This window comes from Camelina sativa, chromosome 18 (assembly GCF_030686135.1).
Source record: "Camelina sativa cultivar CO46 ecotype springtype chromosome 18, ASM3068613v1".
NCBI classification, from domain to species: Eukaryota; Viridiplantae; Streptophyta; class Magnoliopsida; order Brassicales; family Brassicaceae; genus Camelina; species Camelina sativa.
Window position 1 is genome coordinate 13,819,030 of NC_141897.1, and position 142,490 is coordinate 13,961,519.

The 142,490-nt window shown below is 36.7% G+C and overlaps 9 protein-coding genes, 3 long non-coding RNA genes and 6 pseudogenes across 19 annotated transcripts; 7 read left to right on the forward strand and 11 right to left on the reverse strand.

Moving 5' to 3' along the window:
* Positions 1 to 16,513: 16,513 nt before the first annotated feature.
* LOC104761018 (adenine/guanine permease AZG2 pseudogene) lies at positions 16,514 to 18,536 on the reverse strand (annotated as a pseudogene). The gene has a single exon (XR_015588118.1). The product of XR_015588118.1 is annotated as an adenine/guanine permease AZG2 pseudogene (transcript).
* A 37,653-nt stretch (positions 18,537 to 56,189) lies between these two features.
* LOC104761019 (uncharacterized) lies at positions 56,190 to 58,175 on the reverse strand. Its single transcript, XM_087497466.1, has one exon. It carries the CDS (start codon positions 58,108 to 58,110, stop codon positions 56,533 to 56,535), a length of 1,578 nt encoding a protein of 525 aa, XP_087353592.1. The 5' UTR covers positions 58,111 to 58,175; the 3' UTR covers positions 56,190 to 56,532.
* Positions 58,176 to 59,338: 1,163 nt separating this feature from the next.
* On the reverse strand, positions 59,339 to 62,395 carry LOC104761020 (uncharacterized). The gene is made up of 2 exons (XR_763072.3): positions 61,676 to 62,395; positions 59,339 to 61,355 (listed from the first exon to the last, which is right to left on the reverse strand). It is a non-coding gene; the product is annotated as an uncharacterized LOC104761020 (long non-coding RNA).
* A 3,563-nt stretch (positions 62,396 to 65,958) lies between these two features.
* LOC147922892 (UPF0725 protein At3g19520 pseudogene) lies at positions 65,959 to 66,690 on the forward strand (annotated as a pseudogene).
* Positions 66,691 to 67,751: 1,061 nt separating this feature from the next.
* LOC104761021 (uncharacterized) lies at positions 67,752 to 72,719 on the forward strand. Its single transcript, XM_010484038.3, has 20 exons — positions 67,752 to 68,002; positions 68,206 to 68,292; positions 68,403 to 68,471; positions 68,592 to 68,724; positions 68,807 to 68,853; positions 68,934 to 69,020; positions 69,466 to 69,527; positions 69,729 to 69,771; positions 69,876 to 69,956; positions 70,042 to 70,155; positions 70,318 to 70,423; positions 70,505 to 70,568; positions 70,765 to 70,807; positions 70,940 to 71,188; positions 71,279 to 71,440; positions 71,535 to 71,663; positions 71,777 to 71,926; positions 72,022 to 72,108; positions 72,221 to 72,289; positions 72,407 to 72,719. The coding sequence occupies exons 1-20, from the start codon at positions 67,871 to 67,873 to the stop codon at positions 72,503 to 72,505; spliced, it is 2,013 nt and encodes a 670-aa protein (XP_010482340.2). The 5' UTR covers positions 67,752 to 67,870; the 3' UTR covers positions 72,506 to 72,719.
* Positions 72,720 to 76,343: 3,624 nt separating this feature from the next.
* On the forward strand, positions 76,344 to 77,192 carry LOC109130593 (uncharacterized). The gene is made up of 3 exons (XR_002036499.2): positions 76,344 to 76,404; positions 76,856 to 76,917; positions 77,120 to 77,192. It is a non-coding gene; the product is annotated as an uncharacterized LOC109130593 (long non-coding RNA).
* An 18-nt stretch (positions 77,193 to 77,210) lies between these two features.
* LOC104774322 (uncharacterized) lies at positions 77,211 to 79,023 on the forward strand (annotated as a pseudogene). The gene is made up of 5 exons (XR_015588273.1): positions 77,211 to 77,215; positions 77,301 to 77,418; positions 77,713 to 77,796; positions 77,896 to 78,629; positions 78,747 to 79,023. The product of XR_015588273.1 is annotated as an uncharacterized LOC104774322 (transcript).
* A 331-nt stretch (positions 79,024 to 79,354) lies between these two features.
* Positions 79,355 to 79,809, reverse strand: LOC104763333 (elongator complex protein 3-like). Its single transcript, XM_010486718.3, has 2 exons — positions 79,649 to 79,809; positions 79,355 to 79,560 (listed from the first exon to the last, which is right to left on the reverse strand). Exons 1-2 carry the CDS (start codon positions 79,805 to 79,807, stop codon positions 79,402 to 79,404), a joined length of 318 nt encoding a protein of 105 aa, XP_010485020.1. The 5' UTR covers positions 79,808 to 79,809; the 3' UTR covers positions 79,355 to 79,401.
* Positions 79,810 to 80,337: 528 nt separating this feature from the next.
* Positions 80,338 to 81,021, reverse strand: LOC104763334 (uncharacterized; annotated as a pseudogene).
* Positions 81,022 to 81,520: 499 nt separating this feature from the next.
* Positions 81,521 to 83,830, forward strand: LOC104763335 (G-type lectin S-receptor-like serine/threonine-protein kinase SD3-1 pseudogene; annotated as a pseudogene).
* On the reverse strand, positions 83,720 to 87,761 carry ELO3 (radical SAM domain-containing protein / GCN5-related N-acetyltransferase (GNAT) family protein). The gene is made up of 9 exons (XM_010484039.3): positions 87,083 to 87,761; positions 86,547 to 86,616; positions 86,290 to 86,462; positions 85,785 to 85,959; positions 85,439 to 85,605; positions 85,145 to 85,364; positions 84,953 to 85,057; positions 84,257 to 84,409; positions 83,720 to 84,168 (listed from the first exon to the last, which is right to left on the reverse strand). The coding sequence occupies exons 1-9, from the start codon at positions 87,556 to 87,558 to the stop codon at positions 84,010 to 84,012; spliced, it is 1,698 nt and encodes a 565-aa protein (XP_010482341.1). The 5' UTR covers positions 87,559 to 87,761; the 3' UTR covers positions 83,720 to 84,009.
* A 739-nt stretch (positions 87,762 to 88,500) lies between these two features.
* Positions 88,501 to 92,319, reverse strand: LOC104761023 (uncharacterized). 5 transcript variants are annotated; one of them, XR_015589493.1, is made up of 12 exons: positions 91,842 to 92,319; positions 91,619 to 91,747; positions 91,311 to 91,505; positions 90,945 to 90,992; positions 90,743 to 90,871; positions 90,528 to 90,652; positions 90,271 to 90,356; positions 89,983 to 90,091; positions 89,744 to 89,862; positions 89,106 to 89,259; positions 88,847 to 88,994; positions 88,501 to 88,748 (listed from the first exon to the last, which is right to left on the reverse strand). XR_015589493.1 is itself a non-coding variant. In XM_087500243.1 (12 exons), the coding sequence occupies exons 1-12, from the start codon at positions 91,953 to 91,955 to the stop codon at positions 88,690 to 88,692; spliced, it is 1,440 nt and encodes a 479-aa protein (XP_087356369.1). In that variant the 5' UTR covers positions 91,956 to 92,319; the 3' UTR covers positions 88,501 to 88,689. The 5 variants fall into 5 exon arrangements, 1 of the variants encoding a protein (XP_087356369.1); XR_015589492.1 differs by having other exon boundaries at positions 89,991 to 90,091; positions 90,246 to 90,356; XR_015589495.1 differs by having other exon boundaries at positions 90,221 to 90,356.
* Positions 92,320 to 101,837: 9,518 nt separating this feature from the next.
* On the forward strand, positions 101,838 to 105,475 carry LOC104761024 (putative LRR receptor-like serine/threonine-protein kinase At3g47570). Its single transcript, XM_010484042.2, has 2 exons — positions 101,838 to 104,688; positions 104,766 to 105,475. The coding sequence occupies exons 1-2, from the start codon at positions 101,997 to 101,999 to the stop codon at positions 105,137 to 105,139; spliced, it is 3,066 nt and encodes a 1,021-aa protein (XP_010482344.2). The 5' UTR covers positions 101,838 to 101,996; the 3' UTR covers positions 105,140 to 105,475.
* A 2,613-nt stretch (positions 105,476 to 108,088) lies between these two features.
* LOC104763338 (uncharacterized) lies at positions 108,089 to 110,145 on the reverse strand. Its single transcript, XM_087500110.1, has one exon. The coding sequence runs from the start codon at positions 110,098 to 110,100 to the stop codon at positions 108,148 to 108,150; it is 1,953 nt and encodes a 650-aa protein (XP_087356236.1). The 5' UTR covers positions 110,101 to 110,145; the 3' UTR covers positions 108,089 to 108,147.
* A 3,551-nt stretch (positions 110,146 to 113,696) lies between these two features.
* LOC104761025 (uncharacterized) lies at positions 113,697 to 114,890 on the forward strand. Its single transcript, XR_763073.3, has 3 exons — positions 113,697 to 113,859; positions 113,950 to 114,321; positions 114,478 to 114,890. It is a non-coding gene; the product is annotated as an uncharacterized LOC104761025 (long non-coding RNA).
* Positions 114,891 to 117,479: 2,589 nt separating this feature from the next.
* On the reverse strand, positions 117,480 to 119,681 carry LOC104763339 (uncharacterized). Its single transcript, XM_010486723.3, has one exon. It carries the CDS (start codon positions 119,631 to 119,633, stop codon positions 117,651 to 117,653), a length of 1,983 nt encoding a protein of 660 aa, XP_010485025.1. The 5' UTR covers positions 119,634 to 119,681; the 3' UTR covers positions 117,480 to 117,650.
* A 1,712-nt stretch (positions 119,682 to 121,393) lies between these two features.
* LOC109130560 (uncharacterized) lies at positions 121,394 to 121,980 on the reverse strand. The gene has a single exon (XM_019240246.2). The coding sequence runs from the start codon at positions 121,905 to 121,907 to the stop codon at positions 121,677 to 121,679; it is 231 nt and encodes a 76-aa protein (XP_019095791.1). The 5' UTR covers positions 121,908 to 121,980; the 3' UTR covers positions 121,394 to 121,676.
* Positions 121,981 to 123,702: 1,722 nt separating this feature from the next.
* Positions 123,703 to 128,597, reverse strand: LOC104761026 (uncharacterized; annotated as a pseudogene). The gene is made up of 15 exons (XR_015589335.1): positions 127,684 to 128,597; positions 127,473 to 127,528; positions 127,340 to 127,398; positions 127,114 to 127,185; positions 126,659 to 126,742; positions 126,275 to 126,382; positions 125,966 to 126,028; positions 125,795 to 125,875; positions 125,521 to 125,586; positions 125,160 to 125,315; positions 124,802 to 124,879; positions 124,629 to 124,667; positions 124,367 to 124,448; positions 124,196 to 124,268; positions 123,703 to 124,113 (listed from the first exon to the last, which is right to left on the reverse strand). The product of XR_015589335.1 is annotated as an uncharacterized LOC104761026 (transcript).
* Positions 128,598 to 142,490: the final 13,893 nt, after the last annotated feature.

The window sequence follows — 142,490 nt, forward strand, 5'->3', positions numbered from 1 at the left end:
ACGCCAAACCAGTCCCTTCACTCCATGGCAAACTCGAGCTCAAATGGCTGTACTCGACAGTGGAGTGACACATCACATAACCTCTGATCTCAACAACCTCTCCCTTCACCAACCGTACAATGGTGATGATGATCTTGTTATTGCTGATGGCTCCACCATGCCTATATCTCACATCGGTTCAATCTTACTCCCCTCTCAAACTCGCACTTTACTCTTAGACAAAGTTCTATGTGTTCCAAATATTCACAATAGTATTATATCTGTTTACCGCCTTTGTAATGCTAACCAAGTCTCCGTGGAATTCTTTCCTGCATTCTTTCAGGTGAAGAATCTCAGTACGGGGGTCCCGTTACTCCAAGGTCGGACAACTACTGAGCTGTATGTGTGGCCAGTGAAGAATCCCACCGCTGTTGCACTGCTTTCCTCCGCTGGTCCAAAACCGATCCTCTTCTCATGGCACTCTCGCTTAGGCCATCCCTCTCCTCCTATTCTTAATCATATCATTTCCAAACTTTCTCTTCCTATTGCTTCATCTACTCAAACACCTATGTCTTGTTCTGATTGTCTCAGTAATAAAACTCATAAACTTCCTTTTACTCATACTACAATCACATATACTCGCCCACTTGAATACATATATTCCGATGTTTGGACCTCTCCCATACTTTCTCATGAAAATTACAAATATTATCTTGTTCTTGTAGACCACTTCACTAGATACACTTGGTTATATCCTCTTAAACGAAAATCTGATGTCCACAATGTCTTTACCGCCTACAAATCCCTTGTTGAAAACCGCTTCCTAACCCGCATTGGCACCCTCTTTACAGATAATGGGGGCGAGTTTGTGGCCTTACGAAGCTTTCTCTCGTCTCACGGTATCTCCCACCTTACCTCTCCTCCACACACTCCTGAACATAATGGCATCTCTGAGAGGAAGCATCGTCATATTGTGGAAATGGGACTAACGCTTCTCTCCACCGCCTCGGTTCCTAAGGAATATTGGCCATACGCGTTTGCCACTGCTGTGTTCTTAATCAACAGACTTCCAACTCCTGTTCTTGACATGCAATCACCCTTTCAGAAGCTATTCACTGTGGCACCACACTATGATAAGCTCTGTGTATTTGGCTGCCTATGTTTTCCTTGGCTGAGGCCGTATGCTCAACACAAGCTTGCAGACCGCTCTCAACGGTGTGTTTTTCTTGGCTATTCTACTACTCAAAGTGCTTATTATTGCCTTCATACACTGACTAGACATTTGTACACCTCCCGCCATGTTCAATTTTATGAACACACTTTCCCGTTCTGTGACTTGTCCCACACGCCACAAGTTGTAACATTTACTCCTACTCTGCTGTCACCACAACCGTCGTCGGTCTTACCTTCCACGTTGCCGGCTTCTACACCTCCATCTGCTACACCTCCTACTGCTCCCCCTAATCCTGAACGTGATATCCGGTTTACGTATCAACGACATCCTAAACCTACAGCCCCAAATCCACCAGGCCTCTCAATGCAACATGAAGCCCCACACACTGGTCCCATATAGCTGACACCAACGTTGTCTCCGTCTTCGAGTTTGGGACCCCACGACTCTGACCTTCACCCTCGCTCATCGTCGCCGGCTCAATTATCGTCCTCTAACTCTTTCTCTTCTTCTTCTCCTTCTTCTTTGTCGAACTCGGAGCCTACTGCTCCACGGGAAAATGAGACGAGACCTACATCTCAGCCTAACCCTCTCTCCAATGAGCCCACTGCTCAACATCAAAATGAGTTGCAACCTACAACTCAGCCTCAACTACTACAATGACCCCCACCACGCCAAGCCAATCCACCACAACCACAGCACCAAAATCAAAATGTCGAACCACCACAAAATACCCACAAAATGACAACCCGAGCCAATAATAATATCACAAAACCGAATACCAAACTTTCTCTACACGTCACTGCCTCTCCTACAACGCCGAAAGAACCAACGACCATTTCTCAAGCTTTAAAAGATCCGAATTGGAGTCCTGCCTACTCACGCGAATATGATGCCTTAACTATCAATCATACATGGGACTTGGTTCCTCACAATGCTCAACAAAACATTGTAGGCTGCAAATGGGTCTTCACTAAAAAAATTCATGCCAATGGAGACCTTGACCGCTACAAGGCTCGTTTGGTGGCAAAGGGCTTCCATCAACAATATGGCAAGGACTATGCCGAGACGTTTAGTCCTGTGATCAAGTCGACTACTATCCATCTTGTTCTTGATGTTGATGTTAAGAAATCTTGGAAAATCAAACAACTTGACGTCAACAATGCCTTCCTCCAGGGTCATCTAACCAAAGAAGTTAACATGTCACAGCCACCAGGATTCGTCGACGAGGATAAGCCCACTCACGTCTGTCGTCTTAGAAAAACGATTTATGGGTTGAAGCAAGCTCCACATGCTTGGTACATGGCACTCAAACAACATCTCCTTGACATTGGCATCACCAATTCTCTTGCCGATACGTCTCTCTTCATCCGTAGTTCCGGTTCTAATATCACGTATGTTCTAGTTTACGTTGACGACATCATTGTCACCGATAATAAATCCGCTGTTGTTACGTATGTACTCGCCTCATTCTCTCAACGTTTCTCTATCAAAGATCACACTGATCTCCATTATTTCCTGGGCATTGAAGTCTCACGGACATCACACGCCCTGAAACCAATGCAACATAAATACATCATGGATCTTCTCCACAAGAACAATATGCTCCTGGCGAAACCAGTTCCCACACCCTTACCACCTTCACCAAAGCTCACAAAGGATTCTAGTACGCCTATCCAAGATGCCTCTCAATACAGGTCTGTTGTTGGTAGTCTTCAGTACCTCTCCTTTACACGACCTTACATCTCCTATGCCGTCAATCGCCTCTCTCAATTTATGCATCGTCCATCAACAGATCATTGGCAAGCCGCCAAATGCGTCCTCCATTATCTAGTTGGTATGCCTCCTACTCATGGTATCTTCCTCCAGGCGAATTCGCCTATTCTGCTTCATGGTTATTCAGATGCTGATTGGGCAGGAGATACTGATGATTATGTCTTAACAAACGGTTATCTAATATACAATGGTCCTAATCCTATATCATGGTCTTCTAAGAAGCAGAGAGGAGTCGCACGTTCTTCGACCGAAGCTGAGTACCGGGCGGTTGCAAACACTGTTGCAGAGGTTTGCTGGCTCTGTTCGTTACTCACTAAACTACAAATTCATCTTCCGTCAGCTCCGGTAATATAATGTGATAACATTGGAGCAACCTAACTATGTGTCAATCATGTCTTCCACTCGCGTATGAAACATATTGGCCTTGACTATCACTTTGTTCGGGATAAGATACAAGCACAACGCCTCCGCATCTCTCACGTTTCTACCCATGAACAGCTAGCTGACACTCTAACCAAACCATTACCACGATCGAAGTTCCAACAGGCGTGTCTCAAGATTGGCGTCACCAAGCTTCCTTCATCTTGTGGGGGCGTATTAGAGTAGATATGTATATGTTTATAAGTTTAGAGATCTTTTTGTAAATACATGAACCCTAGTCTCCCTCTGTTAGTATATTTATGTCTGTAACTTCTCTCACATTTGACATATTGAATATACTCATTCCTTATAGTTACCATTCTTTTGGATGTTAAACTGACTTGGGAATATATATACATATTATTATATTGAATTACAGGAAGTGTATAAGGGACCATGTGGAACAGAGACAAACCACGCAATGACAGTGGTCGGGTATGGGATTGAGGACGGTACCAAGTTTTGGATAGTGAAGAATTCGTATGGAAAAGATTGGGGAGACGAAGGCTACATAAGGATCGAGAAAGATATAGACAATCCACAAGGGCGTTGTGGTATCGCAATGAACCCCTGGTATCCAATCATGAACTCACCTCTTCATCCCTCTGCCCCAGAAGATAAAGGTAGCAAAAACGATGAGCTTTAAATTCATTGTATAAATTGTATACTCTAATAATAAACTCATGTTTGTTTGTCTAAAAGATTTCAGCTTGGTAATTTGTTGTGATTTTGGTGAATTTGATGTACAGTATTTGTGAAGCTTAAAAAAAAAGAGCAAAGTTTGAGGGATTCGCCTTTTTAAATGTTTTGCTATACCAAATTTGTGAATAAGTGTATAATTTTTTTTTTTTGAATAAAATGTAAAATTTATTCGAGAAAACGTTTTACATATAAATTTTACATTTTATTTAAAAAAAAAAAAAGGATTATGCCCTTATTCACAAATTTGGTATAACAAAACATTTTAAATGGCGATTCCCTCAAACTTTGCTCTTTTTCCTTTTTCCTTTTGGTGCAAAAGTGTGTATAATCCTTTTTTTTTTTTGACAAACGCGTATAATCCTATGTTTAAAATTTGATAAGCCCAAATCCAATACAAATGACAAAACTATATATTTATATAAGTAAATAAAAATAACCCCGTAATGCATTTTGAATGCTACTAGAGCAATATCAAATTAAAATCTATAAATTATGAAATTACGTGTGTTTCTTAAACATTTCAAAGTGTGATTTGACTTGTTGAGTTTCGAAAATGTTTGTTTTCTAGTTTTTTTCTTAAATATAATGTGCTAAGAATCATCTTTTTCTCAATGACATATATTTTTTTATATATCCTATCAGCTGGTTCGGTCAACTCTGATAAAAAAGCATTGAAATGTTATAAGATGTAGTTCTTTCCGAAAAACGTATCATACTGTTTGATTCGAGTCGGCCCGAGAGCTAAAGCTGGTGCTTTAGGCATCAAATGTATATGTAGTTTTGAGGGGAGTTGCTTTTAATGAAATCGTCTATGGTTTAGGTGTTGACATACCAATTCTGTATTCTTTGAGGTGCAGGGTTCGAATGTTTATATAGCAGTAATGTGTGTTTTAAATATAATTATTGTTTTTCTTAGTGAATTTTTTTTTAGTTTTGCTGTAGGCAACCAAATCCAGGCTGGCCCTGCACTCGAATTTGGAATATTTTCCTGTTTCTGACTATTGACAGGGCATAGCCACAAAGTTTAAACGCAGACTTTCCACATTAATATGATTTTTGTTCGAACCCGAAACAACTAGACTATATATATTTCACATTAATATATTTCACATAGATTTCAAAATGTTAACGCATTGACGAAACTAAAACTATAAACAACTAGACTACATGTGTTGTGTTTTCTTTCTTGGGCGTAATTGATCATTTGATCACCTCAAACATGTTCAGAAATAAACCCAGTGATTTTTAACTTACAAGTTACAACACAAACATGTCTTGCATAAAAAAAAATCACCTAATAAGACTTACCAACGAGAACAACTTTGTACAAACCACTATGATATGATATATTGTACACTTCCTCCATGTACAAAGTTAAATTGGTTAAAAACCAGATTAAAAACCAGATTAAATTGGTTAAAGATGGATAAAGTTAAACCAGATAAAATAATTACGTGTTTATGGTTGGTTTGATTGAATATGTAGTAACTTAGATAAAAAATAAAGTTTGTGTAGTTTTTTTTAACTTTATTTTGATGTGTCAAGGACCACACAAGGCAACACCAATAACTACTAGAGATCATATCTCTATACATGGAACTATCAATATATCGTATCTCTGTATATGGAACCTTTTGTAATTATCTCTGTATATGGAACCTTTTGTAATTATCTCTGTATATGGAACTTTTTGTAATTACTTAATCTAGTAGCTTCTCTGTCTCTTGTATAAATATGTATGTACGCTTTTAGTACTATTCAAGTCAATAAACTCACATCTTTACATGGTATCAGAGCCTTCTATGATACCCTAAATTTTTTTTTTACACACAGCCGCCTTCTCCTCTGTTCTCTTCATCCTCTTCTCTTTCTTTCCTCTCGTCATCTCTCTCTCATTTTCGATGGCTGACCAAACCGAAGCTATTCCACTCAACACCCAAACCATCCTTCATGTGAACATGTCAAGTGTCACAAAACTCACCTCTGACAACTATTTGATGTGGAGCATTCAGGTCCATGCACTCCTTGATGGCTATGATCTTGCTGGCCATATTGATGGATCTCGACCACAACCCACCCCAACGGTCACAAACAATGGTGTTACGACGGCCAATCCCGACCATGCATCGTGGAGACGTCAGGACAAGCTGCTCTACAGCGGTCTTCTCGGTACTGTATCACTCACTCTGCAACCTCTTCTCTCCAAAGCTCAAACCGCAGCCGAAATTTGGCGCACACTAGCATACACCTTTGCTAAGCCAAGCCGTAGTCATGTTCAACAAATAAAGACACATATCAAGTACTGGTCCAAAGGTACTAAGAGCATTGATGAGTACTTTCAAGGACTCACAACCAGGTTCGATCAGTTAGCCTTGCTTGGCAAACCTCTTGACCATGATGACCAGATCGAACATGTTCTTGGTGGCTTGCCTGAAGAGTACAAGAACGTCATTGATCAAGTTGAAGGTCGTGACGTCTCCCCAACACTCACGGCGCTCCATGAAAAGCTCCAGAGCAAAGAAGCAAAACTCCTTGCTATTTCTTCATCACCAGCAGAACTTCCCGCTTCTGCCAACTTTGCCAACAATCGCTCACGCTTCTCTCCTGATAAACAGCATCAACGTCAAGGTCAGAATTGGTCCAACAACCAGAATCCGCAGTACCAACGTGGCAACCGCAACGACAATCGCTTCACCAAAGGCTACCAAGGTCGATGTCAGATCTGTGAGATTCATGGCCACAGTGCCAAACGTTGTCCTCAGCTTGCTAACTCTCAGCCAGCACTGCTTCCCAACCTGATGCCACAACAATACCGCCCATGGCAACCTCAGGCCAACCTTGCACTTGGCTATCCACACCCTGCTGACCCATGGGTGCTCGAGAGTGGTGCTACGCATCACATGACCAGCGATCTTCAGAACTTAGCTCTCCATCAACCCTACAATGGCGACAACTCTATTGTTATTGGTGATGGCTCTGCACTTAAGATCACTCACACTGGTTCAATACCTTTATCTTATCCCTCTGGTCAACTGCGATTAAACAATGTTTTTTTTGTTCCACATCTACATAAGAACCTTATATCTGTTTATCGGCTATGTAATTCTAACAAGGTGACGGTTGAATTTTCTCCTACCTCATTTCAGGTGAAGGATCTGAAAACGTGGACCCCGTTACTCCAAGGTAGGACTAAAGGCGAGCTTTATGAGTGGCCAGTCGCTTCCACACCCTATGCCTCCTTCTTCACAACCACCTCCACAAAACCATCCTTAACCGACTGACACTATCGCTTAGGCCACCCTTCTTCGTCCATCCTTAATAAAGTTGTTTCTCGTTTTTCTTTACCATCCTCATAATCTACTACATCACAAACCTTGTGTACTGATTGTGCGATCAATAAAACTCATAAAATTCCATTTTTTCAATCCACCATTGTTTCCACTCACCCACTTGAATACATTTTCACTGATGTTTGGACATCACCTATCCTCTCCAATGAAAGCTACAAATACTATCTAGTACTCATCGATCATTTTATCTGATATACCTGGTTGTATCCCCTCAAAACAAAATCCCAAGTTCATGATGTATTCATTACCTTCAAGATACTCGTTGAAAACAAGTTCAAGAACCGCATTGGGACTCTCTACTCTGACAATGGGGGAGAGTTTGTTGCTCTCAAGTCATTTTTAGCCTCTGCTGGAATCTCTCACTACACTGCTCCACCTCACACTCCTGAACACAACGGCATCTCCGAATGCAAACATCGCCATGTTGTAGAAACAGGACTCACACTGCTAACACATGCTGGAATGCCAAAATCACATTGGCCATATGCAGCTACCGCCACATATCTCATCAATTGGATGTCAACACCACTCCTCGCCATGCAGTCACCGTTTGAGAAACTCTTTAGAACCACACCCCATAAAGACAAGCTTCACATCTTTGGCTGTCTCTTCTTTCCATGGCTTCGTCCCTACAGCACCAACAAACTGGAGAATCGATCAACATCCTGCATCTTTATCGGCTACTCCCTCACCCAGAGTGCCTACTACTGCTTGCAACCAACCACCGGTCGTGTCTATTTGTCCAGACATGTCAGATTTGATGAAAAGGTATTCCCGTATCAACATCTTACTCAATCTCGACCCTCATCCTCCTCACCAAATTCTGATGAACCAATTTTCCTATCTCACCAAATTCTGGTTCGGCTTCCACTCGTAACACCGCCACCTGCCGGAGAACCAAGACCCTTGTCTTCAGCGCCCCACCTGACCCCTCCGTCGTCACCGCCAGGTATGTCTCTGATATCCTCTGTTCAATCTCGTGATGATCATCGCACAGATACAGATCGGATGGGCTCTCCCCGTACTCACTCGAATTCATACTCTAATGGGCCTTCCTCCTCCCGTTCGGCCCAACCTGATGATTCTGGCCCTTTATCAACCTCAAGTCTAGTCTCTCACTCAACACCTACGACAACTTGCTCGTCGTCCTCCTCCTCCCAACAAAAACAAGCCGCCCGGTTCAACCACAACAAGCCGCCCGGTTCAACCGACCAACACTCATCAAATGGTCACTCGACGGAAAAATCACATTCGCAAACCGAATCCAAAATACAATCTCAATGTCATCGCCAACTCCTCTGTTCCGCAAGAACCGATGACTGTCACACAAGCATTAAAAGATAAGAGGTGGCGAGGAGTTCTTTCAACGGAGATTGATGCTTTTGCACAGCATCGCACATTTGACCTTGTTCCTCGACCTCCAAAGAAAAACGTTGTTGGCTGCAAATGGATTTTCAAGAAAAAATTCAACTCCAACGGTTCACATCAACGTTGTAAGGCCCACCTAGTTGCCAAGGGATACAATCAACAATTAGCCCAAGACTACACCGCGACTTTCAGTCCAGTAATCAAAACCACAACCATCCGTCTCGTCCTTGATGATTCCGTCTCCAAGGGGTGGCCAATTCAGCAACTAGATGTGAACAATGCTTTTCTTTAAGGAACATTGACTGAAGAGGTGTACATGGAGCATCCACCGGGTTTTGTCGACAGAGATAAAACTGATCACGTCTGTTGCTTACAAAAGGCAGCCTACGGGCTCAAGCAGGCTCCCAGAGCCTGGTACACAGAACTCAAGGCGTATCTTCTGTCACTAGGCTTTCACAACTCTTTAGCCGACACCTCGCTTTTCACACTATGTTGTGGCTCTGACTTTGTTTACCTCCTCATCTACGTTGATGATATCCTCATAATCGGTAGTAACAATGGCCTCATTACTCACATCCTTGCTCTACTTGCCGAGAGGTTCTCAGTTAAAGATGCCGAGGCTTTAAACTATTTTCTAGGAATCAAGGCACATCGCACATCGAGAGGGTTACACTTATCTCCGAAAAAATATATTCTTGATCTTCTTCACAGCCACAACATGCTTGCTTGCAAACCGGTCTGCTCATCAATGGCATCTTCTCCCAAGCTCACCCTTCACTCTGGTATCCCTCTCTCTGATCCTCGTGAATTTAGGAAACTCGTTGGCAGTCTACAATACCTTGCTTTCACAAGACAAGATATTGTGTATGCGGTGAACCATTTGTCGCAATTTATTCACCGCCCGACCAACGATCACTTGCAAGCAGCCAAACGCGTCCTCCATTATCTCGCCGGCACAACCACACATAGAATCTTCTTCTCTGCCTCCAACTGCCTATCACCTTCATGCATACTCGGATGCAGACTGGACTGGGGACATGGATGATTACGTTTCCACCAATGCATATATCGTTTACCTTGGCAAACACCCTATTTCTTGGTCTGCTAAGAAACAAACCCAAGTCACAAGGTCTTCTACAGAAGCTAAATATATAGCTGTGGCAAACACCGTTGTGGAGCTGTAATGGATATGTACGCTCTTAACCGAACTTGGTGTCACTTTACCAATGAAGCCGGTTGTCTACTGTGATAATGTTGGGGCAACATTCCTCTGCGCAAACCCTGTCTTTCATTCACGAATGAAGCACATAGCCATTGACTACCACTTCATCCGAGGTCACATCCAACAAGAACTTCTTCATGTTGCTCACATCAACACCAAAGATCAGTTAGCCGATGCACTCACCTAACCGTTACCACGTACACAGTTCACTTATCTTCGCAACAAGATTGGAGTGGTTCCTACCCCTCCATCTTGAGGGGGCGTGTCAAGGACCAAACAAGGCAAAACCAATAACTACTAGAGATATCATATCTCTATACATGAAACTATCAATATATCATATTTCTGTATATGGAACCTTCTGTAATTACTTAACCTAGTAGCTTCTCTGTCTCTTGTATAAATATGTATGTATGCTTTTAGTACCATTCAAGTCAATAAACTCACATCTTTACAGTATGAAGAGCCAAAAAGTTGGTGTAGTAAAGTTGAGAATGCAATTAGTTTAGGGAGGAATAATGCGTCAACCCTATAGACTTTACTATGTTTTTATATTAGAAGACTTTATTTTAATAACCAAAGGGTGATCTAAACTTTTATCACACGATTAATCCTCTCAAAATGGATTTAGTCGTGGGGTATCCCACTTAATTATCAGATTTTTAATGGATCAAAATTCCACTCACCATATTTTCTAATGAATCTAATGCATGACATCGTTTTCGACTGACTTAATGAGCGTGGTAGATAACTATGCATTTGATATGGCTAATGGCTTGATCCATGACCTACATCGAACATGGCAACTTTTACTTGATCCATGACCTACATCGAACATGGCAACTTTTACTCAAGTAAAAACGGGCAATTCCTCCTTAAATGAAAACCATTAAACTACTACCATTTGGTTAAGATTTCTTCCATCTATTTTATATATGCATAATTGCTTGCCTTCTAATGGTTTATAGCACTGGAACAGTTGCATTGTTAAATGATTATGATGTTGTTTATCTCTTAAAACTTTTTTCCAAATCTACAAAATGTACTAGGCCAAATTTAGCTGAACCAAACCAAACTAAACTATTTTGTTTTGAGCTAGCTACAGGAACACAGAGACAATCTGTTGAATTGTGTAAATACTATTGATGAATGAGTTGTTACATATATACAAAAGAGTATTTCCTAATGTAAGAGATTACAAAGTAAATACAGAATCATATGATCAATGTAATTGATATCGTATCCTTGACTGTGATATGGGAGATACCCAATACCCCCCTCAAGCTGGAGCATGCAGCTTTTGTATGCCTAGCTTGGACCTGAACGAATAAAACTCATTTGTTCCAAGAGCCTTAGTGAAAATATCTACCAACTGAGCGGTCGTGTCGACATGAGACAGGGAAATCGCACCATTTGTTATTTCATCACGAACATAATGACAATCTATCTCTATATGCTTTGTTCGGCCGTGAAAAACTGGATTTGTGACAATATGAATTGCGGATTTACTATCACAATGAACATGCATAGGTTGAGGGTGAGTGGCTCCCAAACTTAACAATATGCGCTTTAACCAAGTAAGTTCCTGAACGACACAACACATTGCTCTGTACTCGGCTTCGGTAGAAGAAAGACTGACTGTACGTTGCTTTGTTGTTTTCCACGAGATAGGAGAAGTGCCAAGTTGAATAAAATACCCCGTGACAGACCTCCTTGTTCGAGGACAACTTGCATAGTCCGATTCACACCAACTATGCAACTTGTAAGTCTGAATCGCTTCGTAACAAGATACCTTGCCCAACATTGTCACTCAAATATTTGACAGTACGAAGAGCAGTGAGCCAATGATCTTCACGGGGAGATTGCATAAACTGAGTAACATAGTGAACAGAGTATGACAAGTCTGGCCTCGTGACTGCAAGGTAGATGAGACGACCAATCATTCGACGATATACACCGGGTTGTGTCAAGAGAGGAGATTCGAAAGTGCCAGTTTGTTGTTCTGTTCAAGAGGAAACTCCGCAGGTTTACAACCCAACTGCCCAACTTCTTTGATGATATCCAAAGTATACTTGTGTTGACAAAGATACATTCCCTCTGAACTCCTGGCCACCTCTATTCCAAGAAAATATTTCAGTGGCCTAAGATCTTTCATACGAAAGCAAGAAAACAAGTACCTTTCAAAACTGTTCGTCACTGCCTTGGTACTACCAGAGATGATCACATCATCCACATAGATGAGAACGTTTAAGACTGTGGAGCCTTTCTTGTAGGTAAAAAGAGAATAATCAGACAAGCACTGTTTAAAACCATAGCCGACCAACGCTGCCTGAAATTTCTCAAACCAGCAACGTGGAGCCTGTTTAAGACCGTAAAGAGATTTTCTTAGACGACAAACCTTATTTGCTGGAGCTTTAAACCCAGGTGGCAGCTTCATGTAGACTTCCTCATCAAGATCACCATTAAGGAATGCATTATAGATGTACATCTGATGAACATCCCACCCTTTACTTACCGCAACCTGCAAGAATAAGCGAACAGTGCCCATTTTTGCAACAGGCGCAAATGTTTCTCCATAGTCGACCCCTTCAGACTGTTTATTCCCAAGTACAACCAACCGAACCTTGTACCGCTCGACATAACCATCAAAGTTGTGTTTTATTTTGAAATCCCACTGGGAACCAATAGTAGTCTTCCCTGGAGGCAATTCCTCCAATTTCCAAGTATCATTATCTTCAAGAGCATTGTACTCGGATCCCATAGCTTATCGCCAACGATGATCATGAATTGCTTCACGATAGATTTTTGGTTCAATCGCAGATGTAACAGCAGCAATGAACGCCTCATGTTGAGGCAAAAATCTAGCGCCACGTTCATATTCATAAATCGGATACAAAGCAGAATGAATTAACAAATTAGCGGATGCCTTTTTGACGGGATTTTCAAAGGTATCAAAGTTCTGCAATTTGACAGACGGTATCTTCTTGCGGTGGCCCGACCGAGAACCTCCTCTGGTGGTGTTGTTGTGGACTCAATGGCAGGCGTCGATGTGGGAGTCAGGGTCGGATTAGGAGCAGTTGGGAGGTCTGGTTCGCGGGGCAGATTGAGATCAGTTGGGAGGTCTGGTTCGCGTGTCGGATTGGGATCAGTTGGGAGTTTGGGTTCACGGATCGGATGTGGGTCAGTCGGGAGGTCGGGATCGAGTATCGGTGATGGATCAGAAATCGGAGGTGAAGAGGGTACCGAAGACGACGGTGAAGAAGTCGTGACAAGCGGAGAACTCCCAACTGATCCAACAATACTGAAGAAGAAACAATACTGAAGAAGGAACAAGTTGGGCTGCTGGTGTAGAGAGTGGGCCTGATAAAATTGGTGGATCCAAGTCCAACTCATTGGAAAGAGAAGCCCATAAGTCAACTTCTGAATCGTCTTCTTCATTTGTGGCTGCGGTTGACGATGGTGTGGCATACGGGAAAACTGTCTCGCAAAACACCACACCCATGGACACAAGGAACTCCTCCTTTTCCAGATCAAATAAACGCCAACCTTTCTTACCGTGAGGATAGCCTAAGAAAACACACTTTCTACTCCTAGAAGCAAAATTATCTCCTTTGTGATTATGATTATGTGCATAACATAAGCTTCCAAATACCCGTAGATGCTCATAACTTGGCTTAGCATTGTACAGCAATTCGTAAGGAGTAGCACCTTGGAGGATAGAACTAGGATTTCGATTGACCAGATATGTGGCGGTTAAAATGCAGTCACCCCAAAACTTCATTGGCAACTTGGATTCGAAACGTAATGCTCTAGCAACGTTAAGTATATGACGATGCTTTCTCTCTACTCGACCATTCTGTTGGGGAGTCCCAACACAAGAGGTTGCTTGTTCAATCCCATATTCACGAAAATAACTTGCAAGACACATAAATTCAGTGTTGTTGTCACTTCGAGTTTTCTGTACCTGAGTTCCAAACTGATGAGAAACCCAGTCGAGAAAATATTTGATTTGCGTTGCTGTTTCGGTTTTTTCGTTGAGAAGAAAAAGCCAAACCCCTCTGGAGAAGTCATCAACGATTGTTAAAAAATAACGAGCCCCTGAATACGTTGGAGTTCGATAGGGCCCCCACAAATCACAATGAACCAATTGAAAAATATGATTGGTTTTATTCATACTGCTCGGAAAAGGAGCACGAGTCTGCTTTGAGCGAAGACATACATCGCAAGCATTATTCAAATTCTCTAAAGAAACTGAAACAGAAACATTGTGAAGTTGACCAACAATTTTTGCAGAAGGATGACCCATTCTTCGATGCCACAGATCATAAGACTCCTTTGACGTGTCGTCACAGAACCAGCTACCTCCATGCTTCAGAAAAAGAACGTTCCACGCTCACGTTTCCCTGCTCCAATCACCGTCCTCGAAGTGCGGTCCTGAACAAAAAGGAAGTGATCAGCAAGTTGAACCACACACCGGTTCTCATCCATCAATTGCCCCATAGAAATCAGATCAGAACATAACCCCTCAACATAATAAACAGATCGCAAAATCAATCCTGCCCCAAGAGCAACAACGCCTTCCAAAACAGAAATATGTTCCCTACCATCAGCGAGAATAACCATAACTGGTGCCATGTCTTTCAAATCAGATAAAACTTCTAAGCGACCAGTCAAGTGATGAGAAGCACATGTATCTAGGATCCAAGAGAGAACAGATGACGTACCCGATAGACGATCAGTGGTAGCAGATGGAGCTCGTTTGTTCAATAATTTCTTGATGCCTTCCCACTCTGCATCAGACAGAGTAGTAACACCATCACGATCAGCGTCAGTGATCACGTAGTTGGCATGGTCGGCAGTCGGGGCAGAGATTTGCACAGCATTCACATAGGACACACCACGTCCACGACCCACACTAGAAGATGCAACAGAGCCTCCACGTCCTCGACCGTGTGCTGTGCGAGTTCGCGGTCTCTCTCCCCACCACTCCGGATACCCAATGACGGCGTAGCAACTATCAGAGAGATGTCCATGTCGATTGCAGTGCTTACACAAAACACCCTTATCTTTGTCATCACGGCGAAAACGAGATTGAGCAGCAAACGCAGTGACATCAAGTTTCTTAGCAGGTGTCTGAGTGGCTTGACGAACCAAGTCCTCTTCTTGACGTACAATGTTATACACTTCCTCCATAGGCCGAAGTGGAGTACGAGACACCAAGCTAGAACAAACAGTACGGAAGCTGCTATCATCAAGTCCAAAGAGAAACTGGTGCACTTTATCGTCTTCGCGATCTTGCTCTTAAACGGCCCCAAGATCACAAACGCACTCGCAATGGTCGATAAGCAGACATACTGTCCTAGATTCGGGAAAGCTTGCCAAAGTACACCTCAATAGCGAGACCACGTTGTTTGCAACAAGCAAGCTCTGCTTTGAGTTGTTGAATTTGTGGTCCGTTGGTGACAGAGAAACGCTTCTCAAGTGATCCCAGAGGTCCTTAGCAACATCCCGATGAGAGATGTTGGAACGCAACACTGGATCGATGGTCATCTTAATCAATGACACTAGAAGTGCCTGGATTGTCCACCAGTTGTCAAGATCCGGAGATCCGATGTCAGGACGTTTTATCGAACCATCCAAGAAACCGAATTTCTTGCGTCTAAAGCAGTCTTCATTCCACAAGCCCATTCGTCATAGTTCGTTCCTTTCAACAGAGGATGAGAGATCACAGCACTAGGATTGTCGGCAGCAGTCAAATCATATGGGGAGATCGTGCGGCGAACTTCCATCGTGGTCGAGGTCGGGATCGCTGGAGTCGGGTTGGTCGAGGTCGAGTTTGTCGGGATCGGGTTCGTTGGGTTCGGGTTCGTCGGGTTCAAGGAATCATCGGTAGCGGTGGTGCTCATTGTCGGAAAAGGAAAGAAGAATAAATCAAGTTTCTGGTTTTGGCTCTGATACCATATAGGAACGCAGAGACAATCTATTTAATTGTGTTAATCCTATTGTTGAATGAATCATTGTGACATATATACAATAGAGTATTTCCTAATGTAAGAGATTATAGAGTAAATACAGAGAATCAGATGATCAATGTAATTAATATCGTATCCTTTGTGATATGGGAGATATCACAATACTAGCTAATTTTTTCGTAAAAGCAAACTAAGCAAAATAAACTAAATCCGATTGGAATTCTGACCAAAACCAAAATAAAAATGAAAATGCTCATTATTAAAATTTTGTTAAAATCTTTTGTGTAGGTGAGAAGGCATCGTAAGATAATAAGTATGAAGAAGCCAATCCAAAAGAGCAAAGGAGGGTGTCCAGGCCCATGAACATGCCCATGCCTAATGACATATGCAAACAGCCAATTGTAACAATAAAGCCCCAAAAAAGTTTTTTAGCCAAGGGTTGAATCCTCTTAATTTATAGCTAAACCCAGTTTATTAAACGAAGTAGATTCAAAATTGAATCCTATTAACTTAAATTATCATAATACTAAATTCAGAAGAAACCAGAATGCGATTTAGGATCCAAACGTCTTTGATTGAAATATTTGCTACAAACAAAAAATGCCATAGTTGAAACATTAAACCCTACGAAGTACAAACAATGCATGCACAAGCAGCCATGAATTATCGAACACACGTTCATGGCAGCTGATGCATCCGATGTTACTTCACTACTCTCGCCTACGCAAACTAAACCCAAAAAAAAAAAGTAAAACAGAGAAAAAAAAACCACCGAGCAATCATGACGGGTCTTTGCATGGTCATCCAACGACCGACCATGTGAAAAGCTCCACCACTCCCGGTGTACACTCACACACCACTAAAACCGGTTTTGTGATATCGTCAATAATCAAACAATCTCAACGGTAGCAACGGATGAAACTTGATTATGCTCTCTCATAACCCGTTTCCTAACCCCATTAAGCCAATTCACAACTCCCAAAACGACATCGTACATGCTTAGAGCAAGATATATACCAATACCAGCAATAATCCCATTAGCAATGGAATAAGTCAACGGCATAAGCAAGATCGTCACAAAGGCCGTAACAGCTTCCTTAGTCTCTCCCCATCTGATATCTTTCACAACTCCCATCATCATCACACCAACCATCACCAACGACGGCCCAACCGCCCACCTCGGCACGTTAGTAACTAACGGCGTCAGAAACATCGACGCCAAGAAATAAACTCCGACGATAACGGCCGTTAGCCCTGTCCTCCCTCCTTCTTTCAACCCCGCCGATGACTCCACGAACGTCGCCGTTGTAGTGACCCCTAACGCCGATCCCACCACGGAGGACCCTGCGTCGACTAGGTAAGCCATGTACTCTCCTTCGAACTTCCCGTCTTCCACGAAGCCTCCGATCTCAGCCATCGTGTAGAGTACTCCGGTCGTGCCGAGGAGGTCAACGTAGAAGAGTGTAACGAACGCAACCCAAACCTCGCTGTTTTTAAACTCCGTGAAGCTTATAGCTCCTAACGTTGACTGGATCTTGTGAAAGTCAACGATTTTTGTGAAGTAGTTATAGTTTGAGTCTCCAAGAGGAGTGTGTGGAAAGATTGTGACCTCAGTGCCTCTAATCCAAGAAACAGCCGTAACGAACACGATTCCGTAAATCATACTACCTTTAACGTTCTTCATTAGACCATAGCTCGTTATGAGAAACCCGACAGCGGCTAACCAAAACGTAGGACTCTTCATTTTCCCTCCTAGACAAGCTCCCGTGACGGGATCCATCTTGGCACACGCGGTTAACGTTACTAACGTTGACTTATCCGGTCCAACGAGCCCAATGCCTTGGTTCATTTGCAAACCAACGAAAGCGATGAACATTCCTATACCAACCGCGCATGCTAGTCTCACCGTTTGAGGGATGAGACGAGCTAGCTTCCCGCGGAGTCCTAAAGCGGACACCGCGAGAAACGCACATCCTTCAAGAAGCACGATGGCCATAGCTGTATGGTAAGAGATTGAACCGGAGCCACGAAAGCCAACTACGTTGTACGCGATGTAAGCGTTGGCTCCCATACCGGGAGCAAGTCCGAAAGGGAGATTAGCTAAGAAACCCATTGCTAATGAACCAACCATGGCTGATAAAGAAGTAGCCACAACAAGGTCCTTTTTAACCCTGGAAATACATTCTTCGTAGCCAGGGTTAGAACCAAGTACGCATTCTGGCCCCGGTGGTGAAGAACCAGCCACGGTAGAACAGTCGTTGAAGGAGCATGTGGCACCGGAGTCGGCTAAAATATTGGCGTTGACGGTAATGATATAAGCCATGGTGAGGAATGTGGCGGTTGCAGCTCGGAGTTCAGTCGTGAAAGTTGTTTTTCTTGCTTCTAGCTTGAAGAAACGACCGGCAAAGCTCTTGGAAACGGTGTCGTTTAAGTGTTTCTTCATGTCGCTCCACGACTTGCAAAACTTCTTCTCTCCCCCCATGACTAATAATAATGAGGAATATAGGGAGCAAATGCAGGAAGAGGATGTCATACATATATATACTACTGATATAAATATGTGAACACGAACTTAAATATACAAAGTTGACAAAAAAGAAACTCAAATGTAATCAAATTGCAAAGAAAACAAGTATATATTTCTTTTCAACTAATGAGAAAATAATACAAAAAGCTAACACGACCACGTGATACTCTCTTGTATCTATGGAAGAAAATCTAAATATCTATGCCTATTTTGACCGAGATTTTGATTAGAAAATTGTTACTTTTTTGGGTTACAATAGATAAAAAAGGACTGGGAAAGTCATTGTCTAAGAAGTTATAGGCATTGGCTCCGGTCCAAGGACCAAGAATCAAATCAATTTTTCTTTTCTTTGTTGGTGAACTTGGCAAATCAGAATTAGAAGAGAATAATTAGCATTGACAGCATTTTCAAATTATTTTGCAAACTATATATTTATGAGAATAAATCTTCTTATAAGATAAAGTCAGAATAATCTATCTTTGATATGTAGATACTTTTTCTTCGCCAAAAAGACATCTAAATAATTTTATCTGTTAAATATATATCGATATAACATAACCTTGGTTTGTAAAGTATTTTAGTACATATTTTATTTTCTAAACATTTACAAAGGTGCAGGGATATAACGAACTCTATATCCACATCGTTTCTTTTGTATGTGAAATCCTCATGTAAGTTAAGAGTTGATTTCACACGGTATTTAAGCTTATATTATGTTATTTTCTTAATAACACATTTTATGTTAGCGTCTTATTATATTTCGATGGCACGTTATTTAACACGCTATTTTAATTTATTTTATACCATCCTCCCATATATATTGATCACTCTTCGAAAGGTATATGTCTATCTCTTATTATCCACTCTTCCTTTTTTTCCACAAGATATATATGATGTTACATGTCTTTATGACATTTTGATCACCTTCCGTTATCCATATTTCAAGTCAAAGCTCATTTTAACCGTTTTTTTTTTCTATGAAAAGATTATGATTTTAGCAAAAAAATCTCGGGATAACGGCAAAAATTAATTTATCTTCGTTACATATTTTCATACTCCATACAACATTGTCTGGTCTCAAAGAAAGTACGCATTGGATATTACATTTTTAATTCAAGAGTTCTTGGGGTGACACCATCCACTTTTCCGATGAAGGAGAGCCAAAAGCTAGGAAAGTGAACTAGTATTATTCTCCTTGACCTCACCTAGTTGGACATCCCATTTATCTACCTTGTGACTCGACCTAATGTTGCATATTTAGTTCACAGGTTTTTTTTTCTTTTAGTTCACATGTTTGTCTTAGTTTATGCAAGAGTCCGTTTTTGTTCCACAAGAGCTTACATGATTCTTAGCAACATTCTATATTTTAGTCCTAAAACAACTAAATGATGTTTGATCCTTCACTGAAGTGCAATATTACGTATAGCATTAGAGGATATATAGTTTTCTTCTCTACTCTTTATGTTCATGGATACCGTACATAAGCTTCATGTTTTTCTTTTCCGACTGGCACTCGATTTTATCCGTGGTGTGTTTTACATCTTATCTTTGCTACGTTAATTTAACATTTTATCAAAAATAATTCTTATCTCTGTGAATGAATTATAGATGAGTTTCGACTAGTCTTTTCATTTTATCAAGATTTGTCTTCCGTTGCGTATTTAAAAGACATGTTAAACAACATAGAGTATATATATTGTATCTAGCTAGTTCATCATAACACTGTTGTTTTCTAACTTTATAATATATAATTAGTTTATCTGACTAAGAAGTTATTTTTACCACTTACCACAGTCGAACGTTTTTATGCTATTTTCTTGTACGATAAATAATACATAGCTGGCTAAAACACTCGTAGATATATATATGACAAGTTGTGATACAAAAAGTAAAACCATAACGGAGTATATAATTAGCACTTAGTTGACTACGGGAATCGATTATTGTCTTATTGATGTAACATAATTGGTAAGACTTTTTCATAAATGTTAGTTTTTCGTGTATATATAGATACTAATGGAATAATTGAAATAATTAAGTATACCTGTCAATAGATAAACCGTAGAAATACAGAAATTTAAAAAAACTTTTTCGAATACAATATTGATTTCCTAGGAACTGAAATGTATTATATACATGCACAAAAGCTAGATTAATCATTAAGCCACTATACTTCACATGTACTTGGTTTTTGTCCCCAAAACTTTTTTCGTCCTCGCAGCTCGTGAAGATTCCATCGGTCGAATTTTAACTTCTGTAAATTATTGTTTATCAAAAGAGAAATAAACGTAGATCTTTTGTCTCCTTCTATATTAACTTACAGAAATAAACTGCTATGGCACCTATATATGTTCTTTTCGAAAAAAAGATAAAGTGGCATATAGGCCTGCTCTTATCTTATGCAGTTTAACGTAAAGAAGTTTGTGCCATAGCATTCTAGTTATAATTGTCGAATAACACTTAAATTTGAGTCGGAGATCATGACGATTTCTTTTATATACTGTAACTAAAATGGAGTTTAATATTCTAGATGATTAATTTTCAAAAATAAAATAAAAATGTTCTACTAAATAAGAATTTAACATCTGAAGTTAGCGAAACAAATATTTTTATTTTTTATACTGCAGGTTAGGTTAATTTTGCTTGGATATGACAAACACGAAAAACGAATATTCTTTGTAATGAAACAAGAATGTTCTCACACATTAAACCAAAAAGAACGTCAGACGTATATTTGTTTTGTCAAAACTCAAAAGCATCTTAATAACCATTTAAATACCTTCGTAATCTACTATGACGTATGTCGAGATCATCGATGCAATCGATATATCATATCACATTTAAGGATACGAATCAAAACGTTAGTGGATCTGGATCATCATATTTGTCTATATGTAGATTAATAAGGTGGAGAGGAATTAAATAGCAATAATACTAATATATATATATATATTTTTGGCAAGTAGCTAAACATATATATATATATATATATAACTTTTTTTTTCTTTTTTGATCAAAGCCAAGTAGCAATAATACTAATCATCCGTATAAATTTATTAGAAAACTGCATATTGTTCCAATTAATATAAACTTTACCATTTTTAGAGATAGTACGTATTATTATTCCATGAGAATAATTAATAAATGTATAGATGCTGCTATATATAATTAAAATTATTGGCATGCGTATGTGCTATGTTAAATTAATATCAGTGTATACTCTAAGCTTTTTCCAGATATTGAGAAGAGGGTTACCCTTTTAAGAATAAAGTGATTTGGAAAAAAAAATAATATATAAAATTTAACGAAAGCAATACCCTTTGTGCAGAAAGGATATCAAAGAATATTATAAATGAGATTTTTTTCTTTTTTGTGGAGAATTTTGAAAAGATATTAACTAATTAATCATAAATCATAAGTATTCAAGTTGTAATAGATAAAGATAATCATGATATAGACTAATCCACCATGGATTAATCATAGTTCGGTCCATATATCGGACTATCGACTATGCGAAATATCACGTATTTTTAAATTATTTGAATTTTATACCTAAACTTATGATTTTGTATCTAAATATACAAAAACGTGATTAATTATTAATTATGTTAATCTCTTAGTTAAGCCAATATGACGTGGATTCCACGTGTGCAGAGATAGCAAATCAATGTTGTTTTCCTTTATATGAGAGTGTGAAATTTTTTCCAAAACGACGTCATTTTTCGTTTGTCCCCAAATCTCTCTCTCTCTCTCTCTCTCTCTCTCTCTCTCTCTCTCTCTCTCTCTCTCTCTCTCTCTCTCGATTTGTGGCTCTCTCTCAATTGACGATGAAATGGGAGTCGACGAGCCAATTCCTAGAAGGTAAATTTTAGATTAACATTTCTGATTTTTTCATTGTTCATCCGTTCTTACGTTTTTATGGTAGATGTTGATAGATAGTTTGAGTATCTACTATTTTGGGCTTAATATTTGCATTGGTGATAGATGCAGCAGGCTCGAAGACCCCTTGGTTCTCGAAGGCACATGAGTCTGAACTCTATATAGATAATTGCGGAATAGATAATTGTGTTAGGAAGTAAAAAAATTCTCAATTGTATAGATTGTCAAATTCTGAAATTCACACAATTTTCTTTTGTTTTTCAGCTCTGATAATGCTACCTTCCAGATCTACCATGGTGGAAAGTTTGTCAACTCAGAAGGTAATGTGATTACATATCAAGGAGGTGAGCCTCACACTCTTGAATGCAAGTCTGAAACAGTTTTCACAAACATGATGGGGTCTATTGGGGTGTATTTGTTTGGGCATAGGATCTGGTACAAACTTCCATATGTGATATTTACAGACTTGAAGCTGTTGTATAATGGATCTGAAAAATTTCAGAGAATGTGTCTAGCTTCGATTTGGACAAAATCAGTTGAGCTCTATGTGGAAAAGAACGAGATTTCTGAAACAGGTAATGATACTAGAGCTCGTGAAGCAGATAATGAGGATAAAGGTCATGAAGCAAATAATGAGGATAAAGATCGTGATAGAGCTTGTGATGGTAAAGAAGGAAACAAAGATGAAAGATATGTAAATTTACTAAGCTATACATTAGTAATTCACTAGTTAGATTACAAGTCCTTATACTCCTCAATATATTCGGCTTCAAATTCCTCTCAATAGGTAGGATTCGAGAGAGATTACTTGAGATGAAAAAATTTAGGGAAAACAAACCATAAGATGAGTGTGAAATAGCTTACCAGATAAGGTGCTCTCGTAGCCAATTTTTCTCCTTTGTTTCCTGCTTTGTGGATGACAAATGTTTAACACGATGAAGTTTTGGTAGCGAAGAAGATGCACCATCTTATACCTCATCTTCTTTCTCAGACTTGTCCTCTTTCACTTCTTCTTCGTTCTTTCCCTCATGAGATTTGTAACATCCGCAAACCAAATTGTGGGTTTGAGGAGTGGGTGTCGATAGACACTAAGGGAGTGTCGATCGACACCATCAATTTCTGGTTTGACCAGATTGATTTAATTGTCGAATTGAAGTGATTTGGTTTAAGTGAAATCTCTAAACCAAGGTCTTTAAAGGGAAAGTCGACCTAGGGTCGTGGGTTTTAGAGTTTGTGCCGTTCTAGAGAGAAAAATAGAGAGGAAAAGAGAGAGAGGAGCGCTTGAGAGTGTGGGGCTTTTGGGGGAGATCCTTGTCTTGTTTGGGAAGATCTATTCCTGTGGAGGAGAGATCTGGTGATAGAGAAGAAGGAGAAGCTTCTTAAGGAGCTGGTTTCGTTGTTTAGGGTCTGAACTTTCTGCAAAAGAGGTGAGTGCATGACCATGGCTGATCTAAGTCTGAGAATCCTTTGTTTTGCTTGTCTTGTGGCTGTTTGTGTTATTTTCTTGTATGTTTGTGGTTGGTTGTTGGTTCCCTTGAGTTTCCAGGACCTTTGGGTGAGTTTTGGATGATTTGGAGGTTTTGGGAAACGGATCTACAACTTTCGGCTTCATGCAGAACGTGTTGCAGAGTCGGTGTCGATCGACACGAGAGGGGTGTCGGTTGACACCAAGGCGCTGGAGGAGAGGTGTCGGTCGACACCAACTTGTTCATCAGACGGCTGATGCTTGTTTTTTCCTGGTTTGTTGTGTTTTGTTTGTTGTTTGTTAAAGATTGTTTTCTCAGTTGCTTGTGTTTATAGCCCAGTAGATGGGAGGATTGCCTCACTAAGTATTTGTGATAATACTTACGTATCTCAATTATTGTTTGTGATGTGCAGGTATGTGACGTGGAATCATGGCGATGAGGAGGAGGATGATCTAGGATCTCGGTTGTTGTGTTATGGTTATGTTATTGATGTTGGAACCTTGGATAGAATTATGCTAGGTTGTTGGATAGATTGGTTAATAAAGTTATTGTAATAATGTTGTGTATTTGAGTTGATTAATGTTATAAGTTTCCGCTGGGCATGTTATTGGTTGTTGCTGGTTTAATGATGAATTGTGGTTTGGTTTGTTTAGGTAAGTAGTATGGGATGCTTAATTATATATTGTTATTATTATAAAAAATGGCTCGGGTTGTTTCAAGATTTCACTTTAGTCGCTGCTTCCCCATCACCAGGCTGAATCTAAGTATCCTGCATCATGGTCTCTACGACCACCACCACCGTCTCATCGTTCTCACTCGCCAACGACGAAGAATAAGAATCACTTTTGCAGTCTGCTTTCACTTCCCTCTAATCTCCAGTTCTGGGTGTAAATAAACCACGATAAAGATAAGTGCCCAAAGATACAGACTAAAAGAATCTTTAGATTTCACTTGAAGAAGAGAATATTTGAGAGAAAACAAACAAACCCAAAAGAAAAAAAAAATAATCTAGGGTTTAAATGGGGGGGGGGGGGGTTGGTGAAAAGTTCGCTAAAGAAAGAGTTTTTTGAACTGTAGTTTACTTCATCATACATACTAAAACAACCCTTCCCGTTTTTTATATAATAATAATAATTCTCTAGTGGTCCCATACCCATTAGCAACCTAGCAACAATCAACAACAACTGATAATCAAATAATTCTAATAATCCAGTAAAAATTCCAACAATAATAACCAAATGAACCAACAAGTCAATAACCAGATTCCAACATCCTACAATGTTCCATCAACTCAATTCTAGCAACCTAACAATAGCTAGACCACAATCAATCAAGACTCTAGAACATCCTCCTCCTCATCGCCTTGATTCCACGATCACACTTTGCCTTTACCTGCATCACAAACACATATTGAGATGCATGAGTATTGTTATAAACACTCAGTGAGACAATCCTCCCATCTACTGGGCTATACACACAAGCAATTGAAAATCCAAAATCAAACAATCATCAGACAAATACAAACAAACCAGGAAGCAAGCAATCATCAACCGACGAGGGCTGGTGTCGACCGACACCATACCAATGTCGACCGACACCATACCAATGTCGACCGACACTGACAACCTGGTGTCGACCGACACCTTCCTGGTGTCGACTGACACCTGTTTGACACCTCTCGAAAACCCTAGTTGTATCGACCAACACCTACACATGGTGTCGATCGTCACTCCACAGATTCTCGAGCCATCCTCGCACTAGTGTCGACCGACACACCAAAGGTGCGATCGACACTGATATGGAACATCGTCTTCCCCGAAGCTCCATCATAGATTTCCGCCTCCAAATGATTCCCAAGCGTCCCAAACTCTTCCACACGCCACATAAGGCCATGGAAATCCCAAATCAAACACAAGCAAGCAAGGAATCAATCAAACAACTCAAAGAACACAAAACATAGAATTCTCAAGCTTAGATAAGCCATGGTCATGCACTCACCTCTTTTGCAGGAAGATTTGATTGAGAAACGGTGTAAACAACACCTCAAGAAGCTTCTCCTTCGTTCCCAGCAACCACACTCCTTCCCACAGCAACAGATCTCACCAAGAACAAGCCAAAATCTCTCAAGAACACCAACTCTCACTTCTTCTCTCCTTTTTCACTAAACGGTGACAAAAACAACAAAACCCTCGACCTGGGTCGCTTCTCCCCTTAAATACTCGGTTTAGGCAAACCAATTAACCCAAACCATCCCAAAATCGTAAATTAAAACAATCTAGTTGAACCTGAAAACGCTGGTGTCGATCGACACACCCCATGGTGTCTATCGACATCCATCCCCAAATTTCACTATTTAGTTTACGGATGTTACACATACTTCGTTAATGTACGTTTTAGCTATCGATCATCCCTGGTTCACGCAGAAAAAGGTTATCATTAACCATCCCCAAATAAAAAGAAAAATCTGAGAATTTAAGATTTCTGGATGAAGGAGAAAACAAACTAGAATCAAAGTTAAAAGTCTGCAGCTGAATTTATTGAATAATTTAATGACTTGAATGTAATTAGTGAATTACTTTATGTATACAAAGATGAAAGATATGTAAATTTACTAAGCTATGCATTAGTAATTCACTAATTACATTACAAGTCCTTATACTCCTAAATACTATTTATACTAATTGATTTCGCAGCTTCTCTTTCAAATTTTGTTCCCTCCATAACAAAAGCAATAATATCTTATTTAATATTTCAAAATTTATAAATATGGCAAAACCTTAATTCTATATTAACATATTCCATAAACTTCTAACAGAAATTTACTCATACCATCCGAAATTGTGAGATCTCCAAATATATTACCTACTTGTTCACCAAGCTTATTTGTAAGCAATCACATAACACCCTAATCTCTCATTGACACTATAAATAGTTCTCTTTCACCGCAGCTCATAACAACACCAAAACCAAAGCGATAAACATATACACCAAAGCTTAATTATTGTCTAAGTGTTGTGTTTCTTATATAGTCTGTGCTAATTTATTTTTGTTTATAACTACAGAAAATCCAAGATCCAAAAGCATTGTCTCATGGTCATGTCACAACAATGTTAGCATCTAGACTAAAATTTTGAGCTAATCTATTATAAGGTCTCTTGATTTTAATTTACAGGCTTCTAAGCAAAAGACTATCAAGAAGACGGCATAAGACTGAAGAAGCTTGATTTAAAATACAATTTGATATGTGTTGGATGTAAACTTCTAATTTAATCTATATTTGTTGTGGGACGATATAAGATTCTTTTTAATGGCTTATTATGGTTTTTATAAAGGATGTTTTTGGTTAAGTCTCATCCTCAATAATAATGTTTATTTAAAATACAAAGGAAAGATGGCAGAAAAGTTTATTTATTAATTGTGCATATTCCATATGTTTAAGAACATAAGCAAAGTATATGGATTAAAGTAGTTTATAACCTTTGAATTGTTCATGTTAAAAGTATGATACAGTGAAGTGCATTTTTATCAAACAAAAGATTATTAGCTTTATAAAGCATACTGTTTCGATTTCGAAAGTGATTATGGACCTCATGTAATTTCCCAGGGGAAACAAATCAAACTAAGATTAAAAAGGAGGAAACTTATCATGGTCTTGAAAAACCCAAAACCACAAAGTGAAAGGAGATTCAAAGTTGCTTATCTCTTTAACGACTCCCAAGATGAATCTTCAAAATTTGGATGAAGAAATTCTTGGCTTCTATACAAACTGATGAAATTGTGCATGAGGTAAGCGATTTGGAAATAGAACAAATTCCTCTCAATAGGTAGGATTCAGGAGAGATTACTTTAGATGAAAAAATTAGGGAAAACAAACGAGAAAATGAGTGTGAAATAGCTTACCAGATAAGGTGCTCCCGTAGCCAATTTTTATGCTCCGTTTCCATCTTTGTGAATGACAAATGCTTACCACGACGAAGTTCTGATTGCGACGAAGATGCACCACCTTGTAACTAATCTTCTTTATTAGACTTGTCCTCTTTCACCTCGTCTATATTCTTTCCCTCCTGAGATTTCACCTTAGTCACAGCTTCCCCTTCACAAGGCTGAATCTAAGTATCATGTGTCTTGGTCTCTATGACCACCACCACCGTCTCATCGTTCTCACTCCTCGATGACAAAGAAAATAATCACTTTTCTGGTCTGCTTTCTCTTCCCTTTTTCTCTTCCCTCTATTCTCCATTTCACAAATTCAGTCAAAGTTTTCCATATTTGCAACACAAGTCCCTAACGTGTTTTAGGACATATAAATAGTATTTTTAGGTTTTACAAACCCTTAAGTTATTTTCTAGCAAGTTTTATTTTCCTGCAATCCTGTGAGATTTTGAGAGCTTTGGAGAGAGAGAGATCTGCTTTGTAGAAGAAGAATTCTTGAACTCCTTTTTACTCTTTTAATTTCAATTGCTTATTATTCAGAATTATGTTTTGTTATTCATTGAATATGTCTGAGTAGTTTGCTTGTTAGGTTCAGGGTTTTTCACAAGGATTTTATGATTTATTAAATTTGTTTATTTAGCATTCATTATCTTTCTAGATCTTCATCTTAGGTTTTTCTTCACATTAATTCTTGATTGATCACCTAGAATTAATACTTTAGGAAAATAAATTGATATGAGAATATAATTGATTTTCCTGATAAAACCTTTTGATGAGCAAAATTACTTTGTACAAAGAGATTTGATTTAGTAATTTTGTGAACTTATCTAAACCTGTTTTTAAAGCTGATTTTTAACCTTGAATTTTACAAAGAGATTTGGATTTTCTGGTTTTAAATTTAGATAATATTTGCAGTGAGAACTGATTTATTTTACAAAAGTGTTTAGAGTTCTAGATCTGATTTTTAATTATTTGAATCCTAAATTATTGATTGATTTAATATTTCATAATTTCCTGAGAAATTCCCTAGACCTAGCTTTTTGATCCTTGAATTTACAACAGTTTTATTTATTATTTTGCATTGTTATTTCAATTTTAAATTAATTTGTTTAGCTTAATTATAAAACTCTATAATTTATTGTGTAGACTTGAGTCCTTGTGGAATTCGATCCCTAAGTATTACAATGATCTCTTAATTTGAGAGAGTAGCTCTAGGGATTAATTTGAGCATATCAAATTTTGGCGCCGTTGCCGAGGACTCTTTGATCTACCATTAGATTTGAGTTTTTGATTTTGTCTAAATTTTTCTTTTTATTTTCAACTAACACGTTTTTATTTTTCTTCTCTTGTGTGTTTCAGGTACATGCCAAATAAGCCTAACACAAGGAGCAACAAGACATGTCCTACTATGAAACTTACAAATCAAGAGTTGGGAAAACTTGAGCGTGAAAACCGAAAAGCAGCCAAATCCTTAAAGATGGTTAAGACAGTCATTCTGATGCGTGATGAGGATGGTGCTTTGAGGGATCAAGAGGGCCACTTGCGCAATGAGCAGGGCCAAAAGCTTGATGCAGAAGGCAATGTGATTGCTGAAGCTGCTGTTGTCGATGGTGTCGATCGACACCAACAGGGTATCGATCGACACCCCCTTCCTGCAGACGGACTTGGAGCTGGAAACCAAGTTAATAATCCGGTTCGAAGACTGGAGAACAACCGAGACTTGATCAGGACCATTGCTGACTACAACCGGGCTGATCTTGTGTATGAGAACCGGTCTGTTATTGTTCCTCCTCCATTCCAGAGGAATGATTTTGAGTTGAAACCTGCTTACTTTCAACTAGTTGGGCAGAGACCTTTCTCTAACCTGCCCAATGAGAAGCCTTTGGACCACATTGAGCATTTTGAGGATCTTGTGACCAGTATCAAGGCTAATGGAGTGACTGAGGATTACATCTACTGCAAACTCTTTCCTTACTCACTTGCAGGAGAGGCATCTCAGTGGTTGAAGCAGTTACCAGCTGGATCATTGACAAATTGGCATGACATCAAGGTGGCTTTCCTCAACTACTTCTATGATGATGCAATGTCAGATGAGTTGAGAGTCAAGCTGTCCTCTTTTAAGAAGAGACCTGATGAAGCCTTCAAAGCAACTTGGGTGAGATTCAAAGCGTATCAAAGGGATTGCCCACACCATGGTTTCTCAAGGGTGCAGCTATTGAGTATCTTTTTCAGAGGAATTGACTGGGAATATCAGCTGGCTTTGGATGCTGCAAACCATGGCAACTTGAAGACAGGATATCCAGAAGATGATGAAGCTTTGATTGAGAATTTGGCCTCTAGTAATAGTACTAAGAGAGCTGATGCTGAAAGGAAGAGATTGCATGGAGGATTTGATTCAAACCAGTTAGCTTCAGTCAATGCTAAGCTAGATTCAGTGCATAATCTTCTTGTGGGTAAGAAATCAGTTCACTTTGCTGTTGAAGTTGAGACATTTGAGCCACCACCTGAGACAGGAAATGAAGAAGCAGATGTCAACTTTGTCTATGGAAATCAGGGTCAGAGATTCGGTAATCAGCAAAGCAACAAGCCTTACAGTGGGAACTCTTTGGGCTACACTCCTAAGTCTGATTTTCAGAAGCAGCAACAAGGGAACAACTTCACAAGGACTTACGGGAACTCTTCCTATCAGTCTCCACCTCCACAAACTCCTTCTGAGAGTAGAATGGAAGCCATGCTTGAGCAGCTTCTTCAGGGACAGGAGAATATGACTGTGACATTCAATGGAAAAATCGACAATGTCTACACAGAGCTTACTGGGAGGATTGATGCACTGAATATTCATGTTAAAAAGCTGGAGAGTCTAGTGGCACAAACTGTTGGGTCTGTTATAAGGCAAGAGGGTTTTCTCCCTGGAAGAACTGAGACAAACCCCAAGCATGCTTGTAATGCCATATCACTGAGAGATGAAGATGATGGTGAAATTGTTTCTGCAGAAACGGAAGAGAAATCGAGAAATCTGTCGGCTCCAGATAATGGTGTCGATCGACACCACCTGGGTGTCGGTCGACACTCATCTCAGACCGATCCCAAAACTGAAAAATCTCAGGTTCCAGCTGCTGAGAGGGTGTACAAACCGAAGATTCATTTTCCTAAGCCAAGAAAGTCCAAGCAGGAGATGGAGGAAGCTAGATGCAAGGCAATGATGGACAAGGTGATGATTGAGATGCCTTTGATTGATGCAGTAAAGCTTTCACCACCACTTAAGCGGCATGTGAAAAGAATGTTATCAAATGGTTTGAGCCCTGAGGAAGGAGCACTATTTACAAAAGATGTTAGTGCAATTCTGTTAAACCAGCCTGTTCAAAGGAGGAAAGAAAGGAAGCAACAGGTGGTTGTCTCTAAGAAAGTGAATGCAATGATTCAGTGTAGGACTGCAGAGAAATTACCAGATCCTGGGAGCTTTGTACTTGATTGCACTATCTCTGCAGAACAGTTTGCTCACTCACTCTGTGATCTCGGTTCTAGTATCAACTTGATGCCACATTCTATTGCTGTGAAACTTGGGATGACAGAATTCAAGCCAACTAGATTATCTCTTATCCTAGCTGATCGATCCCGAAGAATCCCTGAAGTTGTTTTAGAGGATATCCTAATTAAGGTTGGAAACTTCATGATTCCCACTGACTTTGTGGTGCTGAAGTATGATAAAGAGCCTAAAGACCCTCTCATCTTAGGAAGATCTTTTTCTGTTGGTGCCATCATAGATGTGCAAAAGGGACATATAACACTGAATGTGGATGGTTTAAGTGTGAACTTTGAGATGCATAAGCTGAGGAGAGCTCCTACTGGACATACATTTTCTGTTGAGAAGATTGCTGAGATAAGCTGCAAAGAAGCAAATACACGAGCACCAGGCTCAGTGTCGACCGACACCCTATCGGCATCGGTCGACACCCCTCCACATCCGAGACCAAACTTGTCCAAAACTGATGTTCCAAGTCATAAACCTGTTCCTAAACAGACAACTCAACACTCCATACTCCAAAGTCCTCAGGTAAGGCCAAGGTTTGGATATTCTTTACCCAAATCTCCTCTTATCATCAATAAGACCTTCAAAGATACAAAAACTGTTTTGCAGTTAACCAAGCCACGAGATTATCATAGAGCGCTTGTTTCTTCTGTTAATGATTTTGCAGAACATAAAAGAAGCAACCCGTCCCTAAATCCCGCCCTGGTCCTGTTCCTCACATCCTTGGCAGAACTCATGCACCTAAAGCTTATACACCACCTTAGATGATGAGACATTCCTCTCGGCAGCATTCATTGCCACTTTCCGATCCATCGGACGCCTGAGCTTCAAAATAGTCAAGCTAATGACTGAAAACAAGCGCTTAGTGGGAGGCAACCCACTTCTAGGTTTTTCTTTTCCTTTTGAGTCATTTTTCTTTTTGCATTGAGTCAGTTTTTGTTTGAATTTTGTTTGACATTATGAACTATCTATCCATCATATTGCTTTTAACTTGTGTTTGAGTGTTTCTTAACAAAATAATCATCCAAGGATTGATCCAACAACACATCAACACAACTAACTGCAACTAACAAGGAGTTAAGGCCAAAAAAACCACCATTCATGATGAGTGTCGATCGACGCTGAAAAGGTGTCGGTCGACACCGCTGGGTAACCCGAGAATCAGTTCATCTTTTCATTAAAATTTCCATACATTTTTGTTTCTTTTAGTTTTCCTTTTATTTGATAACACTGGGGACAGTGTTGTTTAAGTCTGGGGGAGGTTGTCTACTAACTACGTTTTTGTTTTTGAGTTTCAGTTGTGTGTCAGTCAAAACCATAAAGTTTGAGTCAAATTTTTCAAAAATTTTCTTTTTGTCTTAAGGAATTATGATCTTGGTTAATGATTTCTCTTAATTGGCTAACACTCTAATGATTATTTGTTTATGCTTGATCTCAGAACTGAAGCTTAGAAAGACTATGAACCTTATCAACAATCCCGAAATCCCTTATTCAATGGATATCTGATTGATCTAACGTTGTCTCAACTTTTATCAGAATTTTAACCGGACTTAATCTCTTACTTTGGGGTTGGAAATCAGTGGACTAGACTTCTTCTTCTGGCCATACAAGACTGTGCAATTTCCCTTCAGTACTTTAAAAAGAAAGATTATAAAAAAAGAAGAAAGAAAATAAAAGATGAGATGATTTTGATCAGTTTAGAGAGGTAGGTAAATTACCTGTGACCTCATTATTCTACTCTTGAGTCAAATGATCACACAAAGCTTGGAAGCGAGGGGTAGGTAAATTACCGATGACCCCGGTATTCGCTTACACCTTTGCTTAAAAAAAAAATAAATAAATAAATTTGGGAGAAATCAACTTCTTTGAAGTGAGAAAAGGGAAAGGAAAGGAGATGTATGAAAAATGTCTAGGCTTGAAGAGAGTCCATATGCCACTGATCGATACACCAAGGTAAGAACTCACCTGTACTTGCATTAATTTATGTAATGAGATGACAATGGAGATTTCAGAGATTCCAAAGGATTGTGGGATTTGAGTAAGGAATGTTGATGCTTATCATGGTTAAGTATAAGAAGTAAGTTCTTGAGTCAGGTAAATGAAGAGTGTGAATAAGAATCATCTTGCAATTGAGTGAGTTCCCAGTTTTCAAACCTCTTTCACAGGTCTAAGCTTATGTTTTGCTTGAGGGAAAGCAAAGGCTAAGTCTGGGGGGAGTTGATATATCATGGTTTTTGTGGTTTTTAACCATGATATAAGGAGTCTTTTAGAGTCTTTTGATTTGTTTTCTAGGATGTTTTTGAGTCTTTACAGGTTTTCTAGGATTTTATCATGGATGGAGCAAAGTGGAGCAATTTGGATCATTTTGGAGCATTAATCCCGAAGAAACGAACTTGGAGTCAGAACAGAGAGGGAGTGTCGATCGACACTGCCTTAGCATCGATCGACACCGTGTTTAGCCAACGAGAGAATCAAGTTTTAGAAGTTTCACAAATTCAGCCAAAGTTTTCCATATTTGCAACACATGTCCTTGACATGTTTTAGGACATATAAATAGTATTTTTAGGTTTTACAAACCCTTAAGTTATTTTCTAGCAAGTTTTATTTTCCTGCAACCCTGTGAGATTTTGAGAGCTTTGGAGAGAGAGAGATCAGCTTTGTAGAAGAAGAATTCTTGAACTCCCTTTTACTCTTTTAATTTCAATTGCTTATTATTCATAATTATGTTTTGTTCTTCATTGAATATGTTTGAGTAGTTTGCTTGTTAGGTTCAGGGTTTTTCACAGGGATTTTATGATTTATTAGATCTGTTTATTTAGGATTCATTATCTTTCTAGATCTTCATCTTAGGTTGTTCTTCACATTAATTCTTGATTGATCACGTAGAATTAATACTTTAGGAAAATAAGTTGATATGAGAATATAATTGATTTCCTGATAAAACCTTTCGATGAGCAAAATTACTTTCTGCAAAGAGATTTGATTTAGTAATTTTGTGAACTTATCTAAACCTGTTTTTAAAGCTGGTTTTTAACCTTGAATTTTACAAAGAGATTTGAATTTTCTGGTTTTAAATTTAGATAATATTTGCAGTGAGAACTGATTTATTTTACAAAAGTGTTTAGAGTTCTAGATCTTATTTGTAATTGCTTGAATCCTAAATTATTGATTGATTTAATATTTCATAATTTCTTGAAAAATTCCCTAGACCTAGCTTTTTGATCCTTGAATTTACAACAGTTTTATTTATTATATTGCATTGTTATTTCAATTTTAAATTAATTTGTTTAGCTTAATTATAAAAATCTATAATTTATTATGTAGACTTGAGTCCTTGTGGAATTTGACCCCTAAGTATTACAGTGATCTCTTAATTTGAGAGAGTAACTCTAGGGATTAATTTGAGCATATCACCTGCACCACAAACACAAACTGCAATGCATGAGTATTTTATAAACACTCAGTAAGGCAATCCTCTCATCTACTGGGTTATACACACAAGCAATAGAGACATCTCTAACCATCAACCAACAATCAACAATCAACAATAACAAACCACGGCCAAGTATCGACTGACACCAACATGCATCGACGCATGCTCGACATAGCACGAAAACCCTAAAGTTTACGCGCCGTCTTCGCACTTGCATCGACCGACGCACAAAGTGCATCCACCGATGCATTGCCGAGCATTGTTTTTCCCCGAAGCTTCTCGCCGGATCTCCGTTCCTACAACCACAAAACTCGATCCCAAGCCACAAGAAAGCTTCCCAACGTTCCAAATAACATTCTAACAAGCCTAAAAACACATAACAAGCAAATTAGAGAGATCTCCAGCTTAGATAAGCCATGGTCATGCACTTACTTTTGCCACAGGAGAAATCCGACCCAAAGACAAGAAGAAAACGCTCCTAGGAAGCTCCTACAATGACCTAAGCCTCAGATCTCATAGGAAAACGCCACAAACTTCCAAGAATCTCCCAAAAACGCTTAAGCACTGATAAGAACTCTTTTCTCTCTGGTTTTCTCTCAAAAACGGCTGAACTCGTCGAATGAGACAAAAACACGACTTAAGGGTTTTCCCTAACCCAAAACGCAGCGTTTAACTTAACTCGTCCGCATAAAACTGAACCTGTATCGACCAATGCACTATATGCATCGACCGATGCAATCCCCTAAACCGGGATTTCGGTTCGCGGATGTTACAATTCTCCCCCACCAACATAGATTCGTCCTCGAATCCCGAACATCCATCAGCCAAAGACTCCTGTGCGACCGCCTTCACGACCCGCACTCCTCCGACTGATCTACGGAAGGTCACCTCTAGGCGATAGACCCACGCTCCAGGCATTATTTGCTCTCAACTTTTGGACTTTTCTTTACTCACAGGCCTAAACCTTGAGTTTCTATTGGCTCCTCATCAGGCCTAAGCCTGCATGACATAATATTGGTTCCTCATCGGGCGTAAGCCCGCATGCCATAATATATAAGGAAGTCCAATATTCGTCTCTCGGGTTGCCACCCTACAGCGCGCCCCCGGATTGTCATCCGAAATCGATATACCAACCATACTCCCAAGCCACAAAGTCTCAGGATATGGCAGTACTAGGAGAACCAAAGTCCCCCAAGAGTCGCGAGCATACAATTCTGAATACGTCTGAGTCGTATCCCTAACCAGGTTTCCATCACGTGGCTCGCGTAAGACATCACAATGTCCTACCAACCACATATCCTCTCACTAGGATACCTCATGACCACACATGGATCATCTCACTGCCACTAGGGCCGCCACGAAGGCCAAACAAATGTCCTAAACATGACCGCCACCAAGGCCAAACAAATGTCCTAAACAGGACCGTCATAAAGACCAAACAAATGTCCTAAACAGGACCATCACAAAGACCATCTGTCCCGAAGGACCGTCAAAAAGACCATATGTCCCGAAGGACCGTCACAAAAACCATCTGTCCCGAAGGACCGTCACAAAGACCATCTGTCCCGAAGGACCGTCACAAAGACCATCTGTCCCGAAGGACCCCGTAAACAGGCACTCTGGCTAAACAGCCCGCCACAAAGGCCACACATCTGGCTAAACAGCCCGCCACAAAGGCTACAAAATATCTCAAAAGACCGCCACTAAGGCCACACAAGCCCCTCCAAGGCTCACAACCACTAAAATGTACAAATTCTAACTCCCATAAAACTTTCCATTTTAGCATTTTCCCCTTTTGGAAACTTCTAATTCAGGAAACTTTCCTCCAAAAACCCCACCTCATGGAAACTTTGTACCCCGAGCACCACCTCATCTTGTTACTTAGTCGCACAACCAACCACCCCAAGCGACCAAGTAAACAAGAGAGATGGGCTGGAATACTCCATTCCCAATCCAGCCATGAATTACAGATGGGACCAGGCTAGACAAGCTCAAGTCGCGGCTTGCTTCTCGAACCACTTCTTAAACCTTGCCTTCATCCTCGCCTCTGGCTCCCAAGTCTGCTCCTCAACACCATCACAGTCCCAAAGGACTCTCATCAAAGGAATCTTCTTCTTCCGAAATTCCTTGATCCTCCTCTCGAGAACCCTCATTGGTCTCGCCTCCAAAGTCATGTTAGCCTGAAGATCCTCAGGAATCTTAGCTAACAACTGATCATCCTCACGGAGACACTTCCGCAACATAGACACATAAAAAACCTTAATGGAAAGCACGCATAACCTCAGGTAACTTCAGTCTATAAGCCACTGGTCCAACCCGCTCTATCACTTTAAACGGACCCATATACCTCGGACTCAACTTAGTCTCAGTCAATGACATGTTCGGACTCCGCAACATGACCATCTTGAGGTACACTCTGTCTCCTACCTGAAACTCGAGATCTCTCCTCCTCCTATCGGTATAACTCCTCTGCCGATCCTGAGCTTCCTTCATGTTCAGCTTGAGAACCCGAATCTTTTCTGAGGTCTCTGAACAAAATCTGCCTCGAACATGCTCCTATCCCCCACCTGAGTCCATCATAACGGTGTACGGCATGGCCTCCCATAATACTCGCCTGATAACTGTTGTTGTAAGCAAACTCTACCAAGCTCAAGTGATCTGCCCAATGGCCTCCCCAATCCAACACACACATCCTCAGCAAATCCTTCAGCGTCTGGATCGTCCTCTTTGACTGTCCATCTGTCTGGGGATGATAAGCTATACTCATATGCACCTTAGTGCCCATCTCTGCCTGGAACGCTCTCCAGAACACCAAAGTGAACTTAGAATCCATATCAGACACAATACTCGCTCGCACCCCATGCAACATGATTATCTCCTTCACATACTTCTTAGCCAAGACCGCTGCTCCATCAGTCTTCTTAATGGCCAGAAAATGTGTCGACTTAGTCAACCGGTCCACAATGACCCAAATAGCATCAAACGTCCTGGACACTGGCAAATCTACCACGAAGTCCATTGTAATCATATCCCACTTCCACTCTGGAATGGGAAGACTCTTCAGTAACCCTCCTGGAACCTGACGCTCAGCTTTCACTAGCTGGCACACATCGCACCTCGCGACCCAAATAGCTACATCCTTCTTCATCCCGACCCAATGATAGTACCTCTTGAGATCACGGTACATCTTAGTCGCTCTTGGATGAATAGAAAACTTGCTCCCATGAGCCTCTCTCAGGATCTCCTGCCTCAACTCCTCATCCTTGGGCACACAAATCCAACCGTGCACCAAGATAGTACTATTATCTGAGACATGATACACTGAATCTACATCCTTTGAGGCATTCACCATCCCCAAATCCTTCTCCTGAGTAAACCGCACCCTGCTTAGAAGATTTGCTCTATCAACCGCCTCCAAACCTAACGGTTTCTGAGACACAACACATAACCTCAAAGCACTGATCTCTCCTACCAGAGACTCCATCTCCTGCTCCTGAGACGAAACTACTCTCTTCCGACTCAGAGCATCTGCAACCGAGTTAGCCTTACTAGGGTGATAAGCTATCTCCAAATCATAATCTGCCGCAAGCTCCATCCACCGCCTCTGCCTCAAATTCAGCTCGGGCTGAGTGAATATATACTTCAGGCTCTTATGATCTGTAAACACCTACACCTTTGCACCATAAAGATAAGATCTCCAAATCTTCAGGACAAAAACTACAACACCCATCTCAAAATCATGAGTAGGATAGTTTCTCTCATGCTTCCGCAACTGCCGCGAAGCGTGGGCAATCACCTTCCCATGCTGCATCAACACACACCACAAACCAACTCTGGATGCATCAGTATAAACCACATAGGGTTCTCCCTGCTCGGGCAAAGCCAACACCGGTGTAGTAGTCAACATCTCCTTAAGGTTTTCAAAGCTCTCCTCACACTTCTGTGACCACACGAAAGGAACGTCCTTCCCTCTCAACTTAGTCAACGGACGTGCTCTGCTCGCAAATCCCTGCACAAATCTCCTGTAGTAACCTGCCAACCCAAGAAAACTCCTGATCTCAGTGGCATTATGCGGTCTAAGCCAATCTCTGATAGCCTGGATCTTCTCTGAATCTACAGAAACTCCATGCAGACATAATATGACCCAGAAACCCATCTCACGCTACCAAAAACTGCACTTGCTCAACTTAGCAAACAACTTCTGCTCCCTCAGCTTCTCCAGAACTGCCCTCAAATGCACTGCATGTTCCTCAAAACTCTTGGAATAAACCAGGATATCGTCGATGAAAATGATGACAGACACGTCCAGAAACTCCTGAAACACGCTGTTCATCAATCTCATAAATGATGCTGGTGCGTTAGTCAACCCAAACGGCATCACCACAACCTCATAATGCCCATACCTCCTCCTGAATGCAGTCTTCCTCACATTTGCCTCATCTATCAGTATCTGATGATAATCCGACACCAGATCTACCTTGTAGAACCAAAGAGCACCTCTCAACTGATCCAACAACTCATCGATCCTAGGAAGAGGGTACTTGTTCTTCACAGTGACCCGATTCAAACCTCTGTAGTCGATACACAGCCGGAAACTCCCATCCTTCTTCTTGACAAATAACACCGGCGCTCCCCACGGTGATACACTATGATGGATGAATCCCTTACTCAACAAATCCTCTAGCTGCTTCTTCAGCTCTACCATTTCTGCTGGAGCCATTCTGTAAGGAGCCTTGGATAACGGCTTAGTCCCCGATTCCAGTTCAATTATGAAAGGATCAGACCGAGATAGTGGTAATCCCTGCAATGACTGAAACACATCCTCAAATTCCTCAACAACCGGAATACCGCTAACCGTAGACTTCCCCACTAACTCAGACATTGATATAGTAACCAAATAAGGCTCACGGTCCTTCTCGATCATCTTCCCAGCCTGAATGGCTGAGATCACCAGACTCCTCGAAGTCGGTCTGATACCCTGACAAATCAACTTCTCTCCTGGACGTTCAAACTCCACTCTACCCCGATAACAATCCAAATGCACCATATGCCGATGCAACCAATCCATCCCAAGAATAACATCATACAACTCCACTGGACTGATAAGCAAATCTGCTGGCCACGACTTTCCCGTGATCTGAATATCAATTCCTCTGGCTCATCCAATAACCCTCAGGAAATTGCCTCCCGCAACTCTGACAACTCATGTACGCTCTCCAGGATCCCCTCTAATTTCCGCGCTCTCTGCACACTCCGGAGTAATGAAGCTATGAGAAGCTCCAGAATCAAACATAACGTGGGACTTAAACCCGCCCACAAACAAGGTCCCTACACAAACCTCATGTGTTGAGAACCTAACATTTTATCACAGGCAAACATAAAATCTGAACCTACTAAGAATTCACAAAGACAGAGTATCAGAAATTATACTTGTGGTCGCCCCGACACTGGTTCCACCAGTCTCTGCAGTCGTGTAAACTCGTGGTGCCTGCTCAATCCGTGCCACCTGCTGCCCTCCCGGCTGCACATGCTGCAACGCTGCCACTGCCAACAGCTGCAACTTGGGACACAAGGGCCTGATGTGTCCTGCCTCCCTGCAATGATAGTAAACACGAACCGCTGCCGTCAGAGCACTCCTTTTGGGACAGCTAGCAATTCGGTGATTCTTGCTAACACAACTGAAGCAACTCGCACCACTCGGCCTTTGCATAGCCTCCCACCTCCTCTTGGTTCCCTGCACAGGCTTGCCGCCCTTGCTAGAACCCCCATGATGCTTGATACATCATGGTTTTTAGGTGTTTTTAGCCATGATATAAGTCTTATTTATAGAGTATTTTTGGTATTTTTAAAGTCTTTTGCGTCTTTATAGGATTTAGCATGGATGGGAGCATAATGGAGCTAAATAGGAGGATTTGGAGCACATTCAAGCATTAAGGCTAAGCTGTGAAGTTGGGAGACAAGTTCAGAGACTTGCATCGGTCGATGCAAGTGATGGTGTCGATCGATGCATCATCCAACAGAAGAATCGGAAGTTTTCTCACAAGTTTTGAGGATTTACAAAGTTGCCCCAAAGTCTTCCATATTTGCATCATTAGTCCCTGGACGTTTTTAGGAATATAAATAGGATTTTTGGGTCATTGTTTAGACCTAAGTTATTTTCTAAGCTTTATTTTTTTCCTGCAAATTTTCAGAGAAATCCCTGAGAGATTTTTAGAGAGCTTTTGGAGAGAAGAATCAAGACTCCTTCAGAGAAGATTCAGAACTCCTTTTCTTCTTCCTTTAGTCTCTTAATGCAATTTATTTTATTCATGATTTGTGTTTTTACAATTATGTCTGAGTAGATCTGCTTGTTAGGTTTAGGGTTTCTCATTAGGGATTTCATGGATTGTTAAATTGATTGATTGTTTGGATTCATTATCTTTCTTGTTCTTCACCATAGGTTGTTCTTAATGCTAGATCTTTGATTAGTCATCTGGATTTAGATTTTAGGATTATTAATTGATATAATAATATAATTGATTTTCCTGACAAAAACCTTTGGTTAGCAAAATTACTTCTTGCAAAGAGATTTTATTTAGTAATGTTGTGAACTTATCAAAACTTGATTTTATTGCTGGTTTTTAACTTGAATTTTGCAAAGAGATTTGGATTTTCGGGTTTTAAAACTTAGATAATATTTGCAGTGAGAACTGATTTATTTTACAATTATGTTTAGAGTTCAAGAACGGTGCTTAATTATTGAATCCTGCTTACTTAATTAATTGATATGATTTTCCATGATTTCCTGAGAATTTTCCAAGGCCTAGCGTTTAATCCATCTGAATTTACAACACTTTTGAATTCTGTTTTTGCATTGCTTTTAAATTAATATTTCTGTTTAGCATAATTAAAAGATTATTAAATCTATTGTGTGATCTAGAGTCCTTGTGGATACGATCCCTAAGTACTACAATTGATCATCTCTTAATTTGAGCGAGTAGCTCTAGGGTAAATTTGAGCATATCAAATTTTGGCGCCGTTGTCGGGGACTCTTTTGATTCACCATTAGATTAACGTCTTTGAATTTGTCTAGATTTTTATTTTTCTGTTTTACTCACACGCTTTTGTTTCTTTTCTCTTGTGTGTTTCAGGTATATGCCTAAGCCCAACACCAGGAAAAATCAAATAGGTCCTACCTTGAATCTTACAAACCAAGAGTTAGGAAGACTAGAGCGTGACAACAAGAAAGCAGCCAAATCAACAAAGATGGTCAACCCAATCATACTGAGACCAGATGAGGTTGGAGTTTTGAGGGATCAAGAGGGTCATGTGCACAACGAACAAGGCCAAAAACTTGATGCTGAAGGATGGGTCATTCAGGAAGAACTCGTCGTTGCGGATGAGAATGCACGTTGCGTCGATCGATGCAATGCCCGAGCCGATGCGGAGAATGTTCAGAGGCGACGGGACGACAATGGAGAGCTTGTCAAAACTCTTGCGGACTTCAATAGACCAGACTTGTTCTATGAGAACCGCTCCGCAATTGTCCCACCTCCATTCCCCAGGAATGATTTTGAGCTGAAGCATGCTTACTTCGCTCTTGTTGGACAAAGACCATTCCAAAACTTGCCGCATGAGAAGCCTCTAGACCACATTGAGCATATTGAGGATATAGTCACAAGCATCAAGGCTAATGGAGTCACAGAGAACTATCTCTATTGCAAGCTCTTCCCCTACTCTCTTGCTAGGGAAGCTTCGCATTGGCTAAGGCAACTGAAACCGGGATCTCTGACAACCTGGCATGACATCAAGGTGGCATTCTTGAACTACTTCTATGATGATGCGATGTCAGATGAGCTGAGGATTAATCTCTCCACCTTTAGACAAGGACCTGCTGAATCTTACAAAGCTGCTTGGGTAAGGTTTAAAGCATATCAGAGAGATTGTCCGCATCATGGGTTCTCAGAGGTGCAGTTGATCAGTATCTTCTTTAGCGGTATTGACTGGAGGTATCAGATGGCTTTGGATGCTGCTAGTGATGGAAACTTTAAGACGAGGTATCCGGATGAGGCTGAAAAGGTTATAGAGAGGCTAGCATCAAGCAATAGTACCAAGAATGCAGACTTAGAGCGGAGAAGAGCACATGGTTCAAATCAGTTTGCTGCGGTGAATGCTAAGCTGGATACAGTCCACAATCTTCTTGTGGGAAAGAAGTCTGTTCATTTTGCTGAAGATGTTGAGACTTTTGAGCCAAAGCCAGAGATTACAAAAGATGTCAACTATGTTTATGGAGCTGGGTATCAAAATCAAAGATTTGGTCAGAAGAATTCTTTCACTGGAAATCCAAACAGAAATTTCACAAGGAACTATGGATCTTCTTCTTACCAACCCCTCCCTCTACCCAATTCAGAGAGCAAGATGGAATCAATGATTGAGCAGATTCTTCAAGGTCAACAGAAGTTAACAGTGGACTTCAATGGAAAGATTGATTTTGTATACACTGAGCTGACTAGGAAGTTTGAAGCATTAAACACTCATGTCAAGAAGTTAGAGAATCAAGTGATTCAGACTACTGGGTCTGTTAAAAGACAAGAGGAACTTCTTTCTAGAAGAACTGAGAACCCCAACCATGCTTGTAATGCAATTTTGGTGAAGGAAGGAGACGAGGATACATCTGTTGAGCCAGCATCGATCGACACTTCACAAGAGCATCGATCGATGCCTACTCAATCAAGCATCGATCGACACAACATCAGAATCGATCGACACACCCCACGACCAGCTCCGGTTTCTCCTCAAGTTCCACCTGCTTTAGAGCAAGCTTACAAGCCTAAGGTTCCTTTTCCTAAGCCTAGGAGGTCCAAGCAGGAGATTGAAGAAGCTAGATGCAAAGCTATGATGGATAAGGTGATGATAGAAATGCCTTTGATTGATGTAGTCAAGTTTTCTCCTGGGATTAAGCGGTATGTGAAGCGGATGGTCACCAATGGTTTGAGTCCTGAGGAAGGAGCTTTACTAACCAAGGATGTCAGCTCAATTCTGTTGAAGCAGCCTCCACAGAGAAAGAAAGAAAAGAAGCAGCAAGTGGTTGTTTCTAAGGAAGTGAGTGCAGTAATTCAGTGCAGGACTGCTGAGAAGTTACCAGATCCTGGAAGCTTTGTACTGATTGTTCTATCTCTCCAGAACGGTTTGCTCACTCTCTATGCGATCTTGGTTCTAGTATTAACTTGATGCCCCATTCTGTTGTTGTGAGACTTGGAATGATAGATTTCAAGCCAACTATGATATCTCTTATCTTAGTTGATCGATCCAGAAGAACTCCTGAAGGTGTCTTAGAGGATATTCCAATCAAGATTGGAGATTGCATGATTCCCACTAACTTTGTGGTGCTGAAATATGACCAAGAGTCTAATGTTCCTCTCATCTTAGGACGTTCTTTCTTGGCTACAGCTGGTGCCATCATTGATGTTAAGAAGGGACACATAGCCTTGAATGTAGAAGATTTGGTTATGAACTTTGAGATGGATAAGCTGAGAAGGGTTCCCACTATTGATGGTCAAACATTTTCTGTGGAGGTTGTTTCTGATGACAATCTGATCATAGAGCTTCATGACGACATTACTGCTGGGTATGTCAAAGTGTTGGATCCTGTTGAGGATGTGAGTAAGCAAGCTGTTAATCTTGAAGATTGGAGTGGAGATCATCTAATCAGTACTAGAGATCATGATGAGGTTCTGATCCAAGACAAGTCGCTGGTAGAAGATGTTTTGTAATGGAAACACGGATTGCTGAGGAAAGTTGCAGAATCGTTGAAGAGACACGAGTTGCAGACTCAGCATCGATCGATGCAGCTGTTGCATCGATCGACACACCTTCACGAGAACGTCCGGACTTGTCCAAAACCGAAGATTCTCGAGTTGATTCCTTAGCTGCAAGTCCTACACCAGTTATTAAGCTGAAATCTCACCATTCCACAGTCCAAAAGCCACAGGTAAGACCAAGGTATGCATCTCCTTCTCCCAAATCTTCTCCTATCATCAATAAGAATTTCAAAGGTACAAAAACTGTTTTGCAGTTAACCAAGCCACGAGATTATCGTAGAGCGCTTGTTTCTTCTGTTGATGATTTTGCAGGACTTAAACAAAAGCCACCCATACCTAAATCTCGCCCTGGTCATGTTCCTCATATACTTGGCAGATCTCATGCACCTATTGCCTACACACCCCCTTGGATGAAGAGGACAATTTCTCCGAAGCATTCATTGCCTTGTTCCGATCCACCGGATGCATGAGATCCGACACAGTCAAGCTAATGACTGAAAACAAGCGCTTAGTGGGAGGCAACCCACTCATAGGTTTTTCTTTTCCACTTAAATTGAGTCATTTTTATTCTTGCTTTGAGTCAGTTTGAATTTGTATTGGATTATGAACTTCTATCTATCATGTTGCGTTTAATCTTGTGTTTGAGTGATTCTTAGCAGTGCTAACATCAAAGGAATGAGAGAAACACAAATTAATCGCAGCTAACTCAGGAGTAATGTTCGAACTCTCTGCATCTGCAGAGTGCATCAACCGATACACCATCAGCATCGGTCGACACAGAACATCCGGATTGGTAACACAATTTTGTTCACAATTTCAATACTTATTCGTTTTTTGTTTATTTTTCTTCGTCAATCTCTTACTTGATAACACTGGGGACAGTGTTGTTTAAGTCTGGGGGAGGCAGTTACTAACTACTTTTTTGTTTTTGAAAAAAAAAAAATTGTTTTATTGAGTCAAATTTTTTGTTGGGAACTATGATTTATCTTTTTAGTGTACTGCCTTGGTTGATTAATGCTGCAGATTAAATCCAGAATCTGACTAATGAAAAATCCAATGGCTGACCAGTAAACGAGAGACATCCAAATTTCCAACATAATCCACAAAAGCCTGAGGTAATTTCTGCGCTTTTCTTTTTACCTCATCAAAGAGATTAATGTTCATAGAGCTTGACTCCTTGTTCATACATGGCAAGTAAGATTTCAAAAGAAAAAAAATGGTACTCCTCTCCCTTATTTAAAGTTTGAAATATTTTTCCTGAGAGCTTTGTTTTAAAAAAAAAAAGAGAATAAAAGATGAAATGATTTTGATCAGTTTAGAGAGGTAGGTAAATTACCTGTGACCTCATTATTCTACTCTTGAGTCAAATGATCACACAAAGCTTGGAAGCGAGGGGTAGGTAAATTACCGATGACCCCATTATTCGCCTACAACTTTGAGAGAAAAAAAAGATAGAAAAAAAAAACAAAGCAAAGCTCTAAGGAAGATTAAATAGAATAATTCAGGGGGAGAGAAAGAGTACCACATGTGGTAAAAGATATGTCTTGCTTGTTATGGTATTGTATGGAAATGAGTCTAGAAAGTTCTTGACATTGATCAAATTGATGAGACCCACCGATGAAGGCTTAATGGAGGAAGTAGTGGAATTTGGTTTGAATTTGGGATGCTATGAATGTCAACGGAGAAGTACATGGTGGTTCGATTTGGATTTATCTGCTAAGCATATGGATTATGGTTTGGATGATCATGGCATTACTTTAAAAAGAAAATGAGTTCCTGCGTTTTCAAACTTCTTTCACACGTCTAAGTTTATGTTTTGCTTGAGGGCAAGCAAATGCTAAGTCACGGGGAGTTGATATATCATGGTTTTTAGGTGTTTTTAGCCATGATATAAGTCTTATTTATAGAGTCTTTTTGGTATTTTTAGAGTCTTTTTAGTCTTTATATGATTTAGCATGGATGGGAGCATAATGAAGCTAAATAGGAGGATTTGGAGCACATTCAAGCATTGAGGCTAAGCTGTGAAGTTGGGAGACAAGTTCAGAGACTTGCATCGGTTGATGCAAGTGATGGTGTCGATCGATGCATCATCCAGCAGAAGAATCGGAAGTTTTCTCACAAGTTTTGAAGATTTACAAAGTTGCCCCAAAGTCTTCCATATTTGCATCATTAGTCCCTGGACGTTTTTAGGAATATAAATAGGATTTTTGGGTCATTGTTTAGACCTAAGTTATTTTCTAAGCTTTATTTTTTCCCTGCAAATTTTGAGAGAAATCTCTGAGAGATTTTTAGAGAGCTTTTGGAGAGAAGAATCAAGACTCCTTCAGAGAAGATTCAGAACTCCTTTTCGTCTTCCTTTAGTCTCTTAATGCAATCTATTTTATTCATGATTTGTGTTTTTACAATTATGTCTGAGTAGATCTGCTTGTTAGGTTTAGGGTTTCTCATTAGGGATTTCATGGATTGTTAGATTGATTGATTGTTTGGATTCATTATCTTTCTTGTTCTTCACCATAGGTTGTTCTTAATGCTAGATCTTTGATTAGTCATCTGGATTTAGATTTTAGGATTATTAATTGATATGATAATATAATTGATTTTCCTGACAAAAACCTTTGGTTAGCAAAATTACTTCTTGCAAAGAGATTTTATTTAGTAATGTTGTGAACTTATCTAAACTTGATTTTATTGCTGGTTTTTAACTTGAATTTTGCAAAGAGATTTGGATTTTCGGGTTTTAAAACTTAGATAATATTTGGAGTGAAAACTGATTTATTTTACAATTATGTTTAGAGTTCAAGAACGGTGCCTAATTATTGAATCCTGCTTACTTAATAAATTGATCTGATTTTCCATGATTTCCTGAAAATTTCCCTAGGCTTAGCGTTTAATCCATCTGAATTTACAACACTTTTGAATTCTGTTTTTGTATTGCTTTTAAATTAATATTTCTGTTTAGCATAATTAAAAGATTATTAAATCTATTATGTGATCTAAAGTCCTTATGGATACAATCCCTAAGTACTACAATTGATCTCTTAATTTGAGAGAGTAGCTCTAGGGTAAATTTGAGCATATTAATGTTGAGCCTTACTAGGCTGAACTGCTGGACTAACCGCCACTGATTGTGCCCGGATATCCTCCTCGATCTCTGCCGCAGTGTCAACCAGCTCTGCATGCGTAGCATAACTCCGTCCTCTACAATGGACCCTCAAGTCATCACGAAGAGCCCTCATAAACCTCCTGATCAGGGCATCCTCAGACTCCATAGCCCGACCCCCATAACATAGAAGCCGACTAAACTCCAAATCCAGCTCTCGCACTGACCGTGTCCCCTGAGATAACTGAAGGAACTGCACCTCCATCCGGTCCAATGCCTCCCTCGGAAAATACTTGCGGGTGAACTCCCCAACGAAGTCAGCCCAAGTCATCTCCCGCTGCACTCTCCTAGCAGCCACTGATCTCCACCACACCTGAGCATCACCAATCAAATGGTGGACCCCAATGTCCACCCAAAACTCCTCAGGACATCTCAGAGTATGGAAGTTACATTCCACACTCGTCATCCACGCATCTGCAACAGTAGGATATGTACCTCCCGAAAACCGCACAGTATCGATGCCACGCATCTCCTAGAGCATAGACAAATAACGACTATGCCCGCCCACATCCGCAGCCACTGGCTGCCGCTCCTCCGCCACCACTAGTGGCACTACCTAAGCTAGAGCCGGTGCCACCGCCGGGAACCGCTCTATCAACTGTGCTAACAAGCCCGCAAGATCAACACCAGGGACTCCAACTGCTGGGATTCCCACACCCGGAACCCCAGCATCACCGGCCACTGGAGCATCAACACCGCCCCCTCCGGCCACACTCAAAGAAGCCCCCTGGACACCCTGCGACTCGCCAACACCCTCAGCTGTCACACTCTGGTCCTCAGTCTCACTAACCGCTGGGACTCTGCCTCTACCACATCCACGACCACGACCAGCAACAGCACCCTCTCTAACCATCTGCACTACCATGAACAGAAGGATAAGCACACAATTATACAAACACAAAAATATATATACTCACCGAGGACTATCACAGTAGGCTCGAAGAGGATGTTCTAGGACTCCATGCCGCACACAATTGACTAACTCACATAATCAATCAAGACATGCAATCCCAAACATCTACAGCACAAAGCCTATTGAACCCCAGCCTAGAACTGTAAGGGCTCTGATACCAAACTGAAACGACCCGACCCGTTTTTTTTTTAAAATAATAAATAATAAATAATAATAATAATAATAATAATAATAATAATAATAATAATAATAATAATAATAATAATAATAATAATAATAATAATAATAATAATAATAATAATAATAATAATAATAATAATAATAATAATAATAATAATAATAATAATAATAATAATAATAATAACAATAATAATAATAATAATAATAATAATAATAATAATGGTCCTATATCCAATAGCCACCTAACCACAACCACAATCAAACAGCGGAAATATCAATATTAATAACCAATAGTAATCCAATAATCAAATATAACCATAAACAATATCCAAATACCAAACATCAGGAAAACATAAAACCGGCAACATAGCAATGTTTCTAATTATCCAACTCTAGCAACCTAGCAATGCCAGACAACAACCAATCGAGTTCCTAGAACATCCTCCTCTTCATTGCCTTGATTCCACGATCACACTTTGCCTTTACCTGCACCACAAACACAAATTGCAATGCATGAGTATTTTATAAATACTCAGTAAGGCAATCCTCCCATCTATTGGGCTATACACACAAGCATTAGAGATATCTCTAACCATCAACCAACAATCAACAATCAACAATAACAAACCAGGGCCAAGCATCGACCGACACCAACATGCATCGACCGACACCAGTACAGGGTTTCCTCGACCGACGCATGGTATACATCGACCGATACTCCCAATGCATTGACCAACGCATGCTCGACATAGCACGAAAACCCTAAAGTTTACGTGCCGTCCTCGCACTTGCATCGACCGATGCATTGTCGAGCATCATTTTTTCCCGAAGCTTCTCGCCGGATCTCCGTTCCTACAAACACAAAACTCGATCCCAAGCCACAAGAAAGCTTCCCAACATTCCAAAATAACATTCTAACAAGCCTAACAACACATAACAAGCAAATCTGAGAGATCTCCAGCTTAGATAAGCCATGGTCATGCACTTACCTTTGCCACAGCAGAAATCCGACACAAACACAGGAAGAAAACGCTCCTAGGAAGCTCCTACAACGATCTAAGACTCAGATCTCACAGGAAAACGCCACAAACTTCCAAGAATCTCCCAAAAACGCTTAAGAACTGATAAGAACTCTTTTCTCTCTGGTTTTCTCTCAAAAACGGCTAAACTCATCGAATGAGACAAAAACACGACTTAAGGGTTTTCCCTAACCCAAAATGCAGCGTTTAACTTAACTCGTCCGCAGAAAACTGAACCTCCATCGACCGATGCAATCCCCTAAACCGGAATTTCGGTTCGCGGATGTTACACGTACATACTTCGTTACTGTACGGTTTAGCCATTAATCATCTCCGGTTCACCCTAATCATCTCCGGTTCACCCAAAAAAAAAGTTATCCTAAATCATTCCCAAATATAAATAAAAATTTGAAGCCAAGAGAATTTGAGATTTCTGGATGAAGGGGAAAACAAACCAGAATCAAGCTTAAAAATTAGAAGCCGAATTTATTTAGAAATATAAGAACTTGAATGTAATTAGTAATTACTTAATGTATACCAAGATGAAAGATATGTAAATTTATTTAGCTATACATTAGTATTTTACTAATTACATTACAAGTACTTATACTCCTCAATAGATTCAGCTTCAAATTCCTCTATATAGGTAGGATTCGAGAGAGATTACTTGAGATGAAAAATTTAGGAAAAACAAATCAGAAGATGAGTGTGAAATTGCTTACCAGATAAGGTGCTTTTGTAGCCGATTTTTCTGCTCTGTTTCCTGCTTTGTGGATGAAAAATGCTTACGACGATTAAGTTCTGGTTGCGAAGAAGATGCACCACCTTGTATTTCTCATACTTTTCCTCTTTCACCTCTTCTTCGTTCTTTCACTCCTGAGGATAACATTGTAACATAAGATGCAAACTTATTTATTTTTGTGTAATACATTCCAGAGGATAACATTGGCAATTCTTCCAATATATATTTCTCCTAAGATATTATGCAAAGATATTCAATGCCATTTTTATTCAGAGTCTCTATATGATATCCATTTCTTCAGATATCTGTGAAACTAATCAAGTTTCTCTGAGACTTAGGGCAATATAATGCATAAATTTCAAATTTTGTCCCCCTTGGCATTGGAAAATTGGTTTTTCCAGAGCCTATAATAATCTTTGCATTACCACATATATTGTTCACGCTTCTAGCGGAGTCTTTTATCTTGAAAGAGGAGAAATATTTTTTCTCTTTAAGTATTGAGTGCGTTTTAGCACTGTCTGCTAGACACATATCTCCATCCTCAATCTCAAAATTTGACATATTCTGAGACAAAATATTTATAAAATAAACATTAATAAAATAACATAAAGTCTTACAAAAAGGCTTATTATATATTACAATAAAATTACTATTCCAAAAGACATTTTATAAAACATAAAGTACATATCAAACTATGACAAAGCATATTATGGATATGGCATATCAGTCTTATTCACATGATTTTCCGTTTTCATGATCAACGAGAAAATCTGCTATATCGAGATGGGGTTCATTGTTTAGACAATGGAAAGAAAGTCCAATTTCATCATAGATGAGGTTGGTCTCAACATCCCTTTCTTTTGCCTTTTGGGATGCTTGGTACAGATCTGCCAAATATTTTGGAATACGACAGGTTTGATACCAATGTCCTTTCATGCCGCATCTGTAACAAGTACTTTCACCTTGTTTCATTAAAACACGACCAACATTATTGATTTGAAGATTTTTGTTGGTTTTTCTTGCGTTGAAGTCATTAGGAGAGAGACCCCTTCCTTTTCCTCTTCCATGACCTTCTCCCCGATCTCCTCCACGACCATGAACACGGCCTCGACCGCGTCCATGTTCTCGTCCTCGTCCTTGCCGATTATTATAGCTGGATGTAGCAACATTCACTTCTAATTTGATGATTTATCATCACGAGCTCATTATTTTGTTCAGCAACATGAAGAACTTGCATTAATTAAGAATATCGAGTATACCCTCTTTCTCGATATTGTTGCTGCAGGAGTACATTTGAAGGATGGAAAGTTTGAAATGTTTTCTCGATCATATCATAATCGGAAACTTCTTCTCCGTAGAGATCCATCCTTGAAGTAATTCAGAACAAAGCGGAATTGTACTCACTTACACTTTTGTAAGCCGAACATCATGGTTCTTGATTTTTTCTCTTCTAACCCCGTTTCTGATGGATCGGGGGTTTTGAGAAGCTCATTCCCTTTCAGATAGAATTTTACATCTAACGCCCATGTCATATAATTTTTTCCAGAGACATTAAGAGGGCGAATTCAAGGTTTGCCAAGTTTAACATGATTACTATATAAATAATAAAACAATTTGTTAAATATAAAATTTTATGAACCACTTTTGTAAAATCTTGTTTTCACAATAAATATAAACTATAAAAAAATATAAGCTATATATTATATTCATAAATTAAAACAATCAGTTTAGGAGGCATAACCTTCCATATGATTTAAAATATATAGATCTGAACATATGATCAAGGAGGCAGAGCATACCATTATGATCAAGAATGTAGATCTAAATAATCAAGGAGGTAGAGCCTACCATTATGATCAAAAAGTATATATAGTCTTTTACTCTATATATAATAGATATAGTAATATGTATATAAAATAATTAAATTTAAACAACTTTAATAAAACTTAAATGTTACCTTAAATTGATGATGGATCACAAATCGCTTATGCTCAAACTTGTATCGGATCGAGAGTCGTTCGTGATGATAACGTGTTGTGAACTATATTATAAGGTTGGAGGGAACAAGATGTTTATTGTAAGAAGGATCAAAGGAGAAAAGATATAGAGAGATGAGTGTATGAATTTGAGAGAGAAAAAACTTGAGAAAAACTTACAGAGATAATAAGACTTCTCACTACTACATTTTTTTCTTCTACATGACTCCTATTTATAGAGGGAGGAGACAAAGACAAGGATAAAGAGGTTGCTGACAAGTGGTGTACAAGTGTTACATGCAATGCATGAATGAAGACACTTGTTGTGATGGATTGCATGAAGAGGGACACTTATGCACGTGATGTATACTCACACTAATTCTATAATACCATTGAAGATTATTTTGCAAAAACGAAAATCTACATCAAAAACTAGAACTAAAAACCATAAACCATATGTAACACCCATGTACCGAATTTCCAAAATTCGGTAAGGGTGTCGATCGACACTGGAGGTTGTGTCGATAGACACCATGTGTGGTCTGGTCAAACCAGTTTGATTTTAATTTTTGGTTTGCATGGTTGGTTTAGGGAAGCCCTAAGACTCGAGATCTAAGTGAGAAACTCGACTTCCCATGTATTTTTAGCCGCTTTTAAAACTTCCAGAGAGAAAAGAAAAAGGGAGAAATTTTCAGTGAGTTTTCTTGAGGTTTTTGGAGATTCTTTGTTTATCTGGGTGAGTTTTCTTCCTCGAGAGTGTGGATTCAAGGCGAGGGACGTGTGGGGAAGGTTCATGTGGTTCTAGCTTCGTCGTTTGGGCTTAGATATCTCTGTTTTGGCAAATGTGAGTGCATGACCATGACTTATCTAAGCTAAGATCTCTGTTTTTGTAACTTTGTGTGTTGTGTGATTGTTTTCCTTCGAGTTTTATGTGATTTTTGTGGCTCCTAAGGCTGGGATTCATTTCTGGGGATGCGTGGGACGCATGAGAGGTGTTTGGAGGCGAGCTTCGGAGCTTATAATTGAAGAGAATCGATGCTCGACATTGGTGTCGCTCGACATCGGTGTCGCCCGACACCAATGCAAGGACGGCACGAGGGCTTTGGTGGGTGTTGTTCGACACCATGTGTAGGTGTCGGTCAACACTACTAGGGTTTTCGGAGATGTCTAGCAGGTGTCGGTTGACACCCTCTAGTGTCGGTCGACACCCTTCTTCAGCAGTAGTTGATGATGATGGCTTTGTGTATTTTCTGGTTTGTTTTGTTGTTTGTTGACTGTGGCATGAAGGGATCTTAATGCTTGTGTGTATAGCCCAGTAGATGGGAGAATTTCTGTTAATACTTATGCATCTCATTTGTGTTGCGCTACAAGTAATAGCAAAGTGTGATTGTGAAATCAAAGCGATGAAGAGGAGGATGTTCTAGAGGCTCGGTTATTTATTTGTTCTATGCTTCTGTTAGATTGCTAGAATGGAACATTGTTGTCTATAACGGATGTTAGGTTGTTGGTTCTATGACGTTGTGTTGTTGCTTAATCATTGGCTATTGTTTTATTAGTTATTGGATTATTGAAATTTATATATGTTATCCGCTATTGTTGAATGTGGTTAGGTTGCTAGTGAGTATGAGATCACTAGATGTTAGAATATTTTTTAAAAAAAAAAACGGGTTGGGTTGTTTAACCATAAAACAAAAAAAAACAATTAGAAACAGCAAAATATCTGATATGCATTTTTTTTTCAAACATCAAACAGATATTTATATATCTAAACATATGGAAATGTTGATTTGGTTAACTCTCATTCTTAGTATATAAAAAATAATCAATTAAATGAATAATTAAGGGAAACTGTTTCCCTTTTGAAACATTGGCCGACTGAAAAGGAAAAAAAATCAGAAAAAAAAGTTTCCCTAGATCCAAATCAACAATATCTTTCATCGATTCATTCGACTCTTACTTTTCAGTGAAGAAGTAGAGCTACGAAGCCCAATAAGAAAATCAATGATGTGTCTGTATTTTATAGGTTTTAACCATAGTTTTTATATTTGTTTTGAGTCTTTTATTGAGTCAAAGTGTGTTTTTAGAGTCTTTTTAGTCTTTTGTGAGTCTGTACAGGTTCTAGGATACTTTGGAAGGAAAATGAGTGTTTCGGGGATGAAGACATACATCTGGAGCCAATTTAGTGAAGACTGATCGGATTAGCAAGTAGATGGAGCAAACACAGAAAAGGCATCGAGGATCGGCTGATCCTCATTCGGGATCGACCGATCCCGTACCCGAAGCAACTTTTCTTTTTTCGTTTTAAACCGACTTTTAGGGTTTTATTTTTATATTTAAGTTAGAGGCTCGGCCTTCAGAGACATAAGCTTTATTTTCAGAGACTATTTTGTATTGAGAGCTGGGGGAGAAGATCTCTAATCCTTCTTGACACTTTGGAGTAGATTTCTAAACCCTATTTTCTATTCTTTTGCAATTCAATTATGCTTTCTTCATCTTTGATTTGTTGTTTCTGTTTCTCCATGTCTGAGTAGTTTATCTATTGGGTTTCGGGTTTCACAGGGGTTTATGATTCTCTAATGATGGTGTTTTAGATTTGGAGTTGATCTCTTTTGTTCTTTATTTATAGTTGTTCTTAAAGCCTAAACTAGATTAGCTACCTAGTTTATGATCATAGGTTTAATTCATCGTGGCACCAAAAGTGTTGTTGAGTTGCTGGAAAAGAACTTAGGTGAGCAAGGTGGACCTTAGCCAACGAAAGTTGAAGTTGAGGCCCCTTGTGAACAAATCAAACTTAAACTTTATTGCTTGCTTGGTTTGCTAGGTCCAAACGATGGTTTAGGGTTTAGTAAATTCATTGCATAGATAGTTAAAGCTGCGAAAGTAGGTTAGCTTTACAACCGTGATTTGAGTTCTAGAATGGTGTTTAATGCATCCCCATCTAACCACCTTAGTCCGAGAATTATATCCCCATAGATTCCCTGCGCCCAATATTTCCTTCTTGATTCAAAAACAATTTATTTACTTTCCGTTTTTAATTGGTTACTTTCAAACACAAACTTCTTTTGTCTTAGCTATATTTGATCTTGATAATTTCATAGTGCAATTGTTTGGTTTCTATAGATTTGATCTTGAAGTGTTACAACGATACCACTAAATCATGGTGGAGTACACATTGAGATTTAGTTGACCTTTGATCAATCAAATATCCATTGAAGAAATGTTAGGTTATCGATTAGATGCGTGGAGCTCTACCGAGTTAACAGATAAACGCGTGGATTCCAGCTAATTCGGGTCGGGTAACCGATTCTAACATTTTTTATCACAAAATTACCTCTTCTAATTTTACTTAATGTTTTCCTGCTTACATAATTGAGGGACAATTTCAGTATATAAAATGAGGATTTTGGACATTTTCACAAACTCTTTTTTTAATTATATAGAGATTAGGTTTTCCAAAGGTCTTCGAATAGAATGTGACAACACTGGCCCAAAATACGTTGTTTTGCGGTTATAATTTTATAACATAGCCAAATCAAACTGCTTTGCGATTACGACTTTATTACCAAACAACAAAATATAAATATACATATACTTATATAACATAAATTAATATTAGGTCTTACAAAACAAAAAATAAATAATGGCATAAAAGTCGAGGCTTAACACATAAGAAATTCAAATACATGAATTACAGAAGAAACAAATTACATAAATATTATTAGTAACCATATAACTTACCGGCACATTTAATAGAACACGCTCTGCCAATAGATGTCACATATATTTTGCCTTGACAAGGGCTTTTACAAGAATCACAAAGTGGTCGATAAAATATATTTTTGCCAAGAACTTTGATCTCCTTCCCATCTTCTCTGAAAATTTGACCCGGTTTCACATATGGCTCTTCATCAAATAAGCAGGCAATGTGAAGAGTAGTGCAGCATTCGTTGCACCAATAGAATAATTTAGTGTTTGTATCTCTTAGGTTACGTTCGCAGATCTCGCACCAATCTTTCTAGCACACTTCTTCCCCCCATAAAATTGTAAGAAAGTGTTTGTCGTGCTTATACCTTGCTTTGTATGGTGTGGTAACACACTTGATACAAATAATAAAATCGCATTTGATGCAATTAAATTGTTTATAACATTCTGATTTGCATACATCACATATTGGCTTGACGTCTGGGTGTAAAGCTAGGAACAAGGAATGTTCGTGACCTTGGAAATCAAATGGCTCATAAATTGCAGCACACCGTACATCTACACCGAAATTGCATTCCACTCTGGGGCAAATATAAACAAAGCCACCACAACAACGATAACAAGCATCACATCCGAAGCAGTCAAACTTGCTACCAAAATCATCCACAACGATTAGTTTAAGTGGATGAGGATGTAACAAGTGTTGTATCCTGCGAGGTGATTTTGCGCATGTTTCATGGAGGATGAACTCACACTCCATACAAGAATAGAAGTTACTTTCAAAGATAGGCATAACACATGCTTGACAAAGCCTGTTTTCATCATAAGGTATGCTAACCTGGATCCGAAGATGGTGGTCATGAAGAAAATGAAGTATCACTCCTTCATATATCACCTCGAACGGCCCAACATCTAGTGTTATATCATCTTCTTCTGGCACACCTTCAAGTTCAACTCCATCCCACACATCTTTCCGTAGAGCACAACTTACTTGAACAGCATAGTCATCACATTTGTCACAAGTATATGCACCAAAATCACCGTCAATATTTTTACGACAAACTCCACAAGACCACTCTTCATATTGGAGAGAAGAAGTGTAGGAGATGCGATGGTAGTGACGTGATATCTTGATGATGCGTGGAGAATACATACAATCGTTATGAGCAACGAAACTACATTTGAGACAAACGTAGGTGGGATTACGTTTTCTGATGAGACCACAAACGTTGCAAGTTAAGGAAGCCTGTTTGGGAAAAAGAGTGAGAGGATGGTCATGGCTTTTTGGTTGGTCTACAACGAAGGGTATTGACTTCATTGCACAAGTTATATGCATTACAATATCACATCTGGTACAATAAAATACCAGAGCTCTTGCTTCTCTTCTACAACATAAACACTCTATGATGGGAGCATTAACGTCACGATAGTAAAGTTGGAGAAAATGTTCGGGATAGTTAGGGTGTTTGATTTTAGATGGAGATTGGACGCATTCTTTGTGATATATTCGTTCACAGATGTCACATAAATAATAGTCTGTGCCAAAATTTGAGCCTATGCAGAGGCACCCATCATTGATATAGAATTCTTTGTTGTTGCACCAATACAAAGGAAGTATCGAATGATCTTCATACGGCTTATCACTTGTTGTAGAGACGATGTATTCAGGGGTAGAACTGACCGGGAAAATGAAAGAATCAGATTTACCTTTCAAAGCTCGTGGATTAGGGCATAAAAAAAGTGGTTGAAAAGGTAGGTCGTCGTAGCTGGTTGCTTCAACGAAGGAGGTTGGGCTTTGTGTTTGTGGTATTGGTTCGTATGTTGGGTGATGATATACCAGAGATAGTTTACCATCATTTTCCACCTCATGAAATACACCGATAGAATTCATCGTTTTGGCTAATTTTGATAGCTTTAGGTGAAATGATTTTTTTGGTATTGAATGATAGTATGATGTTTGTTTCTGCTTCTCCCACATATATTGGTCAACTAGTCAGTCTTGCACAAGGGTTTCTGCTTTATTTATTAATTTTGTTTTAAATTATCTACTGGTGGGTCACCCAAAAAATTATCTGTCGATCAGGCTAAGCGATTCAGATGGTTGTGTTTTGATGCATAATTGCATAGCTCTTAGCTGTATTGATTCTTTTGTTGATGATGCTTCATAAATCTTGTGTGGGCAACAGAGAGTATATTTACAAAAGTTGCAAACGCAAATCGCTTCTCTTCAAAGTAGAAGTTTCTAAATGTAAAATACAAATACAGATATACATGCAACTCTTCACGGAAGCGAAAGGTCTGCCAAGCATCATTCAATGAGCACATGCACATGTTGCATCACACTAAATGCAAGAGTGTATAGTGTGGACAACAGCGCTGCATCAGTGTCATAACGTCGTTTATTAAATGAGCCAAGAAAACAATCGGACCAGACAAAAATATCACAATCCGACTTCACCAATCAAGAAAGCTAAGGCGAAACGGGTGGACAATGTAAAAATATCTGACCTGCCGACCTCATCCAACTTGGATTGACATTATCTATTAACATTATCTTATACATACTAAAAAATTGTTTTGTTTATGTGTCGGTTTAAAAAAAATTCACACAATTTTGATTTATCTTAATAATAATCAATATATAATAACAATCCGAATAAATGTCATCAAATTAAATCATACCGTTTCAATAATTTTTTTCAAAAAAAATTGTAGAAAATTTCAGTTGTGTGTTTCACGAAAAATTGCGAGTGTTCATTGTAACGTTTTTTTAATTGCAACTGTTCACTATAAAATTATGTTTATTCGAATATTCATATCTTTTGTAATCTATATATTTGCTTGTTTGAACTGTTTTCACTTTTTGTCATCACACAAAATAATATAAAATTTTAATCTCAATGGTTTTTACACCTTTCTAAATTATTATGTAGCATTCATTCTTTTAAAAGTAAAAAAATTTCTCCAATTCTTGATTTAACAAAAGATTTTTGGAAAGATGAATTTACAACTTTAGTTAATTTTAAATATAAATTTTAATAAAAATATCTAGAGTTTTTCTTCTAAAAATTAGATGAATTATATAGTGAATATTGGATTTTACTTTTGAATATTGAATATGGTAATAAAGATGTCTTCTATTTAAAAGTAATATATATGAGTTGCATACATCAGAATTTGGATGTTGCTTAACAATACTACAAAATCCAGATTTGAAAAGATATCCTGAAGATATAGAGCATGAGAATCTTCAGATTGCGCTTGAACAAGAGAAAATTTGAGAGAAAACAAACAACCAAAAGAAAAAAAAAACAATCTATGATTTAATGGAGGGGGGGGGTTTAGGGAAAAGTTTGCACAAGAAAGAGTTTTTTTGGACTGTAGATTGTTGCGTCGTATATACTTCGTTACTATACGGTTTAGTTATCAATCATCTTCGGTTCACCCATAAAAAACGTTATCAATCATCCCCAAATAAAATCAAAATCTGAAGCTGAGAGAATTTGAGATTTCTGGATGAAGGGGAAAACGAACCAGAATCAAACTTAAAAATCTGAAGCTCCAGCTCTGGCCTTCACCGTTTTGCTTTCCAGATACTTCTCCGGCTCAATGTTGTTAATTGGATACGCCTCCGACGACTCTCTGCTCCTACTTGGGGGAGCAATTTCCTCGGTACTTCACTGCAAAGTCTTTGTTTACCTTGAATACCTTGGTCTCTCCCCCACGTTTTCATTCTCCAACGACCTCGATCCAAAATCTGGTCCACTCTTGAAGATTAGGCAAAGTCTGTGGTCTTCTACGTGTGCCTCTTTGCCTCGCTGCTTGTCTCGTGGAGACTCAACTTCTCTGGTCGCCTCCCTGTCTTGTGATTCGACTAGACAGTATTTCACATCTTTAGCTCTGCCCATGGCGCTTTGTTTACTGGATACTTCTTCGGCATTGCTTTGCTTACCAGTTTCTCCGCCGCATTTCCTTGCTCCAGCGAACAAGTTTTACACGTCAAGCCTTCCTCCGCCTTGCTTTTAAATCCAAAGAGTCAACCAAGTCTGTTGTCGCCTTCTACTTCAGTTTCAACCCTCACAGTCAGCCACCGCCGAGCTCTAGTGGACACTCTACTTTTATGGCCTTTCTACCTTAGCATAACTTCTTGGTTTGGATATACTTTTATCCTTTGTTTAATTTGGATTGGATAGACTTCTATCCTTTGTCCATTTTTGAATCTTAAGCATCAAGACCTTGTGCCTCCTCTGATTCTGCCCAGCCATGTTCAGGAGAGATCTTTGGCTACATTCTCCTGCGTAAAGGAGATCTTCATCCAACCTACATCCTTGATTCCATGACTTTTATGTTGTGGCTCTTGTGTTACGCGGCCAGTCATTGTTCTGGTAGGATGTTCTACAAAGAACTGTTTATATGTTGGTTTTAACGGCTCATCAAATCGGTGCTTTGTCACCTCTCTTTTGACAGCCAATTCTGGGATTGTTTTGTTTGCCCTAATGGTAGATTCAATCATGTGCAACAAACCATTTTGTGTGTTTGTTGTTGTCCAAGGCGTCAACTCACTTCTGGGCTCTAGTGTTATCAAGGTTCGAGGACTTCACGATGACGTTTATTGCTTAAGTGTTAGGTTTGCCTTGCTCTATCTATCTATCTACTTTTACCCTTTGTTTTGCTTTGCTTTTGTAGCAGCAAGTTTGAAAACTTATGAAAGTTTTTGCCTCTTTTGGAGGATGACTAGTAATTTAATTGTTTGGGTGCATAAAAAAAAATAACTTACCAGATAAGGTGCTCCCGTAGCCAATTTTTCTGCTCTGTTTCCTGCTTTGTAGATGACAAATGCTTACCATGATGAAGTTCAGTTTGCGAAGAAGATGCACCACCTTGTACCTCATCTTTTTTCTCAGACTTGTCCTCTTTCACCTCTTCTTCGTTCTTTCCCTCCAGACATTTCACCTTACTCGACGCTTCCCCTACACTAGGCTGAATATGAGTATCCTGCGTCGTGGTTTCTACGACTACGAACCACCGTCTCAACGTTCTCACTCGCCGACGACGAAGAAGAAGAATCATGTTTCCAGTCTGCTTTCTCTTCCCTTTTTCTCTTCCCTCTATTCTCCATTTTTGGGTGTAAATAAACTAAGGCAAAAATAATAGCCCAACGATACAGAGTCAGAGAATCTTCATATTTCGTTTGAAGAAGATAAAATTTGAGAAAAAACAAACAAACCCAAAAGAAAAGAAAAACAATATAGGGTTTAATGGGGGGGGGGGGGGTTAGGGAAAAGTTAGTAATCTACTAATTAAATTACTAGTCATCCACTAATTACATTACAAGTTCTTATACTCCTCAATAAATTCGGCTTCAAATTCCTCTCAATAAGTAGGATTTAAGAGAGTTTACTAGAGATGAACAAATTAGGGGAAACAAACCAGAAAATGAGTGTGAAATAGCTTACCAAATAAGGTGCTTTTTCTGCTCTATTTCCTGCTTTGTGGATGACAAAACCTTACCACGACGAAGTTCTGGTTGCAAAGAAGATGCACCACCTTGTACGTCATCTTCTTTCTCAGACTTGTCCTTATTCACTTCTTCTTCGTTCTTTCCCTTCTGAGATTTCAGCGTAGTCGATTTTTTTCCTTCACAAGGCTTAATATAAGTATCATGCGTCGTGGTCTCTATGACCACCATTACCGTCTCATCATTCTCACACACTGACGACGAAGAAGAATAATCACTTTTTTTTGCCTGCTTTCTCTTCCCTCTTTATCTTCCCTCTATTCTCTATTTCTGGGTGTAAATAAACCACGACAACGATAACAACCCGAGGATACAAACTCAGAGTATCTTCAGATTTCGCTTGAAGAAGGGAAAATTTGAGAGAAAACAAACAAACACAAAAGAAGAAAAAACAATCTAGGGTTTAATGGGGGGGGTTTGGGGAAAAGGTCCCAAAAGAAAGAGTTTTTTTGGATCGTAGTTTGTTGCGTCGTACATATTTAGCTATTGTACGGTTTAGCTATCAATCATTCATGGTTCACCCAAAAAAGGATTTTCATCAATCATTCCCAAATAAATAGAAAAATCTGAAGACGAGAGAATTTGAGATTTCTAGATGAAGGAGAAAACAAACCAGAATCAAACTTATAAATTTGAAACCGAATTTATTGAGGAATATAAAGACTTGAATGTAATCAGTGAATTACTTAATCATCATAGATATTTCAGTTAGCATTAAATTTCTAAAAAAAAATATTTTAAAAATATAACAATATACATTAATCTATACTTTTTTTTTGTGCACCATACATTAATCTATACTTTAAAGTCACACTTTACTACTAAACTGTAACTGAAATTACATAAATTATGAATTGACTATTTTTTCTCCATTCATTTTCATTCAAACACACAATAAATTGTAATTGTAACTCTTCTAATTAAATTATTTTAGAAATGTAACTTTCATCCCTTGAAATCCTTTTATAACCATTCTCATATCATCATCCACCATATCTTAAATTCTAAATATTTTTTTTTGTTTGTTTGTGTTCTTGCATGAGTTTAAAACTCATGGTAAGAGTGTGATTATATAGTTTGTTCAATATATTTTATATTGTATTCAATTTTATTTCTTTTTATGTATTTTTCCATCATTCTTTGTCTTCTTATTATTTTGAATTTTCAATTACATATATATATATATATATATATATATATATATAAAATAAAATTTGGTGGCTGTAAAAAATAGTTATCGATGCAGATCCAAAAATACTAATTTCGATCAAAGTCCAATGAAGGAATCAAGCTAAAGAAATCATCTTCATTTTTTACTCTTAATGTTTGATTATTTCGTACATATTCATGTATATTTATTTTATTTTTAAAAGTGTGCAATGTTTTAACAAAATAAACTATTGTAATAGAATTATTAAATCAAATTTTCTTGATTTCCTCTTTTTCGATTTTTGGATGTAAATAAACCTCGGTAAAGATAATAGCCCAAAGATACAGACTCATAGAATCTTCAGATTTTGCTTGAAAAAGAAAAAATTTGAGAGAAAAAAAAAACAAACTCAAAAGAAAAAAAACAATCTAGTGTTTAGTAGGGGGTAGAAAAAATTTGAGAGAAAAAAACAAATCCAAAAGAAAAAAAAAACAATCTAGTGTTTAATAGGGGGTTGGGGAAAAGTTTGTCAAAATAAAGAGTTTTTTGGACTGTAGTCTACTGCGTCGTACGAAACGAAGAAAATGGAGTTTCTAATTTTCTGAGCTTTAAATAATCTTCACTATTTGTATGTCTAAGTTATACAATTATATTCAACCATTCTTATTTGCGTAAACTAATGTTAGAGCTACCAATGCTTGATCCTTAAACAAAGTTTCTTAGGAATATTTTAACTGATATAATTTTAAAAAAATTGTTAAGCGAAGAAGAAACTGTTAAATTTATTTGAGTCTAATTAATGGTAGATCATAAACTTGAAAGAAAATAAGACAAGAAAGAGAGATACTCACATGTTGCGGTTGTGTTTTAAAGTCTTGTACGCAAACTTCACCCAAGGACACAAAGTGAAACACAAATCAATCAATAAGTGAAGAACACAAACTGAAAGAAATCTTAAACGTAAACAAAAGTGAAGTGAGCTCACCCGTTTATTGCTAGTAACAAGCTCATATGAGTGATCGGCACCTATGATGTATTTTAAGTTTGGGAATAAATCTTCTCACCTATATCTTTCTGACTTTGTCTGGTTTGGGACTAAATTTTCTATCAAGTTCCAATGGTCATTTATGTAACCAAATACTGTATTGAACAAATTGACTGCTCCAGATCACTTCACCTAATAACCATTACCATCGGTTTCCTGACATTACTTGGTTTAATAACAGCAAATTAAAATTAGCTCATTTCGTTAAAATAAATCAGTTTTTATTACTAAGAAACTCTTAAGAAAATTACTAAGGACCAGGTTTTAATTTTAAAAGTTTAATGAACATCCAAACGTAGAAGAAAGGACGACGACATATTAGTTATTACTTACCCATCAGCCTATGTTCCTTTTGAATATACATAATTAAATAACATTTTAAGTAATGAAAGAATACTTTAGACAATGCATAATTAATTTTACTTTATTTTAAGCCTTTACCACACGCTAAATCGGCGTTAAGACCGGGAGATAAAATTAGTGATAGTGAAAACTACACTACAGATTCTCTTGCGGTGTAGATTATTGGTCAGTTTTGGGTTTGTTATTCCGGAACAAAGACATTTGAACACAACGTCTCATGACACGTCGTCGTCACGCACATTTGAAAGATATGTTTAAAGTTTTTTTTTTTTTTTTTCTCAGCTTTTCATTAACCAAAATAATACAACCAAATCAAAGGCACATTACATTTACCTTTTAAACCAAAACAAATGCAGTGGTTGATCAAATACAACCCTGGAACACTAGGCGGATCAACTACTACCTAATCGAAAACCATTGCATTTTTTAACCACAGTGAGATAGATAACACACCACGACTCAGAGTGAAATCATCTCTTAAACCACATAAATTAACCTAATGACACGAAAACAAATATTAACACAGAGGAGGCCAAAACTAATACTGAAAAAAGATCAATCCCAGCTATGAGAACTTCTTGATCGACATGTAGAACTTATCCCAATAGCTTCAGCACCCAAAGGCGCATCATCAGAAGAGCTTGCTCTCTCCGGCTTTCATTGTTCCAGTCCTAAACCTAAAACGGACAGTATGTCCAACTGAACCTAACCAAGAGTCGTGAAGCAGAACCGGCGAAATATATGCTTCTCCTAACTAGCCATATAATAACCAGAATGCTAATCATCTAAAGATTAAAAATTAAAGCACAGATTAGCATATCATCACCTCATAGTGCAAATTCTAAGAGCTACAACACGTCCGCCATGTTTCGAGGCACACACCACACCTTGGTCGGACTGAAACCAAAAGACACCGCGCCTTGCTGCAATACACCGTCGTGGTTGGAATGAGGGTTAAGATCTGAAGAAAAACCCCAAACCCGACCGTTGAAGCTCATCAAAGAGAAGCTTCATCCCTCATCACTCACCGGAGCCAACAAACCGCCGGAGACAAAAACGACAAGCGAAGTCGCTAACCCAGATCCGCCGAATCTGGCCATAGATTCGACGATGTCCTTCAACATCTGCACCAAAGCCTTCACCAGCAACCACCACCCGGCGGAGCTTCGCTTCACGCGTCGAGATATCGCCGGAACCACCACCTTCGAGATACACCCAACCGACGGCGAAAGGATAGCAAGGAGCGGGAGAAGACAAGAAAGAAACTATAAAGAAAAAACTAGCGGAGGGAGCCTTTTCCAGCGCCGGAAGGGCAACCGGAGAGGCGGAGCGAACGGCAGCGACTCTCTCTCTCTCTAAAACGCACTACCTCAATATGTTTAAAGTTTTTTTAAAATAGATTATGGTCAGTTTTGCAAATAACTCAAATTAGCCTTGTTAATTATATATATTTATTTATCATTCTTGTAGTAAAAGCTAGAAAGAAAATAAAATATCAAATTATTTTTTATATAGAAAATCCTTAAAGTATCCTTTCTATTGTGATCTTAATTATCCTCATCCTGTCTTGGTTAAGCGTTATGCTAGATTGGGGCTTGATCATTACAACATGTCCCATGGGACAAATTTGCAGCTCCACCACCTAAAGAAGTTCAACAAGACAATGAATTGTCAGGCCAGTTACTACATTACTTTGGCTGCTTGCGATCCAGCAAGCATTGATCCAGCTTCACTCGTTACACTTCAGGTTGGAGTTGCTGAAGGTAGTACGGGCAGTTTGAATTTGTCGTGCTTTATTGCTAAGCCTCAAGGTACCCCTACTGACCTCCTTCGTAGCTCTGGAATGGTGGATGATGATAAAGTCCAATTGCCTTGTTGGCCGTCAGATTTCAATGATTTTCAACGATTTTACGAGGTACGTACACACTAGTATTTTCACTTTTGCAATTACCTTCAGTTAAGTAGCGTCTGATCTATGTTTTATTATTTTTTCGTCTGATCTATGTTTTATTATTTTTTGCAGTTCAAGGAATCAGAGTTGCAGTCGAATGACTGGATTCGCCTATATTTGGAACTTGCCCTTTGTGCAAACGACAGGAGGATTGAAGAGAGCGAGCTGTCCCAGTTGCAGATTATCAAAGTTGTAATGGAAACACTTGATGAGCCACTCCAAGCCTCAGCTGCAAATGTCTATGTCTACATCACGTTTAAGGGCTTTGCGTTGGCTCGTGTTGGTAAGATTGGTGAGCATGTTGTACGTAAGGTTATAGTTAGAAGAGCCTTCAATGACCGTACTGGATGCTTGACTGCCCATGGTGGGTATGGCTTTTCCATTGGAGAAGTAGCTAAGGAGCATCATGTATCCCGCCCACGCTATTATACTAAATTATACTAAAGCAGGTGCTCTCATCCCACCACCACTGAGGAGTGTTTTCTCGAGGAAGGTGTCTTGTCTTGATTGACTATCGACAAGATCCATTGTGCGATATCTATCTATCATCAAATAAATATCTCTAGTTACTTTGTCTTGTGTGGATTTGGTTTCGTTGTTTGCTTTTTTTTCTCTCTCTTTTCAAGTGTCCACTGTTTTTGAATACAATTAAGTTAATCATTATTGATGTCTTGTGCCCATTAATATATGGGAATGATGGGATACACTCTTCTTGTCTTTACTAGAGCGCTTTAGTTGTCCTTTTTTTTTCCAGGCAATTTGAAGACATTCAGATCAATTTTGTTGATGTTGAGATGGGTTTTGTTGTTGGGATTAATTGCTAAGAGTTTGATGTTTGCTAACTGCTTCTGTTTCATTCCTTACAAATTAGCTTTAAAAACTCAAAAAGCTTGGTTTAGTACCTTTGAGTTTGCTTCAAAGGTTTTGCTTCGGCCTTCAATTTTTGTTAGAAAGGCGATTTTAGAAATCTGAGAAGGTTCCTTTTGGATTTTTGTTGTTATCATTAAATATCCCCGCCATATAAGCTAACATGGAGCGTTGTTCTTTGGACAAGAAGCAATTCTTTTTTTCTCTAGGATACAAATTTAAATTAGCTTATGTATTTTTTTCATGGTAAATGGGTTTGCTTTTCTTGTTTTCTTGGTTGACTGAAGTTATTTAGTATTTTTACATATGTTTCATATCTAGTTTATCATTATGAAGGGAATCTTATAAAGGTTGAGCATTTGGCTCAATCCTCTCGTAAACCAATCTGCAAAGCACACAGTCATCAAGTCATTAGATGTAATGTAAGTGATCCTCATCCTCGTACTTGTCCGGAATCTTAGGGCATTGCAATTTCGTAAGCTGTGTGAGTGTGTAGGCGGCAACCATTTTCCATATTTGAAAAAGAAAGATTTTAAGGTAACCCACAATTCACTTTAAAATTTAGAAATGAAACAGAATGGGCCTTTAATTTTTCCTCGGTAATATAGGGAGATGGGCCTGGCCCAGGATGTTTCTTCGTCTTCGTCTTCTTTTGGTAGAACTGTAGAAGACAAGAAAGGGCTACTTCCATTAATCATCGCTCTTCTTCTTCGTTTCTCTCAGCCTCCTCCTCCATCCATTCCTAAAGCTCACAATTATGGGAAAGAAGACGAAGAAGCCTGGTAAAGGAAAGGAGAAAACCGAGAGAAAAACCGCCAAAGCAGAGGAGAAGAAAGCTCGTCGAGAGGGCAAAAAGCTCTCTCCTGAAGACGACATCGACGCCATTCTCGTAATTTTTTACTCTCTCTCCCTTCAGATTCTTATTGGGTTTTGTGTATTGGTTTTGAGCTTAGGAATCATGAGTGTGTTGGGTTCTACTCTGTTCTTAGTTTTATGGAGTATGTATTGATTAAAAGATACTTCTTTTACTAGTATAGATTGCAAACCAACAACAAAAAGGTAACATTTTTGTATTATGTTGTTGTTTACCAGTTGAGCATACAAAAGGAGGAGGCTAAGAAGAAAGAGGTCCATGTTGAGGAAAATGTGCCAGCACCATCTCCTAGGTCAAACTGCTCGGTTAGGCTCTCTTACTCTGTTTATTTTTTTATAAAGATTGAAACTTTTTTGATCTAAAGCTTTTGAACTTTTTTCCAAATCTGTGCTGATTGATGAGATTATTTATGCAGCTTACTATAAATCCTTTGAAAGAGACTGAGTTGATACTCTATGGTGGTGAATTTTATAATGGCCAGAAGGTTAGCTTTCAAAATTTGGTTGCACAATCTTTTTTCTTTCAAGTTTTCGTTCCCCTTGTAAAGAGAGCGTTTTGTTATGTAACCACCATATGATACAAACTGGTTTTCATGTGATTGCAGACGTATGTGTATGGTGATCTCTACCGATATGATGTCGATAAGCAGGAGTGGAAGTTAGTTTCTAGCCCCAATAGTCCACCTCCTCGTAGCTCTCATCAGGCAGTTGCTTGGAAGAATTATCTCTACATATTTGGTAGATGAATGACATTGAATGATTCTTTTTGCATCTTCATTCCTTTCAGTCCATATGTGTAAGTTCCTTTTTTATTGATTAGGTGGTGAGTTTACATCTCCAAACCAAGAGCGGTTCCACCACTACAAGGTGAGTAGTATATTGCTGTGTTTTGCCAGTCTATTACTATCTCTTTTTTCTCATCGTTTAACGTTGGGTTTAATTTATAGGACTTTTGGATGCTGGACGTGAAAACTAACCAGTGGGAACAGTTAAATTTGAAGGGATGTCCTAGTCCACGTTCTGGTCATCGTATGGTAAGTCTTTGATGTATCCTGACCAATGTTCCTTAAAACTAAACAATGTTTGTTGCTAACATACTGCTGCAATAAGTATTTAGAGTCGGACTTTGAATACACTACTCTCCTTCTAGCTGAAACAGCAATATCCAGACTTTGGCAGTACGTCGAATTAACAAGCTCTGAGACTAGTATTAGATATTTAAGACTGTAGATATTGTTCACATTTTGTCTTGTAGTTTATACATCAAGGGTGGGAATCTGGAAAAGTTGTCACCTGTGTGCTGCTTAATTTTCAAACTTATCTTCTGTGATGAATAGATAGCAGTTTGTGTTCTGCTGTGTTGAGTTGTCTGCTTACTAGAATTGTAATTTCATAGTCAATCAATTCTTGCCTCCCTTCTAGTAACCAGCTCAGTAAGTTCTTATCTTGCTTTTCTTACATCTTACTTTATTTTTCCAGGTATTATACAAACACAAGATTATAATTTTTGGTGGCTTCTATGACACTCTACGTGAAGTAAGGTAGTAACTTACTCATTCCGTTAGAACTATGTCAGGATCTTAATTTCATCTCTTAATAATAGAGAATAGACCATGTAAACCTCTTCTAGTAGCTCCAACTGAATTAGGAGATTAATGTTATTGAACATATTTTTTCTCTAAGCTTTCATTTGATGTAACATTTTGATAAGTTGATCTCTGCTATCCACTTCTCGTTGGCAGGTATTACAATGATCTCTATGTGTTTGACCTGGACCAATACAAGGTAAACCTACCTTCCGTTGCAGAAGTTTCCATCCCATTTCAGTTCTTAGCTCTCTGGAACTTTCTACACCTTTTAGTGAATATGTTTGGTGTCTCTTTTGATAGTGGCAAGAAATCAAACCTAAGCCTGGTGCCATGTGGCCTACAGCTAGAAGCGGCTTCCAGTTTTTTGTTTATCAAGACGAGGTCAGTTTACAATTCATATGTCTTTATCATATTCTTCAAGTCCAAGCATAACCATTTATTTATAGGAAATTCTTTCATCCTGCAGATATACTTATATGGTGGTTATTCAAAAGAAGTTTCATCCGAGAAGAGCTCTGAGAAAGGAATTGTTCATGCAGATTTGTGGTCTCTTGATCCCAGGACTTGGGAATGGAACAAAGTATGTAATTCTAGATGGCATCACTTTTAGAGTTACTTCTTATACTCTTTACATGATAAAACTAGTATCACCGGGAGAGTGATACCCACAGTTAGTTCATTCATGTTTTGTAGTTTTAAATATTATCTTTCGTTGTGATGTAATGATTCTTGCTGTACTTAGGTGAAGAAAATCGGGATGCCTCCTAGCTCCCGTGCTGGATTTTCAGTCTGTGTCCACAAAAAGCGTGCTTTGCTGTTTGGGGGTGTCGTGGACATGGAAATGGAAGGTCAGGAAATGGTTTCCTAGTGTCATTTTTGTATATCAGAAACTCTAAGTTAAATTCTTGACCTCTGCAATTTTTTGGCAGGTGATGTAATGATGAGTTTATTCTTAAATGAACTCTATGGCTTCCAGTTAGATAATCGTCGCTGGTAAGAATCCAATTGATGTTATTATGAGCACTGAACTTATGAAGCTTCTTCTCAAATGTATTTTTTGCTATTTAAGTTTTACCCCTGAAGGTTGTAAAAACTATAGCTATTTTGAGATGCTTAGTTCTTAAAAATATGTTAAGGTTCGGTAGTTTTTCATTTTGTATCACTGACTCTCAGTTTCTATGGAGTACAGGTATCCAATAGAGTTACGAAAAGAAAAATCATCAAAAGATAAGGTACGACTGCATCTACTATAGTTTTTGGCTTTTTGCTGCGTGCTGTATCCATTATTCAACTTTTATCCCGTGGGAGCCTTATGGTTAAGAGATGTTTCAAATTAGTCTAAAACTTATCTCCGTATTTTACAGGCAAAGAAGAATATAGAGGCAAAACCTGTGGCATCTAACAATGATGAAGAGATGGATTCATCAGAAGAAGATGAATCATCGGCCATGATTGAGCAAAGCGATGGAGTAGGCTCCTCGGATGGGATATCTGAACGTATGGTAGCAGGTCTAACTGTTGATGGAAATAGATCTAATGCTGAGTCTGATAAAAGTAAGAGTCTACAGAAAGCAAAAGCTAGACTAGATCCTCAAGTTTCAGTCTCAGAGGAGGTTTGTTTTGGCAAAATTCACTAACATTGTGTACCTTCAGTTACGAGCATTGGTGTCATTTTGTAAATCGTTGCATTTATTTCCTTGCAGGTTGTAAAACCATGTGGGCGTATCAATTCTTGTATGGTCGTTGGGAAGGATACCTTATACATATATGGTGGCATGATGGAGATAAAAGATAAAGAAGTTACTCTTGATGATTTGTATTCGCTCAACCTTAGCAAACTTGACGAGTGGAAGTGTATCATACCGGTTTGTTTGACACCAATCTTCATTTTTTGTCTTTGATATCGATTGATAAAATATTCTGCAGACAATAAGTTTCTTGGTATGTCCTTTACAACAGGCGACTGAAACTGAGTGGGTGGAAGTCTCAGATGAGGAAGAAGGGAACGAAGACGAGGATGAAGATGATAGTGAAGATGAAGGAAACAGTGAAGAGTCTGATGATGAAGATGACGATGAAGAAGTAGAGGTACTATATGGTTTTGCCTTTCCTTCTTCTCTTAGATACTTTATCCCTCTTTGAATCTGGAGTGAGTCTACCCTGTGGCTATATTTGACATAGTTTGGTTATGTTAAATCTAGGCAATGGATGTTGACGGATCAGTGAAAGTGGGAGAAGTTGTTGCAATGATAAAAGGAGAAGGAAAGTCCCTTCGAAGAAAAGAGAAACGAGCTCGGATAGAACAAATTAGAGCTAATTTAGGACTTTCAGATTCACAGAGAACCCCAGTGGTAAAATTGGCTTTGGCTTTTTTTTTGTCTTTTCGTTTTCTGAGGAGATTATGTTTGAAGCTCAACTAATTTGATCATGTTGTTTGTCTTTGAAGCCTGGAGAAACTTTGAAGGATTTCTATAAGCGCACAAATATGTACTGGCAGATGGCTGCCTATGAGCATACTCAACATACCGGCAAGGTATAGTCTTCCATCGAGCATATAGTGATGACTCCATATTGTAGCAACATTGTTCTGTCCTTGGCATGAGTCATGACATTATATTATGATTCACATGTAATTGGCATTGTAGGAGCTCCGGAAGGATGGTTTTGATCTCGCGGAATCTCGGTATCTGGAACTGAAACCAATTCTAGATGAGGTGAGAGTTTTATCACATGACATCAGTCGCTCACCATTTTCTTCTCTTTAAATCGTGTAAAGCCTGGCCAGAGTTATGGTGATTTGTGATAATAATGGTTGAATGTACAATTTGCAGTTGGCAATACTTGAGGCAGAGCAAAAAGCTGAAGAAGCAGAAGGACCTGAGGCTAGTAGTAGCTCTAGAAAGGGTGGCGGCATTGCAAAGAAGAGATGAGGTTATTAACAGCCTCAGCAGTTATCGTTATTTTACAGTCAAACATCAATTTTGAAATAGACTCATCTTGATGAGGCCACAAGTCTGTAACATTTGTTAAGATTTTGAGGAAAACTGCAAATTCCTACATGTACTATGGCGATATCTGTTATCATTACAATTACTACACAAACGAACGACTAATTTAGCCACAAATAAGTTTTTTACGATCAAACGACTTCGTATTGAGTAACCGCAAAGGAGACTGACTGCCCATGGAGAATTTATTGTTCTTTCGACTTTTCTAGGAACCGGTTGGAAAGTGGATGATATAGCAAGCTGTTGAATCAAGCGGTAATTGCTAGGCTATTTCTAAACGAGATCAGGAGTAATCCTAAGTTCAAACCAAAAGTTATTCAAGAACAAATCCAGCAACGTTGGAATTTAACTGCTTCGCACAAGTTCTTGCTGCTCATTCTCACACTTGGCCACTGTATTTTAACCCATTTCCCTGTACATCCACAACCGCAATAACTTTAGGAATTCAATGCTACACTAAGCCAAACCGTTGACAGCGCATGAACAACATCAATCACTTTCTTATCACTTCCAATCATAATAATCCCCCACATCCTAGCTTCAAAACAGTTCCCACATACCAAACTAGCCAGTTTAAAATGTGAAAACCCCATTTTTTGAGGCAGGCATGAACCCACAATGTTTATCCAAAAAAAAAGGAATAACTAGATTTTAGAATGAGATAAACATAGAAACAAAAAAATTCAAATCAAAACATCAACATAAAATAACAGTTTATCATCACTTTCAATATAATTTATAATCTTAGTTTCTTAAAAATGGTATATACCCTATTATTGTAATCAAATTTTGAATTAAGAAAATATAGATTAATTCAACTATTAGTACATAAGAAAATAGTATAAGAAATTTTTTATGATTTCTTCGTTTGAAAGATAAGTATAATATATAGCAAATATTAGTGAATTAAAAATAAAGTGAAATATTCAATTTGACAATTTTTTTTTAATCTGTTTTTTCACGAAAACTCATTATTTTATAATTTATGAAAAATTAATGAAGTAATTATTGTCTTTAAAAAGACACATTTAAAAATTAAATTATATGTGAGAAGTATTAGCAATTCAAAAAAGTATGTTGATTACTAACTCATTATTAAAATTAAAATAAACAGAAAAATTTGTTTTCTCCAGTAAGTAGTTTGGAAACAAAACCACTGGCTAATTGGTGAATAATAACACAAATGCTGTCCATGAGTTAAATTTCTTCTTTAATTTCATTAATTGGCAAACAGATTTTTCTTTTTCTCTTAAAAATTGCAAATTAGGTTCATTTTTTGTGAATGGTGTAAAAATCAGTTTTTTCGAAAACCACATTTAGAAATCCGCACTTGTAATGTCACCATTCATGACCTTACATGTTTTGGTGAATAATAACACAACTGCAGTCAATGAGTTAAAAAATTTCTTTGAGAAGTGCAAACAGATTTTTTTATCTTTCTCAATAAACTAAATTTACGTTAAATTTTTATGAATGGTGTAAAAATCAGTTTTTTTGAAAACTACACTTATGAAAACTACTCCTATGGAGATGGAGACTGATGCTGCTACTCCTATGGAGACAACTCCTAGTGTTCTACCTAAAGAAGAGCGGCTGAAGCAACTATGGGAAAATGCAAGGCAAGAGGGCCCGAGCCGGATAGAAGAGACAGATATTGAAGTCCTTATTGGCAAAGAGATACTTCGACAAGTAAGAAGTCGCCCTCGTCCAATAGGAGGTCCTATTTTCGCGTGTTCAGACGGATACGTTCATAGTCTTGCTTGGCATCCCAAGGAAACTCCTCCTATTGTGACTGAACAAAGTTGGCGCGGAAATTTTGGTCCCATCAGAGACCAAAAGAACCATCTACTCTGCTGGAACTACTCATCAACAGATTTGGTGAGCGCAAGAGTTGATACAATCTAGATGGGAAACTGAATTTAAACCGTTGAGTACCTGGCACTTGTGTACTGTATGCCAAACTGATCTGCTAGGCAGAGACAAAAGAGCACCTAAGGATCATGTCTGCTATGGATGTGAACCGTATTTTTTTGTTACAATATATGAAATATTTTGGTATCCCGCCACCAGAAGAAAAATGTCAAGCTGAGTTTAGTTGCCGTCAAGAACCATTCCCTCCCGCCAGCTTCGGTGAATCCAGGATCGAAAACGTGAAGGAAGTTGGTCTCGAGGCTGCTTTGTTTGGACTTTCCTTTCACCCATTTGTGGCTTATGTGTATAATCGCACATATTTGACAAAGGAGACGACATCTACTATGGCCTTCTAGAGAAAAATGCTTCGTTCTAAGGATATCACTCAGTCGTCGTGGAGTCGGTTAAACGCTATCGTGGTGATGTCGTTGCTGTTTGCAGAATGTCCAATGGTGACCAAGTTGCTAATCATGGATATTTGTATGTTTCCCTTACAACGATGTACTAGGTAGCAATTGACTATGTGCGGAGTAAATCGATTTAAGGAAAATTATTGTAAGTAAAATTATTATTTAGATCCAATATTGGTTTGTGTCACACATAAATACATAATCTGTAGTTAAATATTTTTCTTTATTTATTCAAAACTTCACTTTTTTATCTTTGAATGTGTAAGAGGTTTTATGGTAGAGAAAGTATTGATAAAATGTTACTATTTATTGCAACATGTCTTTTGTGTGGTTTAAAAATCAAATTCATATCTTCTTATGTTTTATTTTGTAATCATAACAATTTTACATATTTCTTATTTAACCATAACAACATATACTAAATTACTCGGTAGTTTAGTTATTTAATTTTATTATATGTTAGTAACAATCAGATTCTAAACCAAATTTCTGAAGATAATCTAATTTATTGATTTACGTTTTTTGATTAGGCTATTTAAATCTTTTAAGTTAGTCGGTTTGTTAATATTTTCTATAAATGACCGATTATTACCCAAAAAACCATTATGAAAAAATTGATAAAATTCCAAAATCAACGTATTTATATAAGAAATACATTTCACCCGTGAAATATGTGAACGTGGTAAAAAATATTTATAAAATATTACAATTTATGGCAATATATATTTTTGTGTGTTTTAAAAATCAAATTTCTATTTGTGGTTTATCGAGTAACTATAATAATTTTGCATAATCTAATAGTCACTCATTTTAAATATATAATGATTTTTTTTGGTACTAAGTTTATTTATAATGATAAGGGTTATTGTCTCATTCCTTTTTAATAACACATAGACGAATATACAATTAGAACGTATTTTCCTATTTGGTTATCAATATTTCTATTTTTTAATGAATAATGACACTAAATGTTGAGAATAAATAGTTTACATACTTAGATATATATAAATAATCACACATCATGATATCCCCTCATTTGTTGACATTTTAAATTTATTTATGAATATATATGAATCTATATTTATTGGGAATTAAGTTTCTTTTAATATTTGGAGATAATTCAGGTATAATATACTTATTTCTATAATCAATTATAATAACTATTGAAAGCTTGTTATTTAAATTATTATGGTAATAATACTAACATAAAAGATAACATTTTGTTTTTATATGATTATGTTAATAAGTTATATGTTCTTTATTTTTATTAACTTTATATTAATTGATATGTTTTTATAGCCATTTTAGAATATTTTATTTATATTGATTTGTATATTTGTAAGTAAATTTTAGTGAAATTTTGCCTTAAAATAGTATGTAATTATTTAATTAGTTTTAATATGTGATATTTAAATTTATGTGAGAAATGATGACATATATAACTATTGGGAACAGTGAAATTTGAAGGGATGTCCTAGTCCACGTTCTGGTCATCGTATGGTAAGTCTTTGATGTATCCTGACCAATGTGCCTTAAAACTAAACAATGTTTGTTGCTAACATACTGCTGGAATAAGTATATATAGTCGGACTTTGAATACACTACTCTCCTTCAGCTGAAACAGCAATATCCAGACTTTGGCAGTACCCAGTACGTCGAATTAACAAGCACTGAGAGTAGTATTAGATATTTAAGACTGTAGATATTGTTCACATTTTGTCTTGTAGTTTATACATCAAGGGTGGGAATCTGGAGAAGTTGTCACCTGTGAGCTGCTTAATTTTCAAAATTATCTTCTGTGATGAATAGATAGCAGTTTGTGTTCGGCTGTGTTGAGTTGTCTGCTAACTAGAATTGTAATTTCATAGTCAATCTATTCTTGCCTCCCTTCTAGTAACCAGCCCATTAAGTTCTTATCTTGTTTTTCTTACATCTTACTTTATTTTTCCAGGTATTATACAAACACAAGATTATAATTTTTGGTGGCTTCTATGACACTCTACGTGAAGTAAGGTAGTAATTTACTCATTCCGTTAGAACTATGTCAGGATCTTAATATCATTTCTTAATAAGAGAGAATAGACCATGTAAACCCTCTTCTAGTAGCTCCAACTGAATTAGGAGATTAATGTGATTGAACATATGGTTTCTCTAAGCTTTTATTTGATGTAACATATTGATAAGTTGATCTCTGCTATCCACTTCTCGTTGGCAGGTATCACAATGATCTCTATGTGTTTGACCTGGACCAATACAAGGTAAACCTACCTTCCGTTGCAGAAGCTTCCAGTTTTTTGTTTATCAAGATGAGGTCAGTTTACAGTTCACATGTCTATATCATATTCTTCAAGTCCAAGCATAACCATTTATTTATAGGAAATCCTTTCATGCTGCAGGTATACATACTTATATGGTGGTTATTCAAAAGAAGTCTCATCCGAGAAGAGCTCTGAGAAAGGAATTGTTCATGCAGATTTGTGGTCTCTTGATCCCAGGACTTGGGAATGGAACAAAGTATGTAATTCTAGATGGCATCACTTTTAGAGTTACTTCTTATACTCTTTACATGATAAAACTAGTATCACGGGGAGAGTGATACCCATAGTTAGTTCTTTTATGTTTTGTAATTTCTATCAGTTAGAAGTATTAACAACCCAGTAGTTTTAAATTTTATCTTTCGTTGTCATGTAACGATTCTTGCTGTACCCCAGTGGTAAAATTGGCTTTGGCATTTTTTTCTTTTCGTTTTCTGAGAAGAAGATTATGTTTGAAGCTCAACTAATTTGATCATGTTGTTTGTCTTTGAAGCCTGGAGAAACTTTGAAGGATTTCTATAAGCGCACAAATATGTACTGGCAAATGGCTGCCTACGAGAGCATACCCAACATACCGGCAAGGTACAGTCTTCAATCAAGCATATAATGATGACTCATATTGTAGCAACATTGATCTGTCCTTGGCATAAGTCATGACATGTAATTGGCATTGTAGGAGCTGCGGAAGGATGGTTTTGATCTCGCGGAATCTCGGTATCTGGAACTGAAACCAATTCTAGACGAGGTGAATGTTAAATCAAGTGAAGAAGACGCTTCTCATAAGACATTTATTCATGAGGATGGAACTGTTGAGTTTGATGAAGAGAATCTGATCGAGTGTAAAGTCACTGGATTGGGTGTTGAAGATGAGGAGAATGATTACCGAGATACACCTGTTAGCTCGGATATTGAAACAGAGCAATACGAAAGGTGTAGTGGCGAGCTAAAGCTAAAACAAGTGTTTGACACTTTGGAAGAGTTTAAAGAAGCTATGGTGGATTATGTGTTGAATGAAGGATGGAATGTGAAGTATTCAAGATGGGGAAAATAAAAGTCTGAGCTCAAGTGTGCGATGGAAGGAGACTGCCCTTGGAGAATTTATTGTTCTTTCGAGGAACCGGTTGGGAAGTGGATGATCAAAGCGTATCACGACGAGCATCGTTGTGAAAGGAACGGATGTAGCAAGCTGTTGAATCAAGCTGTAATTGCTAGGCTGTTTCTAAACGAGATCAGGAGTAATCCTAAGTTGAAACCAAAAGCTATTTAAGAACAAATCCAGCAACGTTGGAATTTAACTGCTTCGCGTGACCAGTGTCGGAAGGCAAAAGGAGTAGCGTTGGAGATCATCAAAAAGGAAAATGATGAACAACAGTGTTCATGGCTGCAAGACTATCAGTTGGAGAATATGGAGTGAGTATTTCTATCAGTTACTTTTAGCACTTAATTTTATCTAACAATATGGCTGCCTTTGTAGCATTTCTCTTGCAATATAATATATGAAATGCTCTTTTGCATTTTCTTTGTTAGTTTGAACCCTGATTCTTCGGTGGAGTTTCATGAGGAGGGAAGTAAGAAGAATCGTAAAAGAAAGATGGTTGTGGATGAGTCTCCAAAGAAGAAACACAAAGTTGGCAGAGAGGGTAGGATTGTTCGCTGTGGCAGATGCGGTCTAGTTGGACACAACTCGAGGAAGTGTGGTAATGTAGGGGTTGAGTATATAAGACCGAAGAATAGGAACACATTAGATGAAGGATCTGAGTCCATGGCTCTAGACAACAACGAAGGATCAAGTCAGTCTACATAGAATTTGGTTAATAATTAATATGCAGCTTTTGGATCTTTAAAATGATGTGAACATCTTTTGCTTTGTCTCTATTATTATACGCTTACCAAGTAGAATTGGTTATATTAGTTCAAGCCTTTTAAGTGCATCCCAACAATCTGTCCTGCATTACAATGCTTACCAAGTGGAAGTGGTGATTTTAGTTCAGTACTAAGTGTGCTTGAAAGAGTAGCAATGTGTATGCATTAAAGATTCATATAAGATCACCATAGTTCGTATAGGAATCAGCCGGTTTTCAACCTGACTAAAATTTTAAAAAGCAAAACTGATACCACTGACAAGAATATGTGATAAGTTCAACATACAGTTTCGCAAATTTGGTTTTGAAGTAACATAATTTCAAAGAAGATGCTTAACCATGTAAGGACCTTCCAATTCATAACCTAACTTTCTGTAGTAGTGCCGAGTTCCTACACCAGAAATTACACCAATTTTGTTAGATCTGTGTTCTCTTCTAGCAATCCTCTCTGCTTCTTCCATTAGAAGGGTACCATAACCCTGCAAATTCGACACACAAGAAAAACCGGTAATTAGAAGAATATAACTCCATAATTGAGTGTCAAAATTCAAGTTAGATATCAGGTACCTGATGTTGCAACTTATCAGCCTCTCGACCATGAACTGGTACAGCCGTTCCATATACATGAAGCTCCCGGACAACAGAACACTTTCCCATGAGTTCTGGACAAGTTACATTCTTCCCGCATTTACGCAAACGTAACAACCCAACAAGAATGTCCTGCATCCATAAAGATTAAAAAGGATGGGTAAATCTAAGAAAATGTCAGAGTCTTGACATATTCTAAAACTGCTAATCAGGTGTAAGGCTTGGAAGGAAAAAGCTTTTCAAGTTTCTCATGAAATTATGGATACAAAATTAATCACCTTCTTAATCTATATATGACACAAGATCTTCTTGCATATTTTATACAAACTACATACTCATTGTATACACCACTACATAAGGCACATGCTTATTCATATAGGTTTATCAATTCAATTTGCAGTGTTTCAGGGGGAAAATGAGTCAATAGCAAATTTTTAGATAAGAGTTGGGCAACAAGTTGATCTAATTATTTAATACTTTTAGGTAATTGAATCCAGAATGGTATAGATCATACTTTTAGATGAGTGATCCGAGTCAAAATATGGTAGAATAATATGTAAAATAACTAAAAGATATAAAGGGGTTAAAGGTTTTTGTTAAATTTTGGATTTACAAAAAATTCAACATTACAAACAGGGGATACGAGAAAAGAATTTAAGAGAGTAAGTTCACAGAGAATAAGATCCTATGTAGAAGCAACTTGTGATGAGTCGAGAAGTATCGCCATGGAAAGAAGCTAGGGTTTAGTCGCTGCAAAACTCGAAGTCATGAGAGGCGCTAGAGTTTAGATCAAAACCAGAAGCAATATACGAAGTAGATCGATCACAATCCTCGTCGAGAGAACAAGTGCTAGGGTTTTGTTCCGAGTTAGAAACAGATTGCGATTTTTCTTTCTTCTCAAGGCACGCCATCATATGCTTCTTCACTCTCTCTATACGATCCTCGAGGATGTTTAACTCAGAGAGATCATCGCAAGAATGGTATAGATCAGGGTCTTCCCACCAAAACCCTAGCTTCGATTGGGGTTTAACGTCAATCTTAGGAGGTGGCTTGCGATTTAGGTAACAATCAGCGATCTCTTGGGCAGGAGAGTAGCCGGAGAAGGAGTAAACAACGTCGGACATCTCTGAGGGAGAGGTTACGAAGACGGCGATGTTGGCTCCGGAGAGATGACAGAGATCGGCGGCTTTGGAAAAGACAGTTTGACGACGTTTAGAGCAAGCCACCGCTCGTTGCTGTTTGGTTTCTCGTTTCTTGATTTCGATTTTTCGTTTTGTTCCTTTCTTCATTGTGAAATCAGACGCGTTTGTGCTTGACGACGGCATAATGTTTCTTACCGAGACAAAGAGATAGAAAGCAGCGAGAGAAATAGAGAAATAGAGAACGAGAGAGAGTAGAAAGCCCCTTGTATAGATATTGTAATGATGGGGTCAAACTTAGGTCTTGTTTTCCTTTTTTTTATCGCATATTTATTTTCTATTTTACTTTTTTTGTGTTTTCTACTAGAAGTTTCTAAATATCACAACAATAACTGCAAAAAAAAGGAAAAGCAATACCAATTTACAATAATAATAATTATATACCTAAACTGACACACAAATTAATTCTCAACAAGCGATTGGTGTCCCAAATTTTTAAGATCTGATATGATTGGCCTTTACCTCATATTATTCATGGGCTAGATTTGTAATCCATTATTCACTAACCATCATTGCATAAGGGATAAGTGACACATACTACAAGGGAAAGGTTTAATGGTTAGGTCTTAGGTGGTAGAGACGAAAATTTCTGGTGAAACACATAACCCTTAGAAAAGATGCTTCCACCTCTGCTTTTGTCTTCTCTCTGTAAATCCCTTCTGATCAGCGTAAGGTCGTTTGGGTTGCTGGAGCTGTTGTTTACGTTACTGATAACAGTTCCTACTTGGAGCTCACTAGTGACGGAGAATTGGTTTTGTTTGATTCTTCGTTGGGTGTTCTCCGGTTTGGAACAGCAAGACGAACCGGTTCTCTGTATCCTCTGCTTTGCTTCGTGACGATAATCTTGTGTTGTTGAAAGATAGAGAAGAGATTTGTTTGGCAGAGCTTTGATACTCCGGCTGATACTTTGCTTCCAAACCAAAAGTTACCTTCTTTTGAGATGCTAGTGAGAGAATTCTAGGTCTAGTTATTAGAGTCTTCATTTGGAGGATTCAGGGCGGTTACAGCTGAGATGGGAGAGTAACATTACTCTCTGGTCAAACGGAAGCGAAGCTTTGAAGAAGAAGAAGAAGAAGATTGGTGCTGTTCTTACCTCTGAGAGAGCTCTGTTTCTTGAGGATCAAGATCTGATGAGACCTATATGGTCTGTGTTTGGGGAAGATCATAACGACACTGTCAAGTTCCGGTTTCTTAGGCTTGACCGGGATGGTCATCTGAGAATGTACTCGTGGAACGAGGATTCAAAGTTTTGGAAACCGGTTTGGCAAGCTGTTGAGAATCAGTGTCGTGTTTTTGCAACTTGTGGATCACTTTAACAGTTCTGGATCCTCCGAGTGCACTTGCCCTTTTATTGCTTTTTGTATCGCTCTCGGATCCTAAATGCTTTTGGTGCCTTATCAGAAGCCAAGCTGCAAATCTGGTTGAATTCAAGAACTTGGAGTTGTATGGAAATCTACCCTGCTAATGATTCTGTTGTTTCTGGAGTTAGCTCCCAGAGATGCAAGAAGGTGTGTTCAGAGGATTCTGCTTGTACTGCAGTCACTTACACGAACGATGGGAATCCTCAATGTCGCATGAAGCTGACCCCGATATATCAGCGGTTACTCTCTGATCCATCTCTTAGTTCGATACCATATGTTAAAACATGTTTGGACCCGATTGCTGTTAATCGAAACGTTTCTAAAGAGTCACCACCAGTGACTGTACCCAAGTCTCACGGTATCTGTCTTCCTTGTCTTATCGGCGCAAATTCCACTACACTTGTTCTGTTTCTCGGATTTCAGCTTGGTGTTATTGTGTACATCTACCAGAGGAAGAAGCAGCTAGCTAAAGAAGAAAGCTGATCGATTCTCCAAAGCTGCAAACCCAAAAGGTGTGATGATCTTCTCTGTCGATGAGATAAAGGCCATGACAGATAACTTTGATCATAACATAGGACCGGGGATATTCAAAGGGGTAGGATATGCCGGAGAATGAACTTGTTGCGGTTAAAGAAATGGAAGCGACATTAACAAAAGAAAGGAAGTTTAGGAGCTCTGCATCAAAGATAGGTACAATGCATCACAAGAACCTAGCGAAGCTTGAAGGTTATTGCTGCAGTGCGAGCTAGGCAGGAGATTTCTAGTGTACGAAGACGCTAAGAACGGGTCAATACTGGACGAAGCAAGAAACTAACTTGGAGAGTAAGAACTGAAACCTGCTTAAGCGTGGCTAAAGCTCTGTGTTACCTCCACACAGAATGCAGGGAATTCGTCAGTCATGGGAACTTGAACTGTGGAAACATTCTGCTCGGGGAGGATTTGGAAGCTAAGTTAACTGAATATGGATTCGGTTTATGCGCTGCAAATAAAGATGTTGAAGATTTTGGCAAGACGGTTTTATCTCTAGTAACGGGTAGATATGAACCAGAAGGAGTAGTGAGTGAATGGGTCTACAATATGGCTACCTTTCTAGCATTTCTGATCTTGACATAATCTATCGATACTCTTTTGCATTTTCTTTGTTAGTTTGAACCCTGATTCTTCGGTGGAGATTCATGAGGAGAGAAGTAAGAAGAATCGTAAAAGAAAGATGGTTGTGGATGAGTCTCCAAAGAAGAAACACAAAGTTGGCAGAGAGGGTAGGATTGTTCGCTGTGGCAGATGCGGTATGAACACATTAGATAAAGGATCTGAGTCCATGGCTCTAGACAACAACGAAGGATCAAGTCAGTCTACATAGAATTTGGTTAATATGTAGCTTTTGGATGTTTTAGATGATGTGAACATCTTTTGCTTTGTCTCTATTATTAGACGCTTACCAAGTAGAATTGGTTATATTAGTTAGATACAAGTGGAATTTAGTTCAAGCCTTTTAAGTGGAATATGGTTTTGATTATTATGTGTATCCAACAATCTGTAGTCCATTACAAGGCTTACCAAGTGAAAGTGGTGATTTTAGTTCAGTACATAAGTGCTTCAAAGAGTAGCAATGTGTATGCATTACAGATTCATATAAGATCACCGTAGTTCGTCTAGAAATCAGCATTTTTTTCAACTTGATTATAAAAAATTTTAAAAGCAAAAATGATACCACTGACAAGGAGAAGTATTTAATTTTCAACATACAGGTTCGCAAGTTTGGTTTTGAAGTAACATAATTTCAAAGAAGATGCTTAACCATGTAAGGACCTTCCAATTCATAACCTAACTTTCTGTAGTAATGCCGAGTTCCTACACCAGAAATTACACCGATTTTGTTAGATCTGTGTTCTCTTCTAGCAATCCTCTCTGCTTCTTCCATTAGAAGGGTACCATAACCCTGCAAATTCGACACACAAGAAAAACCGGTAATTAGAAGAATATAACTCCATAATTGAGTGTCAAAATTCAAGTTAGATATCAGGTACCTGATGTTGCAACTTATCAGCCTCTCGACCATGAACTGGTACAGCCGTTCCATATACATGAAGCTCCCGGACAACAGAACACTTTCCCATGAGTTCTGGACAAGTTACATTCTTCCCGCATTTACGCAAACGTAACAACCCAACAAGAATGTCCTGCATCCATAAAGATTAAAATGATGGGTAAATCCAAGAAAATGTCAAAGTCTTTGACATATTTTAAAACTGCTAATCAGGTTTAAGGCTTGGAAGGAAAAACCTTTTCAAGTTTCTCATGAAAGTCTTGGCTTAGTGCATGCCAATGAAATTATGGATACAAAATTAATCACCTTCTCAATCTATATATCTGACACAAGATCTTCTTGCATATTTGATACAAACTACATACTCACTGTATACACCACTACATAAGGCACATGCTTAGTCCTATAAGTTTATGGATTAGGAAAAGGCCATGAGAACTAATGCACTCTGCGTCCTACCTAAACAAGACAATTCTCCATTAAGAAAACATCTATTTTTGATAAACATGACTTATTGTGTCCAATGAAAGACAAGCAGTATGAGATCTGGATAAACCAGATAAGAAGGCATATTCATCCGTAACAAAAGTCAGACAGATAGGGTAATAATTCCTTCACTAAAATCCTAGGCACTATGCTGTGAGAGGTGAGGATGAGAGATTATGAAAGTTTGTACCTGGCGTGTATCTTCATAAGAAAGGAATGTCTCCCAACCTTCATTGGCAGTGTAATCACGACGCACAAGCTCTACTTGTTCTGGCTTAATTTTGTGATGAATGTCCTGTACTTGGATAAGTAATTAACTGTTAGGAAAAATTCTGTATTTAAACCAACAAAACAAAGGAAGCAACAAAGTTCAGGTCGTGACCTGAATTCCAGCTTCACGAGTACGAACATCACGGCACTTAAGGCCCAAGTCATCCATTCTGGCTAGAGCGAGTTCACGGAGATTTCCTTTTTCAACCCCAGATGTAACCAGAGGCATTGGAATATCACGCTGAACTCTATAAACACGTGTCCATGGAGGTACCATGGAGAGAATCCTTGCAACTATATCCACAAGCTGCTCAGGTGGGTAGTTTCGGTACCTGCAGATCAATAAGATTTAAGCTTTTCTGTTGTGACATGCATGCACTCTTCGTTAAATACAAGAACATCGTACCTCCCAGTTTTCCATAATTCATAAAGGCCAGTTCCACGAATCACAAGGGTGGGATATATTTTTAACCCATCGGCTCTAAAAGACGGGCTCTCGAAAAACTCCTTGAAACTTTCCATGTCTCTCTCAACCCCAACATTAGGAAGATCAGGCATCATATGTGCCACCACCTACATGCAAAAAAATAAAAAACGAGTGAGGGCACAAATATATCAATTTCACCAAATAAAGAAAGGCTCATTGGTTTCAAGAAAATTGATGAACAGAAACATAGGAGGTGAAAGCTGCCAAGAGAAACTTGATACTAGCACAATAAAATATTACTCAAAGACTAATATATAAGGGATACCTTGAAACCAGCATCTTTGGCCAAGCAGAAGCAGTCAGCCACCGCGGCAACAGTATGGCCTCTATTTGTGTCACGAGCAACATCTTCATATGTGCTCTGGACACCTATCTCTAGCCGGGTGCAACCATAAGTCAGCATCTGTCGTAGATGAGGTCCAAGGCAGTAATCTGGTCTCCTGATGAATTTGTAAAACAGATTAGGGAATGTATTCCGAGATTCGAATCTTCAGAAATTAGAGAATAGACTCACTTTTCCGTTACAAATAATCAATGAAAATAACATGAACTGATTCACAAAAATATGGTATCAGATTTTTGATATAGTTCCACTCAGCTTGACCATTTTCATTTAAGTGCTACAGAAGAAAAATGAAATCATTATATAGACACTATGGAAGTTTTAAGAGAAAATATATAAGAAAAAAACAAACTTCAATTATAAACGCTTTAGATATTATACATGATCAATGCATTCACAGAGATAGACACTTCAACCCAGAACTCACGTTTCAATCGTCATGCCAATGCATTTAGTTGCACTATGTTCTGAATAAGCAACTGCTTCTTCAACATTGGCAGAAGTATGTCCTGATAACGCATCATGAAGATTCCGTATGAAGAAATCCCGGTACTCAGCAGGCAGCGACATAAATGTACCTCCCATCAAAATGAACTCAACCTATCATTCGAATCAGGAGTAATCATCTGCGCTGAAGACTGGTTAAAAGGAAATAATTACTAGGAAAACAAGAAAAACTCTTACCTTATCTACACTGTGACCCAACCGCTTCAGCTGATCTATCCTGCTCCTTGCCTGAACATATGGATTGTACCTAAGACAATCAACAGGGTTCTATAAATATCCCTTGAAACATGAAACTCAAATCCTCATCACATAATCAGCACACAGAACGATATATCAATTAATCATGGCCGTTTGGGACATTGAAAACTTCCACTTAAGAATTCTGTATCCTTTTTTTGCTATCAAGCAAGTCTACATTTTCATTTATAATCTTAGAACTGGAAGCATTAGCTTCGGTCCAAAATATCAAGCAAGACTAAAACAACAATGATCCTAAGAAAAGCTCCCAAGCCAAGTTCGGAAAAATTACCTACACGTTATCAGAAACTAAAATCTAAGTTCAAACTCCGATAATAGCTTGGATCAGAAACCACAAAATTCCACCCAAAACTACTTAAACCCTAAACCCTTTCCTAGATCAATCGAACAGGCTCTGATCCGATTTCAATTCACTACACGATTATCAATTCGATAGCTTAGTGGAGACTCTTTACCTAGCTCGAATAGCTCGCATGCTGGTAGGCTCGTATCCAGTGTAAGACTGAGTACTATACTCGAAGTCAGAGTCAGGTCCACCGGGGCAATACACGCAAATATTACCCGTCGTAGCAATATGCGGACACCTATGAGGCTTCGACATGACCGCCACGACGGCGATTCCTGAAGCCGTTCGAACCGGTTTGGCACGGAGCTTGGGGAGAAGAGTCTCTCTCTCTGAATCCGGAAGCGCAGCGATCATCTCAACAAGCTTAGGCGCACGCGCTAATCCGTATTTCCGACAAGCGGCGGTTTTGATGGCGTTTAGGTCAACATTCTCGTTGCGGTGTGAGCGCTCAATCATGGTGCTAACAATCTCAGATATGGCGCGAACTCGAGCTTCTTCCTCCGTCAGTCCACGGCCCTGAAATCCGCCGCGACCTGGCCGTGGTTGCTTTTTCAACTCGCCGTTCATCACTACCGCCGTCGCCATCGTCACGAAAACCTCAGACGAACTACGCAGATTTTGTGTCGTTGAACGCAGGTTTTGTGTTTAGTGACATCCTTAAACGGCATCGTTTTTAGCTACATTTAATCGGGTCACCCACCCATTAGCCGGGTCACTCACCCAACGCTTTTAAACGGCTTCGTTTAATTGAAACTTGAAATCCTCGAGAGTGGTCGTCCCACTCCCACATGTAGGGCTGGGCACGGGACGGATATCTTTGAATTTTCTCATACCTTTTACCCGATCCGACCCTAACGGGTAATAGGAAAAAATTATTCGTACTCGACCCATAAATAACGGGTATCCGGAAAAACGGGTATCCGGAAAAAAATAGTTGACCCTTTACCCTTACACGGAAAAATGAATATCCGATAAAAAAAATTGTTAATAATCGCAATAATAATTTCATATTCCAAAATCCGAAAAGGAAAAATTCATAAATGTATACAACATATAGGTCCAAAATTAGAAAATTACAAACTTAAAAAATAAAAATAAAATATTAATTTAATTGGGCGTCGTATATACCATTTCAGTTGGACTAAGTTGAACTTAGGCTTTAACTTTAACTCTATAATATATTTATAAATTAATAATAAATAATAATAATAATACAAAATATTAAAGGGTATTTACGGGTCGGGTAACAAAACGAGTAAAAGGACGGGACGGGTATTGAAAACTAAACTAATACCCTATACTCGTCCCTTACTCACGAGTAATATAATTATAATACCCTTTACTCGACCTGAAGCTGTGGGTACCTTTTTTTCGGGACGGGTACGAGCCGAGTAACGGGTCGAATATGGGTAACGGGTATTAGTGCCCAGGCCTACCCACATGGCCTCTCAAGATCAGTTTATGCAATAGCAAAGATGGATCGGTTTTTGCAATAGCAAAGATGGATCGAGGATTGGTTAAATAGGATTGCCAAAACATATAATCCATTCAACTTATGTGGTTTTACAAAATCTTTCATCATAATTGCATTTCAGCAAACTACATTCAACTCTTATACAACTTCCTCCTATCATTCAAATTCTCACCCAAAAAAGAACAAAAATTCATATCCTTCTCATTGGAGTCTAAATTATGAGAAATACTTCTATATTTTTCCTAACTTCCTGCGCGTAGCCTTCGTAGAGAAGCCCGTCTACGAGATCTTCCTTTGCTATCTGTAAAACTCAGGTGTTATATATGTTACCAACCCCATCAGCTCATGTTTTTTTATGCCAAAAAAATTGTAGTGACAAGACAGACATAACCAATTTACCTCTTGTCACTCTTCCAGATGCAAGTAAAGCCTCTTGGGCCATTGATCTCCACTGTTGTGCACACGAGTAATTAACTCCCATTCCAACACTAAGTCCTCTTAACAAAACTACTGTTCGGAGTACAGAGAACAGTTCCTCTGGAAATGTCTACCACCAAAGAACACTTTCAAGTTAGTTTGGTATTTATTATTTACCTGTGGAAATATAACACATATACAACTTTTTTTACTTAGTCAACATCTATGGTGCTTTACTTACCTCAACAGCGATCTTTTTTATTGAAGAGTCATCTGCGAAAGGTTGCAAAACTGTCTCACCAGCTGGCATCTTTGTATCAAAAAGTGTTTGTGCTAACCGCAGAAGTTCTTGCTGCTCATTCTCACATTTGGCCACTGTATGTAAACCCATTTCCCTGAACATCCACAACCGCAATTACTTAGGAAACTCAATGCTACACTAATCCAAACCATTGACAGTGACTATTCCAATCTTAGACATAAAACGATTTCCAATCATAACAATCCCCCACATCCTAGCTTCAAAACAGTTCCCACATACCAAACTAGCCAACATACCAAACTAGGCGTCTTAAAATGTGAAAACCCCATTTTTTGAGCAGGCATGAACCCACAGTGTTCATAGCTTAAACAGAAAGACATTCTCACTCACAAATTAACATTTGTGGTAACAAATGGTTTCACCTTGAATGCACTGGTTCTTATTCACAAATGGTTTCACCTTGAATGCACTGGTTCTTATTGAAATGTCTTTCTAAAAAAATATTTGCTAATGAGAACAAGGTTTGAGCCACGAAACTGATAATATGTTTGAACAAAACCAACAACCAAAGTCAAAAAGTTACTTCAGTAGTGCAAGATAAGTTTTAATGTGATTACCAAAAGCTCTGTGATACTCGTGAAGCATTGTTATCAGCCATGGCAATGACCAAATTCGCATAACCAAGTCTCAATTTGTCAGGAAGTTCCTTCACTTGACCATAGTCCAGCAGTGCAACCTGACGATGAGAAACAAGATTACAAATCAAGACATATAGACAGGTAAGTTCAGCCAAAAGACAACAGTGAGCAAACTAAGAAACTACCAAATAATAACTACAAACAAAAATATGACTTGCCTCTTGACCTTTACAAATCAAGATATTTCCAGGATGTGGATCCGCATGAAAGAAACCACTTTTCAGTATCATTTGGCCATATGCACGGGATAAACTGTTAAGTATCTTGCTGGGGCAAGAGGAGATATAAATTCCAGTGTGGTATCAGTAACAACAAAAGAAAGAAGGACTAGGACATGTGAATTTCTAGAACATAATAGCTACTAAGACTTTGAGCCATAAAACTTAGGCACCATACTCTCTGAGATGATGTAGGAGCTTACTGCTTTGCTGCCTCTGCAATCTTACCATGAGGATTTATCCCTCTTTTAGCCATCTCATCACCAATGCTCAGGATCGGAATTCCATTAATGTATTCCATCACTAGAACCTTCCTGAGCAAATTATGATTGTTCATATGGTAAGCAAAAATGAAAGAAAAAAATCTTAGATTGAGATGCGAGTATACTGATGACCAACAGAGGAGGGTCCATTTACAGAAGGGGCCTTAAACATTATCAAGATAACCAATGAGGTATATGATATGCGAAAGCAAGAACACTTACTTAGTCACCATATCTCGCAGAACTCTTGGTACCAAAACAGGAGACTTTTTGTTATTCGCATAAAGAAAACATCGAATTCTTTCCATTGCGTTGGCCTCCCTTTTGAAGTCAAATTCATAACCAATCTTGAAAAAGAAAACACATTGCTTTCAATGACTTGGAGAAAAAGAAGTCGTACAAGCTATATCTAATAAATGAACTGGATCAATAAATACCTGTTTCTCCATTTCCTTTGTTATGGAATGCAAGTCAAATTTGATATCTGTTTTCTGCATGTATAAGGCAAATAGTTGCAAGTTTCTAATGTCTGTCATCATCAACCTTTCGATGCCAGGATGTTGAACCTAAACACAAGGAATCAAGTTAGAATCTTATTAAAAGATGGGAGGCTTTTAGTAGTCCTCTGATAATGCTCACCTTTACAACAACATTCATCTTGTTACCCTTCACTCTTGCTCTGTGAACCTAATAAAGAAAATAAATGTATATGTATCAAAGAATTAATAGATCTATGGCAAGAGAGGACAAGCTTCTAGCATAAATCAAAAAACCATCACGAGGTGTTGAGACATAAACTAACACTCCAATTCAGACTTTTTCAAGCATCAATGGTAATATCCCAAAGTTTCTCAGCTATCTTCCACTTCCTTTGTACCATATTTTGTTGGTGTTTACTCTTTGACAATTTTCACAATTGGTCCATCACCATTGACAAAATCCCAAATACTCTCACTCAACAATGTTCATTTTAATTGTAATGTTCCCACCAAAAAGCTGTAATACCTGAGCAATAGAAGCAGAACCAAGAGGCTTTTCATCAAATGTGTCAAAGATCTCATCAATGCTTTTACCTAACTCCTTCTCCAGAACAAGCTGAACCGCATCAAACGGTGTCGCAGGAGCTTGATCACACAAAGTGACAAGCTTTTTCACCCACGCAGCTGGTGCCATGTCAGGTTTTGCTAAAAGTTGAGCAATCTACGATTTTTTTTACAAAAGCATCAAAACAAAAACAAAAACAAAAAGTTAACATTGTAAATGAAAAGAGCCATAGAGGACAACAACAACAACTATGAAATGCAACAACGTACCTTAAGGAAGAAACCTCCAAGATCAGAGCACATGAAGTAAATTTTGTCAGCAGCTTGCTCATGTTGTCTTTCCCACATTTCCTCTTGCTTCTTTGCATCTTTCACTAAACTCACTCGAAGTTGAAACACCTGAATCCAAAGCCCAAAAATTCAAACTTTATAGAGAAAACTGTACACTAATGAATAAAAAAGGATTAAAGAAACACAGTAAAAAGAGAGAGACCTTGTAGCCAGTGTAGATATTGGTAGCTCGAACCCAGAATTGAAAAGAGCGTTGCCATGGACGAAAGCTCTCGGAGATCTTCTCCTGCATCTCTTTGAAATCGAACCTATGCATTATTTTTTCTTTTTCTTTTGGCTAGCGGATTGCTTCCAGTTTCCAACTTGTGTATCTCAATTTGGGTAAAGGGAATAGTTTTCGAATGCGAAAGCTTTCGTAGGAAATGATGAAGTAGAGATCGTGTTTTCAGACAAGCTCAGCAATCCGGTCATGGTTTAAAGTCTTCTAAAAGACTAAAACCAATATGGTGTTAACGAACCAGGAAAACCCGGATAAACCAGAGAGAAACCGGCGATCCAGTTTTATTAATCGAACGGGATTTAGAACCGTCCCATTTTGTTTCGGTCCATCGATTATATCAATTGTTTGTGAGTTCCGATTTGGTGTAAGTCTGTAACCCGCGGTATTCAACTTAGACAGTGATTTGTCTAAAATTTACAAAATATATATTATTCAATTATAGATTTTTAAAAGTTTCATCAAATCCACGGTTGATTATTAAACAAATAATTTTAAATTTTAGTTTAAAATCCACTGTTATTCAAAACAGTTTATAAATTTAGATTTTAATGAATTTTAAGGATTCTCGATGATTTGAGAAAATTTCTTTAGATGAAAATACGAAATTTAAATCTCATGGTTTTAGGTAAAATTTGTAAGAATTTTGCAATAAATCATATCAACTTCCCTAAAATCATTTAAAATCTCATGAAAACTCAAATCACTTTGAATATTAAATTGAATACACCTCCTCCAATTAAAATTCGAAAGTTTTTAATTTACAAATCTCTATTGGAGTGTAAATATGCGCGCACACAGTATATATAGGATGTATTGATCTTGATATTATTCAGCTAATAATTTTAAAAAAAACCTTCCAAAATCTTTTGTTATTGAACTTTAACATTTATGTAAAATCATTCAAAATTATTGAAATTTTCTTGTTATTCAATTAAGACTTTTAAAAACTCTTTAAAAATTTGGTGTTATTGGTTGTGGATTTGTAAAAAGTTATCTAAAATCTTGATAAATCTAGTGTTATTGGATTAAGAGTTTTATAAAGTCATTAGAAGTTTTATGTTATTCAAGTAAAACAAAAGAATCTTGGATCGTTAATGAATTCAAATTTTATGTTATTGGTTTAAGATTTTATATCATTTCCTTCATAACAAAAGTCATGAAAACTCTTTCATCAAATAGAAAGATTTTACAAGATTAGAAAAAACAAATCATCAAGATTTTAAAAAACTTCCTAAACAATCTCTTAGAATCTTTTATTTTTAACTTTTAATTTTCTATGATTCTAACAATCAGCAAGAACATAAAGTCATTAAAATTCTTTCTAAATCCTAAATCAATACCTCTCCCTTAACAATTTGTAAATCTCATTTCAAATCTACTATTATTTAAAAAAATATCACAATACTTTAGGAAAAAGCTTATGAAAATGATTGTAGGATACTTTTATAGCTTTTTAAGTTGTAAAAAATCACACCTCTTCGTTCAACTGATTCCCAAAATCACACCTTTTTGGGAATATCATTTTAATTGTACGCATAGTCCGTCCTTTCTTCATTCAACTGATGATCCATGTTTGTCCATTGTGACTCACACTCTTAATAGCTCGAACTATAACAAATGCTCTATTGCTATGCAGATGAGTCTAGGATCAATACCTAGGCCAGACAAGGATGATAGCTCATTTAAGATTTAGAGTCGTTGTGGTGAAGGCATGAATTTTGAATGTGGTGAATCATCAGATCTATGATAATATACTCTTGTGAATACGATGTTGAAATATGGAATTATTTGTTTCTCCATTTTCGAGTTATTAATCTTTGGAAGTATCAATTGGAGAAGTCTATCAGGGAACACTTGAACTCACAACATATTACACCAAGAAAAAATATTCTTTAGGAACAATTGGATAATACCATGAGTCTCACTATGATACAGTGTGATTGTGAGCATGGGAATGAATTGATGAAAGAAGCTGAAACTAGTCGGATAATACATTATCTCATGGGATTGAATGACAGCTTTGCAAACATAAGAGGTCAAATTATGAATATGAAGCCAAGACCATGGTTGATTGTCATATACAATATGCTTGATCAAGATCAAGCTACACCTACTCAAGAAAGTAACAATCAAGTTCTTCTAGTTAATGGAGATTATCAGAAACCTAGATTTTCACATTGTCAAAAGATTGGTCATATGGCTGATTAGTGATAGAAGTTGCATGGCTTTCCTCCATGATTAGGGTCTAAGTGGAAGACCAATGCAGTTCTCACTTTCACAAGAACAAAAGGTTGAGAAAGTGGATCAATCAAATGATGACATGTCAACGGAACATATACAAGCTATGATTTCTTATCTTAGTACCAAGTTTCACACTTCTATAGTGGAATCCAGACTTATCACTCCTTGTACATCGAGTTCAACCTCAGGCTTATAATTTCATATATTTCAGGTACATTTCTGTCACTTTATTCAAACTCCTATTATGACATGTTAGTATATTCCTTATATATTTAAGGAACCAGTCGTTCCTCCTAGAGAGCTTTGGTTATAAATTTGGGGCTACTCACTATGTACCTTTGTCATCCTACTAAATGGTTACACTGTTAGGAGAATGGACATACGATTGATTCAATTAATTGATATTGTCTATCTTTACAATGTTCTTTTTACACCTGAATTCAAATTTAATTTGATAAATGTTAGTGTATTACCAAAAAGTTTAAAAACTAAAGTCAGTTTTAGATATCATCTCCACGGTGAACACACTTTTCCATTATTAACATCATCTTAATTTTAAATATTTAATTAATTTATAATATAATAAACAATTTTAAAAGTTTAAATTCTTTAAAATAAAAAACCGGAAGAAACAAAATGAAACTTTTAAATTTGAATACATGATAAATCAAGATTCTTATTCATTCGTATTTGAAATCATTTTGGTATCTTTTATAGTATGACTCTGAATCATTTTTTAGTTTTTTTAGGCGATGTGAGACATTGTATACACATATTTTTTATTTATCGATTGAGTAATATATGTCCGTTTAAAAAAAATTGAATTACATCATATGTAGAAAAAATCACAAATTTTATTAACTAAATGTATTATATAATAATTTAAAATTTTAAACAAAAAAATTAGATCAAAATGAATCACTACAAACAAAACATAATATAACACTACAAGAAAACAGTCGATTTGCGACGGAAATCTGCGACGGCGTAACGCTCTCGCAAATTTGCGACGGACTTGCGAGTAGTTTGCTACTAAAGCGAGGGTACTTGCAATTCCCTCGCAAATTTGCGAGGGATTTACTACAAATTTGCGAATCCGCAAAAATTCCTCGCAAAACACTCGCAACTCCCTCGCAATATTGCGATGGATTAGCGATGACGTACTCCGTAGCAAATTTGCGAGGGAGTTTCAAGGGACGATGATGTCGGCAGCCACGTTTTCCCCGAGTGTAACTGTTTTGTCGGCAAAACAGTAAAAGCCTCGCAAATCCCTTGCAAGAAAATAAAATTTTTAAACATCCCTCGCAAATCCCTTGCAAATTTTCCTAGCAAATCCATAGCAACTATTTTTAGTAAGTCTATAAATAGCAAGTTCATGATCCATGGAAACCACAACACAAAATACTTCCAACAAAAACACTTTTACTACCAAAAAAATATTGTAAAAGAAAAAAAGGCTACAAAAAAGGCCAAAACACTTTTAAATTCTATAATAATGTTTGGAGGTGGGCAGCATGAGATATACACAATGAGACAGTGGATGTACAATCACAGAGATCCAGAGACCGGTGATGTGACGAGAGAGTTTTGTGATGGGTTGCGCGCTTTCATGTACCAGGCGACAAACCAAGACTTTGCTCGTCAAAACGGTACAATATTTTGTCCATGTCCTAAGTGCTTCAACAATAATTATTTGGAATTTAATCTAGTGAAGAAGCATCTTTATAATAGAGGATTTATGCCAAATTACTATGTATGGTTTCGTCATGGAGAGGGTTGTAGCAGTAACGTTGGAAGTAGTAGTATGAATTATGCTGTTGATCAACCTAGTAATTGTGGGCATCAAGAATCTGATCAATTTGGCTTTTATGGGTATAATGAGGAAAATAGATTTTATGATATGGTTAATGATGCATTTCATGAAACTACTGCTGCATTTCTTGAGAATTATACGGAAGAATCCAACGTAGATGCATAACATTTTTATAATATGTTAGATGCTGCAAATCAACCTATCTACGATGGATGTAGAGAAGGGCATTCTAAGTTATCATTGGCATCTAGGATGATGACAATAAAAGCTGATAATAACTTAAGTGAGAATTGCATGGATTCTTGGGCTGAACTCATTAAAGAGTATTTGCCAACTGATAATGTATCGGCCGAGAACTACTATGAAATACAGAAGTTGGTTGCGAATCTTGGATTACCATCTGAAATGATTGATGTGTGCGTTGACTATTGCATGATTTCTGGAAACATGATGATAAGTTGCAGGAATGTCGGTTTTGCGGGAAGCCGAGATATCAGCCTATTGAAGGAAGGACGCGAGTGCCATATAAACATATGTGGTACTTGCCTGTTGCTGATAGATTGAAACGCTTATACCAATCAAAACGGACTGCAGCGGTAATGAGATGGCATGCAGAACATTCTACTGAAGAAGGAGAAATTACACACCCATCTGATGCAAAGGCGTGGAAACATTTTCAATCGGTATATCCTGACTTTGCTCAAGAGTGTAGGAATGTCTATCTTGGGTTGTGTACAGATGGTTTTAGTCCATTTGGTATGTCAGGGAGGCAGTATTCTTTATGGCATGTTATATTGACGCCATACAATCTTCCTCCAGATATGTGTATGCAAAGCGAATTTCTGTTTTTGAGTATTCTGGTACCAGGTCCAAAGCATCCGAAGCAAGCTCTAGATATCTTCTTGCAACCTCTGATTCATGAGCTGAAGCAGTTACGGTATGAAGGTGTTCAGACATTCGATTCGTCGTGAAAACAGATTTTCAATATGCGGGCAGTGCTAATGTGGACGATTAGTGACTTCCCTGTGTACGGAATGTTATCTGGGTGGACAACACACGGAAGATTATCATGTCCTTATTGTATGGATCGTACCGAGATGTTTCAGTTAAAGTATGGGCGAAAACCTTGTTGGTTTGATTGTCATCGTCGGTTTCTTCCCTTGCATCATCCGTACAGGAAGAACAAGAAGTTGTTTAGAAAGAATAAAGTTGTGCGTGTTCCTCCACCAACTTATGTCTCTGGAAATGATTTGTTTGAGCAGATTGATTACTATGGCGCTCAAGAAACATGTAAACGTGGGGGTAATTATCACACACCAGCAAACATGCCGGTACGGTCATTTTGGCTCAGAAACTAGCACAAGCTGAGGAGTGTATTCAGACACAAGCGACTCAAATCCAGACACAAGCGAGTCAAATCCAAGAAAGTACACAAAGGATGCATTGCTATGATGCTTACTTCGACTATCTCGCTGCAAATGATCCTGAGTTTGCTGCACAGTTTCAAAACTCGACAATGAACAACTCACCAGAAAATTCTCCAAACCCGACAATGAACAACCCACCACCAAAGCCAACCCAGTAGCTGGAGAAGAGGGCAACACCGATGAAACCAACACCAGTAGCGGAACTGGAACCAGAAACATCACCCCTCTCTCGCTATCTTTTTAAGACAATTTGAATCTTCTCTCTCTGAATCTTTGACATTATGTTTGTAAATTTTTTTTAAGACAATTTGAATTTTCAGTTTAAATTTTAATTTTATTCCTAATTTTATTTAAAGTTTACCTCAATTTTAATTGTATTTGTAATTCTGGATTAATATCAATTTAATCCGAATTTAATCTAGAATAAGCAAAACAAAAATTCGTTTTAAAATTTGAGTTGTTGCATGTTGCAACGTATTTGCGATGGATTTAGTTCGTCGCAAATTGCTTCAGACTTGCGATGGAACTGGTTTCTCGCAAAATGCTACGGACTTGCGAGAGAAAATGTCCTCGCAAATTGCTTCGGAATTGCGACAGGAATTGTTTCTCGCTAATTGCTAGGTATATGCTTCCTCGCAATTTGCGAGGTAATTGCGAGGACATATTTTCCTCGCAAAATTTGCGAGGGACTTGCGATATTTGAAATTTGCGAGACGCGATTTGCGAGGAACTTTTGTGTCTCGCAAATCCCCTGCGAATATCATTTTGCGAGGGACTTGCGATGAATTCTTCCATCGCAAATCGATTGTTTTCTTGTAGTGTAAAATCATTTAATTATCGTCATTTTAGAAACGGACATCAATATGAAAAAAAAAATTATTGATAGACATTGATTAAACTAACGTAAGTTAAAATTGAGTTTAGTTAGCGAATCATATATCTCTAGAAAAACCTAAACAAATCATGTATCTGCCTGGCTGTATCTTTTAACCTTGACTATTGCTTTTTGTGGACAAAAAAACTTCAAATCATCTTCGACAAAAAAAAACAAAAAAAACTTCAAATCATCACACAGTTGATAACATATTAGGCCATCTGCATTGGACCAACACCTTGGGTGTTCTAAGCCTTTTTAAAATCAAAAATATAGAAAATAGTAAGTGAAGAACATGTTGTTGGGTTTTGATGTAAAACTGATTTTGGGTCAGTTCTTGGGTGACGTGGCAACTTGTGAATGAATACAATTTTTTGCAAAGGAGAAAACATTTATTTGTTTGGAGGAAGTTTTGTTTGTTTTTTTTTTGTTTATATCTTTAATTTTTTTTGTTTTATAAAAATTTGGTATTGTATTTTGAATTTTAGTATAAATTTTTTAAGTTTACAATTTAAATGTTATTTTTTAAAGTTTTTAAAATTATAATATATTTTAGATTATTATATTATTAAATCTTATGATCTTAAACATGTTCTCCTAATAACCAATTACTTAAACAAAAAATCTAAACTAATGATTATGTTAATAATATTTTTATTCTAAAAACATCCAAATCAGTTATCCCAATGCACATGCACGTTGTGAAACAGTGACGTAATTTCTTTTTCATTAGAGCTAATGTTGAAACGAAAAGCATTGCTAACCATCAAATTATGGTAAGATATTTTACGAAATCTCGGACCAAATAGTAACCGACCTACTGATGTCACTCATCTGTAAGGAGTATCACTCCAAATCCACTCCAACAACAAATAAAGATGGAATTTGACAACAAGAAGTTCACTGCAATTCATCAACAGTAACAGAGGAGAGTTCTACTCACCATGTGTTCTTCTCCATACAGTCAAGGCAGGGGCGGATACAGACAAATATTTAGTATGGGGCACTAATAAGATTAATAATTAAATTAGAGGGTATATAAATAAATATTATACTATTTATTCAAGGAAAATAAAAAAATAGAGTGGGGCACGTGCCACACCCACGGTCAACGTGCGTCCGCCACTGAGTCAAGGCTCCAAAGATAACTCACATGCACTATACTCCAAGTGAAGAACATATTCTCTACTCTTGCATCATCATTGTATGCAATTGATGATGACACTTTTCAGAAATTAGCCTAATCATTATAATCATTAGGTTATCATTAGCTTTGATATATAAAGACAGTGTGATGTAATTGATAAAGAACGAAGATATACTTTGGAGCCTCTCTTCTCTGTATATTAGCTCTTGCTTTCATAGGCAGTTATAAAAATAACTTTTAAGTGGTTCCAAGCGGTTAAATTGTCTGGAAAAACTATTCCCTTTTTTTCTTTATTAATCTATAGGAAAAAAAATTGTTTCAAAAATATATATTTAAGTTATCTATGCACTTTTTAATAATTATTAATGATTAATTAAAATATTCAAAAAATTAACTAAATATTGTTTGTTTAGAGTTATAAAAAATTGTAAAAGACAAAAAAATAATGCATTTATAATGATTTTTAATGTGTTTTCTTATTATGTGTGAAAAGTCTAAAAATAGATTAATAAGGAACAAAAAGGAATATTAATTAATTATTATTTAATTATTAGTTTTTTTTTGTTCGTCTTCATGTAATTTTTGTTTTCTAACTACATAATGAATTGCATGAATATATATATATATATATATATATATATATATATATCTAAATTTTAATCGTGATATAACGAAGTATAATGAATATACCATCAATCTTCGATGCTTTTATTAGTAAAATCTACATCCAAATTTTTTCTTTTTCATTTGGTAAAAATGGATTGGGGCAGTACATGATATGCGGATCAGACGTGATTTATTTGAAATAATATGTCATACAAAGTTATGAAACAAGCAATAAGAGATTATGTTTAAATGTGATTATTAAATATGGTGCCGATAAAATAATTATCAAAAAAAAACTTCCCCTTTATAATAAAACGGAAGTACACAGCATTTTTTTGTAGACTATATAATTCTAATAAGTTGGTTACAAATAGGTTATACATTAATTGATAGATTAGTTGGTTACAAATTAAATAGTGGACCTTAATTTATTTTCGGAAGATTTTATTACTAGAACACGTTATTTCCGAAAATCTTAAAGAGAATATTCTAAAGAATCATATCATCTAACTTACCATATTAATTTATTTTAATAAATTATTCATCAAATAAAATTTTTTGATATCTAACTTAACATATTAATTTGTTAATTATCATTATACTTCACCTCTCATTTTTATATATGAGTCTATTTTGTGAAACAAATAAATTATCATATTATTTATTATAATAAAAAAATATTTTTATTTCCGGATATAGCATAAGTTGAATTTTAAAAAACAAATATAAATTGTTCAATCTATAAAATATTTAAGCTTTAGTAATATTATTCTTTAAAAATAATATCTATTGAATTAAAAATTCTACTGAGTAACGGGTCAAAATTTGAATATTTAAATTCAATTTCATATTTTTTTGTTGAATTTTATAATTTATATAATATAATAAACTTTAAATAATTTATTTTGAAATATTTTAATATATTGAAACTTGATATAAAAGTTAGAAACTATAAACACTCTAAATTGATTTGTTATAGCAATGTCAATAATATGTCATGAAAGAATTTCAAGAAACCAAGTATATTAAAACAAAAAGTATAACAATATATTACATTACTCATAATATAATAACTCGCTTTTTAAAAACCAAATTTACAAAATTATGTTTTATAATGACATTCAAGTCATGATGTAGAATATATATTGTTGAAATAACTTCACATACATAAACTAATATAACATATTAAAATTTTATTTTAAAATATAAAATATACAAAATTTTGTATAAAATAAAATTTAACCAGTGTTATAGCACGGATACTTATCTAGAATTTTACAATATAAAACTTACAAAATAAGTATGTTTTTTCAAGCCATTATATTTAGCATATGATTTTATTGCATAATGTTTTATCCAAAAAAAATTTTAAAACAATCACATAAATTATATTTTATATAAAAATTACAATATAAATAAAATAAATTTCAATATGTGCTCTAGCACGGCTCTTAATCTAGTTTTTACAGTATTACGGATAACAAAATATTATTTTGAAGTAGGATTGTGTTTTTCGACAAATTTAAAAGATATGCAGTAATTTGTTTAAACATTTTCTGAGTCATTAATTATATATATATTGTATGTGAGGAAACTTTTTTGTCGGACCGCCCTTCACCAACGCTGCCCATTCACAATCACAAGAGGCCATATACTGAAGATTGATATAGACGTAATTGCTCATTAATTTAACAAAAGAAGACTCCCTCCCTAATCACACATGACTTTGAACGTTGACTTGAGCTTCAAATAGCTTTTCGTCTCTTTGATAACCTGTTTAGTGATATGAATAAAAGTTTTTAAAAAAACTGTTGGGACGTCACATCAAATAAGAAAATTCAAATTCCTTAATGCTAAAAAGAAAGCGGTCTGGGGTCATCAGGCTTGGCAAATAATTTTCCTATGCTCATCTCTTTAAAAAGCCTCCTTCTGAAAATGAGATGGCTTATCTAAAGAACCTTGTATAATCATGAGGTTGTTTCTTTTACTTGTTTTCAATACTCTCATCTTACTTAAAAATGTGGATGTGGGTTTTGCTGATGAAGCGTCCAGGGTAGATGGTGATAGGCAAGCATTACTTGCGTTGAAGTCTCAAGTTTCTGAAAACAGACGAGTAGTATTGGCCTCGTGGAACCACTCTATTCAGCTCTGCCAGTGGTCTCATGTTACATGTGGCCGCAAACACAAAAGAGTTACTGGTTTGGACCTTGGAGGGTTGCAACTTGGTGGGATGATCTTGCCGTCTATCGGTAATCTTTCTTTTCTCAGAGTACTTAATCTTGGAGATAACTCTTTTAGCGGTACCATCCCAAAAGAGTTGGGAATGTTGCTTAGGCTTCAAAAGTTGAACATGAGCTACAATACTCTTGAAGGAGTAATTCCAAGCCTGTCTAACTGCTCTAGACTGGTGACCCTTGATCTAACCTCAAACCGTCTTATACATGGTTTACCTTCCGAGCTAGGATCGTTATCTAGCCTTAAAAACTTGCTCCTAGATAAAAACAACCTTTCAGGGACGTTTCCCACATCTTTTGGAAACCTAACATCTCTCCGTCAACTTTCCATTGCATATAATCATATGGAGGGGGAAGTTCCACATTACATAGGTAGATTAACCAATATGATATATCTCCAACTTTCAAAAAACAATCTCTCAGGTGTTTTTCCTCCAGAAATATACAACCTTTCCTCACTTACGTTTTTATCCATTGTTGGCAATCACTTCTCGGGTAGTCTTAGGCCCGAATTTGGGAATATGCTTCCAAATCTTGAGGAGTTGTATTTGGGGATGAATTCTTTTTCAGGAGATCTTCCCAAAACGATGTCCAATATCTCAACCCTTACACGTCTAGAGCTAGGACAAAACCTTTTCACTGGATCTATCCCCATTAGTTTTGGAACATTACACAATATTCAAATGTTGGGGCTTAATAAGAATTCTTTTGGAAACAACTCAGTTGGAGATCTTGACTTTCTTAGTGCTTTGGTAAATTGCACTAAGTTGCAAGTCTTGGATTTTGGTTACAACAGACTTGGAGGTGAACTGCCAATCTTTGTAGCCAATCTTTCTAACGAGTTGACCGAAATGGACCTCGGAGGAAATTTCATCTCTGGAGGCATTCCTCATGACATTGGGAATCTCATAAACCTACAATCACTTGGCATGGAAAAAAATTTGTTGACAGGAGGAATACCTACCTCTCTTGGAAAGCTTTTGGGGTTACATGAAATTTTATTGAATTCCAATAGAATGTCCGGAGAGATACCAGCAAATCTCGGAAACATCACTCGGTTAGAAAATCTGAATTTGTTTGACAATAGTTTCCAAGGGAGCATTCCTCCAAGTCTTGGAAAATGTCGGTTTCTTTCATACCTTCACGTCGGATCAAATAGGTTAAACGGGACTATACCTCAAGAAATCATGCTAATAGAGTCTCTTCTTATCTTGTATATATCAAAAAACTTGTTGACTGGACCGTTTCCAAAAGATGTTGGAAGATTAAAATTCCTTGTTTTGCTATCAGCTGGAAACAATAGATTTCATGGAAACATCCCAGAGACGTTAGGGAGCTGTCTCTCCATGGAAGGAATTTCCTTGCAAGGAAACAGATTCGATGGAGCCATTCCAGATATCAGAAACTTGAGAGCTCTTAAAATCTTTAATTTATCGAACAACGATTTGTCCGGCAGTATACCTGAGTACCTAGCAAACTTTCCCTCGTTAGAGTATTTAGATCTCTCTGTTAACAACTTTGAAGGAATAGTTCGGACAAAAGGATTGTTTCAAACTCCTGAAAAATTTTCAGTATCCGGTAATGAAAAGCTTTGTGGAGGCATCCCTGAACTAAAGTTAAGGCCGTGCCCTCTAAACTACGTTTCAAGGGCAAGAAGACATCCATCAAACAGAAAGAAAATTTTCATCGGTGTCAGTGTTGGTGTAGCTTCTCTGTTGTTGTCACTGTTTGCTCTGAGTCTACTATACATGCGTATGAAAGGTAAGAAGAAAGACGGTGCAAACAACGCCGACAACTTGCTGTCAGTGTCTCCGTTCTATGAAAGAATAAGTTATGAGGAGCTTCGAAGAGCGACTTGCGAGTTCTCATCAAGCAATTTGATTGGTTCAGGAAACTTTAGCTCTGTTTTTAAAGGGTTGCTTGGTCCCGAGTCCAAAGCTGTTGCAGTTAAAGTTCTGAATCTCCAAAAGCATGGGGCAGCCAAGAGCTTTATGGCGGAATGTGAAGCCTTGAAAAGTATAAGGCATCGAAACCTTGTGAAACTAGTGACAGCTTGTGCAAGCATTGATTTCAATGGAAATGAATTCAAAGCTCTTGTGTACGATTTTATGCCCAATGGAAACCTAGACACGTGGCTGAACCCAGAGGTTGAAGTTGGAAGCTCTAAAAGTCATGATCCAAGACCATTGAAGCTAAGTGAAAGACTGAACGTAGCCATAGATGTGGCTTCAGTTTTGGATTATATCCATTCCCAGTGTCATGACCCTGTAGCTCATTGTGATCTAAAGCCAAGCAATGTTCTTCTGGACATTGATCTAACAGCCCATGTCAGCGACTTTGGTCTTGCTCGAATCCTCGACCAGGAATCCTTCATCAAGCAGTTGAGCTCCACGGGTGTCAGAGGAACCATCGGCTATGCAGCACCAGGTAAAAAGTACTGTAGATATATATGAAATTATTTTATCTCCATTTTTAATTTATTATTAATTTTGATGATCGTACAGAATATGGAATGGGAGGAAAACCATCGAGACAGGGAGATTTGTACAGTTTCGGAGTTCTTGTGTTGGAGATGTTTACTGGGAAGCGTCCAACTGATCAACTCTTTGTTGGAGGTTTAACTCTCCGTAGCTATGCCGAGTCGGGGCTGCCCGAACATGTACTTGAAATCGCTGACACATCGATTCTCCACGATGAAGTTAACAACAAGAACATCAACATTGCTGAGTGTTTGAAGATGGTGTTTCATGTGGGATTAAGGTGTTGTGAAGAATCTCCCACAAATCGGATGACGATGGCTGAAGCTTTAGCTGTATTAGTGTCACTCAGAAACAGGTTCTTTATAACCAAGAGGACAACATTCAGGGCACGTCGTTAGCTTTGGGTGGTCTAAAACACTTATATATACAGTATGTGGCCTCATAATCAACAAGACAACAATGTATTCTATGCCGACGACGGTGACAGTTATGGAGATTTGAGACGGCAGTGGCAGTGTTTACGAAGTTAAGACACGGTGGCGGTGGTGTTTGTGGAGATTAGAGACGGGCGACGGTTTCTCTAATTGTACTTTCTCAAGGTTGTCTATTTTCTTCTTCTTCTTCTTCTTCTTTTCTTTGTTTAGTTTTCTATATAAGGATCGTTTGTGTTATTATTGCCTTGAAAAAATAAGTCAGTACGTAAGAGAAATTAATAATGCATATAATTGCCAAAATAAGAGAAGAACGTGTACGTAGCGAACACATCGAACAAGAGACCACTAACACATATACTAACATTTCTTAAGTGTGACCTATTTTTTTAACACATATACTAAATATATGATACTTGCTTCATAGGCCAGGCTTATTGACGTTGTAGTCGCTGCAGTTGTTCGTCATTTTTGACAAACTTTGCAGAGTGACAAATAATTAACATTTTTTCGACGCTATAATATATGATTACACTACCCAAACATATAACCAGATGTATACTTATGTGCGTAGCGCTTTTGTATTTTAAAATTAAATTTTTGGGTGGCTTTGATCTCGACACCTCAACGATTTCGTACAACTTTAATATTTTGGTCACATTTTCTTAAAAAATTCCAACTTTCTTAAACTTTACCCCGAAATAGCTCACTACAATGGGGCATCTTTTTCTTTCGGTCGTTATATGACCACAAACTATTACAAGACATTTACATATTTACACATATACATCCAGAATTACCTACGGCGAAACACCTACGACCAAGACGAAGCCAAGGAGTGTGATCGACCACTTGGTCGACTAGGACCCTTAACAATAGACGAAAAAGGGTGAAACCGATTGACACCGGAGGTTCAGGACAATGTGATCAATCACATGGTCGATCAACCGGTCGATAAGAGTGAGAAACATGATATCAGACGCGTCCTTAAGCGACCTAGTGATCGATCGATCGGAGCCAAGGACATGATCTACCATTTGGTCGATTGCAAGGTTGACCGCAATGCGTTTTCTCAAGCAAAATACCAGGTTAGATCCGGTTTGTCTCGGGTTGACCTGGTTTGCACCATCTATCTATAAATACATTTTATTTATAAATACAGTGTTGACATATTTTAAAAAGATATTATGCTTGTTTTGAAAAACTCTTTTCTTTTCAGATTTTGTATGAATCTTAAGTACTTTTATTCAATCTAATCTTGTTTTCTTTGAGATTTTTTGTTGATTACCTTTTGTTATTATGATCGTCCAAAGAAACAACATGGATATTTGTGTCTTTTGAGCCTTTGGGTTTCATAGATTAGGGTTGGTTGTTGATGAATTCAAGACGTTTAGGACTTAATTTCAATAGATCCTTACTCTCTAGGTGTAGTGCTAGATTACTGTTTCATTAAACTAGTCTAGATAATAGGAAATTTCAGGCATGAAAAGTGTTCGACGAAAATTTCAGAAAAAAACTTAGTGACTGTTAGCTAGACTTGGAATTAATCCCCATTGATCATTTCATTGCAAACAAAGTTGTTGATGATTAGTGAAAAGATTAGTACTATAGAAATGGATTAGTGATCTAAGACCTAAGGTTAGCACTCTTAGATTGATTGTGCATCTTGAATAGTTGAATTGATTAGTGATAACCTGAGTCAATAATATACCGAAGACTCCTCTTTTGTTAAACCAATCAAATGATGTCATGTTATATTAAATAAATTAGATATTAATAAATATTTTATAAAATCATCAACCAAAAATTAAAATATATTAATTTAAGTATATTCAAACCGACACTTAATCTCATTTAATTATAAAACATAAATTTTAATTTTTTTTTTACAAACTCAAACTGATATATAATTTAGTTTAGTTATAAAATCTAAACCCTAATTCTTATTTGTCAATCCAAACTGACAAGGCGACATATAATAATCTATTTTAATTCTTAAATCTAAACTCTAATTCTCATTTGTCAACCCAAAATGACATATAATCTTGTTTAGTTGTAAAATCTAAACTCTAAGCCCCCGCCCTTTAATTTATAAACCCAAACCTAAACCATAATTTTCTTTATAAATCCAAACTCACATTTAATTGTAAAATATAAACTATATTTATAAAACTAAACCAACATATAATCTTGAAAATTAAAATTATTAGGTTTTAAAAAAATATAAAAAAATTAGCTTTTTATTAGGTGACTTAATTTGATTGGTTGAAAAAGAAGAACGTAAAGAAAAAAGTTCACCCTAAAGATAATCTAAATATTTTCCTTTATTTATTCTTAAAATGGCTTTGCTTATTTCTCGCCTTATTTGAATTTCAATCTACAGTATTTAGTCTTTTAAAAATTTGACCTGTTACAGTTCTCATTTAAACTTGTTTGCTTAGATTAAACAATTGCTTTGTTCAAAAAAAAAAAAAACAATTGCATGTATTCTTTAGTAAGCTATTCTTATTCCTGGTGGTTCAACTAACAATTGCTATTTCAACATTGCCATACACCTGTAGTATCAAGTAGTGGAGGTTTAAACTTTTGAGCTATCATAGATGATTAAGATAATGATAATATATTTAAACCCAAAAATATTTAAGATAATTAAGGATGATAATATATTATCATCATATATTTAAGATAATTAAGGATGATAATATATTATCATCATATATTTAAGATAATTAAGGATGATAAAATTTGTGTAACATTTAAGATAATTAAGGATGGTTTTATACTTTTATTAATCTGTATCTTAATTAGTGGTTTTTGGAATTGAACAATAATAATATTAGATTATAGTAGTTTTACAATCTATCCTTCAATTTTTATATTTTTTTTGTTTTTGCAAATATTCCTTGGATTATATAGTACAACGCTGAAATGTTACATTCACCAATTTCAAGCATACATTCAAAGTTTAATTCTTCTTACACAAAAAGATTCAAGAAACATAAACGGGAACAAATGTATTCATTATCTTCAAGATCTTTTAAGATTACGGAGACCTTGCAACGAGATAAACACATGCTGCATAACGGTCGAGTGTTTTGATTGTTAAGAACCACCTCAAATTCACATTCATTGAAGTTAATAATGCACCCGGGCATCAGCCGTGAGAAGTCTCCAAGTACACACTCGATATGCAATGTAACTCCACAATCAGAGCATGTATAGAACCACTTTTCTTGATCTAGTTCCTTCTCACAAATATCACACCAGTATTTCCCGCTTGCCGTTTCGCCACAACACAAAGTAAGAGGGTGCTCATCGTTTCTATGCATTATCCTCTTCGGCAAATTAGCGCAACTTAAACACAAACCGAAGTTACAAGAGTCACAAGAGAGCAGATAACCATCTACCTTGATATGACATCCATAGCATTTTTGACCCTCCTTATTATAGAAATATAAGGGATGTGAATGGCCTTCATGGACGAAAGGCTCAGAAATAGAACCACAATGTACATCTACCTTCCTTCCTCGACCCATGTACTTGAAACCAGTAAAATATTTTCCACAAAATTTGCAGTCTGATAGCTTGCGCACATCTTCGTTTGCTCCTAATAAACTGTATTGTCTAGTGTCAAAGACAAGTCTCGTTTTCATTGGAAGATTAGCACAACTCTGATGGAGAACGAAACGACAATCCTGACAACTGTAGATCGGGTCAAATCCAACCGGATGAACACATGCTTCACATCGCGTGTCTGCATCATGATTAGTATCATTTTGTTGGAGCTGTAAAGCATGTTTCTCATGGCAAAAATGACTTATCAAACCATCACCCACCACCTTGAATGGTGCAATAACTTCGACATCATCAGCTACCCCTTCCAATTCCACACCATCCCATATGTGTTTTCTCACTGCGCATCCTGAATGAACTGCGTAGTTAGGACAAGCAGAGCAAGAATATGCCCCATTGTACCGATTTACACTTTTGCGACAAACTCCACATTCCCAATGCCCAGGGCCAAGACACCGAGTGAAAGAAATGCGATGATTATGACGGTTGATGTTAATGACACGAGGAAGGTCGATACACTTTCGGTGGACACTAAAATTACATTGAAGACATATGTAAGGCATCGACCTGCCTGTTTTCCCACAAATATTACATGGAAAAAATATTCTTCTCGAAAAAAGAGTGAGGGGATGCTCGTGGGTTTTGGTATGTTCCACAACATTAGGTGTTGGGTTTTTGATACAAACAAGACATGTGCTGAAGTTGCAAACGGAACAATAATAAAGTACATTTTCTGGTTTCTTTTCACATAAAAGACAAATCTTCTCAGCATCTTCCATAAGTGATTCAACTGCCATTAACTTGAGAGGATGCTGAGAGTGACAAAAATGGTTTACCTCTTTCGAGAGATGGACGCAGTCCACATGGAAGAACACCTGGCATTCAAGACATGAATAGGAAGCTCCCTCAATAGATTCCTTGCATACTTCACAAGGGCGCACCTTCTTTCGTTTCTTCAAAAATACAAGCGGATGTTCATGACACACAGGATGCTCGATAGTTTGACTTGGTGGTTTTATCCCACAAGTCAAATCCACCTTGAATTTGCATTTGATACAGTTATAGCCAGGGTAAACTCGCTCTTCTCCACACACATCACACTTATATGTACGATCTTCCAGTTTATCAATGAGCAATAGAGGATGTTTCCGGTGGGAAGGATGAACAATCACCCCTGGTGCCTCGGCGCACTCTTTATGGTAAAAAGCGTTACCATTAAATTCATTGCTGTAATATCCGCCATAAAGGATACCTTCCACACGGCAGCCTTTGCATCTGGATCTAACGTTCCGAGCCGAAGGGAAAAGAGGAATCTCGTAGATGGGTAGTTTTATTGGTGTTAAACTTGAATCCATTTTGTGGGTTGATATGTACGTTTGTTTAGGGTATATATTTTTGGATATCTCAAAAGTGGAACTCAAACCCATCATTATATATGCGTTGGTCAACCAAACATATACATATTGTTTACAATATACAGTTCAAGAATTTACGATCTAGTAACACTAACCCATTAATTGATTAAACTGATTGCTATAAACTTTGGCTTTACTATTACTAGGAGAGTACCAGCCTGTTTTTTTTTTTATCTATAATATTTTTCTAAGTTTTACAATTAATGATTTCAATATTTCTTTAGCAGAATATTTTGATTATTCGAATTCAAAGAATATTTTGATTATTCGAATTCAAAGAATTTTTTTGTATATAATACTAGGTTTTGAACCCACATGTGGGTTTATCATATATATTTTTTGATAAAAATCATGTAGTACTAATAATAGTTATTATAATTTATATATTTTATAAATATTTTTTGGTAACAAAATACATCTCTGCCTTAGGTATATTTGCATTTTTATGCATAATATCAGTGGACAAGATATGTTCTCCTTGTCATATTGTCCTTTCAAATATTCACCTCTTAAACAGCCTTGTTTTATAGTACTTGATATGAAACTGATCTGTCACTCTACATTATCCAGGAATCCAAATAGAGCTATAACGCTAATCTACCCAAGAAGTCGTAGAAATATGATGAGGTGTTATGGTTTTTCTTGGTATTGAGATTGTAAGAAATACATTTTCACTACAAAAAAAATTGTATATATTCATAATGGGTCTTCTCGAAACTAAATATTAGTTACTTTATGATGGATCACAACCACATGCTAGCTGTTTTGACCTCATATTTTTACAGATCTTGATTCTTATCGTTGTATCGTTGGAAGGTTAACATACATTAATTGGCTATGAATCGAAAGTAAATTTTATACTATGTACACATTTTAGCTCAAATGATATAAGTAGTTAAATACTATCTCGTCGGATGACCTAAAACCTTTTTTCTTTTAACTAAGTAAATGATTATTATTTATGAAAAATGATAATTAAATATGTGTTGATGAAAGTCTCTTTATTTCATTACTGAAATGTTAGTTGAGTTTTAAATAAGTTTCCACAGGCTATAATTCTCATAAACCATTTATATTATGTAACATTAAGGTCGTGTTCCTCTCGTTATCATCAACGTTTGGATAATTGGATCGACGTTCAATAAAATTTTAAACTAAACAAGGTCTACATGTGAACAGCTAAGAGAATTAGTCTTCCAGTCATTTTCTAATACATTTGACGTACATCTCTCCAGTGATTAATGTCGATAGTCTATATATAGTTCTTTCCTAAAAACCAGCTAATGCGAGGCACGAATGATTAATTAATGATCAGAGTTGGAAAAAAAAAACAGAAGACGAACGCGTAACCATTATCACTATTTCATATCATTTAGCCAAAATACTTTATTATAAATAAACTGTCACGAATGAACTTATAAACTCCTACATATACCGAAACTAGTAGTCACTTTGTACTACGCACGGATTTAATTTACATTGTTTTTAGATTTTTTGTGATTTTAGAAATTACTTGTTTTTATTTGTTTACTGAGTAATGATTGTTAGTTAAGACAATGTTAGTTAAATAAAAATATTATGTGAGATTTGAGATATGAGGGTTAGTAAAATGTGTATCTTTTTATTTATAAGAAAAATTGTAGTTAAAAGCATATGAAAAATTATTGTTTAAATGGGTAATAAATACACTAATTTTTATATCAATTTTTATTGGTCAAAACATTAAAACAGCAGGGATAAAACTGAAATATTTACCAAACATTTTTATTGAAAACCACCTAAAACGACAACTAAATCAAAACGGAGGGAGTATTTCATTGTTATAGGAGTGACATAAACTATATGAGAGTTATAGATATGCAATAATTACGTATTAATATATTTTCTTATATATGTAATATTTCTAAATGTTATTATTAATTATTGATTGCATCACTATAAATACTATGAAAGTTACAAAAATGAGAGTTAGTACAAAATATGGGTTTGATGAGATGAAATAGAAAAGTGAATAAAAATGTGTCAGGTTTATAAAATACATTATTGTGAATTTATAACTAAAAATGTCTGTTGTTTAAATATATTCAATTCTCATTTAGTTATTTAGAACTTTTTTTTATTAAAATATACTTTAGGTTATTTTAAATGGATTGAAAATGAAATAAATAATGTAATATCAAGATCATGTGAATTATTTATATTAAGGTGTGGAAATAAAACAGTCATTTATTACTCGACATTATCCTATACAACCCAAATATTATATATATATATATATATATTATAATCTTATATCTTTTTTTTTGTCAACAAAGTACAAGATCAGCTTAAGCGAGCCAATTGGAAGGAAAATCGTTTACATAGGTGACTAAATGCGATACTGAACGAACATGTCGCGCCAGCTTAATGCGATAATCTTATATCTTTAGAATATTTAATCATCAAATTATTTGTTAAGAGAAATTTTTATTATGTAAACTCAATTGAATAAATTTGTTACACTAAAAATTTAAAGAAACAAAATGACGCTTGTGAATGAAGAGAGCATCAAATGACAACCATTTGGAGCTTGCCAAGAAAAAACGTTACTTTATTATTAGATGATATAATATAGTACGGTTTCTTTCAATTCTTACTCTAAGAATCTGACGCATGTGTCATTTTTAAAAACTTAATCAAATCATTATCTATTTTAATTGTATCTAATTATATCATTATATATTAAAATTCTTTTAAAATCAAATACACATGCAATTATTTATTTTCTTTTATAAATGTTTTAAAATGATTGCATAAATCATCAAAAGATGAACAATAGTAAAGATAATTTGCATTTTTGGAAAAAAAAATTCAAGACTTAGTAAGATAATATTTCTTCTAAAGTTAGGAACTTCCCAAAAACGGATGATCCGAACAACGATACTATTGTTATCAGTGTTTTGTTGTCTGTTGGAGATTGAATCGAGGATAGAATAGAAATTTAGTGTTTTAGTTTTCACAATAGCGTTTGACAAAAAAAATGTTTTCAAAATAGTCTGAAAGAGGATGTGTTTTTATGGTAATAGGTTGTTTTTAGAAAATCAAACTTTATAGAATGTTTGAGCCTTTTAAGGGAGAGAAGGAATTGAAATCAAATATTCATGATCATAAATTTGAAAGTGTTTCAAAATAATAAGTTAAAAATGAGAAGTAATATAAACAAAAATGAAAACTGAGGAAAGTAATGGGTAGATATAAGGCAGTGTAAAAAATCATGGTATTATTTCAAATCAAAACATAATTGATTGTGTTCATAATATATTCTGAAATGCCTAATATGAAAACTTATAAATTTTATGTAATTCAAAAATACCATAACGTTTGAATTAGTAATTGTGAATCAAACAAAATAATTATAGAATTAGATCAAAATCATCTCACAATCTTACGTAATTTTCCAAGAAGTAAGCTCAAAATTTTAATTTTATATAAATATATTTTTTAAAAGTTAAACTAATTGACTTAAATAATATCATCCCACCATCTTACTTAAATTTGATTCTGCTTGTGACTGTGAAAATCAAGATTCAAACACAGAAATTAAACCCAAAAATTCAAACCCATAAATTTAATTCAATGTTGGTATAGTTCCGAGATGAAACCAACCACAGACTGATATATGGTGGTTATAGATTTTTGGAGACTGCATATGTTTCTCAAGTAAGTTCTCTCTTTAATTCGTGTAGATTTCATCTGGTCAATCTGTCCTGATGAATTACCGGATCTAATTAATCTGTTTTTGTCTTCTAGGATGTCGAAGATTTTTCAGACCAGAAGTGTCCTGAGTCTTACAATTATTCAATTTTCAGGTTTTTGCTAGCGATCTTACATGTGGTTTTTTTAGAGATTGGAGAAGCTACAATCTAAGAATGAGGAAGAGGTCGATCGTGTCTTTTTTGTTCCGTTTCTCCCTTATGTTTCTTCTTCAGATCTAGCTGCGATATTATTCATTTGTAGTTCTCGATAACACTTCCATGTATATCGCTTGATTCGAATTCAGTATTGGTTGTCGCCCAAGTCTCTCTGTTTGTAATTTTTGCAGGCCCTGGACAAAAATTAGGATCTATAACCACTAAAAAAGACGCATCAGCCGAGACAAAACTGCTAAGCCATGAAATCCAGGTTATCTCCAACTTTTTCACTAACCTTTTTGTTATAGTATGCATTATTGATGAGAGTTATTCTTTTGTTTTCAACTGAAGGGGCTTTCGTATTTTTAAGATCGGTAAGAATTGTTTCCTACTGAATTAATTAATATTCCGACTTTTATGTCCTCAGGTCTAATTCAGTATTTTTATCGATCAAAATTCAAGCGATGGTTTTGAACCAATTGGTTGTGTTCATACTTCATACTCTGATGTTAAACTCCGTCTGTGGTCATGGTGAATCACTAGATCTTTCCATCACAAGTGGAGTACCGTTTTTATTATGATTTACATTGCAGGAAAATGGTTTAGGGAAAAAATTGTATAAATAGTGAACTTTTTTCTATCTTGGTGACTCCTCAGTCCGAAGTGTTACATGATACATGGCGTGACTATAAGCTTTGTATAAACGTTGCTACAATGTTTTGATTTTTGATTTTTGTGTAACTCATAAGCTTTGTACTATAAACCTTGCTACTTGGTTTCGACTTTTGTGTATGAATGATTACTTATTTCATTTGTATGCCAACATTTATTCCAGCTCAATTTATTGTATCTACGACATATATACATCATAAATATGTATAATATATATATATATAACTATAATAAAACTTATGCAACCGCATATATTCCTATATAAGTAAAAGAGTACAAAATCGATTTTGGATTGGGTTAGTTGCAAAACAAAACTCGAAATTAAGACATAAACCCAAAACAAAGAAATCATCCGGTTTTAATTACGAAAAAAACAAATAAAGGTAAACTTTTCAATATAAACAACCTCTCGCGTGATTGATATCTTAGAATTGATATCCTATAAAGTATAAACAGTGATGATCTCGAATATTTCCTTTATCATATCAAACTAATTTTCCGCGTGATTCACTGAAAATATTTAGGTAAATCAATTATAATCGTAAATATCAAATATATTTCAAAATATTTTCCTTACCAAACTAATCCTAAATTTGATGCACTGAATTTGGCGACCATAATTTATTACCTAACAAAGAAACTAATTAATTATTATCCTAAACTAACATATTCCATATATTTCTGAACTAATAAACATATTTGGCAACAGTTAAAGGAGACCAAAACAATAATGAATTCTAAACAAAAACAAACGGATAATTTATTGGCTATGAATAAAAACCCAAAAATCAAAAACAATAATTAATTTTAAAAAACGAATTAAGTTTTTGAAAATAATAATTAGCTAATATTTATGAAACCGTTTAAAGCTATTACCATAAAAATCAAGCTATTAAATTTGAAATTGTAGTATATAATATAAACATATTTAATTTGGTTATATTATTTGAGATATTTATGGAACGATAATCAAATTTTCTATTACCAAATCATCATTTATTTCAGATTTTTAGAATTTTGCTAAACAAAATTACGCTTATAAATTCGAATTACTACATATGGGAAAATACTTAATTTAAAAAATTAATACATAATATTACACATATATTCTAATTTAATTGGTTTCTTAAATATAGCCAATGATAATAAATATAATAAATATGATCTGCTCACTAAGATATTTTTAACTTTGTAAAAAAAGCAGTATTCCAACGACAATCACTTATTAATCATAACATATTTTATTATTTGTATTAAAATTTGAAAACTATACGGTTTATGGAATCATTTAAAGTAAAAAATTACCTCATTTGGATTACATAATATATAGGCTTTGTAATATTACTTTAAGAACAAACAAAGATCAAATATATGTAATAACACTACATTATTAAAAATAATCCAAAAATATAAGTTGATATATTTTTGGATTGAAAATTATGCTGTATTATAATCCTATATTATAAGGATTTATAATATCTATAATATCCTAAAAATTTACTTCTTAACAACATATTTTTTGAAAGTTAATCAAATCTAACAATCAAATATATACATATAGGATTTAGGATTCTCTTTTATAAAAGTGCACGCGTTGGTTTGCAAAACTCACAATCATATGGTAGAGCGAATTAGGATTGATATTTTTATGAATACAATCTTTTATGGTTGGTCCGTCAAAATATATTGTGGCTGTGTATTTTTTGCAAATGGATATTTTTAGTGGGTTGGTCCATTAAAATATACACTGTGAGTGTGTATTTCTTACAAATATATATATTTTTACAAATGCAATAATTTACGGTTTGATCCGTAAAAAAATACATTATAATTGTGTATTTTTTACAAATGTAATTTTTTATGGATTGGTTTGTCAAATATAAAATTTCAATGCGTAGTATATACATATATATTTTATACGAATACAATCTTTTACGGGTTGGTCCGTCAAAGCTTAGGTTATGTGTGTGTATTTTTACAAATGCAATATTCTATAAGATTTTATGTATATTACAATTTTTACTACTAATCATATTTACATAGATGAATATTCCCCTGTAGCGCGGGTCACATTCTAGTATAAGATTACTCGATGACTCTGACCCATGCATGCTGTGTTTGGGGTAACTATTTAATTGTCCATCTACTTCGTGTCTACAAAGGTATATAACATAAAGTAACAAAATGTTATATATTAATGATATTGTAACATGACAAAAAGAATCTCCTACAACATAGAATGGTTGTGTGGTTTGATATAAGTGTTTAATATAAGGACATAAAAATAATGATATAACAATAAACAATAGTAATTAATAATGAATTATTTAAAGTCTTTTAGTATTTCATTACTCAAATGTTAGTTGAACTTAAATAAATGGTCCACAGGCTAATTCTTATATATAAAAGTCGTGTTCTCGTTTTAGTCGTCTACATATAAATCGTTCAATTAAAATTAAAACAAGGTCTCTGCATGTGAACAGCTAAGTGGAGAAAAAGTCTTAGAATCATGCATGTTCGAATAGATTGATTAAAATCTCCAGCGATTGACGTCGATCGTCTATAGTACCTTTACTAAACATGCACGTTGATGCAAAAATGTTAATCTCGAATAATTAATACTCCGAGTTGCAGAAGAAAAGAAGAGGCAAAAGCGTAAACCTTTATATTATTATTTCACCAATCGTCCCAACATTTTAAGTGATTTTGATATAAATATCTGATAAAACATAAATTTAAATATCAATAAACAAAGTATTTCACTAGTAACCAAAGATAATGCATTGTCTCGTTATAGAATTACATTATAAATTGGACCTTGGACATAGACTTCAAAAAAAATTAGAAAACTGGAGCTTATGAAATAATACAAAATAACATGATAGAGATTCACTCATTTTGACAACAACAACAAAAAGAGAGATCCACTCATTTCTTTGAAACATAACTAATTCCACAAGGGGACTTAAGAAAACATAAACGGGAGCAGATGTATTCGTTATCTTCAAGATCCTTTAAGATTACAGAGACTTTGCATCGAGAGAAACACTCACGGCACAATGGTCGAGTGTTGTGATTGTTAAGAACCACCTCAAATCCATATCCACCAATATCAATGATGCTTCCTGGCATGAGACGTGAGAAATCTCCTATTACACACTCAACATGCATGGTGACTCCACAATCAGAACATGTGTAGAACCACTTTTTTGGATCTAGTTCTCTCTCACAAATATCACACCAGTACTTGTCGCCCGTCTTTCCGCCACAAAATAGAGTGAGAGGATGCTCATCGCTGCTATGCCTTATCTTTTTTGGCAAACTAGCGCAACTCAAACACAAATCAAAGATACAAGGTTCACAACGTAGGAGATGACCATCTATCCTGTTACGACACCCATTGCAATTGTGACGTTGCTTCGGATCCAAAGTATCAAAATACAAGGGATGTAAATGGCCATCATCATGGATGAACGGCTCAGAGAGTGAACCACAATGTACGTCTACATTCTTTGCTATTAAGGACGTGTATTCAAAACCAGTCGAAAATATTCTACAATATGCACAGTCTAAGACCTTACGAACACCGGTACCTGCTTCTTGTAATTTGAATGGTCTGGTGCTAAAGACAAGTCTTTTCTTCAAAGGATGATTAGCACACTTTTCATGGAGAATAAAACAGCAATCCTCACAACTGTAGATCGGGTCAAACTCGACTGGCTGGCTACATGCTTCACATCGTGTACGCCCATCATGGATGATATTATCCTTGTAGAACCTTAGAGTATGTTTTTCATGACTGAAATGACATATCAGGTCATCACCCACCACCTTATATGGCGCAATATCTTCTTCATCCTCAGGTACTCCTTCCAGTTCTACACCATCCCATACATTTGTTTTTACTGCGCATTGTGAATGAACCGTATAGTTAGGACAAGATGAGCAAGAATATCCCCCATAGAACTGACTTACACTTTTACGACAAACTCCACATATCAAGTTTGCATGGCCAAGATGATGAGTGCAAGAGATGCGATGATCATGGCGATTGATGTTTATGACTTGGGGTAAGCCGATACATATTCCATGAACAACAAAATCACATTGGAGACACATATAAGGTTTCATGTCGTTGTCTTCAATCCCACAAGCATTACAAGTAAATGAGATTTCCCTCGAAAAGAGAGTAAGTGGATGCTTGTGTGTCTTCGTATGCTCCATAACAATGGGTGGTGGGTTTTTGCTACAAGCAAGGCATGTGCTGAAGTTGCAGAAGGAACAATGATAAAGCACATTTTCTGGTTGTGCTTCACAAAAAATACAAGTCTTCTTGGCGTCCTCTGGGAGTGATTCGGATTCCATTAACATGAGAGGATGAACAGGATGACAAGGATGGTTTACTTCCTTCGATAGATTGACGCAATCCACGTGAAAATACACATCGCATTCGAGACATGAATAGGAAGGTCCAGCAATAGAATCTTTGCATACTTCACAAGAGGCCTCCTCCTCTTTTTTCTTCAAGAAGACAAGTGAATGGTCATGACATATAGGATTTTCAATTTCAAACGGTGATGGCCTTATACCACAAGCCAGATCCAAAGCGAATTGACATGTGGAACAACTATAACATGGCGACAAAAACTTTTGTCCACACAAATCACATGGATGATCTCCATGGTCATTGGTGAGCGAGAGTTGATGTTGGGGGTGGGAAGGGTGGCTGATCTCCGATGGGGCCTCGGCGCACTCCTTATGGAACCAAGCATTACAATAGTAATCATTGCATTTGTACCCGCCGTAGCCGATTCCTTCCACATGGCAGCCTTTACATGTAAAGGCAACATTTCGAGCTGAAGGGAACAAAGGGTGCTCGTGAGTGGGTAGATTGACAGGTATTGTACCCATTGTATGGATTGATGTATGGGGATAAATTAAGGTAGTTTGTTTAGTGATGTCTCCAAGTGGAACTCGTAAACATCATTTATATATGCATAATGCATTTGTAAACCAAAGAAAAATTATAATAAATAAGGCTAATTTGAGCTATTTGCAAAACTGACAATAATCTGTTTTAAAAAACTTTAAACCTATCTTTCAAATGTGCGTGACAACGACGTATACATGAGACGTTGTGTTCAAAAGTAACCAACAACCTCAAGAGGATGTGTAGTCAGTAGTTTCTAAATCATTGGTTTTTATTTACCTTTGTATCTTTAGGATGTGTATGAATATCACTAATTTTATCTCCCGGTCTTAACGCCGATTTAGCGTGTGGAAAAGGCTTAAAATAAAGTAAATTAATAATGCATTTCTCAAGATTAATTAGTTATTCATTGTCGAAAGTCTTCTTTCATTACTTAAAATGTTATTTAATTAATGTATTGTCGAAAGAAACATAGGCTGCTGGTTCTAGCTATAGTTTATTTGCTGTAGAGGTGGTTGATGAATGTAATAAGTCATCGTCCTCTCTTCTACCTTTGGATTGTTCATTAAACTTTTAAAATTAAAGCAAGGTTTAGTTACATGTGAACAGCTAAGGGAATTAGTCGTGTCAACTCATGCATTTGTTCTATTCATCATAAACATGGATATTTATTATGTACACGTACCTACTTAGCTTTATTTATATACAAATGCTCAAGAGGTTAAAAAGTTTGGGACAAATAAAGAATCGAATTGGATTAAATTCTTTATTTGTCCACATCTACAGATCTACTGTTGAGTTTGAGCCATAAGCCCATGCCATACCCAATGCAAACTACTAATAAAAGAGTATGACCGATCCTTTGAAAACGACTCGTTAAACAAGCGGGTTATATTCACTTTAGTTTTCATAGGTCATTAGTACCGAGAGAGTATTCCAAAAATTCTGATATCTTCACAACTCATAAGCCCATCTTTCACATTGGTTGAACAGAAACGATATTATTTTAGAAGCTTATTAGAAGATGTCTCAAAGACTTAACATGTTAACGGATGAGTGGATTTAAGGCCGCATTCTGAGAGTTACCAGTCCACGCCAAATATACTTATAAATTTTTCATTTTTGTATAAAGATTGTATATATCTATTTTAAACACATGAGATTAAAATTTAACATCGTTTACTGATTTTGTAACGTCCATTAACGACTACTAAGTCGCGAGTTCGAATCCATGGATAGTTTAAAAATAAAGTATTTTTAGCCCAAATATATTTAGATGAGGTATTTTATTCCTAACATAAAATATTTTGGCTCTTAAACATAAAATAAAATAGATGGATTTTTTCCCAGCTTCACTTATTTTTGATTATTATTATTATATATATAGATATATTAAAAATATCAAAATAATAAATAAAATATGTTATTATTATTCTTACCCATAATGTGATTTGACAGATTTATAAAATTTTTCAAGAAAACGTGAAATCCTTTTTCGTGGGTTAGCGCAGAGAATTAAAGATTTTTTGAGGAAAAAAATCACGAAATAGCATTTATTGGCGAGAAAACACGAAAGGACTTTAATGGGATTTTTTTAATGAATTTGGGTTAAATCCATTATGTTGCGATCTGTTTTCGACTTTTAGGTTTAGAAATCTCTATTCCGTGCAGAGTAGTATATAATTAGGTCCTGGGTTGGTTGAAATATTATATAAGTATAAATATAAACAATGTAATATTCTTTTCTTTTTTTTTAACAATGTAGTGATATTTATATGCACCCTCAATATGTTTCCCATAACTAGTTTATACAATAGAATTATTACAGACACAGAAATAAACAGATGAAAACTGTAAAACAAAATAAATTACAAGAAATTATTTGGGAAGGTGTGCAGATTAAAAACCTCATGTTGAACAAAAAATAAAAATAGAATCAACAAATATAAGACTAGATATTATAAACGTAGTTTAAAGAGTAATTAACGGTGGATGCTGTTACAACTAAGATAGTTACTTAATGATTAGAGATGGTAGGAGAAGGAGGAGCAGGCGATGCAGGCGAGGAGGAAGATGGCTGAGGAAGCTCCGTCCTTTTCGAGATTACTCGTGCTACGCTTGAATCTGCAACTTTTGTCTTTGTTGCAATTTGTGATTGATTGCGTCTTCTTCTTCTTCTTCTTCTGTTGATCATCTTCTTTACATCTCTTGATCATCTCTCTTTGCTTAATTGCTTCTTCTGCTCTACACACCATTCTCTCCTTTTGGTGAAAAGAGCTCAGAGAATTTAGTGTAGGACAAGAGTCACACTTCCTGTCTCCATATATATAGAGCCACGTTTATTTATTAGTTTAAACTATTATAGATTGGACTAGTTTGAAATGATATTTAAAAAAAATAATTTTAGCTATCAACAACAACCAAGCCCCTTTTGGCACGTGTATATGATGAGTTTTCAAATACAGTATGTAAAAATTGCATTAACTTTCAAATTGCTGTAAATCTATATATGGTGATCTAATATGGTTAAGGAGCGTATGGGTTTTAAAGATCTCACGGTTCAAAGTTTAGGATATAGAGCACGAGACTTTTGTTTTAAAGCTTCAAATAGTATGAAGAGCTACTCTAGAGTACAGATAGACACCAACCTATTTTTTTCTAAAGAGATTCAATGCATCTTCTGGACTTGGTTTTCAGCCCAAATTAACCCCAAAAGAAAATGTCAAGAGAAAAGGATTAATTCTTTCTTCTTGTTTATAAATACTATAGGGTTCATTTAATGCATCTATTTTCTACTTTTAAATACCTATTAGTTTTTAATTTGAGTAGTGGCTAAGTGATAAACTTGTGCATAACTGCATTAATTTTTTTTTTTTGTATTAGTTATATATTTATTCATATATTTGATTTATATAATAAAGTATGAGCTCGAAGAGATAGTTAGTTAGCAATGATAATGGACTATGTTATGAAGTTGAGACCGTTGTTCTAACGACAGCACATTTTGTTCTCTAAATAGGAATCCAAATTGGATTATCTAATCATTGGCGGAAGTGAATATAGTAATTGTATTTTTTGTAACATGCATTAAACCCCCACTAATAATTTAAAGAATTTTTCAACAAAATTATAAACAACAAAAGTAAAAATTTAATCATTGTGGGAATTTATTTATTTCATCTTTCAATTTTTCTTTCATTCTGTAATTTGTTATTTCTTATGTGAACATTTTAATTTATCAAATGGAGTTATAATATGATATATATTGCAGAACGTGTAATTTTTTCTCTCGTACTATGTAATTTGTTTGTATATACCTTATATACCTTAACTTTTTCTATTTACCTAAATAATTGGTTCAATTTTTTTTTTTTTTGGCATTTATCAAACCCATTCAATAATTTAATGAGCAAAGCCTAAAACCAATGATTTACACAGTGATATTGAAGAAGTTTTCTGTAGATAAATGATATGTAGATAGGTCGAAGTTTTTGTCATTTGTTAAATTATTGAAAGAAAATGTAAAGAAAGATAAAAATTGGGTGTTTTTTGGCGGGGAGCGAAGAATATAGCATGTGGAGAGGACAATGTCACATGTGACATGTGAGAACGTTATGATGTTTGGTCTGAAACGGCGCTCTCTCTATTATGTGGTTTTATACATTGCACTCCCTCTCACACATTTACTCATCAACCCATCCTACTAGAGTCTTTGTTTCATATCTAACGTGTAAAAATATCATGAATCCCTAATGGATAGAATTGTAGACCATATATTAAATGCCCCATCACATTGTCTGGTGGTCAAAACAAAACATGAATGTAACCCAAAACAAAACAAAAATGTATAAATTGAAATTGTAAACCAATTGGTTTCATCAAACTAAAACCTTACTAAAACCGGTTTTAATTGAACTTATCAAAGTAACGTTTATTAAATTTCAGATATTTGACTATTAAGACATATCTAATCATATTTTATAATTTAACTTGTCAAAGTAACGATAATTAAATTTATAATTGAACTTATCAAAGAGGGTGAGTACAGTATTTGACTATTAAGACATATGTAATCATATTTTATAATTGTAACATCAACCGAATTTAATAAAAGTATAAAACTAAACCATATTACAAATGGTTTGAACTGGTTTTAGTTTCTGTAAAACTGATAAAACTAAAACCAGGAAAAAAAAATCAAACCATACTAAACCGTATTGAATTGCTACAGAGACAAAGTTTGAGCAAATGCTTAATCTCAGTCTCCCTTGAACACAGAATTGCTTAATCACATCATCCCCTAAACACAGCATTGATTAACTCTTTCAGATTCTTGCATCCGATTATCTCAATATCTTTCAAATTCAACGCTTTTAATGACGACTCCACTGATTTGGGAACCACACATTTGCTAAAGCCTAGCTTTGCCACTGTACTCACCCTCTTCTCCATTCTCGGTACCTGTGCCATTATCATTCAGTCATACAAATCATCCAGATTCTAAAATAAGAGTTAGCTGATTCGTTCAAATATTATTTCTTACCGTACGAACTTCGCCACCTAGACCAATCTCACCGATGAATGCTACACCGTGAGGAATTGGAAACTCCAAGAAACTGGATTTTGCAATAAAAGTGTACTGCTTCATTCGCAGCTATGAACTAAATAACGCAAAGACACTTTTCAAGAGTTTAATGAAGTAAATAACACTTACCTGCTACAAATTGCTGCTGCTATGCAAGATCGCCAGCAGTCTCAGAAAGAGCCATTCCGTTAGCAACGTTCAGAAAAATCCCCTAAAGAACATATTTTCATCAGTACTGCAATCACTATGATACGTAGATAGTGGAGATTGGAGTTTAACATGCTTCCTATCAATCAGTATAGTACCACTACGATATTAAAGAGAACAAGATTCACATGAGGAGCAGCATTGCATATTGACACAATTTACAAAGAAATCTCTAAAAACTTACATTTTCCTGAATTCTAAGACCAGCTTGCTTCATAAGAACCTGTGATATGATAGATAGGCCAGAACAGAACAAAAGGTTAACAGTTATTTAAAAGGAAAGTAGAAGAGAGGGCATGTTGCAAAGTATACTATTATTGGATAGTAAGAATAGACAATGTTAGTAGTAGCACTCACTGCAATTATCATGTCAGCTCTGCTAGCTTGAACACCATTGACATGCCTTGAAACTGTTGATCCAGGCGAACACAATGCCTACATAATAACAAAAACCAATGTTTAAACAAGAACTACAATACTTTGCTTCAAAGTCCGCAAGTACATATGAGGCAGCTAATTATGAGAGGTCAGCATTGTCGCCATTTAGAACGTACATACTACAACCAAAGTAAGTCATCATTCTCATCATATTGACTATGCAAAATGAATAAAGACTTTCAAAGCGCAGTTTCACTTATCAAGCCAGAGCCTTTTACAGTTTTTTGGAATTCTGAAGCAGAATAAGAGAATGAAGCCGAATACTCTAATTATCTACCTGAATTTCAATTAGGAAACTCCTTGATCCATCCATAACAACTGCTACAGCTAATCCAGCTAAAACATCTGAATCTGGGTTCTGTTGACTAAGATATATTCCACTAGGGTTGGAGACCACTTCAAGTCCTGAGTTTGACATTTCAAAAACTCCAAGCTGACAAAGGAGATAGCCATGATTTATTCAATAATCCTCAACTCGAAATAAAAATACGTGTACATATAACAAGCAAACTCGAACAACATAAAGAATAAAGGGAACACAATCCACAGAAATAAGATGCTTGAACTAGCAAGTTCTCGGGAAAAAGAAAACAGGCAGTAAGAGAAAATAACATACTATGAGGGATTTGTACACATACTTCATCAGTCGACCCAAACCGATTCTTCACAGATCGAAGCAAGCGGTACGTTGATGATTCTTCACCCTGAAATTTTGAGGTAAAGTAAATGTCAACTAATCATCTTCTGTTATATTTCCTAACAAATTAAGCTCATAAACTTTCTCTATTCTAGAAAAGAGGTTATCAAGCTAATAGAAATAAAACCAAAGTATTCAGTTAGAACTCCAGAGCGTCATTTATTGAAGAGGATATCATGAAGGCATATCTAAAGACAACAGAAAATACAAAGCACCTCCAAGTACAAGACAACATCTACTATGTGCTCCAAAACACGAGGTCCTGCAATATCTCCCGCTTTCGTAACATGTCCAACCTAAAACAGAAAGTAACGTGCATAAAACATCTGATCCAGATCAAACACCAGATATTGAAGGAAGGAATTGGAAGGATGGTGCTTACTCACCAAGAAAACAGGGACATTAGATTTCTTAGCAAAACGCAACAGGGTTGATGTGCACTCTTTAACCTGCCACCATCAGAGATTTCCAAGAAAGTAGCCTTTTCAGCAGATTAAAAGAAGAATTACGGGAAAAGATATGCGACGAAAAAGAGAATGCTGGAGTCCCGTCTTCCTCTAACACATAAAAATTTCCTTTTTAAAACATAAATAAAAGGATGTGGGATTCCATGTAACATGGGAAGCAACAAAAAGCAGCTATGGCATAACTTCTTGGTCATAGTAATTAGAAGAAAATTCAAGTAAGAGTTATACCTGTGTGAGACCACCAGCACTTCCAGTCACTTCTTTTAGGTAAACTGTTTGAATTGAGTCAATGATGAGAGCTCGGGGAGATAGCCGATGAGCTTTGTTGAGAATGTCCTGAAATAAATCAGAACAAACGATGTGCTTCAGGTACCTGATCGAAAAATCGAGACTAACAATTTTTACTCAGTTATGATACGCAGACTTGAGAATTTCACAAAGCATGGATTTGGTGGTTGACATGTAAACATGAGGATAATTAATTAGGGGATACAGTTAGGCAAAAAATAGGAATATGCAGCTGTCCATTGCTTTGGTGTTAAAAGAAGTATTAAAACATGACTTCTGTTTGATTGAGATAATAAGAATGTTAATTCACATAAAATAGTTTACCTGAAGATCAGAGCTCGAAAATAGGTAGAGCTCTTCAGTTTGAATTTTCATCCTGTCAGCCCGACTTCCTATTTGCTCGACACTCTACAGTTGGGCCAAAAACAGAAGATCATATGAAGAATGTGTAATCAAGTCAACAGAATGAAAGTACCATATCTCTAACATTAAAGAGAACACGCGAGAAGAACAACAGCCAACATGTTTTTGCAGAGAAAGTCCAACTGCAAAATAAAAGCTGCTAGAACCTAGAACTCAAGCTACAATTACTTCGCTGCATCTTAAACATTTGCATGAAGATCATTCAGACCATCTTAAGCAGCATGGTTTGAAAAGAAACAGCCACAGAGAATTACACAATCCACAAGTTTGATCAGAAACCCAGTGTGAGGAAGACAAGGAAAGACAAGCAGGAGAAACAGAAACTTTGAGAAAAGAAATACATGACTAGTACTAACCTCTTCACCAGAGATATACAAAACTGGTGCTGGTTCGGCCACTTCACTCCCCTCAGCAATTATAGATGCAATCTTCCATTCAAGAAAAGAAGGAGAGAATCAGTAGAGCCATTATGTGTATTACAAAACACCCAATGCACAAACCGTTCTTCCAGTACTAAAAATCAATAAACATTTGCAAAGGGGAAGACAACTAATTAAAACACCATAAATCACATCTCCTAACCTGCAATAACAAGGTACTCTTGCCAATGCCAGGGTCACCCCCAATCAAAATCAAGGAACCTACAAAACAGCACCATAGTGAGTCACCGACGAAAGACAGAACAAATGAAAACTCATGAAGACAGCAATAAAACCTGGGGCAAGGCCACCACCAAGCACCCTGCCAACTTCATTCCCAAAAAGTCCAGGCCTAAACATTAACATCGCAAGAAATGATATCTCCAACAACAAGAATATCTCAGATTGCAACAAAAACAAAACCTTTATTAGCTAAACCATTCTAACAAGTGAACTTAAAAAGCAACAAAATTAGCCTTTTTAATTAAATAGCATAATGGAACATACAGAGAAAATCGCCATTGCTGCTGAGTAATCCCACGAATAACATCAGTCAATCGATTCGGCTGCACCCCTGCTTGCTCAGGTAACCAAGACAAACCAGTAGTACCCTCTTGAAGACCAGAGCCAGTAGCTTTGCTACTACCACCACCACCACCACTAGCGCTACTTAAATGAGAACCATCAGAGAAACGTTTCATAGTCCCAACCTTGTGACAAGCACGACAACTCCCCCACCATTGCCCTTCAGAATGACCACAGCTCTCACAAACCCAAACAGTCTTCGATTTGCCTTTCTTCGATTTGTTCATAACAACTTCCCCTGGATCCCATCCCCGAGCAGTTGAACCGACTTTTCTCGATTTCTCATCGGAGAATCCAACTGCGGTGTCTTTCTCTTCTATGCTCGAACCCGCGTCCTGATTAGAGGAGGGAAGGTCGAAAACGGAGGAGATGGGAGATGATGAGAAGCGACGGAGACGGATACGAACGGGGGGAATAGGAATCGTGACCGGAGTTGAAGATCGGAGGAGAAGAGAGTGGGCTCGAGTGTAGAAGCATCTCAAGCATCTCATATCTGCTGCGATTACCATCAACAGTAATCAAAAAGCCCTTCGAATCGTTTTCTCTAGTGCTGGTTAGGGTTTTTTTTGAGCTGTGTGGTTCGAACCGCACAATTTTGCCGCTCAGTCTTCTCTTCCGTAACGCTACTGGGAAAATAAAAACTAATTTTACCTTCTCACAAAAATTAATTTTTATTTTGTTTGCCCTTTTATCACAATCATACTATTTCAAATTGAAAGCACATATTAAAATGAGTGGTAAAAGTGTTTTTTCATACAGAGACCAGGAAAAAGTATAAAGTTAATAAACGATAAAGACTTAATGGGCTTTGGAGTTTCTTGAGGTCAACCTTGTATGAGTTCCTTCTTGTGCCCTGTTGCTACTTTATATATCTGGAAGCAAAGCTTTGTTATGATGTAGAGATAACAGCTGCTGTGATTAATATAGGACGACTCCTATAACGTTAAACTCCTCTGACTTCTGCATAATTAGGGGTGTTAAAATGGATAACCCTATCCAACTCGACCATTTATTATAATGGGTTGCATTTATATACTCAAACTCAATAATATAAAACTTAATAGCTAAATAGGTTATATGGGTTATCCATATATAAATAAAATAAAATAAATAATTAATATTAAATCCATAACATATTATAAATTAGAAAACTAACCAAAGTTTTCAAGGTTAAGAAAATAATATCTAGATATTAAAATAGAAAGAATATCCTTAAATCCTAAAGCCAAAAACCAAAATAAAAAGTCATTCTTAATTTAAAATAAAAATCATTCTTAATTTAAAATTAAAAAAACACTTGAATCTTTTGTAATTGATCCAGTCAGATTCTTTAACTTCATATTCTTCATTCTACATATATACATATTATATTATATTATATATATATATATATATATTATTTTTGTTTTTTTCGATTAACCCATGGGTAATTCGTAACCCTAATGGGTTTACCCTGTTAAACCCACGAATCCATTGGAGGAACCCATCAAAACCCATTTATTTATATGGGTATAAAAACTTAACTCATACCCGTTAAAATAATAGACAAAGAGGGTAAATCCATTGGTTTTTTACCCATTTTGATACCCCTATGCATAATAGATTCTAATTGAGCTGCTTATCAAACTTTGGTTGCTGATCATGCCAAGAATGAAGCAAAACCGTCTCATGAAGTTGTCAGTTATCATTCATTTTGATGTTCATGATCAATGGTTTTGCCAAGAAGTTGCAAGTCCCTGGGAGTATTCGTAGATGGACTGACTTATTATTGATACCTTTTATCCATGGTTTGATTTGCTGCCTCGACTTCTTTATGTGACCACGACTCGGCTTTGCGTAGGTGGAGGAGAGTGTCTCCTAGATTTGAGTCGATGTTCTTTTTGACATAAGTGGCTGAATAGTCACATAGTGTACTCACGATTGATAATCACCACACCCTTGGTAGCATTGGGTTAAGGTGGCCGGAACTACAAATAGATCCATGATCCATCGATATAGCCGGCGAGATCATACTACTGCGTAATGCATGAAATTGACGTTGAGAAGATTGAAAGAGTCCGATACAACAATGGTCTATGCGGATTGTGGAGTTGGCTGGTGAAGTATGTTAAAGTGATGAGAGAGATCAGAGATGGAATGGGAATAATATTATTACCTCATAATCATAAACCGAGATGAATACAACAAGTAGACTATTCTAGGCATTGTGAGAGACGAAAAAATAAGTCAATTAAATAGAGTAAACTCTGACAAAGTAGACATGATGTAAAGAATAACCAAAAAAAACTTGACAGAAGATTTTGATACTTTTGAAGAATAATGGGAAAAAATATTTGAAGTAGAAGCGTTAGACATAATTATTGAGAAATTTCTGAAGTAGAAGTGGCAGCCAAAAATATGGTCAGCCGTTACAGCTTCAGTTCTGGTTTCTCATTTGTTCTTTAATTCTCCCTTGATCTATCTTCTGCCATGTTGCTACCTTATATATCTCGAAGCAAAGCTGCGTTATGATGTAGAGATAACAGCTGCTGTGATTAATATAGGACGATTCTGATTGAGCTGCTTATCACACTTTGGTTACTGATCATGCCAAGAATGAAGCAAAACCGTCTCATAAAGTTGTCGGTTATCATTCAATTTGATGTTCATGATCAATGGTTTTGCCAAGAAGTTGCAAGTCCCTGGGAGTATTCGTTGATGGACTGACTTATTGATACCTTTTATCCATGATTTGATTTGTTGTCTCGACTTCCTTATGTAACCAGGACTCGGCTTTGCGTAGGTGGAGGAGAGTATCTCCTCTCATAGATTTGAGTCGATGTTCTTTTTGACAGAAGTGGCCGAATAGTGAAACAGTGTACTAACGATTGATAATGACCACACCCTTGGTAGCATTGGTCTCAGGCGGTCGGAACTACAATAAATCCGTCGATATAGCCTGGCTAGATCGTACTACTGCGTAATGCGTGCACTTGACGATTCCACATGAGAAAGTTGGAGACTGATTGTTAGTAAAATGTTAGTTTAGTAACATTTTTATATTGACGTGCGTTGAGAAGATTGAGAGACAACAATGGTCTATGTGTATTGTGGAGTTGGCTGGTGATGTTAAAGTGATGAGAGAGATGGAATGGGAATAATATTATTAGTCTCTCATAATCGTGAAGGTTGGGATAGATAAACTTATCTAGAGACTAGAACGACAATATGCGACATAGTCAAAAAGCGAGATGAATACAACAAGTAAAACTATTCAAGGTATTGTGAAAGATGATAGAATTGCATATGAGATAATGACCTCATAAGGCCCATACATCCTTGATGTCTTCCCAAAACCTAAGTTATGAGGAGAGGAATCCATGAACACTTATATATTACCACTCTCTCTCCTATCTCTACTGATGTGGGATCTTATCAATACCCAGCTTCAGGTCATACAGGCGGTCTTCACATCAGCCCCATACCCGCACCCTCGCTCATAATAGTCATATCGAGCCGGCAGGTCGGACTAATTGATAGAGTTGCATATGAGATAATGGCCTCATAAGGTCTATGGGTCCTTAATGTCTCCCCAAAACCTAAGTTATGACGAGAGGAACTCATGAGCACTTATATATTACCACTCTCTCCCCTATCTCTACCGATGTGGGATCAAAAGACGAAAAAGATAAGTCAATTAAATAGAGTAAACTCTGACTAAGAAGACATGATTGTGAAGAATAACAAAAAAAGAACTTGACAGAAGATTTTGAAACTTTGAAGGACAATGGGAATCAAGTGTTAGACATAATTATGGAGAAATTTCTGAAAGTAGAAGTGGCAGCCAAAAATTTGGTTAGCCGTTATAGCTTCAATTCTGGTTTCTCATTTGTTCTTTAACTCTCCCTTGATCTTTCCTTCACCTCTTTTAGATATTTTTTTAACTTCATTTTGGTTTAAATGTCTCCGAGAACCTGTCACTTTCATGATTGGATCCCAAAACCTAAACCTAATAGAGACAAATGCATATTAAACCATGCTTGTACAAACCTAAATATAAGGCTAAACCGATGGAAAAGAGGTGTAAACGTGGTTCTAAAAACCACTAAACATATGAGATATAAACTAGTATAATTAAAAAGTAAAAGTGGAAAAAAAAAAAAAAAAGGCAAAGAAACAAGAGGATGGTGCGAATGAAATCTAGAGGACCACATTTTTTCCATCTCGTGTTATATATTTTCTTTAGTTGAAACCAAATCTTCACTTTTGCTTTTTTCTTTTCGTCGATTCACTTTCCCTTTTCATGCATTGGGATTGGTAGAAACAAAATGGAACCTAGAGTATATGTTTTTTTAAGTCGAAAAATAATCTTTTTAATCTAGTATTTGATAATATTAGAAAAGCAAACTTTTCTTCGATTTACAGAAAGTTCAGCATATTCTATTTACGTAATGAGCCATGTACAGTATACGTTTAAAATTTATTATAATTTCCAAATTAATGTATATATGCACACGCAGCCACGCTCATGTGCTAGATATTGAGAGAGATAATAATTAGTTACATACTCTATGTTTATATAAAAGAGCCATACCACATTTACACATTTTACCATTATATTTCTTTAATCGTATATTTATTTCGTATGTTTTATTTATATATGAAAGTGTCATGTCATTTTTTTCTTTTTAATCTCTAGGTAGCCTATTAAATCTTGGAGTTTAGGGATAATAGGATAAAGCAAGTGAGAAAAGAAAACAAAACAACAAACAAATTTAGGAATATATATTGTCTCGCAATAAAACTACTTGAAAATTGCAATTTACTTTTTCAGAAACCATGCCAAATATTTGAATAGCTATTTAAATAGTTATAGTGCTCAGTCGGCTCCACTACAAGAATTGGATTGTGTTTTTGGTCATCCGAAAAGAGCTTAATTTGAAAGCTGGATTTGAAGTCTGTTTTTAAGGTATATCAAGATATATTATAACTTCGACTAAAGAACAGTGCTAACACAAAGGCGGTTGCATGGCACATATATGATGGCGATTGTTTAAATTCGGGAGTCAAAGACTAAGAAGGAGGTAAAGTGAAAAGCGCAAACATCAGATATCTCTTTTCAAACAAACAAACAAACAAAGACACAGCCAAAAAAAAAAAAAAAAACTTGAGAAGTGGTCCAAATTAAGAAAGAGGAAACAAAAGAAAAAAACTTGATATCGCAATGAGGCCGTATGCATCAAGTCCAGAGCTTCCATGCACTACCTCAATTATTCCATTCATATTATAAATCCTGGGTAAATATCTTCAAGCTTCCCCCAAGATTCGTGGTTATACTCAAAATTATCCACAGACATGTTCAGGATCTAAGACAAAAGACAAGAAACAAAAAAAAAAGTCATCTTTAATATTATTGCATCGTATGATATAATTACTTCAGATTGTTAGAAAAGAGATGGCGTATGAGTTAAAATCAAAGAGGCAAAGACAGAGAAAAAAAAAACAGAGCAACTGGTTTGATTCTGTTCTCACGTGTTGAATAGAAACTATAATTTAACGACATGTTCATGCAAGTCTCCAGATATGGTAATAGCAGGTCTAGCGTAAAATAAAAATAGTTTATGTGTTTTTTTGTTTATCCTTACAGGATTAGGAGGGGTAGCCGGATCAGTCACCACCATCGCCGGAGCCACTTCCAGCTTCGGAGAAGCCTCTGGCACAGTATTAAGATAGAATTCCTGGGGAAAGTTTCTCCAGTAGTTGTTGTCGTTATATATAAGATCATCCACTTCCAGCACCGGAAAATTAGGAGCGATAGCCGGATCAGTCACCACCATCGCCGGAGCCACTTCCAGCACCGGAGAAGCCTCTGGCACAGTATTAAGAGAGATATCCGGGTCTGCTACACGCCGGGAGTTCTCTCGGGTAGCACTACTCCGTGGAGCTCTTGCCCTTTTCATATGTTTTTTTTTTATTGGTATCACCCTTTTCTCAGGAACCCTCTTCATAAGTTTGCAAAGCACAAAAGCTTCCTATACATTAGATTCATTAATGATTAAATTCTCGATATATATGAATAACCCCATTGATGTGTATATATATATGACCTACGCATGCATACCTTTTTAGGATGTTGAATCAGGGAGTTGTACTCGTGCATGATCCAATCAGACTTTATTTTTGGTGTACGCCTTGATGAGGAAGATTTGACTCCTTTTAACATGAAATCAAGATATCTCTTGAAGCCAATAATGGTTTCACCATTAACGTCGTACAAATAAGTTTTTTCTCCGCCCATGGTCCAGTTACCTGTCTTGGACGTTCTCTTTGTTAGTTGAAATTCCCCGTTTAACTTTTCCACAGGTGATATGATGTGCCAGAGGTGGTCAGATTCCATCCTAGCCAAGCCTTTTTTCATGCCATATAAATACATAAAATACTGTTAAACTCAACACGAAAAACTATATATTTTCAAATGTTTATAATATGATTTGACGAAAAAAAAAGAGAAGCGGTAAGTTCATCGTACCAGGTATCTCTTGAGGTTCGTGGTTACATAGATTAACTTCCTTTATCTCGCTCTCATCCGCAGGTGTATCATCCTCTTTGGTGATCTTCGCATTCAAGTATTTGATTAGCTCATGATCAACTGGGTTAAAGAAGGTGAGACGAGACATGTTTCTTCTAAGAAGTTTTTACGTAGTGTAAATTAGAATTGGAAGAAGATGAGGATATTTTTCAAGGCCAATTGTTGGCACTTATATAAGGGGTGAAAGAAGCTTAATATTTTCGTAGCTTTCTTTTAAGTTAGTTATTTTCGAAATGATGTTTAAGTTAATCTTTAATTAACTTTTCAGAAAGTAATCTTCATTATTGACCTAAAGCTGATACTTGCAATATCCCCATATAGCCGTAATCTTATACACTTGGTTTGTTTTGTCTTGCGTTGATTGAGGAGGCTAATGTTGCGTGGTTTTAGCTGTGTGCCTTGAAACCCCATTACTTCATTCTTTGTGCCAATAGTCATGTTGAGTGTTGTTACTAGGACTTAATTATAAAGTACGATATTTAGAAATGTCCTGACCCTCATCAGTTCACATGACTGTCTTTTCTATATATGGTTCATATAATAGAAAATATACAATATTTAACTTAACGCATCGCGTAGATTTGCAACAACTATAAAAATGTATATATTTTGGAAATAAACTCGAAGTCAGTTTTTACATATATTAAGTTTCTTTTTAGTATGATATTTGTTAAATTGTCGAATAAGAAAATTTGTTAGACTTGGTTCTAACATGAACGAAGTCGAGTGACCCTTTATCTTTTTGTGGCCCTCACTCCAATGCAAGTAAATCTCGTGTGTAAATTTGGTTATCAACAGAAAACATATAAATTTACTACGTGCACAATTGCAATAATATGTTTTTGCAGATTGAAACTAAAGTTCAAATCAGTTTTCAATTCATGTTTTTTCCTTTCCAATCGTGCAATAAGATACTTTTGGTTATAGTATCTAATAATCTAGGAGAATATGCAAACTATTTGACAAAAAATTAAACCTTTTTCTTAACTCTTTCTAAATCCACCAAAAACTATAATTTTTAAAGTGATCAAAACTCTACTTAAAATAAAGATCCAATGACATATCACACCCCCTAAGATAATGATATTTATTCTTCTTTCATTAACCAAATTGCAGAGTATCTTTACATATTACTCTATTAGACGATTGCCAACGAAATTGCAAGATAAATTCTCTTTTGCTGTAGTTTACATATCTTGTTTGGTAAAAAAAAAGTTATACATCTATCATACCCTTTAACAAAAAAAAAAAAAAAAAAAAAAAAAAAAAAAAAAAAAAAGACATCTATGCATTTGTAATGTCTATATCCATTTCATACATATATATATACTAACAAAAAAGTCGATACTATTTTCATAGCCATATATTCTTCCAATCATACATATACGGGAAATTCAATATTATACAGTACAGTACAGTACAAAATTCTTGTACAAAATTAGCCACAAATAATCATATTGTCATGATTAGGTCATTTAAGATCAATCTCAAAACTTGATCAATCAATTTGTTTGTATACTTATGTAGGTTCTTAGCCGATTAGGTGCTTTTTCCTTTTTTTTTATTGTTGTTAAATGTAAATGTGGGCTATTTTACTTATGATTTTTATGTCCGCAATTTCCTTTTGTACAAGATTTAGAAACTTATCACCTATTTACTGCATCAGTCCTGATTTATTTGAGATTTTTCTTTAATCGACTTATTTATCTGTTTCAAAAAAATAAAAGTGGGACCTAAACATACACTAAATTACGTTACTTCGTTTAGTCTACAACTCTACATATATATATAATGATCACCATTATAACTTTCCATGGAATAATTAAGAAGAAAAAGAATGATTAAAAGTGGGGTTTAACATTATTTAGAATATCTTAATTAGATAGAATTATTTACAAAATTAGATTATAAGTTTTTGCTACACTGATAAATTTAATGGTTATACATGCTTAATTATGTATATTATCTCGTTATATTAACAAAAATATGTTAAAAGAAATATGGACTTTGTGTGATATACAACATATATAGTGTATAGGTACTACAAAATGGGGGATATATATATATATATATATATATAAAGAGAGAGAGAGGAAAGAGACGAACCCTTTTGTTTCAAAAACACTAAACGCATGCACTATACAACTAAGTTCTGCTCTCTTTCTTTTTCGAATTCTTGTTGTATTCTAGTGTTTCATTAGTTTTTGGTTATAAGTTGCCTATAACGCAGACAAATATTTTTTTTAAGTTGAATTAAATTTACATTCATTTAACCAGAAAAAAAAATTAAGCAAACAGATTAAGATCTCACGTCCAAAATGGGTCAAAGAGAAGAGAGGGAGAGACAAAAAGAAGAAGAGAAAGGAGACAGTTGATCCACATGAAAAAAAAAAAAACATGGTCATAGTGCAAATACCAAATCTTTTCCTACCAACTTGTCAAAAGTAATGACCAGTTGTATGCACTGATATAATAATTAACTTGCAATGTTCTAACCCTCTTTATTTTTTTTGGGTCAACGTTCTAAGCCTCTTAGATAAGAAAAACAAACTTGCAATGTTCTACATATATATAGTTCTCAAAAATTGATTTTCAATTGAATTGGCAGCTCTTGTTTCATATTATTATGAAACTCCTCTAAATATTTGGCGACACTAGATTTTGACAAGCAATTATGGATTCATTTGCGTTAGATGGAACCACAAATTTGATCTTTTGAATTAAAACATCAAAAAGGGTGAAAAATATAAATTAAAACATCAAAATTAACGCAGTGGAGTGTTACAAACATTAAAATAAGAGAAATACCCTTAACAGCTTGGTATGAAGCAATAACCATTAATCATTTCATTTAATTGGATATTAACAAGACTTTCTAAAAAAAAGCTTGTTACAGAAACTAGAAGAAGTATTTTGTAAAATAGCATTTGTAGATTTAGCCGACATTAATTTAGAGGGACGAATACTACTAGTGTATTTTGTGACATTTTTGTTTTTCTGACTAAAGTGAGGAATAGGCTGATTTGCGGCGGATGCAGATAAAGTGCAAAAAAAGTTTCCAACTTAATTTTCTACTGTCTTTTTTGACGTATTTTCTTTTTTAGTCTCGTTTTATGCAGAAAAAGGAAAAAAAAGTTGTCTTCGTCAAACGAAGAGAACAATTTTCTAATGACAAAACAGACTTTCTCTCTCAGGCATTAATATCGAAAAACCAACTTCGAAACCTTCTTTCAATATCGATAGAGCTTTAACTCACTCGCGTCGGGATCTCTTTATCTACGCCTTCTTTTTTGTTATCGTTTCTTTTACTTCTTTAATTTTTTTCTCGTTCAATTTTCCTTTTTGGTTATAAAGTCCCCTTCCCTTCTCAGATCCCGACAAAATTTCGGGTTACAAAAGTCCCCTCCAATGAACCCTCTACCTCTTTCCCTAAATCCTTCAGCCGGCGTAAAGGATACACAAATAGTCAACTTACCTAAAACTAGATCTAGATGTATGTCTTCTCCTGGAAAAGCTTATTCTGAGGCACCGAGGTTAGCATACGTGTTCTCCTTTGGACCATATGCTTCTTCTCACCCGGTGGAGACCTCGACGACACAAGGCATCTCCTTTAACAGGCGAAACTCTCACCCTTCCAATCAGAGATTGTCGGTGTGGTCTCCCGTCACAACCTCCGATGTTTACTCCGGCTTACTGTTGCTGAAACCTTGTCCACCAGAGCTGTTCCGTTTCTTGCAAATCTACCCACCAGCTCCGGACAACCGCCGCCGCATGTTTAGTCCAACTAGGTCTTCACCAAGGAAAGTTTCTCTCCTCTGGTGGGCCTTGTACCTATCGACGACCCTTTAACGTACCATCAAACCAAGCCCACAATTTCAAATCCCAGGTACGCTTACTGTTATATCTTGTGGACATCAATCCTTAGACAATGGTGTGGTCAAGATTACAAACTCTATGCTTGCCATTTGAATAGTAGGTCATCATTGTTGCATTGGTGTCGCTTGTTATCCTTGAGAATCCTTGTATCAGTAACCATTTCGGAGCTCAGGTCGTTTGTTTCCTTGTCTGTGTCTTGTCGATTACAAACCTTGTGTAGAATTCTTGATCACCATTTCCATGGCAGAGAGTGTAACGTCCGCGAACCAATTTCTGGAATTTTGGTTAGGGTGTCGATCGACACCACATGTGGTGTCGGTCGACACCGTTTGCTGACGGTTCGATTGGTTCGATTTTAATCGTCCGGTTTGCGTGGTTGGTTTAAGAGAAGCACTAAACTCGATTTTAAAAGGGGAACTCGACTTATTTCGTCCTTTTAGCCGTTTTTGGACAGAGAAGCAGAGAGAAGAAGGAGAAAACGTTTTTGAGAGAGATTTGTGAGATCATTTGTTGTTCTTGAGAGATCTATTTCTGTGGAGTGAAGATCTTGTGTTAGGAACGAAGGAGAAGGCTTCTAAGTGTTGGATTCGTCGTTGTTGAGTGAGAATCTTCCTGCGAAAGGGATGAGTGTTTTAGCATGGTTGATCTAAGCCTGAGATCTCTGTTGTTTTGGCTGTTTCTTTGTGTTTGTGATGTTTTGCTTGTGTGGGTTGGTTGTTTTCATGTTCCCATAGGTTCCTGAGAAGTTTGGAAGAGTTTGGGAGGGTTTGGAAGCGGTTTGGAACGAAGGTTCGTCGTTCGGCTTCGTGCAGATCGATTCTGCGAAGGTGGTGTCGGTCGACACCATGTTGGTTGAGTGTTGGTCGACACCGACCTAGTTTCGGTCGACACCCGTGACGCGTAAGTGTCGGTTGACACCGACTTAGTGTCGGTCGACACCGACTTAGTGTCGGTCGACACGAGCTTAACCGAGTCTTGTTTTCCTGGTTTGTTGTGTTGTTTGTGTTTTGGTTGTTGGCTTTAATAATAGAATCTCAGTTGCTTGTGTGTATAGCCCAGTAGATGGGAGGATGGCCTCACTGAGTGTTTATTAAATACTCATGCATCTCAATTTGTGTTTGCGGTGCAGGTAAAGGCAAGTGTGAACGTGGAATCAAGGCGATGAGGAGGAGGATAATCTAGGGTCTCATTTGTGTGTTTTTGGTTATTTATGGTTATGTGTTGGAACCTTGGTTAGAGTTATGATAGGTTGTTGGATAGAATGGTTAGGAATGTTATTGTATTAAGGATATGTTGGTTTGGTATTGTTTGTACGTTTCCGCTGTGTAAGATGGTTATGGCTGGTTTAAATGATGTTTTGTGGTTTGGGTTGATTTAATTAAGTAGTATGGGATGCTTAATTATATATATAGTGTTTTAAAAAAAAATCGGGTCGGGTCGTTTCAGAGAGGATCCACCTGGTTTGTTTTGGCATTTCACCAATCCTTTGTACATGTTAGTAGCTTCATTGGTAAGCTCTCCTAATCCCAATACCTTGCAACCATCCTATCTTCCAAAGCTCAGGTCTATTTTTTATCCTTCAGTGTCTCACCGGCTACATAATTTGTGTGGAATTCTTGATCACCATTTCCATGGCACAGAGGATCCACCCTTTATGTTACGGTTTTGCACTTATGGCTTGCTATTCTTGGTCTCGGTTTCAATGGTGAACCTTCCTTCTCCTGAGTTTTTGAAGTCTTATGACGTTCTAGTTCCAATCTCAAACTACCGAAGATGCGACGATGGCTTCAAAGTTTTCTCTACCATCAGTCATCTCTTGACAATCCTAGCTAACTACTTCAAGCATTAACTGTTCACGCAAACCATCTTCAATATATTCACCATAATCCGAGCCTTTGCCCCCCGAATCCCTACCATGAAACTAAATATGCTATTGCTCCTCACTCCGGTGAGTTCTTTGGCACATAATCTTCTATCAACGACACATAGTCTTTTGACCGTAGCCCTTTTATCATCTCTCGAGTTCATCGACGATGCCCAATCTTGCAACCTTGACCCCACTTGTCTCCAAGTGCTCCTTAACATTTGTTTCATAGCTGTTATGGATTCTTGCTTGATGTTTTCTCTATCTTTGTACTTGCTTATGGTTTTGGGGAAAATCTTTACTTGTAATCTATTAAACTTTGGATATTTTATCCCCTGTTTATAATGTTTCTGCTTAAGTAATGGAAGCATCCTTTGATATATATAAAAAAAAAAAAGGAAAAAAAAAGTTGTGTAGACACGTAGAAGATGGAGATAGAGAATGCCTTTTTTTGTTTACATTTATTTAATACTAGTGCATACCCGAAAATACAAATTTACTCTTCATTTGATGGTGTATTTATAAATTTAAGTTGTATTAATTTATTAAGATTATAAATTCACTCTACTAAAAAATGAACACAATTAATTGTGCGAAAATAATGTCATAAGTTACGTTGTGATTTGTGATCGATCATCACCGTTACGACCAAATAATTAATAACAACATTCATAAGTAACCAAAATGTATGTGCTATAAGCCTATAAATAAAAATAAAAATTGAGTTTTTAGTTGTATTCATATCTGAGTATTAAGTATTTCAGAAATTAATGTGTGTAACTACTTCTACTTACATCGAGCATGTATTATGTCTAATAGCTTTCTTGATAACCGGTTCCTAACAATTTCATTTTTGTATGTTTTAAAAGCCTTTTCTTTTTTGGTCAAACTTAAAGCCTTTTCTTGTTGGAAGTATGTGGCACATAGAAAAGATAACTTGCTTTTTTTCTTCTTTTTTTTGATCAACAATAAAAGATAACTTGCTTTGCATATGTTTCATTAACTTAACGTTAATTTCCTCCTTATCACATGACTTCTTATATATCACTCGATCATCTCTTCCTAAAACTCTGAATCTTCAAGTTGCATCTTTGTCATGATCCAAGATGACTCTGATAGGGCTTCTTTTTTCTATCGTCTTATCCTATCACAAATAGGTGATTTTATTTATAGTTCATTGTAAAATTTGGAATGCAAACGACTTCACAACATACGATTCCATTCCTTTATCAAAAAAGCATACGAATTTCCAACCATAAGCTTACGAGGCTACGACCTACAACACGACTATACTGGAAGTAGCGCTCTCAACTTCATGTGGGAATTGATCGAAAGTCTATGCGAGTTTACATAGTCCTAGATTGTCAATTATTTTTTTCGCCCGTTCACCACCCTAAATGGGTTATGAAGGTACTTTCAAAATATTTTCTCTTACAGAGACTCGAATCCAGAACTCCCAAGTGCAAGTTCACAAGAGCCACTAGACCACGAGGTCTTCAGCAGCACATTGAATTTTGTTTTATATAACGATCTATAGATATACCTCAATCTTTGGAAAACCCGTGGTAAATGTGAAGAAACTTAAAAGAATTGACTTATGTTTCCAAAATGCATTTATATTTTCCATAATTCGTCATGATAAAACTGAAAGCATCTCTAAAGCAAGAAGATTTATGTTCTTAAAGAGCTTATTAATGAAAGAGAAACATAAAACTGAAAATTGTATAGTTCATAAAGAGCTTTATTGTGCAAGAATGTAAAGGACAGGGAAAGAACTTTAGGTTGTCACCAAAAGTTAAAAGATTCTGATTAATATTTTATGAATCAATTACTCTCAAATGTTATCCAAAAGTTGGTTTATTACTCATATGTTATTAATCAAAGAAAATTACTCAAATGTTTAGTGTCCTGAGTGTAATTACAATGTATCTTTTGGGTTTAGTTTTTCGATTTTGAGTAAAAAAAAAAATACACATTAGCAAATTAAAATACATATATTTTTTTATTTTCCACGTCGTTAAGCAGTTTTTTTTCAGAATCGACACTTAAATTTTTCTTGTTTATGTCAAATGTTTTTCCAAGGTATACAAGTTGTTATTTTTAATAAGTTTACTTATGTGGAACTTAATTGATGAACTGTATTATGCTATCTTTGACATTACTTTGATTTGTTATGCTATTGTAGTGGTGCTGGAGCTCACTTGTTTAGATCCTGGTCAACATTTATCAACCGCTCGATTATACTCACTCCCGAGGTACTTAGCTTGCTCTCTTATTCAAGAAGCTCTCTGCTGAAGATTTTCCTGTATTTTGAAGAAGATTTGGTAGTAAATGGATAATGTGAAAGTTCTTTGCTCCATATATGTCTTTCTGGCTTTCAGAATTTTTCATTGGAATGTTTGTATGAGTGGTTTCGAGTAA

What these genes read in the sequence shown, in the direction of transcription:
- LOC104763338 (XM_087500110.1), bottom strand. Translation starts at nt 110,100, where the DNA reads ATGGATTCAAGTTTAACACCAATAAAACTACCCATCTACGAGATTCCT.
- LOC104761023 (XM_087500243.1), bottom strand. Translation starts at nt 91,955, where the DNA reads ATGCATAGGTTCGATTTCAAAGAGATGCAGGAGAAGATCTCCGAGAGC. An exon ending in ATTGCAGAGGCAGCAAAGCA is followed by an intron (nt 90,092 to 90,245) that starts GTAAGCTCCTAC and finishes CTCTTGCCCCAG; the next exon opens with CAAGATACTTAACAGTTTAT. An exon ending in CGAGTATCACAGAGCTTTTG is followed by an intron (nt 89,260 to 89,743) that starts GTAATCACATTA and finishes GTGGATGTTCAG; the next exon opens with GGAAATGGGTTTACATACAG.
- LOC104763339 (XM_010486723.3), bottom strand. Translation starts at nt 119,633, where the DNA reads ATGGGTACAATACCTGTCAATCTACCCACTCACGAGCACCCTTTGTTC.
- LOC104761021 (XM_010484038.3), top strand. Translation starts at nt 67,871, where the DNA reads ATGGGAAAGAAGACGAAGAAGCCTGGTAAAGGAAAGGAGAAAACCGAG. An exon ending in CGTGGACATGGAAATGGAAG is followed by an intron (nt 70,424 to 70,504) that starts GTCAGGAAATGG and finishes ATTTTTTGGCAG; the next exon opens with GTGATGTAATGATGAGTTTA. An exon ending in TGAAACCAATTCTAGATGAG is followed by an intron (nt 72,290 to 72,406) that starts GTGAGAGTTTTA and finishes TACAATTTGCAG; the next exon opens with TTGGCAATACTTGAGGCAGA.
- LOC104761024 (XM_010484042.2), top strand. Translation starts at nt 101,997, where the DNA reads ATGAGGTTGTTTCTTTTACTTGTTTTCAATACTCTCATCTTACTTAAA. An exon ending in CATCGGCTATGCAGCACCAG is followed by an intron (nt 104,689 to 104,765) that starts GTAAAAAGTACT and finishes ATGATCGTACAG; the next exon opens with AATATGGAATGGGAGGAAAA.
- LOC104761019 (XM_087497466.1), bottom strand. Translation starts at nt 58,110, where the DNA reads ATGAATTCTATCGGTGTATTTCATGAGGTGGAAAATGATGGTAAACTA.
- ELO3 (XM_010484039.3), bottom strand. Translation starts at nt 87,558, where the DNA reads ATGGCGACGGCGGTAGTGATGAACGGCGAGTTGAAAAAGCAACCACGG. An exon ending in CCAAAGATGCTGGTTTCAAG is followed by an intron (nt 85,606 to 85,784) that starts GTATCCCTTATA and finishes TTTTGCATGTAG; the next exon opens with GTGGTGGCACATATGATGCC. An exon ending in CTCGTGAAGCTGGAATTCAG is followed by an intron (nt 85,058 to 85,144) that starts GTCACGACCTGA and finishes ATCCAAGTACAG; the next exon opens with GACATTCATCACAAAATTAA.
- LOC109130560 (XM_019240246.2), bottom strand. Translation starts at nt 121,907, where the DNA reads ATGGTGTGTAGAGCAGAAGAAGCAATTAAGCAAAGAGAGATGATCAAG.
- LOC104763333 (XM_010486718.3), bottom strand. Translation starts at nt 79,807, where the DNA reads ATGCAGGACATTCTTGTTGGGTTGTTACGTTTGCGTAAATGCGGGAAG. An exon ending in CTGATAAGTTGCAACATCAG is followed by an intron (nt 79,561 to 79,648) that starts GTACCTGATATC and finishes TCGAATTTGCAG; the next exon opens with GGTTATGGTACCCTTCTAAT.